This window comes from Convolutriloba macropyga, chromosome 5 (genome assembly GCF_964194025.1).
Source record: "Convolutriloba macropyga chromosome 5, txConMacr16.3, whole genome shotgun sequence".
NCBI classification, from domain to species: Eukaryota; Metazoa; Xenacoelomorpha; order Acoela; family Convolutidae; genus Convolutriloba; species Convolutriloba macropyga.
In genome coordinates, this window is record NC_134472.1 from 5506504 (window position 1) to 5648144 (window position 141641).

Consider the following 141641-nt stretch of genomic DNA (forward strand, 5'->3'; position numbering starts at 1 on the left):
CATTTTACATAGAATATTTTTTTGTTTCATCTTATTGCTATGCTAATAATAAGTTGATGTGCCCGCAAATATGTGACAATTTCCCAGTGGAACAATTGTCTATTTTTAGTTTCATATGGGTGGTTTGGAAAGTTTCAGATTTTTTACGGTAAATTGTATTGTTTTGGAGGTATTTAAAGTTTCTGTTCGTTTTGTAGTAAGCAATAACGATATTGGAAGCTTTTTCGTGTTCCAATAGTTGCTGCTATCAAATCTTGGGATGTTAAATTAAGTGTCTGACCTGCATGTTGTAATGATAATGACAAATCGTGTAATTTTCCTCTTAGATTATTGATATATAATTTGAATACTAGTGGTCTGAGCATTTTTCCTTGCGGAACAGTCCGATTGACTTGAATCCAACCCGATTGAATGCCACTAGATTTTGTGTCTGATTACGTTTGCACAAATAGTTAATCAGTTGCTCGGTTTGCTCTTATTTTAATTTCAAGCTTCGATATCAACAGATAGTAATAAATCGAGTGAAATGCCTCAAGTAGATCTAGTTGATACGCATTTTTCAATAAGAAAACCGAAATTTTCAGTGCTAAGTATTAGCATCTGCCGTAGATTCTTTAGACGGCAAGCCAAATTGGAAGTTTTTTGTTGTTCACTAAATACAACTATTTGATGTCTATGTAATCTTTTCCAAATTTTGGAAAGTTATCTACTTATTGCTATAAATTGGATTTATCCAGGATAAGTGGGACCATGTTTTGTACATTGCGGCCTAATTGTGGCTTTCCTGAGGTCATTCGGAAATTCCTCTTCCCTCGCAAAAGCATTGACTCTGCAGTTGATGGGGTGCGTTAGTACCTCTTGCCATATTTACGAGTCCAAAAAAATGATGTCTGTGGGTACCACTAGTTAGGATGTCTGTGGATCCCACTAGTTTAAGGATATTAAGTGTTTTAAGATGATGCAAAACTTTTGGTGATGTGACAAAGCGAAAAGATTGGTTCTTTGTTACAGCTCTCAGATCATACTGGATCAATTCTGTATCTACATTTTGCGTTTGTCCTTCAGTTTGTATTTATTCTTGATGCCAGCGGTGTTAATCTGCAGCGCCAATGCATCCAAAAAGTACTGTTGTTCTTTATTGCGGTTGTAGCCGAGGTTTATGAGAAGCTTGGAAACTCCTGTGCGTTGTTTTTACTGAAATTATTTCCTGTTGGTTATTTGTATGGTTTTGGAAAACTGTTCACTTTGTGCGGATTGATTAGATTTTGTTAAGTAAGAACCTGCGCATCGCGGTTTTTTTACTTTGCTATCTATCACGCCGGAAGGCAATATAGATATCGCTGTATTTTTCCAAAAATCTGTGGTCATGATCATTTGTAAGCTACGTTTCTGTTAGGCCAACAATTATGTAATCAGTAATTTTGAGAACTTTTCAATTATTTTTCGCTGTTAATGCTTTTACAATTTGTGATCAAATGAAAGTTTCTTTTTGTTGCTTTTCAACATTTTTTGAAATTATGCTCCGATCCGGGATTGGGTTTAATTTTGATTTCAAAATAAAAGAATAGCTAGAAATTTTCAGAGTTTAGCAAAATAAAAAGGAAATAGAAAATGAAGTAGAAAAATACAAATGTTTTTCTCAGCAAATAGAAAAACTTATTTTTCAGAAAATTGTCAGGTATGCTAATGATTACTGAGACTTTTACTGCTGCTGACGCGAACGAATGATGGCAGCAAGCAGCAAAACGACGAATAATGTTTTCCATATTAGATTTCGAAATAAAGGAAATTACGTTTTTGCCTTTCTATTTGCTGAGATTTTAAATATGGAATAAAACAAACTGAATGCGTTTTGTTGGTGCGGGCTGTATCTGCTTTAATTAAAAGTTTCTGTTGTTTCTTGGGTGACATTTTGGTTTGTGTAGTTCTGATATCTGATAATAGTTCCTCATATTCTCGTTATATAGGTTTCCATTCATTTGGTGATGTGATGGGCCTTTTCCAAAAGTTAGTTTAATATTGTCTAGTTTATCCCTCCAGAGTAATCATGAATCAATGAGGAACTTTTGTCATTTTAAATTTTAGTACCGCAGATCTTCGGTATTATAAAACTTGCAGGTGGGTATATGAATGAATCATTTGTTTTTAAAACAAAATGACAGCAGCAAAGGTATCTTTTGTCCGTTTTTTGCCCAGAGGAAGGGAGGGGACGTGACGTCTGACTATTATGGTAGGACCCAACCTCGAGTGTTTTTATATTTTGGTTGACGAGCGAAGGTATGAAGTAGAGGTTTCTTTTGCTCTCATCTCCTATTAATATAAATATATCCTGTGATTAAAATCATAATTTTGTGCAAATTTCAACAAGCCCCATTCGTCTTTGGAATTTGAATTTCTCGGAAATTTAGTAGCAGTTTTGCGATAGTTGAAAAAAACTTCGTCTCTTTGTTTAACTCACAAATAGTAAACATTACTAGAAAATTATGAATAATGCTAAGTATCAAAAGTTTATCTAACTTAACCGAGTATTACAAAAGTTTTCAATTCCAAATCACCAGTCGTAGAAATCGCCATCATCTCTAGGTGTTCCCTCGAAGTTTTTGAAATTGACCGGCGGACAAACTCCATTGCTGGCATCATTAACTTCTGAATGCGGTGTAGCCAGCTGGAATATTTTACCAATTATTCTATTTATGGTGAACATAGCTGATAAAACGAATAATAGCTTGACCAATTCTAGTGTTGTAGTGTACAATTCGCAGCTGTGGGCAGCCACTCTTTCGTAATCGAATAAACACATCCTGGTGAATGCTCGTAAAGCACCCATTATTATCTCGGCACTCACTCCATCATTTCTATTTACTCCTTGTAATTCTGTCCTGAAAAATAAACAAGTAGGATTGGTAATGTGCCTTTGCCCATAATGTTCCGACCCCGCTCATCCACATTGTTGACTTAATTGTTTGCCAAACTGGGAAGAGATAGGAAACTTTCACATTCTGTTGGAAATTGAGTGGTGTATGAATTTAAAAAAATGTATTAATCTCAAACCACTAAATGAATAAAGTAAAAATAATAACGCTGTAAAATAATACCGACTACCAGACAAAACAAACAAAATAAAAAAAAAACAAGAATTTATTACGATCAAAACTCAATCTTTGAAAAAAAAGTAAAGTAAACATCGCATCAGATAAAACCTAAACTAAAATCTACGCGTACTTCAATAGAAAGCAAATTGGACTGCAAAAAGATCTGAAAAGTCGACAAAAATAGGAAAATAAAAAAACCAAAAAGTAAATATCTTAACCGTTATTGTAACTCAAAAATACTCAATTTATTACATGCAACTCCCCAGGAAGCCAATAGAATTTGTCATTAGTGAGACTAAGCCGTGAGACTACAAAATAACAACAAATACAGTTGAAACTCAACTATTCACAAAATCGGACGAAAAGTGTTGAAGCTGTAGCAACTATCATCTGTTTACTGTAACGATTATATATTTTAGTTTGGGTCTCATTTGAAAACCAATTGGACCTGTTTCAACTGAGACTATGTGAAAGCAACAAAAAACGATAAATATTGACCAGTATCATGAACACACACATTTTGAACACACACACACACACACACACACACACACACACACACACACACACACACAAACAAAGCCAATGCCAAATGACGATCAGCTGAAACAAAACCAGTGAAGAGATTTTTTTTTCAAAAAACTGATTGGACCCGGCATAAATGGGACTAAGTTACAACATACAATCAGAATCCTTTTGTATTGTAAAAAATTTCCGATGAGACTAAAACTAGCTTTGCTGACGCTGCACATCTATCAAAACACGTAATTGTTCCAGATCTTAAATTATTACATAATTTGGCAAAAACATATTTCAAGAACAAATGGTGCACTTTGGAGAAATATCAATTTTAACAAGCAAAAAGCGGGCTAAGTTTAATTCCAGTAAACTCTTAGGAAGCGGAAGTAAAAGTTGCCAGTATTCGAATTTACTATTTTTGTGTCAACAGTTGTCGGCTCTTGACTTCCGGCAAATTTGGACAAAAATGGCTAAAGAAGCATTAAGTGCTTTTTTTTTAAAATGCTGAAGATTCCAAATTTTATCCGACAACATTTTTGACCAAAACTGACAGTGTTCGCCAAAAAACTAAGGAAAATGTGAAGGAAACTAATGAAACAGCTGAACAATTCATAAACTAAAACTTGATAACTGCTCGGAAGAATACGAAATTTAAATAATAGGGGTTAAGTTGAGCCCCTAAGAGAGCTGCTCAGCCACTTCATGCCCTCGGGCTTTTCCTGTTTATCCCTCTTTTGAGGGCGAAAAATTTAAAGGGTCAGAAGAAAAATCCGTCAAGCGAAAAATCGGATAAAAAAGCAGGAATAATATAATAGCGAAACTTTGTTTGAGAGCAATTAATGAGTTTTTTAAAGAAAGAATGTATTTTTAATGTGTTTGTAGAGATTACAACCGAAAAAGAATCGCTTTTAATTATTGCATACCCGCTTGCTCGAGAACTTATTTGAGAGATTCAGAAAATTTGCTTTGCGGTTTTCTTTGAAATTGATTCGAATAGTCATGCTGACAGCCGATTATTTAGTTTTTCTCATTGTCGTTTTCGATGTCAATACTCTGCTTTCGAACAACAGAAGCTCAGCGATATGAAGCAGTCAATCGAATTTGAATCTTTTGTATTATCTAGGGTGTAGGAGAATCTAACCGGAGATATTGGTCCCAGTAAGATTCCCTCTGTGGCTTTCCTCCCATCATGCTACAGAGGAACGGTGCTTCTGAGTGAATTGAGTTCAGAGAAGGATGTAACAAGTGTCCCAGTCCCAAAAAATTAGCCACTTTGTGAACTGCAACCTCTGTCATTGAAATGTCCACATCTGAACTGCATGTTTCTAAATATGGAAAGAACGGGCCGTAGCTTTAGAGCGTGACATTAAAGTGAAATTGAAGCCGATGTTTCATTGCTGTAGACAAAATTTATGTCAGTGTTTCTGAGAAATGAGGAGAAAGAATGATAGACTGATGTTTTCTTTTGAAATTCAATTTTTTTAAAAACCGTTTGCACTTTCTAGATCAATAATATTACTACACTATTTTTCAAAGCATTGCACTCCGCATTGTTATAAAAAACGCATTTTTTTTAGTAGTATGTCAAAATTAATCATATATCTTTCGGGTCAGATGTTGCATTATGGTTCCTTAAACTGGAAATTGTGATTTCCTCTACAATTAAATAATGAGAGAAAATTTCATAACATTCCTACATGACTACCAGAAGACATTTAAATCAATTTTTGTATTGTAATTGAAAACAGGGGTGACATTATATTATGCGCCTCTATCGTAAATTTAAGAGTACAATGTGTTTGGTATTTCAGGTTGATAGTATACGTTTTTGGAATGTCTATGCTTTTTCTTGTGCTTTATAATACGTTTTTCGTTGAAAAGTTCAAATTCTGGAAGAAACGACTTTTTTAGTCAGATTGCATCTTCATTCTTTTTGATAGCTTAATCTTAGCTCCTCTATTTTTCCCGATCTAATTATTGGTAAATTATTAGTCATAAAAGTCATACAAGATCAAGTGCATGGAGATCATATTTCAATAATGTAAGTTGTCTAGAGTAATCATTTTTCTATTATCACCTTTTTGGAAATTGTGTTGTAGTTCACAAATTTTTTCGTGGTTCGAACTTCCGAATTTTCCTGCATGAGTTTTCGTCTAGACTTGACATTTTAAATTATACACAGATCCTGGGAGCAATTTTCTCATAAAATGTCTCATTTTTAAATTTTTGCCTTAAATTTTAAAGCATAATTTTTGGTGAGATTATTTTATTGCTCGATTTTTTGAAAAATGAAATTTTTGCAAAAGAATTGATGAAGGCTTTTCCCACTCAGGAAGTCAGAGAATTTTTGCATTAATGTTTTCAAGTTTTTTTTACCCAGGAGCTTGACTGTGTTACTTATCGGTTTCCTCGAAGGCAGAACACTGATAAGAACAAACATTCTGCAATGATTTGTCTATGAATGGCTTTTTCAAAGTTTTGTTCTATAGGAACAATTTCTTATTTCAGATGAAATTATTTTGAGGATGACAATATCTTGGCTTCTAAATTTTGTAATTTTTGCCATATATGCTGTTAGTTATTTGTACTAATGAATTTACGTTTTGTTTTTTTTTTGTTATTAAAACTTCCCTTTTTATCTTTCGATACCATGTTACTTGTTCGTTTCAAAAATTGGCCTTCATTTTCTAATTTATTTCATTGGAAATGGCTTTAGTCATTTTTAAAGGTTGACCAAAGTAAATGTACTGCTGCAAAATGGAGTATACATTTTCCATATCAATTAGTTTAATAATGATATGCTCCAGCTTCGAACTTTATCGCTGTTTTTATTGGACTCGCTAATTTTTTCCGCAATGACTTTCGAACCTATGTAAATAGACCCGAGACTTATTTTTCATTTGCTATTGGATAGTTGTCTAAAATTTTTGACTTTTTTCTCTCGAATGGAGTTAAACTATTGTCTTAACTGTTTTCTTAATATATATATATATATATATATATATATATATATATATATATATATATATATATATATATCAAAATTAGAGGTTGTATTTCCGGTCAAACTTTGATACTTTTTAGTGTCTATTGAGTGTTCATAGATTTTTCTTGATAGTGCCGTACATTTTCTTATTCTAGCGTTAATTTTTTTCCACCAGTAAATGGTTCAATTCTGTTTAAAGAGAAGTGTATTTTATGAGTGGGTGCATATTATATGCACCCCCAAGCGCACGTGCCACAATTTTACATAATGATTTAATGTCCAATGGCACGTGCTCTGTGACTTGGGGTCCATAGCGTACGGGAGGACACAAAAGGGAAAAGATGCCTTTATTCTGAAGAAACCTAAACCTGTTCACTTTAATCTTATTTTGGGTCTTTCCCATCATACCCCCCCCCTGAAATTATAACCCACCCCCTGCAAAAATAGGTTCACTGCAAAAATTTAACCCCACTGTTTTTTGTAAGCTATAGTAAATTGGCATGGTAATTAATTGCGCTTGAACGAAGTTCATAGCAATTATTGTAAACGTGTGTGTGTGTCTTTTTTATGCAAAATTTTTGCTTGACAATTTTGTCTTTTCGAGTGACTTTTACGCCCTTGACTTTTTGCGTTTAGCGTGATCTAAAATTCGCTCTCAATTTCAAGCAGCTGATCTCAATTGGCGGTAATGTATTACTAAAAGTCAAATAAAAAGTGCGCCGAAACTGATGCCATTTTTTACTTTAAATCTTAATAGTGGTATATGTTAACCTCTAATTTGGTTATTTGAAGCCCACTATTGACCCCCCCCCCCCCCCGACTGAAGCAGGCTGCAATTCATTAGAGCTCCCACTAGTCGTCCGAGAACAATTTTTCCGACGTTTAGTCGGTTATGTTTGTTTTCAGCCCCAGAATGTTGGAGAGCTATAATGAGAAAAGACTATAAAGTAAAGAAGTCGTCTAGATTTCTCCAGAATCAAAACACTACAGAAGTAATTCAGTTTTGAATGAATGATTGAATCCATGGATCTATTCTGGTTTGCCCCCCTCCCCCAAGCTTCGTGGCTAATATCTTTTACGCCTCACAGGCGCACGTGCTACTATTATTTGCATAGGAGCGTGCTATATAACATGATATGATTTGTAACTGGGGGCGTAAAAACATTGGGGAGTGAAAAGGGGCAAAAAAGGATAGATCCCAATAAGTGCATGAAGCAACAGTTGATCATTGATTCCAGTAGTAAGGGTGAATATGTCTGCCATCGGCCCGCTCTTGCTCTCATTTTTTATTGAGTAAGCTCTACTGTGGTGAGTGGGTTTACTATGGAAGAGATTATTGGGATCTTTATGTTTTGCCCCCCCCCCCCCCCAGCTTAGTGGGCTTATATTTTTACGCCCCCAGGCGCACGTGCTCTTTTTTACATAGTAACGTGCTGTATAACAACATATAATTTGTAACGGGGGGTGGGGGGGGGGGGGGGGTGGACAGACTAGATCCCATTATTGTTAGGTTACAAAAGGAAAAATGGAAGATCATGTGAAAGACATGGTTGAATAAGAATAGGTTCATCAAAAGCACATGTATGAATTTGAGTCAGTCGCGGTAGAGGTAGCCTATTATAGTTAAGACAAAGACTTCGAAAAAAGGTAGCAGGAGGTAGTTTCGATCTACCGACCTCTGGGTTATGGGCCCAGCACGCTTCCGCTGCGCCATCCTGCTGATATTCGAGGTGGTCAATTTGTTGTTTAATTTAATATGTTTGCGACCAATGATTGAGCGCGTGAGCATTGACACTTAGTAATTTGACGCGAATATTGCGTCAGATTTTAAATCAACTATTTTTAAATATTGCTTTTGAAAATGCTTAAATCGTCTGGTTTACTTTTGATCGCCTGCTCAAAAATCAGCTTTATACGACCATAAATAGCACTCAAACATAACTCGCCTGGACTTCGCGTTTATGTTGTAATATTCGCCTGGACTAGGTCACATCATTGTTTCACATTTAAGCTATAGTGGGAGAGTCATCATCACGGAAGAGGTGACGAGGAGGCAGGATAGGGGATTGGAGACTGGAGGAGAGTTTAATTTGACTTACGTTGATAAAATGTTTCTTTGAGTTTCCAGACGGAAGATAATGCATCAGACCATCGACTGTCATCTGGATTAGTAAATGAGATCTGTAGAGTTGTAATAACCAGGAATAAGAAGCTACTAGTAACAGTTGGCATTTTTAGGATAAATTGTCAGTAGCTATAAGAAAATGCAGTAAAAGAGTGTTTGAAGCACGTGTACAACGAGCTACGACATCACTTGAGATCTCTTCCTCTTTTCCTAACAGTTTGACGGATTTAAGACGAAGTTCAGAAGTTGAAAGAACAATTAATGGGCTCATCGCCCACACTACCAAAATATAGCCCCCTTTCTGTTAACTTACGATAATGGGAGTTTTAGCCCAGTAAGCTGGGAGGTTATTGATGGGAAAAAGCGGGTCTTTCCCATTATAGCCCCCCATGAAAATATAGCCCCCCATTATGGTATATTTACCATGATTGGGGGGGCTATAGGTTATCTGACCACTAAGCTGGGGTGGCTATAATGGGAAAGACCCGAAAAAGCTTAGTAATGTTATTATGCAACGTTTCGCCACGTTTTAGTCAGAGACCCCCTCCGTCTAACTACGGGAGAAAAATTAGGAGTCTTTCTCATTATAGGGAATTCTCACATTTGCGGAAACGTTCCGGTTCATTGAAAGCATATAAAACAAGTTTTTTCTCAGTAAAGTTTAAAAAAAAATCAGCCGGAGCATGTTAAATTAGTGTTTTTAAAATGAGTTTTTGTCTGGGCAGAAATTGCTTATCGGAAGGAAAAGAGGACGTAGCTCATCAATACAGAGCAACCGTATAAACTAACAATAAGAGAATGAGGTCTGACATAGGGTGTCAACAGTTCCAACAGTCACATCGTGTCCATCATTTTTCGGGTTTCACTATTCTATTTCGGACCCATAGTACCGTTTGGTCTTTCCCATATCATACCCCCCAACCTCCTTCATGAAATTATAGCCCCATTATGGTATGTTTACAATAATTTTGTGGGGGCTGTACGTTATATCACCAGTAAGCTGGGGTGGAGTATAATGGGAAAGACTCTTGAAAATTGCTAATAGTTTTTTTAGCACGGTAATATGTCCAACATTGGCACGGGAGCGTTGGGACGTTTAATGCCTCTAAGATGGGGGCCGAAACATAATAGATCCAATTTTTCTGTTGTTCAGTAAACTCAGTACGTTCTTGACAGTCTGGTTGAACGCAAAAAGTCATCACCCGCGAATTGTTTATCAGCGTTTCGAAATAATTTAGCACGTGCTTTTATTTTTGTAGCTAAATGACAGTTCTTTTGTTATTGTTTTTCTCTACCTCTCCACCAATCTTGGCACTCAGATGACCGAGAGACAAAATTATTGTCCCGATCCAGAATATTGGGATCTGTCCCATTATCCCCCCCCCCCCCCCCCCCCCGAAATTATAGCCCTCCATTATGGCAAGTTTATTATGGTTGGGGGTAAAAGTTATATGACCACTAAGCTGGGGCTATAATGGGAAAGACCTAAATAATGATTAAACAAGAGAAAGTTAGAGGTCTTTGTTGGTTGGTGGGGTGGCACAAATAGAATAGATCCCGCTACGTCCACTTTAATTTGTTCATACATTTTTTGGATCTTTTCCGTTTGTGCCCCCAGTACGTTATGCTCCCCCAATTACAGAGCACGTGTCATTACATGGTAAATCATTGTAAAAATATTGCACGTGCTTCTGGGGGGGGGGGGGGGGTAATATGCATCCACAAAGCTGGGGAGGCACAAACGGAAAAGATCTTATTTTTGATCGCCGCAAAGCAATAGTTGCGGCTAGCTATTATTAGTCTTTTGCTCTTTTTTTAAATGCAGAGAATTTGAATTGTATTATGGCACTGTCTTGTCTTAAGATTGTTAATACATTTTGATGAATTGTATAAGTGATATTAGTAAGTGGAGCAAAAAGACAGTGGTTTTGCACCGATTTTTTTTAACTTGAGAAATTTTTTTTAACTTTAAAAGACGGTGAGAAAAAAAACGGTTTGAACAAAAATTTTTTGCTATTTTTTGTTCGTATGCAGCAATTTGACTTTGATTCCTGTTGTTTTTTCATTAGATTTTTTTCGTGTGATTTTTTGAGACCATTCCTACTTATTTAGGTCTAGACTTTTTACTTCTGTCAATCGATTTTTTTGGCAAGTATTGTAAACGTGTTGGTCTTCTTTATGCAAAATTTTCGACTGCCAGTTATGACATCTCGTGATTTTTACGCCCTTGACGTTTTCGTTTTCCATGATATAAATATTTTTCATTCACAATTGTCAGCAGCTTAACTCAACTTGCGACAGTTCACCATTAAAAGTCTAGTAAAAAGTCTGAGAATGCGCCGGTTATTGTAATTTTTGTACTTAATATACTATTAGTGGTTGTGGTGGTAAATAATGACTCGTTGTATCGAGCTCCCACTAGTCGTTTCAGAGCCATTCTTCCAACGTTGGTTGTTTGTGTTTGTTTAGTCAATGAAAATTCTTCAAATTTCTGGCCAGGAGTTCTACTGCTATTTTTACAATCCAGAGTATCTACGCTCTCTACTTTGTAAGATCTGTTACGTTTTTGGCTTTTTCACGTCAGAAAAAAATTTTTAGAGTGGGGATTTTAATCACGCTGGAGTATTAAAAGAAGCGGAAAGAGTATTAAAGGAAGCATAAATATTATTTGATAAAATTTTAGCTTTTTAAAACAATTTTTTTCACGTGCGGCCATTTGATTGCGCTTTTCAGTGTGTTTTCTTTTAAGTGCTATTAGAATAATACATATGGGTTCTTATTAGGCCTAATTGCAATTCCTTGATTTTATTAATGGGCAGCTAATTGTAATGGGCAGGTATTGACTTTGACACTATTTTTTGGCATAAAGTATTAGTGAATATTTGATTTTGGTCTCATTTTTGATCTCATTGGTTGATAATGAGGCATAAATTAACCTAAATAATGATTTGAGTTTATGGCTAGTAGTTTTATACTTTTGACACTGTTTTTTTGAAAAGTTTGTATATGAATTTTTATTTTTTTTAAAGCATTTGTACTTATTGCTGTCTTATCACTTGAACTCATTGATTGAAGGTATCGTTGGTTGCTAATGAGGTTTTAGTTGATACAAGTAATTGTCTCAGTCCGTTGCTATTGCTTTCTGTGACTTTTACTTTGTTTGTTTTCAAAACTTTTAACCGAGTTTTTCGAAAATGGGTCATTTTCTTTTGTTGTCTTCCATTTTCGTATTAATAGCTGCCGCCTTATTACTGAGGCGCTCTCCTTTTTTTAAAATTTGCTTTTACAATTTGATCACTTTTTTCGATTTACATAAGTCACAGTTTTCACGTTGGCTTTTGACTTACCTCACTCACTGTCTCAACTGAATGGATTTAAATTCTCTCACGCATTAAATTACGCAATGTAGTGGATACGTTCAAAGTCAAAAGATTGAAATCAAAAGATCGAAAGAAGCAGGATAAGCTTGTAAAGCCCGCAAAATTAAGTCATAGTGCATAAGGTTATCAAAGTTCATTAAGGCGATTGCTAGCTGTCATTAATATTATGCTTAATGGCGTTCATTTTAGAAGTTGAATCAAGTGTAATTTTAGAATCTATCAGAATTTTTAGACTTTACAGACCAAATTAAAATAATTGACACTTACAAAAATTCTGTCAATTTCTTTTTCTTATTTGCTTTTTCTGTTTCAATCCTAGTGTGCGCCAATCGGGTCAACGGTGGTTATTTTCCGGCGATTTTCCGATGTTTGTTGTTCTGGTCTTTTTGCTTATTGTTATGAAAAGCTTTCACTGGCCGTCTAGTGGATTCGAATTCAGGACTTTTCTCGCTATGTTTTATGTTATGTCCTGCTATGTTTCACAATAATTTTAATGATGTCGCGATCACTTTCAATTTGTTGCTCAGCCATTGATAAAATTTCCTATGAATTAAGTGCGTGAGGTCGTTTTCACTCACAGAGTAGCTATTTTTTGGTGATTCGCATGATGAAGTTGCTGGTCAAATTACTTTTTTTCTTCAGGGAGAAAGGTCTCACTTCAATTGAAAGTCATTTGAGAGCAGCTGATAGAAGCAGCAGCAAACATATTCTTAGTCCAAGTCTAACATGTCAGCAATTAACAAGAAGAGGGGAAATTTATTTTTTGGCTGCAGAACGACAAAGATCTTTTTGAGACTGCAGATCTACGAAGCTATTTACGGCTAGTTTCTGGCAATCTGCCTGTTATGTTAAATATTTGAAGGCACCCGAGGCTATCATGCATAGAAGCACACGGAACCATTTTTTTTAAAGATATTGTAACGGCTGCTCTCCTATCAAAGTCAAGGAAAACTTTACACCGCCCAGTTCGTTTCAGCGGTTTCAAATCTGTCCGGATATTGTATTTTTGCAGTTAACTTTTGTGAACTGTATTATCCGCTATACTTTAGAATGCCGTTGCATTACTTGATACTCAATAATTTCAAATAACTACTTGTTCAGCTTTGCTGAATAACTTTGCTTCAATTAAGCAAAAGTCCAAAATTCCAAATATGCAAATTAGTTCAAATTAGAGGTTTTTCAGTGATATCTCCTTAACCACAAAAGCTAGTGAGATAAAATTTCACAGGGTTAAGAACGTTAGGTAGGCCTACTATCTGATGTAAAAATATACAACGCTGGGTAAACTGCGTTGGTGGGGCTACCTTTTATATTTTATACCCAATCTTAATACATGGGCCAAAATTTCAATGTTGAATAACTCTGTAAGTAATGACTCAAAATTGAGCAAACTTGGCAGTGCACAACACTGTCATACAAGTAATCCAACGAAAAAGAAATGAATTGAATTTGTTAAATGATCTTCGAGAAATAGCTCAACAAATTTCAGCTCAGATTTGAATATTCTGAGTTAATTTAATGAACAACTTTTTGTTTCTCAATTGGCCTCAATAACACCAATTTCAACCTAGGCTAGGCTTCGTTAAAGCCAGTAAGAGCAACTGAATATGTGCTTTGCACAAAGTTTCTCTTGCTTAGGAACTTCGTTCCTCAGAAGGAAAGTTTTGAGAATATCAAAGTTAATTCTCTTTTCACAAGTCAAAGTAAAGTTAAAACTGTACAATCACTAATTTGATCTACAGAAACAAGACACGATAACAAGTAATTTACCGCTCAAGAAAGTGTGCTTCAATACGCACGGTATGTCAGTTTAATAAGACAAAATTAACAAGTTTCTACTGATTTTTGGTAGTTTTTCAAGCTCCTTTTATGCTGCTAGTCACGTGGATTTACATGTCAAATTCAACTGTTGATTGGTTGTAGATAATAATGTCGACAGAATGTGAACACTTTTCCATAACGTCACTTTTTCAGTGTAAATTTGATGTCATGAGAAATTTGTTAATCATATAGAAGTTTTGTCGAATATTCTGTATCAATAACAGGTTGATTCGCAATCCAATCGCAAAGAATCTGATGCAATACTGTTAAGTCGTAGTATTGTTTTGCTGGTGGTTGAAGTAGTTAGAATTTGAGTTATAGTTTGACTTCATGAATGACGATTGCATACTAATAGTTGCTAAATATAAATGTTGAACAAATCTGTATGGCTTCAGTAGGATGTAGCATTAAATTCGCTTGTCATGCTATTCTAAATTGAACTGCTTGAAATGAACTTGGAGCGCTATTCAATTTAATTTCTGATTTGTTAAGCTCAGCCGCAATATCGCCGGCCCTGTTTTCCATCGCGAAAACATCCTTTCCAGGTAGTACTGGGGCGAGCTTCACTACTGGTCTCTTGTACACCCCGTCGTTCGTTCGAACTATCGCTGATCGAATCACACCGTCAGACCCATCGATGGTCTCCGTAACTCGACCTAGATTGTAATATCCACGCTTATCGCTGTCTTCGATCAACCAAACGAGATCGCCTTCTTTAAGGGTTTCATTCGCCGTAGATCGCCATTTTTGCCGATTATTCAGAGTTGGCAGATATTCTTTACGAAATCTGTCCCATATGAGATTTGCATATGCTTGAGTTTGTCGAAAGAGCTTTCGATGATCAACAAATTCTTCCGCGCATGGTAGGTAGGATAAGCAAACGTTCTTGTTGCCAAGCAAGAAGTGATTGGGGGTCAATGCCTCCAAGTCATTAACATCTGAACTGACTGGAGTCAAAGGTCTTGAATTCAAAGTCTGTTCAACAATACACATCGTTGTTGAAAGAACGTCCTCGGTGACTGATATGTTCCCCAACACTGCATACATTGCTTTCTTGCAACTTCTCACCAACCGCTCCCATACTCATCCAAAGTGAGGTGCTGCGTGTGGGTTGAACTTCCATCTGATCCCTCGTTGAGTTAGAGATTCTTCGATCCCTTCTTTGTTCCATGCCGCAACGTATTCTGCAAACTCTCTTTCAGCTCCAACAAAGTTTGTCCCGTTGTCACTGATGATTGTACTCGGTTTGCCTCTTCGCGCAATAAATCTCATTATTGCATTGAGACAACTATCTGTGTCCAACTTGGGTACCACTTCTATATGCACCGCTCTCATAGTTAGACATGTGAAAAGACAACACCATCGCTTTTCATTTCGTCGCCCAATCTTCACAATGAAAGGGCCAAAGTAGTCGACTCCAACATTTGTAAAGGCTGTTGAAGCATCTAACCGCTCTTCGGGTAGATCTGCCATTACTGGTGCTCTCGTTTGTGCTCTGCCTTTTCTGCAGGTAATGCACTTGTTCTTGATTGATCTTAAGGCGTTCCGTATGCCTAGGATCCACATCTTCTGCTGAACAATGTTTCTTACGTACTCAGTGCCCTCGTGTTGATTGTCCTTGTGCTCGTTTCGCAAGAATAATTCAACCGCATGATGTTTCCAATGTAGCAAAATTGGATGCTTTGCATTGAAAACCAACTGACTTTTGCCTATTCTGCCTTTGGCTCGAACAAGTCCTTCTTCATCCAGGAAGGGGGAGAATTGTAGAATTTTGCTGACTTTTGGAATTTCCTTTTTAGCTTTGAGAGATTTCATCTCTTCACCAAACTGTTCCTGTTGTAGTAGCTTGAAGATTGTTGCTTTTGCTTTTGCTCTTTCTTCGATGCTAACTATGAGTGTTGCTGGTCTGTGTTTGTTCAATGCTCGCTGTACGTATGCCACTGTATTTACTAGTCTGTTGAAGTTACTGAATCGTTCCCACTGGATAACAGCTTTCTTCTCTTCAGCCTGTATCATGAATACTGATGAGGGTATATTCTCTTCATCTAAGGCAAATATGAGGTTCACTTGCTGTGACCATTCGCTTTCTGGTTGTTTCAACCAGGCCGGCCCAGTGAGCAACTCACTTCTCTTGAGTTCCTCAATGTTCATTGCTCTGGTGCCAATGTCCGCTGGGTTGTTGATACCGCTCACATGTTTCCACTGTGAAACATCAATTGTATCCAGTATCTCAGCTACTCGATTGGCCACAAACACTTGTTGTTTGCGATGGGAACTGTGTATGCACTGCAATACCGTAGTTGAGTCTGACCAAAAACTGTAACTATTTGTCTTCATTTCATGTTCCTTGACTATCTGTTCTTTCAACCTCACTGCCATGACTGCCGCTTGCAACTCCAATCGTGGTATTGAAAGATGCCTCATCGGTGCCACTCTGCATTTTCCAATGACAAATGCTAAGTCAGCTGAGTATTCTTTTTGTTGTGAACGTAGATAGGCCGCTGCACACATCGTGTCTTCAGATGCGTCAGCAAACACATGAAGCTCAGTTTTATCCCTCTCTCTGTTGAAGTATCTTCTATCGATGCTTGTTTCAGCCACTATTGGAAGTTGTTCTTTCCATCTCAGGAATTCTTCTTCACTAGGCTCCACTTCGTTGTCCCAATGTTGTCCATTCTTAGTCCAGATGCCTTTCAGAAGTCGTCTCATATGAACACTGAACGGAGCAAACAATCCGATCGGGTCGAATACTGAAGATACCAGTGACAGAATCTTCCTCTGGGTTATAGGTGCTTCAACTTCCTTGTTTGTACCTCTGCATACTTGAAGACTGTCATCAGTAACGGTCCATTGTAGTCCTAGCACTGAGGATCCCTCCGTACTGGGTTCCACTTCGACTTGCTTTGTGTTGCTGATCGACTTCAAGTCTTCTGGGATTGCTTTAGTAACCGCATCGTTGTTGTATATCCACTTCGTCAGTTCAAATCCATGGCGTGAGAGAAGAGGTTGTAGTTGGTTGAAAACTTCAATTGCTTCTTCCGGGGTTTCTACTGATTTGATGAAATCGTCCATGTTGAAGTTGTTTTCTTTGCCTTTGCTGCAATCGGATACTCTTTTTCGTTGTCCAGTCCCACTCGCTTGAGAGCATAGTTTGCACAAGTTGGAGAACTTTTAGCTCCAAATACGTGACGCTGATATTGGTATATCTGAAGAGGTTCATTTGTTCTTGGACGCCATAAGAACCTCAAACAACTTCTATCCTGTTCGGGAACTTGCACTTGTACAAACATCTATTCGATGTCAGCTGTCAGGGCTATTGGTCCTTCACGGAATCTGAATATTGTTCCAATCAACCCATGTAGCAGATCAGGTCCTGCTAGTAGCTTATCATTCAGGCATACTTCTTTGTACTTGGATGCGGCATTGCAAACACTTTGCCAGTCTTACTTTGCCAGGCTTGTTCGGGTTTAGCACTGGATGGTGTGGCAAATACCATTCTTTCCCGAAGGTGCCTTTCACTTCGGACTCGTCCAATATCTTTACGAATCCTTTTTCTACATCTGTATCTATTAAATGTTGATTCAAATTCTTCAGGTTTGGGTCCCTTTGGAATCTTCGCTCCAGTGAGTAAAGCTGACCCAAGGCTGAGCTGTAGTTGTTCGGTAGGTTTGGCTCTGGTTCACTCCACAGCATTCCCACTTCGTACCGCTCGCCTGTGAACTTTGTCGTACTCTCTAGCATCTTTTGTGCCTGCAGTTCCCTTTTTGACTGACTGACGACGTTGATTTTGGAAGCATAGGTTTCTATGTCCCACCAGGTTTGGATATTCTCAGCCACTTTCACATCTTCAGTGAAGGCGAAATGACAAACATTTTGTCTTCTTTTGCCCGTCATGGGTCCACTGACTACCCATCCTGGCTCTGTTAGAACGGCGAAAGGTTCACTTCGTGTTCCTATCTTATAGTCCAATGGGCGTTGTAGCTCATAAGCATCTTGACCGAGGATGATGCCAACTTCCATCAAGTTGAAGCTTTTATTTGGTAAAACACTCAAGTGGTTGAAGCTGTGCTTCAGCTTGTTGTAGTTGTAGTTTGTGTTTCCCAAGGAGATTGACGGGTGCGCAAACGCTTCGATTGAATGCACCTTTGAATGTAGTCCCTTTATTTTGAGAGGAACCTTTTCTGTCTTCAGATCCTTTGTTCCGTGTATGCCAGCTATGTTGAGCGTCACATCGGTGCCTTGGGCTCGTAACTTCTCTTGCACACTTTGATCGATGAATGAAACCGTTGATCCACTATCGAGGAAAGCATATGTGTTCAGCCTGTTGCCACCGCTCTGTATTGAGACAGGAACTATCTGAAGAAAGCTAGTAACTTCGTTACTCTGGTTGATTGTTGCTGCGCTTACGTTGACTGCTTGATTGCCCTCGTCCATTTGGTTTGCTGAGTGCAGCAATCGGTTGTGCTTCTTGATGCATCCATTGATGCCGCACGCATTGACTTTACAATCTTTGATTGCATGTCCTTTGCCCAGACATCCGTAACATAAGCGTTGCTTCCTCACTGCTGCGTACCGATCATTCACACTCATGTTCCTGAATAGTGGACAGTTCCATATTTTATGAGTGCCATCAGCTAGCGGACAGTGATCACTTTGCGTTTGCTTCGTTTCTTTCCCGTTGGAACTTGCACTGAAGTTCGACGTTTTCGAGAACCGCTTGTCTCTATTTGTGCTTCTTCGGTCTTCTTCTCTTCGCTCTCCCTTGAAAGCTGAAAACTCTTCGTGCACGAATGCCATCCTTGATAGCCATTTTTCAAACGTAATCAGATCAGGCCAATCTTCATCTTTATCATCAACATAGAACCACCACTTCTCTTTGAGAACTTGGGGTAGCTTATCTACTGCCATATACAGTGTCGAGCTTGATTGCAGATCACCAATCTGCTTGTACTCACAAAGTTCGAAACAATAACTGAGCACATTCACAAAGTTCGAAACAATAACTGAGAAACTGATCAGACCTGTTGAGTCGTGTGGTTTCACCTGACTTGCTTTGCGAAGACTCTCCAGTTGTGCATCAATGATCACATGGGGCCTTCCAAATTTCCTCTCCAGAATACTCCATGCAGCACCATAGAGTTGTCCAGAATAGCCCATTCCAGAGATTGCTGACTTTGCCTTGCCTGTCAGTTGAGTCTTCAGATGGCTCATCTTCTCTGAGTCTGGTATTGGTCGTTGATCCACTGTAGCAATGAACATACTAGACCACTCCGGCTATTCGAGAGGGTTTCCGTCGAAGTCGTTCAACTTCAGCTTTGGTAGGCTACTACTACCTGAATAGCCCGTGTTTTATCGTAATAGACCAGCTCTGGGGAAAACGTCTCGGTCTTCAACACTTGAGGATCGGTCTCGTGAACTGCGATATCGTGAGAAGTGACAATGCCTGTTCACTTCAGGGGTTACTTCGAAGCGAGCTGTTGGTCGTTCTGGTGTTAGAAGGTTGTCGATCCTGCTGGCGCAGTCTGATACATCTCTCTTCTTTGGGGTCCAGTTTAAGGGTGATTTGTCGCGAGCACCAGTTGATTGGGAACGAGCATCATCGTTCTCTAATGCTGTTCTCTTCACTTTGCGCTCTAGCTCACGCTCTTCCTCCAGCAGTTGATGCTTGGTTTCCAGTTCCTTCATTTGCATTTCTAGCTCTAGCTTCCTCCGCTCGAACCGTGCCTGTTCCAGTCGCATCTTGGTTTCGAATTCGATATAGAATTTCTTCATCCTTTCCTCGCGCCTTTGCTTTGCTGAAGATGTTTCCGAAACATTCTCCGTCTCTTGGCCACTTGCTGTTGCTCCATTTTGCACTGTTTGAGCAACTGGGTTGTCCGTTGAGTAGTTGTTGTTGCTCTCGCTGTCGTTCACTGCTTGAGCTGTGTTGCTTTGCTCTGCATTCATTGCTGGTTGCGTGCCTTTGCTTATATAGGCAAGCCAATGATAGTCCAAACTTGCTTTGCACTTCCTTGCTTCTTTCAGATGTTCTTCAACGAAACTTGATGGGTAGGGTGCAAGCTTGTTTCGACGCTGCAAATGCTTGGGTATTTCTTCCTCTAGTAGGTGAACAGTCTGTTGGTAGAGGACCTTTAGTTTGTTGGGTCGATCTGAATCTTCAATTATTTTGTAGCCAATCCCTGTTTTGTTGTTGACTTCTTCCAATAAATCTTGGAACTTCTTGTCGTACCTGTGAGCTGTTGACTGAAGCTCCTCTCTGCTGATTGTGCTCGGATTGCCTGATTGCATTTTGCTTTGCTTGTTCCGTTGGATTTACATGTCCAATTCAGCTGTTGATTGGTTGTAGATAATAATGTCGACAGAATGTGAACACTTTTCCATAACGTCACTTTTTCAGTGTAAATTTGATGTCATGAGAAATTTGTTAATCATATAGAAGTTTTGTCGAATATTCTGTATCAATAACAGGTTGATTCGCAATCCAATCGCAAAGAATCTGATGCAATACCGTTAAGTCGTAGTATTGTTTTGCTGGTGGTTGAGGTAGTTCGAATTTGAGTTATGGTTTGACTTCATGAATGACGATTGCGTACTAATAATAGCTGCTAAATGTAAATGTTGAACAAATCTGTATGGCTTCAGTAGGATGTAGCTTTAAATTCGCTTGTCATGCTATTCTAAATTGAACTGCTTGAAATGACCTTGGAGCGCTATTCAATTTAATTTCTGAGTTGTTAAGCTCAGCCGCAATAGATATATTTAGCTCTACTTCCGGATAAAGTAAGGAGGGACACGATAAATACATATAATCTGGTTAATTTTGACTTCAAGTGCTGATGCTGATTCAATTTTGAGACTGGAAAAAATGAAAAATGCGCCGGTTTTTGATGCGGTAATTGAATATGTAATGATTTGCTATGCATGCGATTACTGTTCTCTGCGTTTCAAGGGGACTTTTGATCCAATATTGAGCAGGTCAGTTAAAATGAGTGGTTTAAAATAGGGAAATAGAGCACGTTTTGTGACAATGACATTGTTTTTTTGATTAAGAATTAGATTGTTTGTTAACATTTTCTGCTCCAGCCTGACTAATAAAGTATATACGCTCATCTAGAATCTGAGTTCTTAAATCTTCACTCAGTTAATTGAGTTGTGAAATACGATTGCTGACGGAGGCTTTCTGTGAGAAGTTCTCTAAAATAGGCAAACAGTTTTGTTTTCTTTAACCCTCGACTTTTCATATTTGTTATTTTTTGTTTAGATTGTTTGTCTAGTCTACTAAATTTGGCAATAGCTGTTTCTAAAGTGCGCTTGGATGATCTAGCAATCTTTGAGCAAATTCTGGCCTTAAAAGCTTGAAGATTTTAACTAACAGAAGGTGCCCATCATGACATTTTATTGTAATTCACCTATTTTATTGCAACTCTTAATGTTGACCTTTGGTCTTCTGGTTATAATTATTGGCCACCAATGCAAAAACATCTGGAGACGAATCTTCCCATAAACGTTGCTCAATTGGTAACAAAACTGAAATTAAAAAATTTTTTCAACTAAAGGGCTGTATGGGAAATTTAAAATGCGTGCATGAATTTTTTCGTTCTCTAGTGCGTTCCTTGTTTGAAACCAAATCAGTTTTAAGATCCGTTTTTCGTTAGTTTTTTTTTGTAACAGACAATGAAATGATATCGTCAGTCAAAGCATTCTATATTGAACTTTTCATTGTAGTTTTTGTTTAACTGTTTGTTGAGCCGTTTTTAAGGTTTCCACAATTAGTTCCATGTTTCTCCAGTATTAATATGCTTAATGCTTCAACAACATGCAGGTTATTTTACCAAATATTTGAAGTGTAAAGTTGCTCTGAACTGTCGCTGCGATTTGCTCGTTTTAGGAAAATCTTTGAAAAATTTGTGAAAAAATGCCGTATGGCTACCGCATTGTATTCACTGACTATGTTTGTTATGCCCTGTGTTTGTAATATGAAGTTAAACATTGTGTTTATTTATAATTTCAGGCTAAATGTGAGCGGATGTTGAACTTCTACTCAGTTCTCAATATCAGTCCAGATTCCAGTGTGGACGAGATCAAAGCCAAATACAGGTCTTTGGTACTTCAAAATCACCCGGACAAATTGGGTCAATTCGCCAGGGATCTATTTTCTTTCATCATTTGAGCGCAAGTGTTAAAACACAAACAATGTTAAACACACTTGTTTCAGTTTTAACATGCCGAAATTTTCTGTAATACGCCAGAAGTTGACCTCCATTTTTCACAATACGTGTTTCATAGGGGTTGCCTGACTCTGCAAAGGTCTTTTTAATTGCTCTCAAACAAAATTTAAGCACTTATTTGGGCCCTGCTGGTCTGTTTTATCCAATTTTTTGCTTGATCATCTTTTGTCTGATTTGACTTTTCGTGCTCAGAAAAAATGTTAACTGGTAAAACCCGAGGACATTTAGTGGCTGTGCAGATTTCTTGAAGATGTTTGAATCTCTAGCTGTACGGTTCTATAAAACTGCTTTGAAACCCCAACCGCGTACCCTGTCATGCTAGCTGGCGTATGCTTACGTAACCTACAACAACAAATAGCCCCAACCCAGTCGTTTGAGATCAAGTTGCCCGTTAACTTCAGCAACTGCACTAACAGTTAGGTAGTCATTAAAAGGCGATGAAGATAAAGGTAATTTTTTACTGGTAAAACTATAACAACTTATAGCTACTCAAAAGTAGCTAAATTATATCACAAATAATCCGAAAAGTGAACAAATTTGTGCGTCTCAAAACTTTTAACCCTGATAACTCCTCAAAAAAAAACAAATTTGAAAAAATCTGTCCGACCGGCCGAAGTTTACTGAACAAAAAAATTGTTAGTTTACTGCCGTAATAACACTTGACTTTTTATTTTCAAAAGAAGACTGAAAAGGAAATAGATCCTTTTCCAGTTCGGAATCGGATGCCTTTACGAGACTCCTAAATCATATTTGGTACACATTGAATGACCCACAGCGACGCAAACAGTACGACACACAGTTAAACCAGAGCTGCTTAAACCAGAAGTTTGTCATCGGGGATATCATCTCAATGTCTGAGTTGGACCTTGATGTTCCGTCTGATTCTGATCCAGATAAGAGTTCCGGAAAACAGAACTTATGCCTTGATTGCAGGTGTGGAAATGCCTGTGTACAAATTGACAAGTTGTCACATGAGAACTTAATTTTAATGGGTTGCAATTTCTGCTCACAAGTTATAATTGTGGACTTAGATCAATAACTTTGCGTTATATGACGTCAAAAAGAGATTTTACGTGACGAACTTTGGATTGTTACAATGAGAAAGTGTGACGTCATATGGATAGTTGGAACGTCATATTGGGGAAGCATAGCTTCATGTTCTCTCACGCAATCATGTGACTTGGCGTTGATGTGCGTTCTGTAACGTGTTTTCAATCCAAAATTTGATGTCATGCTGAGATTTTGTCAGCTATAATTTCAAATTGAGATGTGACGTCAATTTGACGTCATCGCGTGAGGTGAGACTGCGATATGAATCGGTCATTTTTGTGGTGACATGGATGAATGAACCAGCGATAGTTGATGGCCAAGTGAGCAATTTTCAGAATCTGAAAAATGGAGTTTTGGCATTGTTGATGTCGAAAAATTTAAACTAACTGACTGCAAAAAACATGGGACATCACGAGAGTTAATGTTGCTGTAAACCTTCAACTCAATGATAATTTAATTTCTGGCTATCAATTTTTTTCATTTTACAATTAAAAACTGAAGAACTCACTGAAGATTGAGTTTGGAGTAGGGAATATTGAAAGTGCTGAAAATTGTAATCTCATGAGATGAAATGGAAAATTTGACTTTTTTGGAGACAATTAATTAGTGACTTGATCAACTTTAAGTTGTAAATTTTGATTAAGTTTAATTAAGAAATGATGGCAATATCTTCATGATTTCTAAATTTATCCAAAGTTTCAGCAACGCTTCTTTTTGAGGCGACTAGTTGTTTTTCAGTGTCAGAAGACAAATGGATCAATCAAGCTTTCAGGCAAGAGATGCAAATTGATCACATAATCACAGCCAAAATTATTTTGGCACCTAATAAGTGCGTTGGAAAAAAGTTGTGGTATTCTATTGTAGGGCAGCGATCATCCCTCGGAATATAAGCTGGGATAGTCTTGAAAACTGGTACACAAAATACAATCGGTAAACAAAATTTCAAGAATGTTGACCTTAAATCAAACACTTTTTTTCTCTTTTATTTTCGTATCTATCGCTCATGTGCAAGTATATGTCACAAATTTATCAGAATGTTACTAGCGGCCAAATTTATTGAAATTCAGCAGCAAAAATGGTCCAAATTTATGCAAAAGATCGTCAATAATTCTTTTCTCTCCATGAGAAGAACTGTATCTGATTGTTTGACAGTAAATGGCCCTAGCACTATTCCTGGGAAACGATTTAACTTGTGTCAGCTCAACAAAGTCATTTTTTCAGTGCTTACAATAAGGAACTTTTTTTGAGACACCACCTTCGTTTTCTTCAAATTCTTTTTCGTTTTCTTCACCACCCTAGTTTAGAGATCAAATTACGTTTGGCTCGAGAAGGTCTCTGAAGCACTTAAAAAAAGCGAATAAATTTGCTTATGCCGTAGTAAAGAAAATCGGCATCCCTTTTTCTTAACTCTTTATTGTGTACTTAAGTACTGGCTTTCGTGTGGTATGTAAAATTTTGATCCTTCAAAAGTATTAAAAACTTCTTCTTATTACTCCTTTTCTGGAGACAAAATGTCTCTAGCCCAAAATGTATTTCAGTCGTTTTTAGAAAATAAAAGTGAAACCGAAATTTGTAGCCAATTTGTAGTCAAATGCTAACGAACAATTAATTGGAAAACTGGCTTTACTTTTATCGTTTATCTTTCGATCTTTAGAAGTTTTTTTGGATAAAATTGCTTAGAGATTTGGCAAGTAATTAACAACATGAAATCTAGACAAGACTGCATTTGGTCCAGATGATACATTAATTAATAATTAAGTTTTCAGTAAACGATGCTCTCAAAATTTCTGTGTTTGGAAAAGGGGTGGCATATTGAATGCAAAACTACAGAGCAAATGTACCCGTTGTTTTTGATTGCTGATTTTGTATTGAACGATTAGGAATTGTATTGAATTCCAGAGAACTACCACAATGATTTCACAAAAACTTTTTAGAATATAAGCAAGTTGTTTATAGTTTGATTGAACATCTTAATGGTACAAATGCGGGTTCTTCTTTTTTACGCATTAGTTTCTAATATTTCTAGTTAATAGAAATCTTTATAAAAAACGATTTTCAATCTAAAACACAAGTCCAGAATCCCATTTTTTTCATATTTAATTCAAAAGTTGCCATTTGAGAGCAATTTATATTCAGAACACTGATTTAATCTATTTATTATTTTGCTTTTCTTGCATTGCTGGCTGTCCTTTGAACCAAATTTGTCTTGCCAAGCTTTGTTTCTCTGCCAATGAAATTTTTTGCAAGGATAGGTTTTCGTTACGTGTATCTTGATTATATTATTTTTAAAAGAAAACTGAACTGATATAATTTTTTAAACTTCCTTGACTTTTAATCAAATAATAAAAAGAAACTTAGAGAAAAGATGGGGACATTGTTTTTCACGTTAACCAAACGTATCGGAATTTTTGAAAGTTTTATACTATTTCTACATATTTTTTAGAAAGCAAAAAATATATATTAGGCAGCTTAAGACGCATTTGTGCCATAATTTTTTTTCCTAAGCAGTTAAGATTTTTCTAAAACATTTTCAACGTAATTATAACGCTCATCTTAGTGATATCTTTATCGGGATGATGATCAAAATCGGAACCGACATTATTTTTCTCTTGTAAATGTTGAACTTTTGTTGTTTATTTTTTCTTGATTTCGTCGTTTCAATTTTGTTTTGTTTGTCTTCGCTTGTTTGTCTGTCTGATTTGTTCTGCTGCTGCTGTATTGTTCTCAAATTGTTTCATTGAGCATCATATAGTAAAGCGCTACTTTATTTTCAGGTTATTTTCACGGTTGTTTTCAGGCTGAATACGAAGCTTGATTTTATTAGTTTTAGTGTTCAGAGAGGTACCAGACGGTAAAATTACTTCACCACTGAGAAATTTCTTAATTATTGCTCGCCGACCTCTTTATTTGTTGTTGAACCTGGAGAGGAAGACAAACGTTATTTCTAGCATCATTTTTTGGAGAACTAAGCTTGGGACCTGCAGTGGTGGCGAAAAAAATGACGGGGTTGAACTTAGATCATTTTTCGGTTTCTCTTCTAAGACAAATTTGAAACACCTTAAAGCTGTTAATATTCAGTATTAAAGTCAGCAACATTTTTGCTTGTCCTATCAAAAGAAGTAGGAAATCATAGCGACAGCTTATCAAGATCTGTTTTTTAAGCAAAATGAGTTAATTTTAACTATGAGTCTCAAAGCATTGTTTGTCTTAGCATTATGCATCTTTGCGCGAGGAAATGGAAAGCTTGTTCATCGTAATTTTTGTGTTATTTTCGGACGTCTAAGAAACCTTGACTATTGTAAAACTGTACGAGTTATGGGTTTGAAATAGCGTCTTCTAATTGCTAGGCTAATTTGCTATCGATTTTATCAAGTGGTTTTAAATTTTTTAATTTGTGTAATTCTTGTAACCCATTCTCTTTTTATTTCTGAAGGCTTCATCTCTCTGTGCAAGTATACGTCGAACAAGTAGAGCGTCTTATCAAGGTCAAGTATCTCTGATGCACAATTTTACATTAGTATCTCTTTCAACCTTCTATCAACATAAGAGATTGACTAAGTGCACGTTTTCGGTAATGGGAGTCAACCCTAGTGATCAGAGTACTCAAAATTAAGCAAAAATCTTGCAAGCGATCTTGCAAAGGAAAATTTTCTTTTTTGCAAGCTCCGATTCATTTTGCAATAATCTTGCAAAATTTTGAATCCATCTCTAGACTTTCATCAATTCCTATTCCTTCATAAACTTTTTTCATTCTATCCTTGCGTACTGTTTTTACATTAAGTAACTATGAGTCAAAGAATTGTAAGTGTACATTACGGTACAAATTGCAAGTTTTTGACCTATTTTCAATTTAGAGTTCACAATTTGTTGGTCATTCTCTAATGCTGTGGAAGTATATATGAAAGAATGGTAAATTTTTATCAGCGTCTGAAATACTTTAACCTCCAAGACGACCTGTATTTGGCCGAAACGCGCGGTTGTTAATTACAGTTTTCTTGTGGCGAAGGATAAGAGGAATTGTTTTTTTTTCGCATAGAATAACGTTATGGAAAGTTGTTTACCAGCATTGAACTTCAGTTAATTTGAACTTAAGTTGATATCCTCTTTAAACAGCTGTTAGGGAAAGTAAATGAAGGTTATTTGTAAATATAGTAAGTATTTTGTTGAAACTACACAAATCAAACAACATACACTACCGGTACCAAAAGCTGCGTACACCTGAATACTTTTTAAAAACAGCCGCAAAAGTCAAATAATTTGGGTTTAAACCAGTTCTCCAGTAAAAAGTAATTACCCCTTTAGCTTCTTTGATGTTTAGTTGACGGTTTGCATAGTTTCAATGCAATTTATTATCGTTCCAAATTGCCAGCACTTTTTTTTTCTAATTTTTCAAAAAAAAAAACATTTATGTAATTGTCGCTACAAAGCAATACATAGATTTTCAATTGGATGCAGATATGGACTATACTTTGGCCACTCCAGTAAGCTCACTTTCTTTTTTATTACAAAGATGTTGCTTATAATCTTTGATTTAAGCAATTATCCTGTTGAATAAATGTCTTGATTATGCAACCTTCTGTTTGTGAGCACAAAAATTTTTCAAGTGAACTAAAATGTTTAGCGTGTTGGAGCATCCAACAAGCAGTTCCCGTCCATCTGATTATTTTGCACACCGAACCATAAGTAGTCGCTTGTCAAGACTCAAAATTTATTTAAAGAAATCTTTCTTCTTTGTTCAAGTAAATTGGAATTTTCGAAATGTAACAGCTTGCAAACGGTAAAAAAACAAAGAGCTCAAACAAAAAGCCGAGAAAATGAGAAAATGAAACTTCCGTAAAACCTTCAATATTTCCCGTTTTTTAAACGCCTTATCGCAAATCAAACTAACTGAGCAAAAATCACACATTGTGCTGCTCGCAGTTTTTTTAGTACCATTGTGTATCAGCGAACTTTGAAGATAATCTCAATTACTTTGATGACTGTTTTGACATTTTCATTCAATAATTCGTTTTTCTTCACAGATCAAAGAAGGCGAGGTGGTGAGATTTTAACAAAGTTGATAGCAAAAAAACTTTTTTCCTAGTTGATACCAAGTGCATATAACCACTGCTTTCGGCATTTAAATGATAAAGTAGGAATTTCTTAGTCCAGATCGAAAGTTTCTCTTGATACACTCTGAAACATTCAGCAGAATCGTGCAAAACAAGGCAGAATCGTGCATAGTCGTCTAACAAAATTTTGCAGGATTTTCTAGGGAAAAATTTTGATTCGCTAAAATAATTAAAGAAAGCTTTTCACTTTGCGAATAAGCAAACTCGTATTTTAAGCATCCCTGTGCATAATCTACGTACTTCTTCAGCAATATATACCATAAAAAATGAAGTATGCAATAATTGTTATGTGTTAAAAATGAAAGACTAATGGTTTTTTGACAATCCCCCTCCGCGTTTGCAAAGACGTCCTATTATCGAAGAAATTTTGAGCGAACAATTTATTGGCTCATCAGTTAAGAGTAATAATTTTCCAGACCTACGCATAGTATGGTGAACACAACCAAATAAACTCCAGAATTTTGTGGCAGTTTGCTAAAAAAGAATGTAAAGCAAAAACTGACTTTCAACTGGCAGTTGGGTGGGCGCTCTTCGTGGGCTGCGTGGTTTTTCTGCGATAACTGACACAATTTTCAAATATAAACTCAGAGGGGGTGAGAGGCAAAGCCGTGAGCAGCGTTCCGCTGTCTTGCATAGAATGAAATTATTTTATGTGAACTGTATGCCAAATAATATTGCCGTATAGCAATAAATTCCGCAAACCTTTGTCTCAAAAGTAAAGCATGCCCTGAAAAATGTTTTTTCCAGAGCAAGGGATTGAGAAAAAAATTACTTTCGTATCACCAGGTAGAGTTCAGTTATTTCAATTTCAGATCGGCTGATTTATTTCTTTTGGAATTCAAAAACCAAACAATGAAAATCTCAATAGTATGTTTTTGAAAACAAATGATTAATTCAATAGTTTTTCTAAAAAATTATTGAGATTATATTTCTAAAATCCAAGAAATTAGATCCTACATTAAAAATATATATCAAATCTAAATTTATTCAGTGAGTCAGCTCTTGGATACTTTCTGTGTTTTTAACTTCGCTCTAGCGTTTTGAATTCCTGCAGTGGATGCAGTTTCAAAAATAATTTTAACTTTCAAAATTTAGTTTTCTTTTTACTTTACAAAAAACCGGTCAGACAGCATAGCAGACGCAAAATACTTAGATCTACTTTAACACAAAGCCGTGGTTTGATATCAAGTGCGACGTGCCACTGAGGCATAGCAATGGCCCTTAGATGTTATTATGATAAATTGTCGTTTTGGTAAATTTAGCAATAGGGCAAAACAAAATTGGCACTGGGTAAAATTATTAAATCAAGAGTTTTTCTAAACACTATTGAGATTATATTTCTGACGTCCAAGAAATTAGATCCTACCTTAAAAATTTAAATCAAATCTAAAGTTTAATCAATGGACAAAGTAATGTTTACATATGAAGTCCGACGGGCCACTGTGGCATAACCATGGCCTTTAGATATTATTATGCTGAATTTTCGTTTTGGTAAATTTAGCGATAGGAGAAAACAATATTGGCACTTGGTCAAAAGGCTTTTGGCAAATTAGCAGGCTTGGTATAATCGAATTGGGTTCTATGGCATTGGGTATAATGGCATTGGGTATGAAAGCATTGTATATAATACAATTGACTAAATTGTACTAGCACATACAAAAGTACAGAGCTCTACAATTTAATGAAGCACTCTTGTATGATCGGCATCTGTTGAACTTATTCATTCTTAACATTGTTGCACATCTATCGCAGTTAGAACAATTTACAATTGTTTGCCCCGAAAGAAAATTTTGAAAAAATTCTCTTCTGACCAGAGATCGGAAAAATAATATCGAAGAACGAAGCTAGAATATCAAGGTTAATCGTGATTTTTAGTATTGCAAAAGTGCTCTAATTTTCCAGCCAATCTTTTTTCAGGATTCCTGAAACTCCGCAAAATTCACTGAAAATAAGATATCAATCAAATTGCTAAACAAGGCAACGTGTGTAACATGAGAACATTTTTGGTACCAAGGATGTCTATTTTACATGGAAAGTCATAAGCTCCTTTTTTGTCCATTCTTTTAAAGAGTTTTAAAGCGAGAAGCATTGGCAAGGAAGGTCATCAAAGGTAAGCGTTCCTTGCTGATAGATACAAGACTGGTTTTCCCAGCGAGATCGTTATTTGATCGAAGTTGATATTGACTATAACTAGACTAATTTTTAACTATAGTTCGTCGCGACAACATGCCATATTTAAGCATTTTTATTGTTTCGCAGTTATCAGTTCCTACCACTAAGAAGGATATACTCGGTCAAAGTTACCAAATTAATTGAAGTAAACTTTCTATGGCATTCGTATGAAATGTTTTTTTGATTCCTTTTAAAAAGAGGTTTTCTTCAGAATTGGGAAAATAAAAACGAAGCAGGCTTTTTTCCAGAAAATCCCGGAAAATATTGGCTAAATGTTTGCAACAATGTCAAAAAAGTCTTCTTCACTAAAAAAGATATAAACTGTTTTTTATGTAAATAAAGTTAAATGACTCCTATAAAATGTCCCTAATTATCAAAATATTATTCAATGAGACAATTTTAATAGCTAAAAGAAAACCTACAACTTGAGCATGGAACAAAAAATATTGTTGTCTTTATCAGGAACCCTGACATCAGACTTAAATGCATGCTTGAGCTATTGAAATGGTCTTTTTGATTAATAATTTGATAATTGGGGAAATTTTATAAAAAGCCTTCAAACATTTTTACATAAAAAAAAACAGGTGATATCCTTTTTTCGTGATATCCAGTTTTATTAAAAGCCTTCAAACATTTTTACATAAAAAAACAGGTGATATCCTTTTTCCTTCGAAGAAGACTTTTTTGACATTGCTGCAAACATTTAACCAATATGGTTTAGGGATTTTGCGTTTTCATATTAAAAACGTGTACTCAAGGTTGCATCGGAAGCATTGTAACAATTGAGCTTTGAAATAACTGATTGTCAAAGAAGTTTTTCCTCTCAGAACAAAGAAAAGTTTTCACCAACTTGATACATATGTTGGAACATTCTGTGCTACCCACAGTCTCGCCCGAGCTTTTTTTGTTTCTATAGAGACAGACATGGACAGGAATGAGAAATGAGTAGATAATATTTTTTTAACCTGAGTTACACCCCCCCCCCCCCCGTATAAATCTCTTAAATAAAAAATTTCACATGCACGTGCAATTGAAGACAAAAATCAAGGTTGAACTACAACTGATATCTATTAGCTGTGCTTATTTGAGAACCTATTTTTAAAACCCAAATTCCCATGTTTTTTTCCATCTATGAAACCTTTATGAAAACTAATAGAATTTATTTTGTCGGGTTAATAATTTGTTTTATGGGTAGAAAGAAATTAACGTACAAATATTGTCTCCCAAATTTATGATAGCCGGGTTGAAAGACAAATACAATGCTTTCAATTTTTTCATTGAAATTTTTCCAAGTATTACTTTCCTAGTGGAAAAATTTGTTTTAGAAACATCAATGTTGACTTGATTTTCCATCAATTTTGATGATAAACATTGAAAGTCTCCGCCTGAAAAATGAAATTAGTGGGAGAATTTATCTGTTATCAATATTAATTATGGCTTGAATAACTATTGAGAATTTTTTCTTAAAATTTATACATTTCTCTATTTCCTGAACTGTAAAAATATTCAGTTTGCTTGTATATTTGCGCCATTTATTACCAGACGGTTGTAATAAATAGATAAGATTTAACAGTATTTTCCCCAAAACTGTCTGCAAAACCAAACAAGCGTAGCAAACTTACAATTATTTGCTTTGTTTGTATTTTGCAAAGAACCCTAGACTAACTGGGATAACTGGGAACAGAATAGATGAATTATTTTAACAACAGCACGCATTTTTGTTTTCTTTTTGTGAGTGAAATTACTTTAAATTGCTGAATAGTACAATTTTAAAGACCCCCCTCCCCCTCCCCGCCCCTGTCTAATTTATCGCCTGAAAAGATCAAGTAACACTTTGAATAGAAATTTGTAATCCGTTGAATAAATGCTTTTTAATCCAATCCTACACTGAAAACATACAAAAACACGCGTACAAAATCGGGGGAAAGTGGTGAAAAATAACGTTCTTAGGGACACTTTTTTCTCCCGTTTCTCATGGCAAAAAGGTAGAAAGCGCATTTTGTGTTGGCGAAAAATCAATCCATTAAACATCAATTTAGTTTTTAAGATCTATGTTTCACGTTTCAGATGGCCCCGATTTGTTGTAAAAAGCACGTACGTTTTTGTATCTCAATTTATATTTTCAGAATTGGCTGTTTATTGGTCGAAATAAAGGGATATTTCTATGGTAGCGCTCAAACATTCACTGTAAAATAGTCCCCCAAACCTTAATATATTTTAGCTAGCAAGCAGCGAATTGCTGTAATAATAACCGAAGCAGTAAACAACTAAGAGTAGAAAAGAAATAGAAAGAATGGCAGATAGAATTCTATTCAATTTGAGCAAAATTGCAATTTGTAATTGCCTATGGATAAATCATTTTTTGGATCCGTTCTTCCTTAAGTAAGGAACAGAAAGACATTTTCTTGACTTAAGCACCTTTAAGAGCTTAGAAGAATTATTTTTCACACAGCCTTGAGGTTGGAGAATAATAAAAATTGGGAAATTATTTATTCGGTTTTACTATTTTTCCCTGAATTTTAACACTTGGGAGTATATTATTTTATATACTTTAGCTGTCGTGGAGTATTCCTTCCCATTTTTAAGAAATAATCACTATTTTTAAGGAAAAAAATCAATTTTTCCTTTCACAGTCAGAGCAGCGCTGAGAAAAAAATTGCAACAAGGTTGTGGTTATAAAATTATTATTCACCGTTCGTTCGTTCAAGAATAATAATTTATTGTTGACTATATTTTGGCCTGCCCACGTATTAAGCTGAAAACTGAATGCGCATTTAGCTAATTTATGAATATTTGATTGGTTTTAAAACACCTTTTAAAACTTCAACTTATATGGTTGGTAATTTAATTAGAAGCCATTTAACACGCGTGAACAGATTAATGCAATGTTAAAAGCATTAAAATTGACAAATTTGAGAAAACGTTTTGTAGTAAATAAATGCGCTGTTTGTATGTGTATTTATGCGTGGGATGAGTCATTTAGTCAAAATAAAAAGTGAAAAAAAGTGAATTATTGTCATTCTTTCAGTCTTCATTTAAAAAAGTATTAAATGGCAGATTTCCCTTCATATGACTATACTTGCCTATATTCCACATTTTCCCTTTACATTTCCACAAACAGTCCCTCATATTGACATGTTTACTCAAACCAATTCAAGCGGACAGTTCAATTTATCCACAAATTATTACCAATAAAAAACTTATACTCTCTTTGTGGCTATGAATACAAGAGTGACTGCGAATGACTTTTACTATTATTTATATGCTGTGTCTGCCTCGCACGTTTTTTAGTCTCTGCAATTTATGGCTCTAGTGACATGTATTTTGGATATATACTACTAAATTTCAGTAGTGGTAGTAGTTAGTCGATGACAGAGATTGAGAGTGTGTTATAGTGTCAGAGAGTTATTTGTCTCAGGCTTGCTGGCTGACTTCCGTGCTTGTAAGTACCCCTATACCTACTTTTCCTGCTACCATTGCCTTGAATAAATTTTAAAAAACTCTAAAAGTTTCCAGCCATGTCTTCTGATAATGGTAAGATAACATTTTGATAAAGTCGAGACTTCTGTAAAATTTGAAGGTCTTAGTCCATTTTGTGTTGGAGCTTTTAATCAAAATTTAGCAATTGCTGCTCAAATAGTGGGGTGACTTTTTTTAAGTTTTGCGTTCACAAAAATGCGAAAAAATGGATGGATAATTTTTTTTTTCAAAATCACCAAAAAAAGCTAATTGCACAATTTTTGTCAAATTTTAGCCAAATTTTACAAGCCAAATTACTTAAAAGCCAAATTTTATAATTTTGTCCTAATTCTTGATTGAACTTTACTGCCTGAAGAAAAATATGACCAGCTTAACTCCCGCCAACAAGGTTTGTTTTATGTGTGATTCGAACTTCCCCGTGGGTAGTTGTAACATTTACTTTGCGTAGCAAATCATAACCAGTGAGCTAAATAGGCTTTGTGATAGCATCCTACAAACTAGTTTATCTATGAATTAAGTGCATATTACTATATTAATTACCAGATATAAACTACAAAAGTATTCTGAATTTTTCTGGTGATGCAATGTTTCAGAAATGAAATAAGGTTTTACTCTAGAAATGTGCTGGTTCAGCGCTGAAATACTCTGAGACTCAAGTCTGGACGGGCATCTATCTAATTTCTGGTACAGTACTGGTCTTCTCATGATTGTTTTTAAAATTTGTTTTTTGTGTGATCTGTGTAAGCCTCTTAAATTACGGAATTGAACATTCAACTTTGATTCCTCGCCTAAGATTCTAAACCCCAGAATTCATAACAGAAATAGGCTCTAAGAGGTTTAAAAGTGATTTTCACACATCATCTTAACCATCGGACAACTTTGCTGGCTTGTCATGGGAACACATAAAAACTAAGTTGATCATACAAAATCTAATTGCAAAATCAGTTTGCAAAAGATAAGCAAAGATGCCAATATTGTATTGTTTTGCAGTACATTGGTTTTCTAAGCTAGTTTCCTTTTGCTTCTCATGCCAAAATCTTTTTTGTTGAAATCAATGAAACTTGGGCTACATAGTTCTAAAAGTTAATAATAAGGAGCAGTGAATATTTTTCATTGGTAATCTGTCAGCCAAAAACGATTGATACAAAAGACAAATAGTTTGACAAAACAGCAAATTTGTGAGAAACAGTAGGATTTTTTGCTGTTCCAAACTATTGGATTTCATGTTTGCTGAGCTGCAGTCAATTACTAAAAATCATTAGTTGACAGTTTGTATCACAGCACTCTTATAAAATTGTGGTTGGTATAAATTGTTTTTGTCTGACAAATGGTAAAAACAATTGTCTATCGCAATTTTCCTGATATTTATTTTGATGATTGTGTTGTGTTAGATATTTCACCAATGCCTAATTCATTGCTAAAATTGACGTAGATAGATCTGTACAACAAAATATTTTTTAGGCTTTGAGTATGTCAATTGAATTAACTAATGAACGATTTTTAATGCAGTTGAAGCTGGCAGTGAAAGCTAATTTGTAAGATTTTAATTTCTTAATTGTGTCGAAAAAATCAAATGCCACAAGAATTTTTTTATTATTTTGAGTCATCATTTGTTTGGATTTTTTTCTGGCTGCTTTTGAAAACGGTTTGAAATCTCTCATTAAAAATGTTTATGTATCTGTAGAAGTTTTAATAATAACGAAAACTTTGGTTTGTTTTTGTGAAATTAATTGAATTAATTTTCTTTGAGACCGGTTTTTGATTTCTCACAAGGGAACAAAATTTATCGTGAATAGGTGACACATATATATTTGCATATGTGTTATTTCTCCGAGTTTTTTATGACCGCAATTTTAGCTACATTAAAGTGGTTAATTATCAATTTTCATTCGATGTGGTGGGCCAAATTTACAAAAACTGTTATGCCCTTGGTTTTATATGGAAGGTTTTTTGTGCTAGTTGGAGTGCAAAAAAAGTTAAATTTTGTAACAGTTGAGTGGGGAATCTTTTGTAAATTTTATCTTTAGCTTTGAATTTTGAACAATTTATATAAAACAAACTAACTTTATTGAATTGATAGATTTTTGTTTGACTTTGTGCGAAGTTTCATTTGGTTGCTAAGCAGATTAATTCGCTTGCCCTTTTGTCTAAGTAAATAAAAATAGACAAGGAATGATGTTGATTTTTTGTTTGAAGAGGGGTGGTACCAATTAACTTTTACTTTCTTAAACCAAGTGAGTTTGTGGAAATGAAAAGAGACAGACAAGAACTGCCATTTGAAAGCGATGATTTATCATTTAGAATAAAGATAAGTGAGGAAAGATTTTTTTTCACTGTCAGCATGGAAATTTTTTTTTAACATAGCAGCCTAAAATGTCTTTTCAAAAGATGGAAAGATATTAATTTCAAATTTGATATTCATATAGCACAGCTGAGATGTGTAAGATTTTGTGGAAGAAATATTTCAAAAGTTGTTTCACACATTTGATGTGTTTATGCCTCATTTTGTTTTTTTTATCGTGCACTGAATTATTTTGGCCATTCGGTTACTGGGAAAAATGTTTGTAAAGTATGACAGACAGAGTTTAATCAGCTGTCAACGGAACCTTCACATGAAAAAGACAATGATTTCCAAATCTGTCATGTTTCACCCATTTTTTAAAATTGTTTTTCATGACTCATCTCTTGCCAGCTGTCAATTATGGGTTTAATCTTACGTTAACACGCTATTATATGAAAAATAACAGGTACGCATCAAATGTGGGGGGGGGGGGGGGGGGCGTCAGATCAGTGATGTGCATTGAGTTAGCGGTGTGGGGGTCAGAATAGACCCAGATTTTCATTGCGCATAACAGGCTCTTTGAGCCGTCTATCATTCACTCTTTGAGTCAGACCAGTAGAATGGAAACATTCATGGAAAAGGGGAAATTTTTCCACAGTCTGATGCTTCCCCGTTCTCGTTGTGATTTGTTACCCGAGACAGGTGGGTCAGAGTTGCGTGTATAAATATGTCTGGAAAATGTCCACTGAGGCTAAAAATGAGTAGGACATGGATAGATACCCGTTAGCTGAAATACTGAGTGTATTTACGAATGTGCATAAATAGAAGCGTATTCTAGTTATAGTTCTTATTGTATTACTTTCTATTATTATTATTATTATCTTGCCCAGCATTACCTGATTAGATAGATTTGTAAGATAGGAGATATAGACGAGAAAATTGAAGTGTCCAGACAAGTGTGGGGGGGGGGGGAGTAGAAGATTGGGTTGGGATGGGGAGGAGGGGCGGTTTTTACTGTTTGCTACAGAGCTCGCTCTTTTCGCCCAGTTTAATGCCTTTCCATTCTTTTCCTTGTTTATGAAAAATGGAAAGAGTAAAAAGTCACCCTGCGTCATTCTGTATAAATGGCAAATATGTCTACTTTTTAATGTATAGATTTGAATTTAATGAATTTAGGAGATTCAAAGAATTCGTCAAAGAATAAGTGAATCATTTACTTTGAATCGACAAATTGCTTTATGGCTTTAATCGCAGTGCGTGAAAATTTACCCCCCCCCCACCCAAGAAATTACAGCCCCATTATAGTGTCTTTACGGCTAGGGGGAGGGGGTTGCTATAATGGGTGATTCCCAAAGTTTTTTTTCATAGAAATAAAGTTGGAGCCCATTGATTAAGAATATAACGCATGCGCTACAGATTTTGAAACCAACTTCTTTCGAATATGCATTTAGATTAATTTCGTACCAAACTGTCTATTTGATCTATCTATTCTATTCATCAATCTATCTACCACATGTGTTTATATTTGTATATATGAGATGAAAGGATGGTATGAAGTGACAGGGTACATACACAGTTGGGTCCATTTGCCACTTCCTCTGCCCACTTCCGCCCCCTGTTTCTTCCCATCTCAATACCCCCCCCCCGACCCCCACCCACCCTTTCCCTCATTCCCTGCCTCTCCTTCTCCCAAATTGGCTCGCCTCTCCGGATAAAATGTGGCAGGTAATTTGCACCCATTTACTTAACCAACCAACTAACATACCAACATTTCTGACAGTTAGCATATATATACAAAGATGTATTATATATACGCATATATATATATATATCTTAATATACGCACATTTTTAACACTGTGGGGATTGGTAAGCTATATCACAGGGCTCAATGTTCAAATAGCCGAACACAAACACTAAACAAATTTTTGGAAAATTTTAACTTTTAGCTTTAAAAAATAGCAAAATGTAGTCAAATATATGTAGCAAAGAATATATAGCAAAATTAGTACAGGAGCGTTTATTGTCTTTAATTCTTGGCAAAAAATCAGCTCTGATTTCCAGTTTAGAATTTTAGAAGCAGAAGGCGGCAAACTTTTCATATAGCAAAAAAGAGGGACTACAAAATTCTGCATTCGTTTCGTAGAGTTTTCAACATCTGAAGTTTCAATTTCAACCTTTCAGTTTTAAAACTTATTTCATCGTTGTTTTCTTTTCAAAAACTGAGAAGCTGTTAGGTGAAAATTGAATGCAATCAATTCGCTCTTCGGCTAATTGCAGTCCCTTCTATGTAACTATAAGTAACTGCGCCCTTCAAAAAATTCCAAGAAAGCCCCACCAACCCCCCCCCCCCCACCCCTCTCCCCTCATAATGCGGGCACAAAGCCGCATCCGTTCGCCCAGCGTGACACACACAGCCTTTCTTTGCCCCTTTTCATTCTGTTGTCCAAAAACCGCCTTTTCACGTAATTTGAAGTGGTCGAAAAAATATTTTTAGAAGCTTTTTAGATTCTTTCTATTTTTGCCTCATTTATCTCAATTATTTTCTGGTCATCACAAATTTCATTTCGCACGATCATAATTAGATTTAACTTTGACTTTTACAGCTTGTGTAAATTGATAAATTGTGAAAAATAAAATTTTGGGAACGCTTGTTAGTTAGTCAATTCTCGGATATTTAAAAATAATCAAAGTTATTGATCAAATTGTAAAATTGAATCTTTATTATGCAACATCAGTGTTCTGAAATGGATTTTATGGACACTTGCGTTTCGGTTAGTATTTTAATGTACTCGCTTTACAGTTTTTTCATTCCCTAACAATGAGTAATATTGTCCAGAAAGATCAAAGTGCTTGCATGACATTTATTATATCGAGTTACTAGTTATAAATATTTAGTATAGTACACTATATAAACAATACACTTAACCATTGTGCTTTTATTTGCCTAGCTTTTTGTATTCTTGCGCAATAATGACTTTAAAAAGCTCAACTTAAATGTGAAAATTGAAAGTTGAAGTTTCACCAGCGTGATAAAACTTAACTTTTCATCTCAAATTTCTCCGAATGTTTTTGTTTGTTTTGAGCTTTTCCTACTTCGTTTAATTATTAGTCATGTGAAAAGAAAGTTGGTCACACTGGTGCATTGTTTATTTCTCTGAAGGTTCCTGGGAGACAATTTAGAATGTTTGTTCACAAGTTGAGCATCCTAATTCCTCAAAGTGTAAACAAACAAGGAATATACTAGTACAATAGAGCTTCAAATTCTTTGAAACATTTCGCTATATGTAATAACACATGTGAGACTACATAAAGTCTGAACACATTCTTTGTAAAGGTTTTGTCATCATGTGTTGTTAAGATATGTGAATCACCCTCGCTTTACTTATCAGAGTTAAGAGTTTAATAGTTTAATATTCAGTTTGAATTTTTGTTTAAATTTGACATAAATAGCAACCATCTACCGATTTTTTAATACCGAACTTTAAATTTCTGGAGTGGTTTTATTTCTTAGAGAAATAACGAAAGATCAGACTTGACAACAACTATTATATTTTAAACACATGCTGAAGTTTTATCCATTTTCGACCTGCAGATAAAAAGTTTGGGTTTTTTTCCTATTATAGCCCACTCTCCCTCCCACTCCACGAAAATATAGCCCTATTTTGTCATAATAATTACGGTAAGGGGGGTATACGTTAGATAGCTACTAATTTGGTAATTTGGGGGGGGGGGCTATATTTGGAAAGACCCAAAAGTTTAATCATTGTCCGATATGCAAAACAGGAAATCCTTTTCGAATGAACTTGTCAACTTTTTGATTACCTTCAATCTTTGAACCCAATTTGGGCAATGTTTATCGCCACTAAACAGTTTTTCCATCTTTTAGCTATTATTTAAGAAATACAAAATTACTGAAAGCTTTCAAATTTAAACGCAATTTAAAAAAGCCCGAAATTTGACAATTTTGAGCCCATTATTTTACAAAATACACGAAAACATTCCTGGTTTACATTCCACAGAGTTCAAATATTTCTATACTCATTATAAATTTTGAAGTTATATTTTGGAACTTATATTTTGGAACTTATATTTTGGAAATTTTGAAGATAAGTTATTCCAAAATTAGTTACAATATTAATAATAAAGTTCATAATCGCATACAAGCAGACAAAAGTAGTTATCATAATCAGTTAACCTATAATGAGGTCCATTATTTTGACTAGTTGTGATTTTGATTGTACTTTCAGCGGTTATCAAATAGCATCTCAACCCCATCGTTCAACAAAGTTGCTGGTCATTATCAAATCCGCTTTCAAACCTCTACTAGAATCATCGCTAATTAATCTTCAAACGAAAAGCGCTCGAACAAATTCTACTCCAACTACTATTACTACTTATATTACCAATTTTGACCCCTCAAAACGATCGTCAACTGTTTCATCAGTAGCCAATCATTGCGATGAAGCGAATTATAGCGACACAGTACAAAGAATCCACGCAAGATTTCATCAAGATCAAACAAACGATTATACCAGTTCAAACTTAACTTCAGAAAAAGTTGACAAAAGTAATAATTGTGCCCAGTTATGGCAACAAAGACAACCAATCAACCAAATTAACAACAGGAGGTTACGGAGGCAACAGAAGTTACAACGTGAAGAAGTAAAATTAGAAGCCCGATCGTCCAAAGTTGATACCAAATTGCGTGGAATCCGAAATCCCAGAGTTGCTTCAGACATGTTGAAGCTGTTTGCTCTATTCATCGTCTGCTGTTACCCGGCTGTAGCTAATGCAAGTAAGTACCTTTTTCTTCCACTCTGATAAGTTGTCTCGCTATAATTTACCAAAATGCACCCGGGCTCACATTTACAAATTCAACAAAGGTCTATGTCAGTATCCGCTTTTATTTAAGTGACACCTGAAGCTATTTTGAAGAAAGCTCAAAATATAAAAAATCGTATCGTTACAAATAATCATAAATGATTTATTATTGTTACCAAGAATTAAATATCAGTTTCCATGGTGAGTAATTTTCAATGATAACTAGCAAACTGCCCATGTTCGGACAGTCTCTTAAACTAAGATAGTTGCCCAATTAATAGGAACAAATATTCGAGCAATTGTTTGTAATAATATCAGAAAAATGATCTAATATGATTTTTTTCTGATTTTATTTCGAGCTCTGCTTTTGACCAAATTTAGTCAAGCTAGTAAATTTTTATACTGAAATTATAATACTGAATCCAAAAAAAATCACATTTAAATTTTTTATTTTTTCATCGTTGTTTTTTAGTGAAAATACTTTAAAAAGGAGCCCCTCGGGAACTATTTTCCTCTCGACAGATATTTTGAAATTCTGTTCAGGAACAAATTTTAAAAATTTGTTGAGAAATAAAGCGTTTTTCATTATTTTGTTCTGGCTCCGCATTTAAAATTTTAATATAACAATTCATTTTTGATTGTCTATTTTACACCACACACTGAGTTCAGCTCAATTTAATCAGCAATGAACAATATCTGTTACATTTTACGTTTTGTTGAGGAATAGTGTAGGTTCAGTGAGCGTTTTTTACTCTTTTGAAACAGCTGCTGGGTTTTCATAGATTGGAAAATTTTTAAAAATGTTTAGAAATGGGTAAATTAATGAAGTCTTGGTTCACAGCGGATCGTTCTTATTATTATCAGGTCAGTTCGAATCAACAATGGAATCACTCTTGCTACATTCAATGAAATATATTTAAACACGTATTTTTCCTGTTTTCGCTGCCAAATTTTTCCCGCCATTGATTTACAGCCCATAAAATTTACGGCCCAAATAATCAAAGTTTTGTAAAAGTTTTGTAAGTTCCCTTAGTTGGTTTTTGTCAATTGAATTACAATAATTTTTTTCGTGCTATAATTTTCTAAATCAATCTTATGCACATTGATTTGTCGAGTTTTTAAATGATATTCTAAGTCACACGCGGAAAATGCATTAGATACTCCTTATGTTACTAAAGTTTGTTTTTGATGCTCAAACGATAGTCATAAACACAGCTCATTTGTCAGGAACGACTATAATCGAATTAAATAAAATATACTTAAAAATGGGGATTTTTTTCTACGGTTTTTGCTTTGCTCATTTTTCATATAAATATCTAGTTGACCTGGGAAACAGCAAGAGTGTGAGAATCTTTAAATCTCTTAAGAAATGAGATGAAAAAAGTAACAACATTTTTTTCCTTGGATACAGCAGTCCGACATTCTAAAATGTTTGCAGACAAAATGGTCTAAAAAAGCAGACAAAACAATCACAATTAAATATTCCCAACTAGCGATTGAATAAAAGGCATGCATGGCGCTTAAAAACACTCCTTGAGTTTTCGACTAAAATTTTATTTCTAAACTAATATTAACATATAGATCACAGTCTTTGTCAATGTCGATATATTTCAATCCAGCGGGTGTCAGTACAAGAGTTCTAGTCAAAGGTTATGACTATTGATATAATTTGGATCAGTCGTTTGGTGAAATTTCTATAGTTTTTAACAGTCATTTTTTGAACTGGTTGGCAACGCGATTGCGTGTGTTTTGCTGTAAGGTTAAAATTACAGTGAAATCTAAACTGTTCATAAGATGAGCTTTGACTTAGTTTTGGCATTTTTTGTATTAAACTTGGTTTTGAGATGTTGAACGTTTGGCTTGATGAGCAAAATGTGACAGAACTGATTATATGGAACAGTTGGTTTTATGTGACATGGGCAAATATAATACTGGTCCATTTTACTCGGTAGTTGTGCGATATCTAGGGCTATAGTGTAGTGTCAACGCGGCAGACCGCGATTCTGTAAATCTCGATTCTTCTCAGTCCTCATAATTTTGTGATAACCCAGCTTGTGGAATATCAAAGCCGCTAATTCAGCAGAGCTTTGGTGCAACGGTAGCATGCCTGGCCGGGTTCTGAAGGTAGTAGGTTCGAGTTCTCATAACTCTAATATTTAGCAGTATATGGAGTTAGTAAATACCACAGTTGGGATGTTACACTTTGATAGCAAATGATATTGGCGGTACTGTGGCGGGTTGTTAAAGTTGAAGACTCTCATCAGAACCCCGCCCCCTCCCCCCACAGAAAAAATCAGCTGTTGCAGTTATACTGCTGGTCCGTACATTAGATACTTAAACGACGGGGTTAATCGCGGGACCACATGTATAACTTGAGAGTTCAACTCTTGGTATATAGTTAAGTATTAAAGAAAGTTAAAAGCAAATATGAATTAATAAGTTATGTTAAACAGCATCAAATATGAACCGAGCATTAAGGGACAGAATAATTAAAGTTATAAGATTGAAATAGCACAGATTGAACTATTCTAAGTTAACTTGTAACTTAGATAGAGTTTGAGAGATGTTAAATTATAACTTAGAGAAATTAAGCTGAACTTACCTGATTTCCAAATTTGTGCTAAGTTAATATTTTATGACTTAGAGAGTTCTTAGTTAAGAACAAGTCACAAAATATTCTAAGTTAGAAAAATATCTCAAGTAAGCTGAGATTGAGCAAGGGAGCAATACGGGAGTATGATTTTAAATCAGAAGTTATCAGGGACCAAAAAGTGTTGGTAGTTGAGCGTGCAAGCTCCTTTTATACTTGCGGACACGTGGTTCTCTAGTATCCTATTGGATAGAGATAACAGTGTCGACAGAGTTACCAAGGTTAACTTGGTGTTATCTGTGTGGCGTGACAATATCACGTCATAGTATTCTCAGTTTTAGTTAGTGATCTTAAAATAGTAGCTTATTCAAAACTACTTAGTAATTTGTTCACACGTTAAAATGGACTTTGTCCAAATCAAGTTTGTGCTTCACGCACTATAACGTAAGTTCTCAAAATAGCACTAAGATTATCAAATAGTGTTACTGAGTGTAGCACACTTCAGTGCATCCCATCCCGGTCCATAGGTATTAAATCAAAACATCAAATTTTACATAATCGAATAAATTACTTAGCTTAATTTTATAATAATTAAGCATTTAAAGTTTGTGAGGTAGATTACTTGGTTAATGTTCTAAAGTTCATCGTAGCTTCTTGTTTCTGAGTTCTCTCTAGAAGAAGGGTTGACGATGTCCTAAGATACAGGCTGTACAAAATAATAGATCCAATTTTTTTGACTGGTCGTTATAATAGATCTTTTGAAGTTTTTCTATAAAATCGTGCTGCTAGTACATCTGACGTTGAATAGTAGAATAATATAAGTTGAAGAATATACTGGTTAAGTTAATGGTCTGTAATGACAAGCGAGATAAATGAATAGGGAAATTAAAATTACTGCGCACAACACCATAAAGGCTAGAGTTGCCGCAATGACTCCTCAAATAAAGAATTCCGTTTCGTAATTCATCTTTATTTGAGTATTGTTGAAGAATAAATCAATTGAAGTAAGCTTTGTAGCTATAGTTTAAGGAATTAATATTTAGACTTAGTTGATCATTATGAATTAGCTTTAAGAAATAATTAATCTTGCTTTTTGTCATCAGTTCAAAATAAATAACAATTTCTTTTTGTTCAAAGTCTTCAAGAAATAAAATAACTTCGCATTGAAATTCAGAATAATATAATTCGGAGATTCTGAAAACTTTATCGTTAAAAATAATCTGTTTAGAAAAGTTAACCCATGCGGATTCAACATGATCAGAGAGTTGACAATAGTCTTTAAACCATTCGATATCAACACCTCCTTCAAAATATGTGTTCATTGTGGATTATATAGTAATTCAATTTTTGTGTCAATGGGGAGGATGGAAGACCATTTAATCTTAGAAAGGAATTGACAGGAAGATCCAAATAGTACTTAAACTATAAATGGCGGATGGCGATGAATGCATACCTGTTAACGAAAGATTGTAACATTTCTATATCCGTGATCACCAAAGTATTGAAGATTAACATATTAATTGAAATAAGTGAGAGGTCGAAAGTTTAGATTATTGATGTTAAGAATTTCTTCTGTATGAATAAGTTTTAGAATTTCAAATAAATCGTACTCAGGAATTTGATGAAAATAAACTACAATTTCATTGGAATTGTTATCTTGCAAGAATAAGATAATCTCTTGTAACTCAAATGTCCAATGAACTGACAATGGTGTATAGAATTTATTTCCAACTAAGAATGTTTTCGAAGTTTTAATAACTTGCGATTGAATAAATTCAGCGAGATCACAATATGTTTTGAAATATTTAATGTCTACTGAAAGGTTGTAAGACATTAAACAAATTATGGAATTCGATGGAACAATTGAATGATGATAATAAGCTATCGGTAAGGATAAAGAATAGATTTTATTAGAGAAGCGAGAACAAATCAAATCTGCAATCTAAAGATAAGAATGGACTCATTTGTCACCATAAATTGCTCTAATTGTAATCAATGAAGATTGAAGAAATGCGGATTATTTTACTTGATGTAAGTAATGTAATAAAGGAGAGTAAGGTAATCAAAATGGCTAATAATTAGGCGTTTAAACTAACGAATAATTTTCCTCACCGCGGGAGAAAGAAGAAGAAGTAATGAAGGAAGTACTGAACATCAACAACCACAAATTTATCTATTCCATTCCGTGAGTGCTCAACGTGATGAGCGGAGGATGTGGAGTTGATGCTTCAGATTTGCGATCTCCAGTTGGAGCTCAGTAATCCGTTGTTCAAGCTGTTGAGAGCGTTGTCTTTCTGTCAGAAAGTTTTGCTGTACCTGATAAGTGAAGGTATCAAGCTGAGGATTGAGGTTTGCTGTAATATTATCAAACGGGACTTGTATTGTTTGTCCTTGAAGGTTGTGATTAGTTAGTAGATAAGAATTTTTGTTCGACAAATAACCAATCAGATTGAATCTATTGATGTTGGGTTGCAACTGGTAGATTAAATTTGTATCGTAGTTCGGGTGTCCACTAAAACCGGGGGTTTTAGCTTGTATCTCAGCTTGATGTTGTTTTTGTAGGCGGTCTTGCAGGGGAGTAGTTGTGTAATGATGAAGATTAAGAAAGTTTGGTCGTGACAATTGAGTAGTTGTAGTGTTTGCTAAGACGTTGGGTGCCGTACTGTTTGTCTTGGGTATATTTACTTGTAGCGGTGTCGCTGGGCTGAATGTCTCTCTAATGAATTGTTTACGTGGTTGTTTCTTTGCAATTATATCTGCAGTTTTAGTTCTCTTTTTGGATGATGTAGATGATGATGTAACTGTTGTTGATGAATTTGCACTAGTTGCTTGAGTTTGTACTGCTGAAATCTTGATAGCTGAGAGAAAAGTTGTAGATGGGGTAACGTGAGTTGTGGGTTGTACTAGTCTGTCAAGTTGTTTAACTCCAGATTGAGTTTTAGAAGTTGATTGTGTATTGTATTCGGGCCAACCACTTGAAGGTTCCTTCTGAAAGACTGGTATTAGTTCGTTAGGGATTGAAGAAAGTTCCTGAAATATCAAGTATTCTCTACTCTTATTCTATTCTAAGAGTATATTTTTTGAAGTTATTTTGCAAGTATTCTCTTTTTCTTTTTTTTTGTATTCTCTTTTAAAGTAAATCAGTAGTAATTTTGAAGTCAGTCTGTATTATCATCATATAGTTTGATGATATTAAAGTAATAGAGGAATTAATCCTATACTGGAGACGTAGGAACGTTGTGATCGTTTCTATTTTCGTCTTTATTATTCTCATCATGTAGGTTTGGGTAACCACTTTTATTCTCAAATCTTAAAGCTTGTAAGCCTATATTCTCTGCATAAGGTGGGCTTTGAGTAACTCTGGTTGTATCTTCAGATTTTGGAACACGCATCGTCCTTTCTCTATTTTTATCAGTATTATCATTCTCTGAGTTAGTTGCTAAATAGATAGAAGTCAGAATTGGGGCTGACATTAAATCAAATGTGGCAGCAAAGAGTGCCTTACCAAAGTGAATAGATGCATCTGTAATTTTGTTAATTTGCATTGCTCGAATTAAGCATAAGACTATGTCGATGAGTAGCTTAATGAATAAGAAAGCGGCAAAGAATATTCCGCATCGCTCAATTATATATTGTATTTTACCAAAGGTTTCAACAAATTGATTATTAAAGAAGTCCGGTGAAATGAATGAATCTAGATAAATAGTTCTAGAGTTATAATAATTCGTGCCTGAAATATTTGAAAATGATTCTCTGCTATCTATTAATGACTTAGTAAAGTGTTTGAGAACTCCTTTCATATTGGAGTTGAAAGTTATTGAATTCCAGAAAGACATCATTTCTTTATATGTGTAGATAGAAGCATAAATACTTGCAGTAATTACATTCGCAATTTGTTGAATAACTATATGTGGTTTAAAGAGTGCAGGTCCTCTTACTTTTGTGATTTGTGGGGTTAGTTCAACCCATGAATTATCATCGTCAACATCTAGTTGAAATAAGTTTGAATGTTTATCAGAGCACAATTGTTCTTCGGCTTCAGTGAAAGTTTGTCTAGAAATCGGATCAACGAAATGAATTTCATCTTCATAAAGAATTGGTATTCGATTATAGCACTTATTAACAATCTGTAAGGGTGAATGAAATTCAGGACAATTATATAGCCAGGCAACATTGCCATTTGTTTTGAGAAACATAGATCTGTTTCTTGTTAAGGTATATCCAGCTAAACGTGGATTTTCATGAGAAATCATTAAAGTGTTAAGAATAGTTGAGCGCTCTAATTCACAGTCATTTCTTAATAGCTCTAGAGTAGAAGTTTGAAGTTGCCGAAGATTATTAAAGTGCAAAAAGTCAATTTTTGTTCCAAGATGTGCTTCGAAATCAATATTCTCATAAACTTGAGAATATGTTGTATCAACTGTTTTGTTGTCACTGGAATAGAATTTATTTTTCATAATTATAGCACCAGTATCGGATTTAAATTTGTGAATGGGTTCTCCAGTGTTCATATCAAATCCGTCACGAAGACTAATGTATAGAGAATCATATGGCGTAGGATATACTATTCGTGGATGACTACATAAAGACTGTGGTTTATTATAAACTTGGAACATAAAGCTTTGTAAGTCGAAATCTGACTGAGCTGAAGTAAATTTAGGATCCTTTACTATATAGTATTTGTCATTAGCTTTAATCATTTGAGCGTCAAAAGTGCGAATTATAGTGAAAAGACAATTATTGGGTTCATCCCAAGTGTATGCAAATGGATCAGTAGATGTAGAATCGCAGCCTCCGGCTGATAAAGGACAAGGTAGAGGTATATTTTGCCAGTTATTAACTGTGCCATCTCTAAGGTTTACATTCAGGCTAACATTTTGCATATATGTTTCATAAGTGTAGTGTGTAATCCAACTTCGGGAGTTACATTCATTGTTTCCAGTTCCAACATCGCCTGAGTTAAAGTTTGAGAATAAAGATTTGTCAAATTCGAATTCTACTGATTTAGAAGAAGAGGAAAGTTTTATCTTTTTTCTTTCCTTTGCAAGTTTGCATTTCTGAGCATCAAGCTTAACTGAAGTAGTAATAGTATTATGTCTGGCATCTATGCCGCTAGAGTCAAAAGAATCGCAAAACCAACGTAATTGCTGTTGGGTTGCTTTACACATAGTTGCTTCTAGTTTAACTTTATAATTTCTTTGGTAGAGAGTGACTCGTGCTTGATTAGTGCTAATTTTATCAGGGCGAATTTCGCAAGGTGCTACTTTGTTGAGAGAATACATCTGGTTTGAAATCATTTTTGAGCAATCAAAGTGGTTAACATGAAGGTTAGGAGCTGTGTTTTCATAGATACTCATCTTTTCAATTGGTCTGGCGTCAGTGAAAGACGTTAAGAGTAATAATGCAAGAAATATAATAAAGATCAAATATTTTGTATAGCAAGCAGTTATAACGCAGAGAAGTGCAAGAGGTATTATAGCAATAAGTTTAAGAAACTGAACAGAACGAATTTGGTTTCCTATGTAGGTAATAAAATATTCTACTTTTGAAAGAAGCGCTTTCTTATCAGTAAGTTTATCTTTAAAGAACTGGTCTTTAATCAGTGATAGTGGCATATGGACGTTACGTTTTGACCAAATTAATAGCTTTTCAGGAGGGTCTAGAAATTTAAGGTACGGAATTTCTTCAGGTAGACAATTATCTCTACTTACGACACATTCTATGAAGTGTGGATGAGAATCGTTATATTCAACTAGGAGTTTTAATTCTGCAATATGCTGAGCAATTTCAGATTCAATATCAGTTGTTACAGGTAGGAACAGAGTTAAGCAAAGTAATATAAAAATAAGCATTTTGTAACTTACGTTTATTACTTCGTCTATTGCTGGTGATTTCTTGATTTCGCCGTCTTCCATTTAATAAACGAAGACAGTATAAGGTGAGTCTAACAGATTCAAGTTAATATTATCCGTGAAAGCAATCTGATATTTTAGCTCGTGAACGTGAGCGGGATTATAGGGTACCCAAATTATGACAAATTTTGCGTTATTTTCTGATGTTACGAAGAATGCAACTGTTCTCTGTTGATTAGAAACAAAACACTTGTCAAGTGTTACAGTTTTATTTCCGAATTTCAATATTTTCTGTAGGAGGAATATTCTAATATACGATAGTGGGTCGAATGCAAGGGCAGTAAGAACTTGTGTTTCAGGGGAAGGTGGTAACATAGATTAATGGTCTACAGTAAAGGGAGCTTCGATGATATCAAGGTCTATTTCGTCTCTGATGTTCAATTGGAAATGAAAGCGTTCAATATGTTCTGGTTTGTTAGGCGTCCAACTAACAATTATTTCTAAGTTTACAAACTGGTCTTTAACGAAGAAAATAACAATGTTTTCTTTATATGAAATATATGATCGATCAATTTTTGCTGACTTGTTATTATATTTCAGAATTTTATGGGGGATGTTATAAGGACTGTAGGAAGTTGAGAAAGTTGTTCTTGAAGCTATAACCCAATAATCGTTTAGCGGAATATTCATTGATCAGTTGGTGGTTCTAAAACCAAACAAGGGACATTTAAAGTGTCTAAGTCAACTAGGCTTGATGAATGAAATTGAAGTAATAGACTGTTAAGTTGTTGAGGATTGTATTTTCCCCAGAAGACAGCAATAGGGTCTTCGTTAGAGTTTGTAGCAAAGAATACTACAGTTCTTACTTCGTTAGAAATTTGACAACTGGTTAAGGTGTTAAATTCACTATTAAATTTCAGCTTTTGATTTGCCTTAATGGAAACTTTCACAAGTGTATCAGGGTTGATAGAAAGAGAAATAAGAAAATCGTTTTGGTCGAATGAGACTTCGGTCATATATTAGGATTGATTGTCTTTACGGTGTCGGTGTATTGTGGTGTGTTTAGCTGGTGATGAAAGTGTTTAGTGTAGGTAGTGTTTGTCGGGATTTAGAAACTTTCTGAATTGTCAGTCTCTAAAGAGTTATGAACTCCTGCTATAGTCAGTGACTGAGAATTGAATTGAGAATCAATATTGAACTCAGATACCTGGTATATGTGTTGTGGAGATGTGTTGTGGCAAATATTTGGTGTTCACAATGCTTGAAAACTTTTCTAAGTTTTCTAAGTTATTATTTGAAATGGGTAAAATGTGAAGATAGAAATTGGGACAGAGAGAAAGAAAGGGAGAGAGAGAGAGAGAGAGAGAGAGAGAGAGAGAGAGAGAGAGAGAGAGAGATGTTCAAGGTAGAGCTGAATTGTGAGAGAAAGAAGTGATTGATTTCAAAAGGTAATCGAGAGAAGTGATTTTGAATTTGGGTAAGGCTCTTAAATAGTGGTTTTCAGGGTTAAGTTGCCAAAATATGTGTGCTCATTTCTGATTGGCCAATCACTAGCTGTGACTAGTGCCATATGGCATGTTGTTAAACTGTGATATGATTGAAATGTTGCGCTAAGTTCTCTATTTTTAGCACAGAATTACGTTTATTAGCAGGTTTTTGGGCACAAATTATGTGTGTTTTTGACCATTCCTGTAAAATGAAAACAAACAGTGTATTACGTGTTGTCTGTCGATAGTAGCTAGGTTAAAAGCTGGTATAATATTAATTTGAATATATCTTATATTGTCATTTATTTCATGAAGTTAGGTATTTAGTCTATAACCAATCTTAATACATGGGCGAATCGTGAAAGTTGAATTTATTCATAACTAAGATAGCAAGGTTGATGATTTTTGGGCTGAAGGTAGTTTGTGCATCAGAACGTCGTGTGATATAGAAATAATTAACAAAAAGTTTGCTAATTTCTTGGGGCTACCTTTTTTTGTCTATAGCCAATCTTAATACATGGGGGAAAATTTGATTTGGTTATTACTTTATGAAAAGAGCTTCAAATTTGAGCAAACTTGGCAGTGCAATAGCTGCTGTGCCGACACGTTATTTGAACCAAAAATAAGCGGGAAAAACAATTGGGACTTTCTAGGGCTACCTTTTTTATTCTATACCCAATCTTAATACATGGGAGAAAATTCGATTTGGTCAGTACTTTCTGACACGATTTTCAAAATTGAGCAAACTTGGCAGTGCAATAGCTGTTGTATAGACACGTTATTTGTACCAAAAATAGGCGTCAAAAACAATTGAGACTTTCTAGGGCTACCCTTTTTATTCTATACCAAATCTTAATACATGGGGAAAAATTAAAAATTGTTGTTGTTCTAAAGCTAAAGCTTCAGATTTACTAATCGCTTAACTGAACATTGTATGGGCAGCTATTACGTGTATGAGACAGCGAAAAACAATTTGTTTTCAGTTTAACTCATTTTATCTGGGTTTTTCTACGCAAAAATTATAATTTCACCAATTTCATGTCCTTTTTATGAAATTGTGGCGACTTTTTGGGCGAAAATGAAAATTCTACTCTGAACACATTAGCTACTAATACTTTGTGTGTTCTATAACGAACTTTCACTTGTCTATCGTGTAAAACCTCTAAAGGGGAACACTTTAAAGATTGTAAGGTAACGATATAGAAAAGTTTCACTTTTCTTTTAAAACTCTTGCTAACTCTATTTCTTTTCAAAAGTCAGTTGGTATTTCAGGGTATATCTGCTAATCACAGATTTTAATTTAAAAATCTGAAAGTTTAAATACAATCGGAATTGTTAATAAAAAAACGCGAACAGAAATAAATTCACTAACTTTAACTTTTTTTGGGGTTTATAGTACGGCCTTTCTAATTTGTGTGTTGTAAACTTTTGTGAACTATTAAAGCAAGCATGCGTTTGTGCAACTATGTGGTCTGAGTTGTTGAGCGGATAAATTCATCAAGTTATAGCTCTTCCTGACAAATGTGTAAGGTTTGCACTTAGGCGACATAATTCTTACGTGCGGAATTTATATTTGCGGTTAGTTATTTGTTCTTAAGTGATCTATTGTTTATTTTAAACATTCCTTGGGTCCTTAAACTAGTAATGTTAGCTCTATTTGTTGACTGAACATTTTGCTTAAATGCGCATTTCCTGACTAAATGCGGTTTTACGTGGGTTTAAATAGTTTGCAAGGGACAAATTTCTGTACTTAAGGTATTCAACTTAGATAAGGTAATTGCTCATGGGGGAATAACTTGTACTTAGTTTTGTTTTGGGTAACATGTGTTTTCAGCGTTAGTTTGAAATAAGAGGTATGCATAAATGTTGAAAGTGTACGAATGTTGAACATGTATAGAAGTTTTGTGTGTGTAACAGCTTGCAACGGTGATTAATTGCGTGCTTTATGTAAGATTTGTGTTGAGTGGGCTATTTGCTTTTTGCCTTAAACGTTTCTATTATACAGTTGATCTCTCCTGACTATTAATTTCCAAAACTTTATATTTTTCTTCGCCTGTTAACTTCAATTTTAGTTCTTCTAGACTTTCTTCTTTCTTTTAGTTTAATTTTAATTTTTGTTCCTTCTTTAATTTGTATCTTCTTTATTTCCTTTTCTGTTCATTTCTTATTTCTTTGCATTACTTTAATCTTTCTGTTCTCGATTTAATTTTAAACTTTAAAATCTTCATTATGTCTTTCTGGGATATGAATTTCTTGGAGCCGGGTGAGGAGCTTCAAAACTTGTTATGTGAGGCTGAATATCCTCTTGAACAACAGGGCATAGTTCTAGTTCCTGTTTCTGATTTCAGGCTAAAGGTGCGTCAGTACCTTTATAAAAACTATATTAATGAAAATATCGGGGGTTTGGAAGCTTCTGATTTTCTGTTTTACCTATCAACTTCATACAAGCACCTTAACATCATTTTGGGGCATGAAGAAGTATTGGGAATCTGTCGGGCCAGTACCATGCTCAATCCGTGGGACAAGCGAGAAACTCGCACTGTCTCTAGCAGGACAGTGGATGTGATTGAGTTCTTCTTGGGGAGGAATGTGAGTACTGTTTATTGACTTCTAGATTTAAATTTGTGTAATCTAGAGGCCTTCAGCCTGGCTGTTGGAGAAAAATTGTGTATGGAGACCAAATGTTAGAATATGAAGCTTGCATATGAGGAAAAAGGGGAAGGGGTAAAAAAAATTTCAAAATAAAGTTTGGTATAGGGTACAGTTTTGTGTTTAGTTCTTCAAGGAGTTTAACGTGGGCCACAAGGTAGAATGGGAATATGAGGCTCACGAAAAGTTAGAAAACCACCTATGGGCGTTACAACAGGCGTGGTGGGATCCAGAAGTAGGTCCAGTATTGCAGGATGCATATAAGATGTTAAAGGCCTGGAATTATCAAGAATTCCTTCTCTTCAAGCCTGGGGGTCTAAAACATTCAGTAATGAACGACCTTGTTCAAAAATTTCTGGTAATCGAATAACTACCAACTGCTTGTGTGTTATATATAGAGCTTTCTTTTTCGCATTTATGCTGTTGTTGTGCGTAAAAACGCTTTTAATATAAAAGTTATTATTTGAAAAGAGATTTTGTGTCTCTATTTCTTTTTGAGTTTCTGTAGCAAGTCAGAAGGAATAGGTTCACCAAAGAATGTAGGTGCTTTTCTATTACGTTGAGGTCTGCTTAATACTTCATTTGCGTCAGGTAAAATAGATATATTAGGTGATGCTGTAGGTGTAGGATTATAAGGTGATGATGTGGGGCTATTATGCGTTGCTTGGGGGAATAATTTGCGTGTAGCTTTAAATTTACTAGTATTATCAGGTGGTGTAGAAAAATTTTCTTGCTGTGGGCTATTAGGTGAATACATATTTTGCATAGGGTAGGGGGTTGAAATGCGTGGGGGTAGAAAATTAGAAGAGCTTGTGCCTTGAATGTGTGTAGTGTTATCTACTCGTGTTTGTAGCGATTCTAAGCCTGAGTCCTTTGGTGGGGTAGCCGCAACATTATAAGGTGGCTGTAGTGTAGTATTAGGATTTATAGTAGGTTGTGTTTCTACTAAGGGCCACTGCGAAATAGCAATATGTTGTGCGCCTCTATAGGCATTTGATTTGGATATATTATGCTTATTGTATTGAGTATAATAATCATCCGTATCGTCTGGGACTATATAGTTCTCAACTAACTCTTGTATTTTTTCTTCTTTCGGGTAATAAGGTACTATATGATTTCTATGCACGGTTTTCTTCTCATTTGTTTTATCATGTTGTATTTCATATGTAGTATTTGTTATCATTCGTTGCACAGTGTAAGGGCCTGAGCGTAGCTCTTGTAGCTTTTTAGACTTTAGTAGTCCTTTAGAGTGATTTTCAAGTAGTACTTTTCTACCTTCAGGTATAGGCTTTCCGAGTTTGAATCTATTTCTATACTTGTGCGCTTTATTCGCAGTTTGTCTACATTTAGTGTAGGTATTCGAGTATATTGTTTTAAATGTATTCTCTCGTTTTAACATTTCGTTAGATAATCTGTTTTGTAACAATTTCTCTATCTTTTTGTTATTACAAGTTTCTTCACTATGTGAGTGTGGCGGTAGATTATTACAATACTCTGATGTGCATTTCTTTTGATTATCTCGTAGTAGTCCTAACTTTAGTGATAAGGGTATTTGCGGTTTCGTTCCGAATAGTATTTCATAAGGGGTATATCCCGTACTGTAGTTTACTGCAGTATTGTGTGAAAATGCAAATTTACTAGTGTACTCGGACCAATTAGATCCACTTTTACTAATAAAATGTCTTAGGTAATTTGTCAAATGTTTATTTTGTACTTCTACTTTGCCGTTAGTCCACGGTGAATATGCAGTTCGGGGGCATAGTGTAATTCCCATTTCGTTTGTGTAGTGAACGAAATCATTACTAATAAAAGCATTGCCGTTATCATGTACTATTTGTTGCGGTATACCAAATGTAGTTATAAATTTCTCTAGTTGATTTACTGTTTCGAGAGCTTCAGCATTCTTGCTAGGATATACTTGTATAAATCTAGAGAAAGCGTCTACTATTACAAGACAAAATCTATTTCCTTTGCTAAGTGGTCGTAGTGGACCTTTATGATCAATATGAAGTGTATGTAGGGGTATAGCTTCTAATTGTCCCCATGGTTCTAAGGGTGCTTCGTTCAAGTCTTTGCGTGCTGACTTATTAGTTTGGCAACTTAAGCAATCTAGCATTAACATTTCAATCCATTTAAACATACCGGGCCAATAGAAATATCGCTTAACTCTATTGTAAGTTGTGCTTTCTGCTCTATGACCACTAAGTTCATGCGTATGTGCGACTTCGAATATCTATATAAATAGTGAAAGTGGTGCACATATCCTAACGTCAAAAGAGCCGTCTTCACAAGGTTCGGAATAACAGAGTAAATCATATTGATTCTCTAGAAACAACAAGTTGAAATTATTCCTATAAGTTTGTAGTGCTTTAGATTGTTTAATAATATAGTCCTTTTCTGGAGCTTTGCCTACTTTTAGCCAATCTCTAACTTTATTTATCACGGAGTCGTTTACTTGTTCTTCAAGAATATTATCAGTGTCAAGATTAGCGTTTTTTGCGAAATCTGTAACTTTAGCTATTAAATCTAATGTATCTGTGTGGACATCCTTTTCTGAGATGTTTTGAAAAGCTTCTGGTTCAATAAGTTTCTTAAGTTTTGTCCGTCTGATATAGTCGGCTTTAGCAGATTCTAATTGTTCAATAAGTGAGTTTTCAATATTACCTTCTACTAAGTCTAACCAATCTTGGTCATCATAACCTTCTCGGTCATCACTTATTTCAGCTATTTCTTCTATCTCGGAATAGTAGTGATTATCATACTCGCTAGTTAGTTCTGAAGTTAATTTCTTTATTTGATTTATTTGTGTGCCGTAGCGAAAACAATCAGAGAAACTGTGTATAGCATTACAGTGTTCATTTATGTAGTCTGGTGCATCATCTACGCTAAAGTCACCTTCATCATTTATATTAATAAGTTTCTTTCTTTCGCCTTTGACTTGAGCAATAATTGGATAACAGTCGTTAGCTGAGGCGTCCTTATCGTCTTGATGCAATACAGAGTAGTTAACTTCTTTTCCGTTAATATGAAACTTTATATCTTTAGGTATCACTTTGTGTTCTAGTTGATAAAGTTTAGCATCTGCTAAAGAAACGTTTCGGCTAAGAATGTCAGGGAACGCTAAGTTTTTGCCTTCAGTGTATATAATTTGCAAATTTTGGAACTTAGTTATTACAACTTGATACTTAAAGAAACGATGTGACATTTGTCCTCGTCGTGACCAAAGAAATAGAATTGGTCTGTGATCACAATATAGGTAAATTGGAAAAGGGGATCCAATCACATAAAATTCATAGGTTTGTAATGCAGATATTATTCCGCATAGTTCTCTATGTTGAGGGGACATCTTTTGTTCAGCTTTATCAAATACTCTCGAGTTTGCTGAAATCATACGTTTTCTATCAGGAAAATCTTGTATAAGAACACAACCTGTTCCTAAATTAGATGAATCAGCATGTATATGAAAGGGATAGTCATTAGATGGAAATGCGTTAGAAATATCGTGACAGAATCTTTGTTTAAGGTCTGTGAATACCTTTTCGTGTTCTGGTAGCCACTTGAATAGTGTCGTATCTTTAGTTAAGTCATATAGAGGTTTTGCATCTATGTGAAAGTTCAAAATATAGGTGTGATAGAAACCCATCATTCCTAAAACTCTTAAGACTTCTGTTTTCGATTCTGGCGTTTTTAGGTTTCTAATATCATCTATGCGCGAAGCAATAGGCGATAGTCCGTTCTTAGATATAACATGTCCTAGAAATCTCACTTTTCGTAAGAAAAACATTGTTTTATCGGGGGCTGCTTTAAGGTTTGCCTTTCGAAGCAAAGAGTGATACTCTTTTACTATTGTGAACATTTCTTGTTTATCTTTAGCTTGTAATAAAGTATCGTCTATGTATGTTATGGCTTGTTTACGTTTTATAAGGGGTCCAAATGCATAACGCATTAGTTTGCTAAAGAAACTGGGTAATGGTTTAAGACCATAAAATCCTACTTGATAGGTGTACTGTCTGCCTCCTACAATAAAACTTGTAACCTTCTGTGTATCTTCAGTTAGTGGTACTTGATTATAAGCCGATGACAAATCACTACTTGTAAATATAGTTCCGGTTATTCTTGTCATTAGAACGTTTAGTGGTTCGAGTGGCCAACTAGAATTACTTGTATCAGTTATAGAGTTTAGGTATCTAGCATCAATGACTAGTTTTACATAATCCTTCTTAGGCAATATGATGACGGGATTGACAAACCAACTATTCATATCATCGTTCTCATTGAGTTCTCTGATTATCCCTGCTTGAATTAATTCGTCCATTAGTCTTTCTAATTTATCTCTGAGATGAATGGGTATTTTGCTTGGTCGTTGCTTTTTAAAGGTTGCATCTTTCTTCAAGGGTAAATGGAACTTATGTTTAGTTCTGCCAATATCATATTTATGATGTGAATAGACATCATTATCCTGAAGTATTATTTCTATCAACTCAAACAATTCATCATCAGTCAAATCACTTTGCGTGAAATCAAAGTTATCTAAGAACCTTTCTAGATACTCTATGTCTTGAACTGTATTTCTATTTTGCTTAATTACAAAATCACTAACTGCCTTATTTATGATTCGGTTGCTTTGTAGTTTATCTCTAAACTTAGGAAACTGTTCGTTGACTTTAGGTCTACATAACTCTTTTGCTTCGGTAGAGAAGTCTGTGGCTAGTTCTCTCTCATCTTCTTTGCATTTTTCTATTAACTCACTCTCAATAATTTCGAGCACCTCTTCCTGTTCTAGTGTATTGGTTTCTACTTTTTGTAGTTTATCAATATCATCCTTGCTTGTATACACATAGATAGTTATTCCTGAATTGTTAAATGTTTGTTCAATTAGAGAAGATATCTCTCTCCAATCCATTCCGTCTAAACCACAAGCTATTTTTGGCATCGCTATACAGCGTAAATTTAGTCCTAGTGCATGATCTCTCATAGCAAGTAGTGTTGTTTTGATTGTATCAATTGTTGGCTTTTCATAATGATTAGCCTTAGTGATGAGATTATATACTAAGTTATTATCTGCTCTGAAAGTTATTATGTCACCTATATCACAGTTTCTACTTTTACAGTAATCCTTTAATAAAGGTATTCTTTTGGAGATTGTGTTAGCAAAACCTTTTCTCATTTCTGCATCTGAGGATATCGTGTGCGCTATAGGCATATTAGAGTCAAATATAGATTGGGTACGAATATCTATATATCTAATGCAAGAATTAGTTTGGATTTGCTGTCCTTCTTGTAAATTGTTTACTACTGTGTTCAGTATGAAGCAACTGTTATAGTCCTCACTTTCGTTTAGTATTGTACTTGTAAATTCGGCACAGTTTTTGATATTGTATCTTTGTATAGGTTTGTCGGTTATATCACACATAGCATAACCTATTATTCCTCTATTTATCTGTATTGGGTGATTCTTTTGATTTTCCATAAATATGGGTAGAAATTCTTCAGGTTGTGGACAAAGTGTGTTCACAAAGACTAGGTCAGTTTTTGCAACGTTAATATGGGGCATGAAATATGTTCCTGGTGGAAATAAGGCTTGACTGGGGTGCTTTTGCTTGTGTAATTGTGTACTTTTCTGTTGTAGAAAGATTGGTTGAGCTATGTTTAAAGCAGTCATCTCAGTTATGTATGGGTAATCTTTCTCATTGTTGAGTGAGCCGTAGCAAATTAGATTTCTCTCAGTTTTTAATTCTACTGCGGGGATATCGAAGTGAAGTGCTTTTAAAAACAAATGACAAAAATCGATATCTATTATGTTCTGTCTCTGTTCTTTAGTAACGAATACTTTATGGGGGACTGTATATTTACCGTCAGTTTCGAAGCTAGATTGAATAGTTGTGTAGCCAAGCATTCTGATTGATGAACCAGTATATGTTTTTGAATCACAATTTGTATTTTGCAAATGCAAATTTTGTCCAAGGTTTACTAGTGCAAGGTATGTAGGATGATTGATAATGGTGCAGGTTGATCCTGGGTCAATCATGAATTCTACTTCTAAACCACTATTATTTTTAATGTCTCCGGTGGCAAAGTGATATAAGTTGAGATAAATTCTTGACTTAGTACTACTTTCTTTAGTAGCGTTCGGAGACTTCAAAAGTTTAAAGGAAAGAAGTCTGTTATAGCATTTACGTAGTCATCGTCGCCTTCAACGAAACTTATTTGATTTGGTTGTTGCTGAATATTGTTGGGTTTTGATTGTCTTTGTTGTAGATTGTTATTTCTACTTGGTGTATAGAAGCTAGCACTTTGTTGTGGCTGTTGCTGTTGTTGTGGTGATGGTGATTGTTGTTCAAGATTTGGTTCATTATTTCTATAGGTGTTTTGCTGAGGGAAGGTTTGTTCGTATGGTTGAGTGAATCTATTGCCATAACTGTTGAAAGATGTGTTTTGTGGTTGATAGTTAGGCTTGTTGAACCTAGGATTATAGTTTGAGTAGCCACCTCTTGGTTGATAGCCTTGGTTTCTAGGACCATTGAATCTTGTATTGCCTCGGTTATTCTTTCTATAATCATTAGAGAATGTTATATTTGGCCTTCTTGGTTCAACTAGTTCCTTTCTCAATTTGTTAACACTATCATCTATCTGTTTCTTTGTGCATCTAGAGATGGAATGACCATTGCTTCTGCAATAATCACAGAATCTAGTACTGTTAGGTCTACCTTTTATATTAGGGTCTCTTGGCCTAGAAGTATCTATAGCATTCACTTCGTTGCTTTTGAAAAGACTGGTTAAATCGTTAATTTTGCTCTCGAGTGTTTTAAGTTTATCTATTCCTGTAGCTCCACTAGATTCTGTTGTTACAGAAAATGTTAAGTCTTTCACGACTAAGTGATCAACAAACTGTGTCCAAGTTATTGAAGGATTCTCAATGAGTTTCTCGTGCGCTTTGCGTTTTAAACCTTGTGGTCTTAGTCCTCTTATAGCAAAATCTATGTATTTCTGACTTCGCTGTCTTTGTTGGATTTCTTTCTCTTTCCTGATATTGTCATCACCTTCAATACTTGTTGGTATCTTTTCTGGCCAACCTTTATCAACTCCACTCTTTATTCTATGTAGATAATTCTTTATTAATTCTCCTTCTTGCCTAAATGTGTTCTCAACTTCAAGTCTAAATCTAAACTGGTCTCTACCGTCTGTGAATCTTTTTATAAATTCATCTTTTAAAGTATTCCAATCTGTAGCATCTGTGACTTCATTTTCAAACCATTCTAGTGCTGTATCAGTTAAAAGTGAGCCAAATAAGGATTGTTGCCTTTTATCATAGCTAGTTTGTGCAGCGGGTGCTGTAGGCCTAGTTCCTAGTGAAAAGAGTATTTTGTTTTCTACAGAGTTCCAAAAAGAAGTGGCATCCTGATTAGGATCATTGCCTGAAAAAGATACAAGTGAAAGATTTGGATGTGTTATGGGAGTTTCAGGTGGGGGAGTAACGGCAGGTGGAGGAGTACTACCACCAGGACTGGCCATTGTTTAAAGGACTGAAATTATTGTATTAGAATTATTAAGAACAGAGGAATAGTTTAAATCAAAATCAAAAAGGGATTTTAGTGAGAAGCCCTTTGACTAGTTAACTTACACAAGTTAATTTAATGGCTTTTCTACAATAAGTGAACAAGTTAAATTTAGGCAGGCTTCTCTGATAGTTTAAATGAACAAGTTAAATTAAGTTGCCTCTCTCTATTAAATGAACAAGTTAAATTGAAGTAAAGAAATTAAGTTGCCTCTCTGGGACCACCATTTATACTGCTGGTCCGTACATTAGATACTTAAACGACGGGGTTAATCGCGGGACCACATGTATAACTTGAGAGTTCAACCCCTAGTTCTACTCTTGGTATATAGTTAAGTATTAAAGAAAGTTAAATGCAAATATGAATTAATAAGTTATGTTAAACAGCATCAAATATGAACCGAGCATTAAGGGACAGAATAATTAAAGTTATAAGATTGAAATAGCACAGATTGAACTATTCTAAGTTAACTTGTAACTTAGATAGAGTTTGAGAGATGTTAAATTATAACTTAGAGAAATTAAGCTGAACTTACCTGATTTCCAAATTTGTGCTAAGTTAATATTTTATGACTTAGAGAGTTCTTAGTTAAGAACAAGTCACAAAATATTCTAAGTTAGAAAAATATCTCAAGTAAGCTGAGATTGAGCAAGGGAGCAATACGGGAGTATGATTTTAAATCAGAAGTTATCAGGGACCAAAAAGTGTTGGTAGTTGAGCGTGCAAGCTCCTTTTATACTTGCGGACACGTGGTTCTCTAGTATCCTATTGGATAGAGATAACAGTGTCGACAGAGTTACCAAGGTTAACTTGGTGTTATCTGTGTGGCGTGACAATATCACGTCATAGTATTCTCAGTTTTAGTTAGTGATCTTAAAATAGTAGCTTATTCAAAACTACTTAGTAATTTGTTCACACGTTAAAATGGACTTTGTCCAAATCAAGTTTGTGCTTCACGCACTATAACGTAAGTTCTCAAAATAGCACTAAGATTATCAAATAGTGTTACTGAGTGTAGCACACTTCAGTACACAGTTATCAATTTGTTACAGAGTCGAAGAACGACATAGAGTTCACCTCAACGTACCCCAAGGAGATGCAAGTGTTGAAGCACGATGTGGTAACCATCAAGTGTCCCGCTCTCTCGGGAGTGCCGAGGAAGACAGAGGTCAGGTACTTCTTTAGGTTCCTGAGGAACAAAGGCGGATACCAGAAGGAGATATTTCTCAACCGGAGTGAAGGTTAGACAACTATTTGTTAACTCTTCAGAAAAAAAAGAGATTGATGAAACTTTCGACTCACTGAAAATTTGGCTTTATACCTCCTAATTGTACAAAAATTTGGACAATCAATTACTGCTTCTGGTTCTGGATTTCTGTAGTGCATAATTTGTCAAAACTGTCAGGTATAGCCAGCTGGCGTAACTTAGTCGAGATTTAGGGTCTATAAAGGAATGAAAAAGTGATGTCAGGGGGACAATATTGATCCAAATTACACGATCGAGCACATCTCCAAAGATTCGCATGAAGATTCGCATCTTTTCCGTTTAAGCCCCCCTCCCCCAGTACGTTATGCAACCCCCCCCCCATTACGGACCATGCGCCATTGCATAGTAAATCATTATATAAAAATATGGCACGTGCGTCTGGGAGTGCAAATAATATGCATCTACTAAGCGGGGGGGGGGGACACAATCGGAAACGATGCAAATTTTTTTTGTGGCTCATTTCGGTCAAGCACGGTCATTTCACGTACAGTTTTGACCGAGAACAATATCTTCATAAGTCAAGATCTTGACTAGGGTACGCATTTTTTTAGTAAAATTTTTGAAAAAATTGCCAGATGTAGCACGATCAAAAAAGTATTATGTATTTGATTTGTACATCTGATGGACACTGTTCGTCCACACACTCGCCTTAGTAGTGGTCCAAAAATTTTCTTCCAGTCTTTCCCATTATAGCCCCCCTGCTTAGTGGTCATTTAGCGTACACCCCCACCCATTTATGGTAAACATACCATAATGGGGACTATATATTCGTGGGGGGGGGGGGCTTATCTTTAATAGGAAAGACCTAATTTTTCTGTAAAATCATTACGGGCGTCTACCAGATCCAAATTTTTGAGTAAATTTACTCGTTTTTATCTCCAGATTTCACTTTTCCTATGTTAATACATTGTGCGTGTGAAACATACTGACAAACTTCGAGAAGAAAAGGCTGTGCCCTATATGGAAAAGGCAGTCAGTGTTTTTTGTTTTTGAAAGGTAAGTTGAAAATTAAATTTGCTTTCCACCACAAAATATACTTGACCTTGACGGAAGCGTGTTTTGCAAAAAATTGTGCGGCAGATTAATTGCAGTATAATCCCTCATTTTTGTAATCTAAAAACATCAAATTGTAAAATTGAGCGGCAAAAGATTAAAATTCTGTGAAATGCCCTTAAACCCGAACGTAGCTAATTTTCAAATTTAATTGGTCCGATTTTTCGTTTTATGGCTTTTATTTGCTTTGTGGAAATAACTTTCACGAAATTCAAGCGCTTTCCGCATTTCACGGAAATCGGCACCGGTAAACGTCCGCCACTCGCTTTGTAAATAGTTTTTGTTCGGTACCGGTAGACGTGCGTAATGATTTCAATTACAGCAGAACTGAATGTAATTTGATTTTGAATCTTCATAGAGTCTAGACCAATAGATTCATGTACAATGTACCCCTCGACACAAAAAAGTTTTTTTAGTTGAAAAAATTGAAAGTACCTAATAGAGAATCGAAACAATAACTTTTAATTTTTATTTTTGAATGGCGGCTTTACCCACTCCAAGAAAATTTTACGTGCCAAAACCAGGTTCTTTTCCATGGTAGCTCCCCGCCCATGAAATTATAGCCTCCCATTATGGTATATTTACCATGATTGGTGGGGGATTTGGCTTATCGGACAACTGAGCTGATGAGGAGGGGGGGGGGGGCTAATATGGAAAAGACTCCAAAAACACTATTCATATCATATTTGGTCACTGAAGTTTAAGCAAGACAACCCGGTAATGTGCAATTGCACATAAGGTTCCGACCCCGCTCATCCACAGTTTTGGCATGATTGTCTACCAAATGAGGAACATATAAGAACCCAAAAATTAAAGTATTTTTTTTAAAATTGGTGTATGAACGAAAAGATAGCCTCCAAAGCAAATAACTCAGTGGTGGAGTGAATAATGGTGCATTACATTGATGAGATGTGCAATTATTATGAAAGCGAGTCAAGAGGAACAGCAAAATCAAACAAAAACAACAACAAAAAATAATTACATCAAAAAATTCATGTCCGTTTTAAAAAACAAAACTTAATAACAAACTCAAAATAGCGTCAGATAAAACTGAAATTAAACAAAATAACTTTTAATTCACCACAAAAGATATGGAACTACTCAATGAAAAGGCTTGGTAACAATTAGACATAAAAGAACAAAAACAGTAAAATTGTAAATTTCGCTTATTTTTTTTTTATAAAACAATTAATTTAAAAGCAATGAAAACCATTAGAAATCAACTAAAATATCCCATAGGTGTACGATTACCAATTTTTCTATAGAACGAATTAAGAACTGCCGGTATTCAATTTTTTATGCGGTTACAAAAAGAACAACAAATAGACAACAAACAAAAAATCAACTTAAAGCTTGGCAGAAAACGCTTTCGAAACCGTAAAGACATACCATGGCCATCAAAATGTGTTCGATTGCATTTGCTGTGAGCACCGATAATGTATTATGTAACCTCTCATTAATGAAGCTAGGTAACAAGTAGATAAAAGTGAAAGAAATGCAAAATTAATTAACACTTTAATTTTTTTTCGAACAAAATATTTCCAAAGACATGAACGCAATTAATTACAGAATGAAATAATTAAATAGGTTCGTTTATTCTTCCAAAGCAAGCTTTTGAGAGTTGAAATTATCCAGAATTTTTCTTAAAGACATACCATGGCCATCAAAACCGTAAAGACATACCATGGCCATCAAAATGTGTTCGATTGCATTTGCTGTGAGCACCGATAATGTATTATGTAACCTCTCATTAATGAAGCTAGGTAACAAGTAGATAAAAGTGAAAGAAATGCAAAATTAATTAACACTTTAATTTTTTTTCGAACAAAATATTTCCAAAGACATGAACGCAATTAATTACAGAATGAAATAATTAAATAGGTTCGTTTATTCTTCCAAAGCAAGCTTTTGAGAGTTGAAATTATCCAGAATTTTTCTTAAGTCGAATAAAACGTCAAACCTGACAAAAATCAAAACTTAAATTACTTTTTTTACGTGTCGAAGCCAATAAAGTCAACGAATTCTTTAAAATAATTAGATTGTATGACACCAATACCTCTTGAAACCTTCTTTTGACAACAATATTATTGTCATATTTGGCTTCTAATTAACGAGACTAGATAACAAACCGACAATAAAGGGAGCAAAATTGCAAAGTTACAAAGTGTCTCTTTTTAATTTATAAATCAATTGTTTTCGGAGTCATGAAAGCCATCAGCTATCTACTAATATCAGAATATCAGATAATTTGTTCTTCCATGAAAAGCCAATGAAACCGGGTCATTGTACTGGAATTTTCATACGACAAAAAAGACAAAGTAAAAAGGACAGTTAAGGACAAAATTTAAAAAATTCAAATAGATTCTTCGAGAAAGTAGTGTCGAAGCCGTTAAAATCATAATCTAAAACTTCAAGGATTTTAATATAAACAATTGTGCCTTATTTTAAAAGCCAATAAAGTGATATACGAACTGTCAATAACGTGATAATGTGACAAAACTAGAAAACGTGAAAAATGGGCAAATACCTAAATTGTTTTCAAAAAATGTGAAATCTGGTAATATCAAAGCCAGAAAAATATAACTTAAGGCGTAAAACCGCAGTAAGGATTGAATTTGATGTCAATAGAAAGAAGAAGCATTCTTTCATAGCTGACAATAAGCTACAAGTTGACCAATTTAAGAGAAAAATAGAGACAAAGTTCAATAAGTCATTATTTATTTAAAAACCAAAAACTTTTAAAAGTCAAAACAACCATAAGCTTTCAAGTAATCAACTATATACAGCAATTTAGAGCTATTTAGCAATCCAATTGGATCTATCATTACTGAGCTTTGTTTTGCAATGTTCTGTTATTTAATTAATGTAGAAAAGATCGATTTTTTTAATAATAAAGACCGACTGATTACAATCCGATTTATTTTTGGATTATACCAGTCCAGGATAGGTGCAAAACTAGCCCTGCTAATGTTGTTTGTCTATTAGGATTACTGAATTATTCGAATGTTCCAAATTTTGATATTTTGTTAGTTGAAAACCCAAAAATAGGTGCCGCGTTTTTGATAATCAACAAATAAATTTAGCAAAAAACGGCAAAGTTTTAATTACAGAGCACTCTGAACGGAATTAGAAGTAGAAGAAGCCCCGTTTCAAGTCTAAAAAGATTGTGTTAGTGGTGTTTGGGCCTGTACATCCTGTAAATTTATTCAAACTGGACTACAGAAACCTTTTTCGTGCTGTTTTTGATGAAAAAGTCTTAATTTTGAAATATTTAGTCAGAATTTTTCACAAAAACTTAATAAAAATAGCCTGCAATAAAGTTTTTTGTGTTTACAAATAATAATCAACAACACTTTCTAAAAAAACGAACAAATTTTAGCAAAATTGGCGAAGTTCTAATCAAGAATTCCGGAAAATGTGAATAAAATCTCAGCGGATTTCACTCTATTTTCTCAAAATTTAAACCTCAATAACTCCCTGTAAAAAAACGAAAAATAAAAAATCTTTTTAATTCCATATTCTACGCTGGACAAGCTTTCTAATGATACCAGTCTGAAACTCTCTACGATGAATATATTGATCGGCCAAAATTGACTGAAAAAAAACCCATTTGAGTATATAGTTCCTTCCCCCTCAAGAGGAGTCGGAACAATTATATTAAAGTTGTCTTTTCATTTAACTCGCTCGGATCCTTCGAGAAGTCAAGTTTTGCGTGCCAAGCTCAAAATCTTCTCTACAGGAAATTATATTTCTTTCTGTGCTTTGCTTTACGTTTTCGTTTTCATTGAGGCTTCCGAAATGGCGTCAAATTTTAAGCTTTTAACAACTTAATGACGTCATAAAAATTATGGCAAAACATTTTAACGTCAGAAATACTTCGTTATTTCACCATTTTCAATATTCTTTCTTCTTGCGACATCAAAGGATCTGCTCTCTCATCACTTCTTAAAATGAATTACTTTTGAGCTTAGATTAACCATTCAAGTGTGAACGCTTTTAATTTTGCGCTAAGTTAGCAAACTTAGTTAAAACCTGAGCCCACTTTTTGCTAAATTATTACAAAAAATTGTCTGTATACAATTTCACCCCCATTTTTAGCATATATAACTAAACATGAAGTGCACTTTGAATGCTTGCGTATATTAGAGAGGTTTTTCACTTCAAAGGAAATTAGTCGACAATTTAGTCTTAATTCCTCAATTTTTCACAATGGAATTACTTCCTTAAAAGCTTTTTTAGCGCGCTGTTTTCAGCCGTAAAGCGATAAAAAATTTTAATCAAAGATTTTTCGATGATGGCAATAAATTGAAGGCACGTGTTTCCTTTACCGGTGGGAAAAACCTCCCCCAAAACAAACGAGAGTATTGTTACATTGTTTGATTAAATATGAATAAGGAGTGAAAAAACGCACGCTTTGGCTATATATACAGGCTGTTCAAATAATTTGTCAACTCCGCAAATGATTTCAAGCTGAAAGGCTGAAGAAAATATGATATACTTTTGCTTCACGCCAATTTTAAATACTTTTTCCTAGTTATGTAAAATTAGACGAAAGTGCTTGTAAGCTAACAAAGTGTCTGCGAAAATTCGACAATTTTCTTAAGTCAAATTAAGCAAACGGTTTGCCGAAAGTTAATTAAAACATCAAAGCCGCTTCAAATTAACTTTTGAGACAAAAAACCTGTAGCGTCGTCTCTTTTGAAAAAATTACATGTCATTAAAAACAACTAACTATCAATAATTAAGCAGTTTATGTACTATTTTTTAAAGACTTCAAAGAGCGAGTCTGAAGAAATAAGTCCATAAAGTCTGAAAAAAAAACCAGAAAATAAATGAAATGAAGCTAGAAAAATCAGTCAAAAGTTATAAAACTCATAAAAAGTGATTCGACTAAGTGAGTTTTGTTCCTAATGGGTAAAAACTATCAATTTTCTTTTTGCCGTGTGCGTTTTTCTAATTTCTGTTCTATCTTTTCAATTGAAAAGGGAGGATTAATTATTCATTCACATTCGGAGGTTGTGGTGGTGGTGGTGGCAGTGGTTATAAGGGGTGGGAATCCAAATGCGGAAAAATGGAAAAGAGGGGAGTTGAGTCACATGAAACTGTTTTATTGTGAGTTATTGGGAATATAGAACCTGTTATCTATATATCTGGCTTGGTTATATTGGCTAAAATTGGATTAATTGCTCCCTCACTATACCGTATATTCGTATATACCTGATGTGTTGCCTTTATACATGTAACTGAAAGGCCATTTGAAATAGAAAAGAAAAAGCTTTTTCTTCTCAATTGCAATTTAGAAATTTAGAACTGACGGTGAATGTTTTAAATCTGAAAATGAATATTGGCAAAACTGGAGTGGTGCTTGAATATGTCACGTGCCACATTGCTTTTTATCAGGACATTCTATGACTAAAATCAACCAAGTGCATTTTTGCTCTAAGTCTTTGTTTTTAGTGCGTTCTAAATATTTATGGTCTTGAAAAGTGGTGCTTTTTCATGTGACCTGACGTTTTAAAAGAAACATTCATTGTGCGTTTGTGGTTGTTACTGTAAAAAAACAATTAAAAACATTAAGCATTTGTACAGCAAATGGGTTCACAAATTATCGGGAAATTGAGATTTCCGGTTTCACCAGTTTTAAGAAAATTGGTTTGATGAAATTGAAAAAACTGAGGTTTTGTGCAAAACCTCAAATTTCTCAAAACTGGTGAAAATATTTGTTTTAACATTGTTTTTTTTCTGTATTTTGTTAGAGAAACAATCAAAAACATACAATGAATACTTCGTTCAAAACGTCAGATCACGTGAAAAAGCACCACTTTCCTAAGCCATGAATTGAAATTGTTAAAATTTTTCAAGACCATAAATTAAAATAATTAAATATTTAAAAAGCAAAATTTTTTAATATATATTTTAAAGATTTATGAACTGCATTTGATACAGAGTTATGTGGTAGTTCAAATATCTCTGCAAATAATTATTTTTCTAGAGTACCTGTTAGCTCTATATATTTAATGTCTTTGAGCAAATATAATAAATCGCTCTATCAAAGTCTCTATTTTTATTTTTTAAAATTGCTTAAAGGCAATTCTAAATTGCTCAAGTATCTTTGATAAAGGTACCGCGTACTTGTACACATATTCATGCATGATCCGAAAAGTTTAAGCGACGTTATTCAGTTATGAATAAGTGCTTCAAGGATTTTCAAAACCAATAAATTTAATTTATTGTTAGTTCAATTGAAAGATTAATTTATAATTTTGTAATTTGTTCAATGAGAGAATGGACCTTTGAACATATTTCCTTAAATTTAGTAGGATTCATTTGATAATTTAATTACTTTAAGTGAGCAAACACGCAAAATGAGTATATATCTCGAATTTTTAAATCGTAGCAAAAGCCATTAATAGTACATTAATGCTACATATGTTTTATCACCTTTCTCAAGTCTTACAAAATTATCCGCTAATTTTGTCTACTATTTCATAACTTTCCATTAAATGTTAAATGCAAGATTTTCCAAAGTTCTATAAAACGTGTACATATTGCGGCAACATGTAAAATGTCACATTTTTTCATAAAACAGCAAAAAGCAGATTAGCGAAAGCTTCAGAGAATAACAAGTATTATGATAATCTGTCATTCAAGATTAAAATGAATGTAGAAATTCGATTGACTCGATGGTTAAATTCATGTTTCTTAGTGAAATAGCACTTTTTTAAAATCAATTTCTAGTTAGTTTAACCAAAGTTTTTGAAGAATCTCGACTCATCTACACGACTAAGTGAACCTATTTCTAGGAAAACATTTAGGGAGTCTTATCTATTTTCCTGTGCAACAAATTTCCCGTTTTTTCAACTTTTTGCATCATGTTTATGAGCAAATGTTCCATTTCATAATTAAAAGCCTCAAAGAATTATAAGTCTTGCGTAACAAAATAAAGTATTCAAGTCTGCCTGCTAACTTCAAAGAGAAGTTTTTCTTTACAAGCTGGCGTGATGCCTTTTATCAATTGATAGACAAAGTGCGAATAGAATTATTCTGAACAAAAGTACAATTGTTTTTAATGAATAACACAAAATTATTTATTGTGAAGAAAGAACAAAACGAAAATCAAACTTCAAAATTCCGAACAAAATTTTCAGATTAAAAAAATCAACTGATTAAAAAGAAAAAAATGTATATGCTTATAAACGAAACAGACTGCCAAGATTCATTAAGAACATCCGTGAACAACATCATTAATTTTGACAATTGAATTTTTAATATTTCTCTGCGGCGCTCTGTCTTTGCATTTATCTGCAAGAAAATAAAAAAACAGATTGAAGTCGATGGTTCAAAATGAGTTTCGAAATATCCGTTGTCCAGTCAACTATGAATCATCAGATAAAGTAGCTCGGCTGCCAATAATATTAAAGAATTGAGTTTCGAAATTCGGTTGTAAGAAGTGACAGTTGTTTTCTTCTCAAAAATTATATAAACGTTTCTAAGTTAAAAAAACACTATCAATGCGCTTTCTTAACAGTTACTACGATGATCAAGTTCCGCCTTACAGTATCTAGACTATTCCAGAATAAACACAGTTTTTGTTATTTTTATCCTTTTTATATCTTTTTCAACTAAAATGTTGCTCGAAAAATTTCATAACAGAATTCTGCTTTATTTACTTGAAAATATGATCTCCGTAAAAATTTAGAATTTATATTTTGTGGGTTAATTTTTTATTGGTCACTGTAATTCTTCAGTTTTTGTATCACTGGTGATTTTACGCACTGAATATTTTCAAACATTTATTAACCGCACCAACAAAAAGTTTTGCCGTTGTTTATTATCAGTTTTTTTTCTATTAGCTCTACTAGCTCATATATAATTTATTGGAAAGAGATTAAAGACATGGTTTTTGGAAGGAAACTTGTGGTTGACATCAAACTTTGTGCAAAAATGTAATTTTGTTTGTTCGCACTATTTTTATAGCACTCTTTGCTATATTTAAAGCTTTTCGAATTTTCAGTTTTGAAACGTCCTCAAGTTTTTTTCATAAAATCAACGGTTGTTCAAATCACAAAAGTTTGGGTTTTAGTCTTTTATTCGAAAACGAAAACAAAAATTTCGACTGGCTTCACATGTCCAACTAATATTATTTGATGAAATTTTTTACGATTATTGATTCTCAACTCCATATCTGATATAATTCTGCGAAGAAGAGGCACAGAAATACAGTGTGAATTTTTAGCTTTTTAAAATCCAGAGAAAGTTGGTTGCGGAAAAAACCCACGGAAAGCACCCCACTTCATTTTAGATAGGAAAAAACCCCCACGGAAATAAACCCTATATTTATTATTAAAGAGCTGCGCATTTAGCGCGTTTGGCCATGACTCGCGGGCCATGGCCATGCCTCAATGGCCCGTGCAACTTTATATGAAACTATCACAACCGAACAAATTATCACGACCGAAATTTAATTTTAAAATGGGGTTTTTTTCAGTTGGTTTTTTTCCGTGGGTTTTTTTCCGTGGGGGGTTTATTTCCTATCTAAAAAAAGTGGGTTTTTTCCGTGGGATTTTTTTTCTAGACCCGAGAGGTAATTATCAATGTTTCTGGAAATGTTTTGAAAACCTGAAAGTTAATTCGCAATTTTTCTTTATGAAAGGAGGGAAAACACCATTTTTCTCATCGTTTTTTGAAACATCAACAACATTTTTTTTCATAGCAGTTGATTCCTTCTATGCAAATTGAATGCTGACAGAAGCAATAACAAACTTTTTGATATAGCTGTATTAACTTCGAATTTAGTACTGTACTGACTTGTTTCCATGTTGCGTTTGAATGAACGCTTAACAATTTGGACAGTTTTTGTCCGCCCTTGAAGTACTATTTGTTTATCGCTGTTATTGTCTCTCCTCCCTTGTTTTAATAATAAACATATAAACAAAAATGATTTTTTAAGATAAAAAAGCTAAGGAAATTTGTTGACTTATAGTTTTTTAACTACTGTGAAACCGCATTTGCTTCTAAACTTCTTTTCAACAATTTCATGTAGAAATAATTCAAGGGAAAATAAATTAAAAACAGTCCAAGCCTTAGTCATAAAACACGGATAGTGGCTGATTGAAAAATGCGTACTTTTCGAAGTCCACACTCATTACAAAAATACGTCAATATCGGATTGCATCATTTATAAACAACGTTGTTGTTGTTTTTTGTTTATTTTTGTTTTTAATTCTATTTAATGTTTGAAGGTCATTGTAAGTTGCTCCTTGATGAATTACTTCTCGTCTACACTATGAGTCACCAAAATGAAGAGTCTTCAAAATGAAAATAAAAATAATGAAGTAACGGTACTTTGATCTTTTGTTCTTTCGGCAATCACTCCGATATTTAGACTCCTCTGTGTTGACAGTAGGAACAGCTATAGTGCTCTCAGCATAGCAAAAAATTAGCCCGTTCTCACTTATAAGGATTCATTTGATAATATAGTTACTTTAAGTGAGCATTAGTGTAAAATGAGTATATATCTCGAATTTTTAAATCGTAGCAAAAGCCATTAATAGTACATTAATGCTACATATGTTTTATCACCTTTCTCAAGTCTTACAAAATTATCCGCTAATTTTGTCTACTATTTCATAACTTTCCATTAAATGTTAAATGCAAGATTTTCCAAAGTTCTATAAAACGTGTACATATTGCGGCAACATGTAAAATGTCACATTTTTTCATAAAACAGCAAAAAGCAGATTAGCGAAAGCTTCAGAGAATAACAAGTGTTATGATAATCTGTCATTCAAGATTAAAATGAATGTAGAAATTCAATTGACTCGATGGTTAAATTCATGTGTCTTAGTGAAATATCACTTTCTAGTAAGGCTAACCAAAGTTTTTGAAGAGGCTCGGCTCATCTACACGACTAAGTGAACCTATTTCTAGGAAAACGTTTAGGGAGTCTTATCTATTTTAGTTTGAAACAATTTTCCCGTTTTTCAACTTTTTGCATCATGTTTATGAGCGATTTTTCCATTTCATAATTAAAAGCCTCAAAAAATTATAAGTCTTGCGTAACAAAATAAAGTATTCAAATCTGCCTGCTAACTTCAAAGAAAAGTTTTTCTTTACAAGCTGGCGTGTTGCCTTTTATCAATTGATAGACAAAGTGCGAATAGAATTATTCTGAACAAAAGTACAATTGTTTTTAATGAATAACACAAAATTATTTATTGTGAAGAAAGAACAAAACGAAAATCAAACTTCAAAATTCCGAACAAAATTTTCAGATTAAAAAAATCAACTGATTAAAAAGAAAAAAAATGTATATGCTTATAAACGAAACAGACTGCCAAGATTCATTAAGAACATCCGTGAACAACATCAATAATTTTGACAAATGAATTTTTAATATTTCTCTGCGGCGCTTTATCTTTGCATTTATCTGCAAGAAAATAAAAAACAGATTGAAGTCGATGGTTCAAAATGAGTTTCGAAATATCCGTTGTCCAGTCAACTATGAATCATCAGATAAAGTAGCTCGGCTGCCAATAATATTAAAGAATTGAGTTTCGAAATTCGGTTGTAAGAAGTGACAGTTGTTTTCTTCTCAAAAATTATATAAACGTTTCTAAGTTAAAAAACACTATCAATGAGCTTTCTTAACAGTTACTACGATGATCAAGTTCCGCCTTACAGTATCTAGACTATTCCAGAATAAACACAGTTTTTGTTATTTTTATCCTTATTATATCTTTTTCAACTAAAATGTTGCTCGAAAAATTTCATAACAGAATTCTGCTTTATTTATATGAAAATATGATCTCCGTAAAAATTTGGAATTTATATTTTGTGGGTTAATTTTTTATTGGTCACTGTAATTTTTCAGTTTTTGTATCACTGGTGATTTTACGCACTGAATATTTTCAAACATTTATTAACCGCACCAACAAAAAGTTTTGCCGTTGTTTATTATCAGTTTTTTTTCTATTAGCTCTACTAGCTCATATATAATTTATTGGAAAGAGATTAAAGACATGGTTTTTGGAAGGAAACTTGTGGTTGACATCAAACTTTGTGCAAAAATGTAATTTTGTTTGTTCGCACTATTTTTATAGCACTCTTTGCTATATTTAAAGCTTTTCGAATTTTCAGTTTTGAAACGTCCTCAAGTTTTTTTCATAAAATCAACGGTTGTTCAAATCACAAAAGTTTGGGTTTTAGTCTTTTATTCGAAAACGAAAACAAAAATTTCGACTGGCTTCACATGTCCAACTAATATTATTTGATGAAATTTTTTACGATTATTGATTCTCAACTCCATATCTGATATAATTCTGCGAAGAAGAGGCACAGAAATACAGTGTGAATTTTTAGCTTTTTAAAATCCAGAGAAAGTTGGTTGCGGAAAAAACCCACGGAAAGCACCCCACTTCATTTTAGATAGGAAAAAACCCCCACGGAAATAAACCCTATATTTATTATTAAAGAGCTGCGCATTTAGCGCGTTTGGCCATGACTCGCGGGCCAAGGCCATGCCTCAATGGCCCGTGCAACTTTATATGAAACTATCACAACCGAACAAATTATCACGACCGAAATTTAATTTTAAAATGGGGTTTTTTTTCCGTTGGTTTTTTTTCCGTGGGTTTTTTTTCCGTGGGGGGTTTATTTCCTATCTAAAAAAAGTGGGTTTTTTCCCGTGGGGTTTTTTTTCTAGACCCGAGACGGTAATTATCAATGTTTCTGGAAATGGTTTGAAAACCTGAAAGTTAATTCGCAATTTTTCTTTATGAAAGGAGGGAAAACACCATTTTTCTCATCGTTTTTTGAAACATCAACAACATTTTTTTTCTTAGCAGTTGATTCCTTCTATTTAAATTGAATGCTGACAGAAGCAATAACAAACTTTTTGATATAGCTGTATTAACTTCGAATTTAGTACTGTACTGACTTGTTTCCATGTTGCGTTTGAATGAACGCTTAACAATTTGGACAGTTTTTGTCCGCCCTTGAAGTACTATTTGTTTATCGCTGTTATTGTCTCTCCTCCCTTGTTTTAATAATAAACATATAAACAAAAATGATTTTTTAAGATAAAAAAGCTAAGGAAATTTTTTGACTTATAGTTTTTTAACTACTGTGAAACCGCATTTGCTTCTAAACTTCTTTTCAACAATTTCATGTAGAAATAATTCAAGGGAAAATAAATTAAAAACAGTCCAAGCCTTAGTCATAAAACACGGATAGTGGCTGATTGAAAAATGCGTACTTTTCGAAGTCCACACTCATTACAAAAATACGTCAATATCGGATTGCATCATTTATAAACAACGTTGTTGTTGTTTTTTGTTTATTTTTGTTTTTAATTCTATTTAATGTTTGAAGGTCATTGTAAGTTGCTCCTTGATGAATTACTTCTCGTCTACGCTATGAGTCACCAAAATGAAGAGTCTTCAAAATGAAAATAAAAATAATGAAGTAACGGTACTTTGATCTTTTGTTCTTTCGGCAATCACTCCGATATTTAGACTCCTCTGTGTTGACAGTAGGAACAGCTATAGTGCTCTCAGCATAGCAAAAAATTAGCCCGTTCTCACTTTTTTGGGCTGTATGTTGAAGCGGGCGTACGATTTAATGGGCGGAAGAAAGTATAACTCAATTTTAATGGCGGATTTTTGAAGAGGCATTTTTTGTTTACTTCGTGAATGTTTCATTCATTTTTTAAAGAGTAGTTGTGACTAAATCCAACCCTACCCCCCCCCCCGCCCGCACCCCTGGACAGTTCCAATCCCCGAACAGGTCTGATTTGCGTACTGACGCACCATAATTATTTCTCAGAAAGTAATGGTTACAGTTACAAATTGTCGTTATGGATTAAAGTAATGTTTATGCTCATTTAAAGTATTATTGCTCGTACGCTTGGGGGATTGTAAGCAATGAAGGGGGAGGGGAGGAGGGGAGTGGAGGGGGAGGGGGGGGGGGTTGAAAACGTGCATTGAAAGAACAATTTTTTTTGAAAGTTTGATTTGTTGTTGAAATTGGTGGAGATATTGATTAGATGGTTGGTTTCAGGTCAGTTCCAGTTGAATGATAAAACAGGAGAATTGACAATCAATGACTTCGATGAACAGAATGTGGGGAGGTACTCGTGTCTTGCTAGGGTTCCAACACTCCAGGGTAGAGTAGTGACGTCGTCTACCCTCAAGATTGTCTTAGGTCAGTCCAATAATTAATTTGATAATATTTGCCTGTGAATTTTTTCTTGTACTTTCACGAAAACTTTGTTGATTATGACCCTGGCAATGTCAGCAAATTATCAAATTGCATTACTATCTATATACAGTGTGGTTCGATGAATGCTTACATTGAAAACAATTTTTTTACCCAAATATTAAAAAAAACCGTGTCCAATTACCTGTACGCATCGATGTTAAGGTGTAATACCATCACTTACCTTAAGTTTACTTAAAACACTAATGTGCCTATTTTAAAATGCTGAAAATCTGCAGTGCCAGAAGCTAGAATGCCAGAAGTTCCCACATAGCCAAGACTTTCGTCATTAAAAAATGTGCACGTTTAGTATTTTATGCAATGGTTACGCGACTCCACAGAAGTCACTTCGAAATTCTGACTTAATAACTCGCACCTCTTCGCGGTTTTCGATAAGCGCCAGAAGTTTAGCAGACACAATTTAGCAGACGTTAGTCGGTTACGGAAGCAAATGTAATCAAGTGCAATCTTTTATCGATATTTGATATATAAGCAATTCGCTTGTCTCCTGTTCTGAATATCGGGGTGACAGCAGCAACCTTCCAGGAACTGGGGATCTTGCGTAGCTTTTTTAATGTTTTCATGACTTTGTGAAGCGTTCGACAATTTGCGGCAGCTGTATTTTGAAAAAAAGACCGCGGAGAAGCCACTGGGTCCTCCCGCTTGCTAAAGTTTGTCAGTTTTGTGTTATAAAATTTTATCTCATTTTCATAGAACGAGACAGGTTCAGAAATCACTGATTGAAAAAATTCAGAGAAAAAAGGATTTTGTTACTGGAACGCAAGGAACCTGCATGTCATCAGCTTCAGCCTTAAATTCTCAACATCTCCAACAACAACACTTCTAAAATAGGCAATCAAACAGTGACAATTTCCGGAATACTTTTCTCAAGGCTGTTTTGTACTTTAACCACGCTAAGAGATAATCTTTTTGCAAACGTTAATTGTGTAAACTAAACGTTTTTAATATTCTTTTTTAAACCTAAAACTGATCTTAAAAACATGTTGCTGCGAGCAAATTGGAAAAATACGTAGCCATTGCATATGCTCCAATATATGCCGTTATTTGTAACTTGAAAAGGATCTATCAGCAATAACAGAAGATGCAAGCAGCGGAAAAATGCATAGATTAGATTCCCTAGAGAATGAATCCGAGAAAAAATGCTAAACTATTGGAAAATCGAATGACATTTGAGTCGCTAAAATTGGAAACGTTGGAACTTTGTTTAGGTACAGACAAAAAACGGAAACACTTATAAAATCTGATGGACGTATCGATTAGTTGGTTAGGTGCAAATTAATTAAGCAAAGTGAAAAACCATGTTCATATGACCAGAGCACATCAAAGATGTTGATATGAACAGAGCATAAGGACTTCTAAATATATATATATATATATATATATATATATATATATATATATATATATATATATATATATATATATGTATGTATATATCGAGACACAGCAATAGCCCGGATCACCACTTCTTAGTAGTCATACAAGAATCATATATGGTATCATGCAAATCATAACGTATTTCCTAGTACGATCCTTGTATGACTACAAAGAAATCGTATATGATCCTAGTATGAATACCAACAATCATACATCATTTTTTTCATAAATTTTAAAACCATTTATGTCTTTTAAAAATTTCATTCGGCAAGGACTCACTTATGTGATTCACCGGCATCACTTTGTGATCCGCCAAAAAACCCAAACGTACAATATCATATGCAAAGTTGGGCACGCAATTAAACGGTAAGTCCAAATAAAACTATATAAATTTCTGATATTTCCTGAAGCCAGTTTATACCTATAAATGCTCATTTATAAAATAATATTTGCAAAAACTTTTGCAGATAACCTTAATTTCGTCTTCTGAATATAATTAAGTTGGAAAGTTTTTTTTCGCCCATACAAAGAATCAAATGTAAAATACAAATGCGATATAATAATTTATTATGTCCTATTACTACATTATACGGGAATTTGTGGAACCAATCAATGTTTTATTTTTATTTGTCGATGATGACCTTGTATGATTTCCGAGAAACATCAAAAGAAAATGAAAGATATACAGTTTTTAGGTTTTAATTTTTTTTGTATGATCCCTGTATGATTTCTAGGAAATCATATATGATCCATGTATGACTACTAAGAAATCATACAAATCATATATGACCTTGTATGAATACTAGGAATCATATATGACCTAGTGTGACTACTAAGAATTGTGTATGATGATCAACCCGGGAGAGTAAAAGAAATCCTAACGATTAAACAGAAATCCATGACAAGAATTCGTAACCGCGTAAACCCAGCACCACAAAGTTTTCCAACTATGGTGACAAACACGCTTTCGGCTTTCGTACAAAAAAGATTATGTGAACCAAGAGACTCGAAATGCTAAAAAGTGCTGCAAAGAAGCAGTTTCATAAAATGTATGAGCTTTAAACAAAAACATGTCTTCAAGAATATCATCTCAGCGATAAATTTTGAATCGAGTAGAGGAATAAAACAGAAAAAGTTTTTAAGAGACTCCAGTCCTCAAAAGAGTCACGAATCCCATGTCCTCAAATAAATATTCGATACATGACATCATCTACCAACCTAATGAGAAGGGTTTCAAGATTCCTGTAGTTGGAAAATGAAAAAAAAAGTAAAAAAACATTAGTTGAATACAGAAAAATTTACCATAAAAGGAAGACAAAAGTGAATTGAGTAGTCGAATTGAGTGACCCTATCTTGTCTAGAAACGGTCAAGCGTCAATCGCTCAAACTAAAAATAAATTTGCCTCCAACATTTTGAAATGTTTTGCCACATTTCTACGTGGTCTTCACTTCTGATTTGTTGCATTTTTTACTTCCTTGAATTTGATTATGTTCCAAAAATTATTTAAAAATGAACAAGGCTTGATCTACCTTTGGTTTTTTGGGATCTTTTCCGTTTGTGTCCCCAGTACGTTATGACCCCCATTTATAGAGCACGTTTCAATTGTTTGACATTATACAGTAAATCAATATGTAAAAATATGGCACGTGCGTCTGGGGGGTGCAAATAATATGTGTCCACTAAGCTGGGGGGGGGGGGGTGGGGAGAGGGTACAAGGAAAACATCCGGTTTTGTTCTAACATTTTTTTCGCATTCTCTGTTAATTGTTGGCAAATGTTCAGGAAGCAAGCAGGAGAACACACACCAGAATGACAGACTAGTAACTGTTGGGGACCCTGACGATGCCCGTCTGTACGAGATATCAAAACCCACCTGTTTGCTAAAGGGAACCCAAGCCAACCCTTTACGTAAGAACAATTAAATTGTACAAACATTTCTTTTTGTTCTACTTATCATCAAGCAGTATAATACGTAAGTGACTTAATTACGGCCGCATTCCCCCCTTTTTCCTTATTGTATTATTTTGTTCATTTTTTTTCAATTGAGCCCCCGTTACGTTATGCGCCCCCAGTATAAAAAAAATATACACACTGGCATAGCAAATCCCTAAGATCTGTTGGCAGCACCCGTGCTGGAGGGGGCTGGGGGGTAAAACGGATGGAAAAGATCTAATTCTGTTTAGTATACGTCGAATGGAGCACTCTGGTGCCCAGTGGAGTGATCATGACGTCACAACAGGGAGGAGGTGGAGTAAAGATGGAAGAGTTCTCTGACTTTGTGGTCCAGATGATGCATCACCTGACCTTCAATGAAGACTGGCACAACCTCACCCTCATTCACAACACACATCCCACTGGACCCAACAACTACCATGCCTCAATCACCAATCTCGAAACGGGTATGTCATTAGCCGCAACCAAATGAACCGACAGTTTCACTGGGGTCTCTAGCGGGTTAAAAAAATTATGGGTTCTTCAGTTAAAAACTTTCTTTAGTACGAAGTGCGGGTCAATAAGGAAGACATCTATCCAGATACGAAACATTAGGACAGAAACCCTCTGGACTTATTTTATATTAGTGAGACCATTGAAAGATAGTTTCTTTTGGCTCTTTCCCGTTAACGCCCCTCCCTCGCCTCAGTGGGGCTTTGACTTCAAAGAACAATTCAAAAATTTCCAGGATTTTTAGTAAGGGCTCTGTAGTTTCTGGAAGTCGGGGGTTGAATACGAATGATTATTTTGTTCAAGCTTCTGGTAGACTCCTATTTGAATATAAAAGGTGATTATTCAGTCTCGTCCTGAGTTGGTGTTTTTTGGGAAAAAAAGGTGTTTTTCTTCGCAGCATGAAAACAATTACCCACTAAAAATGTTCGTTCGTCAAATCTTGATTGAAATTAGTCCAAAACATCGATTAGGTTATGGCCAGTACCGGATTCTGGGTTTGACCAACAGTGGTAGAGCAGTCCAGTCGCCCCTCTCGGAGGGTTTGACTGTGCCAGGCTCCTCTTCCCACCACCACAGCCCCGGGGAGGTGTCTGGGGGAGAGAATGGGGGTGGGATGTCTGTAGTACCCATCATCACTACTCTAGTATCAATCTCAGAGACCTCAGTTCTGCTGGAGTGGAAGGTTTGTTCCTAATAACTTGATCAAATATTTTTTTCTGAAGACTTGGAAAACTATTTCCTGTTCGGTTTATTAATATTACCTTGCTAACGTTTTTTTTTGCTTCTCTGGGTTAAATTTGACAACAAAAAAAAGGAGTGAACTTTTTTGAACACTCCATAAGGAACTGATCTTTTCGTACCTCCCTCATCAAGCATACAAAAACATGCATCTCTGATAAACATGTTCACAAATGTTTAGTCAATGAGTGACGGATCATTTTCTTTATCTACTCATTTTCTCGATTATAGTGTTCTACTATAAGCAAAATTATAAAAAAAATATTTCGGTTAGTTAGTTCTTTTTTGGCATTTTCATTAAATTGCCGTCCAAGCTCAAATCTAAATTTATCAAGGAGGCTCGCAAAAATGTGCTCGTTCATAATATTTAGACCCGCTCATATTTTTGACTTAATTGTCTATTAAAAGAGTACGAGAAAAAAATTTTCAAAAATACACACCCTTCAAAAATAAATGGTTTATGAGTAATTTGTCTTAAATGCGAACAGTGAATGAATTAACTACTGCCGCATTGAGGAAACAATAGTATCTAATGTTACGCAACTACTATTACAACAACCAAAAGTAACAAAACATCATACTCCCGTATAACTCAAAATCTTTTTCTTCATTTAAAAAATCACCAACAAATTCAAAATTCATCGGTTTGAGAACCTAAACTAAAAAATCAACTTGTAATTTACCTGAAAGCTGATGTGACTTGTCCCTCACATTTTAGACGTTGTAACAAGTCTCGAAGAACATGAACAAAACGAGCTAAAGTCAACCGTCACCTGTCAACTACAATTACAAGAGAGTCTTATTTAACTTCATCAGAGCCGTTGGTTAGCGAGATGAAGAATTAAATGATGCCACCTTGGAGAAACAAAGATACTTGTCACTGATGAGAATAGGGCACAAAGAAAACAACAACAAAATAAAATAAACTAACATAAATAACTGTTAATTGCAACCGAAACTCAATATCTATTTTTTACAAAGACTGAATAAAAAATTGAAACGGCAACAGATAAAACCAGACAAAAGTCTAAATAGTATCAATGAAAATATCAATTAACATTCAAATTTCACAAGCAAAAAACCTTGTAGCTCTTCTGAAAAAACGCTGCACCGCTTTTTACTGATGTTAGGATACAAGTAGACACAAGAAAGAAAATGAAGTGCAAAACTTGAAATTACGTTTTTGTTTTTGAAAACCAATACGGAATAAAAAACTCTTAGCTCTCAACTGAAAATACTGGATAGATTTTTTTATGTCTTCATAGAGGGACCATCGAGATCTCTCATTACCCAGAATTTGTCATAAGACTACAATAGAAAGTCCTAGATGCATCTGAATCTATAGTAAATAATTAAAATTTTGGAGTCTACTCATTAAAGTTATTGTATTTGAATAACAGCTCTCATCATCAAATTTAAAGGAAACAGTTATTATAGTTGTAACATGACACAAAAACAAAAAAAAAATCAGAAACAAAGGTGGTCAAATATTTGTAAAAAAATATTACCAATTAATAAAATGGCAAAAATTTTATTAAATCTCCAAATATTGGAGCTACAACACCACTAGTATAAATAAAGCTAGTGATAACATTGATTTTTTTTTCGTTTTGAAGAAAATAAATCTTAGCTCTGCTTAAATTAGAGGTTCTGTTGCATTTTGTCTAAAAAAGATTTAAAATATTGCCGAAAATAAAAAATAATATTTTGTAAACCGAATGTTTTCAAAAATTCTGAAAAAAGGGAATTGTCAGCTAGAATAAATAGGAAAGAAACTTTCAACTTCATGGTAGACCTACTGTTTTTCAAATTAGTGGAGATTAAGTCTTAAGACAACAACTTATCACTGAGCACAGACAGAAGTCAAAAGTTTACATTTTATTTGAGGTTTTTTTGAACATAAGTGAGCTTTTTTTACAAGGGGACTATGCAAAAAATCGACAAAAATTGAAATCAAGCAATGAACAGTACCAAAAATTTTTGAAAAAATTTTTAAACCACATAGCGTCATAGCCATAAAACCATCCGCTGCAACATAAAAACATCAAAAAGTTTATTGTTTGTTCTGTCAAAAGTAGACATTAAATGTTATAAATAAGACTAATATTCAAGTTGTCAAAAAGAAAATCAGAATTGGCAGAGTTGAAAAGGTCAAAGAAATCTTTCAAAACAAAAAATTTCACAGTCATTAATACCATTAGCAATCAAATGAAATCATGAAATGCCTTTTTTTGGTACCGCCAGAAGAAGATACTGAAACCTTCTATTATGCCGAATGTATAATAGCACTGCAAAAGAAAAAAAATAAATACGGAGAATACAAAAAATTCAATCAGGTATTGCGAGAAAGCGGTTTCGAAGCCGTTAAAATCATACGCTATTCACTGAAAAACATTACTTGTACACATGCGTTTTCTTTCAAACATAATGTGACCTATTATCAAAATGATAATAGAACAAGGCAGCAAAAATGACTTTCAAAAGTGGCAAATGTTCTAAAGTAGAAAAAAATTATTTAGAACTTATGGTATCAAAGCAATCACGGTATCAAAGCCAGTAATTAAAAAAAGAACAAAGAATATACTCTGGAAAGACTTTTTTTTCACGCACTAAAAAGGAAATGCAATTTGTATTTTCTGAGACTAAGTAGCAGGTTGGCAGAACTTCGGTATAAATACCAACATTTAGAAGGGCACTGAGATTTCTTAAAACAAATATTTTGAATTAAATAAGAGCCATTAGATGTTAACTGAAAGCATTTATAGGTTCAAGTATATGTTTAGGGAAGCCACTTGGATTTATTGACCCTCAGTCATGAGACTGCACAAAAGACAACGAATTCGGGCGAAACACAAAAGTTTGATTCAAATTGAAGAAAATACTTTGTTGAATGCATAGAAACCGTGAATTTCTATCTGAAAACATAACATCTGTTCATATGGCCTTAGTTTAACAGATTAGGCGTAAAAACATACCAGTTGATTTTCGATTGGAAATTTTTCTGGCTTGTAATATACAGAAAAAATGAAAAAATTGTTAAATTAGTTTTTTAAAAAAAGAGACCAAAACTAGCCTGGATAATAGACCGGGTTTCATTAAATTGGGTTTCATTATGTTTTACATTGGTAACCAAAACAGACACTAACCAGATGTCAATCTATTAACATTGAAGTACTCAGTTGGCATAAAGATTGTTTTAATTTAGCAAAAAAATGGCAAATTTTCTTTATTCCAGAGTACTCTTAAAAGAAACGGAAGAGGAACTAGCCTTCTTTTGAGTTGATCAAACGTCTGTTAGCAGTGTGAGGTCTGTACGTACGACAAATTTGTGGACCGAAGAAACATTTGGGGCATTTTTTGATGAAAATTATGCTAAATTTTGAAAAAATCATCAATATTTAAGCTAAAACTGTCGAATCTAAAGGTTCTGAAACCCTCCTCTGGGCTTTAAATTAGTTAAATATAAATCTTTAGTATATTTTTCTCGTTGAGCTGAATACTAGATCGGAGTAAGGTAGACCGACTTTCAAAATTCTCATTTTTTCTCTGCGGATGAGAAAACAAGAAGTCTTTTCCTATTATGGAACATTGGCTTCATAATTAAAAAATTTACAAGATTTTCTTAAAATTACAACTTCGTGATTAATGAAAGTTCTATGATTAATACTTTATCATTATTGGAAATTCTATCACTCTTATAAGTATGGTTCAATTCATTCATATATCTATCATAGATGTCTGTAAAGAAATAGAAACCACAAAATAACCTTTACTCGTTATAACAATTTTAATGTCACTATTATTTGAAAGATAACTTGTTACCTACTTTACAAACAAACAGCCTCAACTGAAAGACAAATTGTCACAACATTTTTCCACCAAACAAAGAGGCTACAAAACTAACAAAAATAGTCGCTTTATCTCAACTAATCTCAAGTGTGACGTGTGTAACAATGATAAAGTTTGTCGTCTTAAGAGCGTGACTCGTTATCTGAACAAATTTGCTTCTATAAATAAAACTTGATGGTATTGATGGTCGATGCTCTACGCCCACGCTGACAATGAAGCGTCTTAATTCGTCATCACACTGCTTTGTCTAGTCATTTCGCAATGAAAATGTGGTGAATAGCAATTGAGGGGTGATCTAGTATACTTTTTGTTCGTAGAAATTTGACGAGTCTTGTCTGCGTAGTTTTGCTGAATTTTGGTCTGCCTAGACCAGAGGAAATCTGACTTTTGTGATATGAGTAGTCTTGATATGATTCAACTTGATCAAATGTGACTTAATAAATTTTACTTGGTACCCGTTACGGATGTTTTTCCTCCCCTCCTGCACAAACAAAAAATGCTTGTATTTTTTGTTGCTTATGGTGCATTTAGCCAAAATGATGTGAGATTAGCAACAAAAATTAAATTGCTCAGAAACATTTGGTAAAATATTGGTACAAGTTCAATAGAGAAAAACAACTTTCCTTTAGTGTACACCTAATGATGAGCAGATAATTGGAAAATAGAAACTTGACAGAAAACAAATAGAGCTTATACAATTGCCTACTCTTCAATAGAGCCTGCTTAAGGTGAGTTCTAAGAATACTTTAAAAAGCGAAAAAGATTTAACTTATTAACTGTGAAGTTATTCTTGACAAAGTAATCTCCAAAGCACATTAATACGTGGCGCATCCAAAATGTCAGAACCCGCAAGTCCAATGCAAGTCACCGACAATTTAAGTTATATTGCGTTTCTGAAGATAATTCTCTGAAAATTGTCAATTATTACCAAATTTTTTCTCAACATGAAGACCTTGCGTGTAATGAGTATGAGAACAAAAAACAACTGCTTTGAGACAACTCAAAGTTAACTGAGAAAAAAATTAAGAAAAAAACATATAAGCAAATATCAGACTAACAAAATGATGTCTTGTCCTGAACTTGACATATTTAATTTATTTTTGTAGAGTATTTTTTTCAAAATTCTTTCTGCAGATATTGAAAGTCATTGAAAGTAATTTCAGCATAAAATTTAGGATTTACTATAACTTAGATACGTATATTCGACGTACCAAAAAATAGATTTTTTTTTTGCTGGTCAATCGCAATTGAGAAAATGGGAGTATTGTTTTCTGATTGACTGATTGCTCAACAAATTCTCCATGTTTTAAAATAGGATATGAAGGTTAACGTAAATTTGCTGAGAATACGCGATGAGAATACGCGAGAAAAATTATTTTTTTGGGGGAAGCTGGTCGCATGTTTGGTTGTGATAGATTCATATCAAGTCCCACCGGCCGCTGATGCATGACCAAGGCTCACGAGGTATGGCCAGATCCGGTAACAAAAATATAATCTAGAATTAGGTAAAAGCACAGTGTTTTAAATTTCTACGTTGAAAATTCTACATTTTGTTTCGCCTGTTTGTTAAAACGTCAAATTTGAATACGTTAACATTAGTTAAATACATTAAAAATAGAGTGTCCGAATTCTAGCATTGTCCGTAAGTGCAGTCTTGTGTACCGCTGGGTTATGATGAAATATTTTTGATAAGATAATCATAATCATGCAAAACACCTGAGTTACATTGCTATCGACTTGAGTTTATCTCAAAATAATTAAAAAAACAGGAAGAAAGTATTAATGATTTGATGGATTGAACTAATTGATGAAAAATACGACCTACCTATGAGGTAGTATGAGCGGCATTTGTGCGTTTCATTTTTAGTGAACTTGCTCGGCGACTATAAAAGCAAGGCCACAGTGTTTATTATATTGAGAAACTTTAATATTGCACAAAGTTGTCATTAATTTTTTTTTCTGCATCTTTTGTTTCGGTCTTAGAACTAATTAACTGCAATAGTGTGTCAGATAAGTTGCAAATGTACCAACGCAATCAATGGGACTTTCAAGCTTTGTAAAACTCAATTTATTGTGTTCATCGAATGCGGCTTTTTTGTAACGAACATTTTTTTCATTTTCCTTTAAAATGTTTTTTTTCTATTCTGACTTCTCAGCTGCTTTGATATCTGATATTTTTCATAGTTTCTTAAACCTTTCCAGACGCTTAGTATTTCAAATTATCCAAATATTTTTTTATTAAAATTATCGAAATTTTTCCAAAAACAAGACCGCACATATGTTGTCAAGTAGACCATTAATGCTGAAACTTTTTACTACTAAATTTATTGAGGGCTCAAAAGAATTTAAATATAGGTTTTTTCTGCTTCTAATTTTTCTGCTTTTTTAAAAGTAAATGTTGAAAGTTATTCAGGAAATTTTTACTATCTTGCGTTTTGGTTCTTTGTTCTGCATGTTTGTTGAACTTTATCTGATTACCCTTTAGAAGAAATTTAAATTCCAAAAACTAAGTCAGTTTTCTATAATCAAAACTAATTTTAACTGTTAATGATTATATGCCTACACAATTGCAATAGATTTAATGTCAGATGCGATTTTAAGGGGAAGTGGATTGATAGATAGATTGATAAATAGATTGTGACTTTTGGGGCAATTAATTTTTTCATAGAACAGATCAAAGCAATTTCATACTTGAGTGAACGTTTGGAAAACAAATTTAATTTTTAAGATTGTTTGAGGTCGTAAGAAGGTAGTCTTTATGAATGGAACCAATAGTATAGCCATGCTTTGAGAAGAAAATTTTTTGGTAGTCACCAATTTTTCCACCGGTTGTTGGTGCCTTCCCTAACATGGTATTAATCCTTTGATGTCTTATTTTTGTCCCGACTAGTTTTACATACAAACTTAAAGCTAATCGCTTAAACAGCAGTCACTAAGTCGCGTCAGTTAAGACTTTCAGAGACAAAACAAACTAAAAGATTCAAATATACATTATGAAACCTCCTAAGGTCTCAATGGCCGTTGTTTGTTCATGCATTATACGGCGTGTGTTTGAGTGCTCGCACAATTCTTATGTATGTTTGTTTTCACGTTTCAACAATGCTTCACTCTTGCGCTCTTGGTCAGCTCTTGTTTTCATATCTGCAGTGTTGCGAATACACATTTCTTCATTTCTTCATGCTTTGCGGATGTAGCTATAGTAAAACAGCGCTGAAATCTCGCTGACTATATTATTGATGAGCGAAGCTGGGATGAATAATTGATGTCAATTCTGGTATTCAACGAGCTTTTTCCCTCTTTGTTGAGGATTTTTTCCCTACTCAGATATGAGTCAGTCAACTGAAGCAATAAAAGAGACAGCATACCAATTTCAAATTGCGATGCGATCAAGATATGTGTGTTTTCCCGGTCGCTATAAGCTGATTTGCCATTTTGCTCCTTAGCTGTTTGTTTGTTTTGTTGTTTGTTTTTAATCTGCAAAAAACAAACAAAAAAATGCGAAACAATATAACACAATAGAGAAATGTCGAAGTGTTCAATAACAACCGTGCGTTTAAATTCTTCACATTTTTTTCACCGGTTTTTGTACCATGACTGTGGCTTGAATCACCTTTTTTCGAAATGCTATTAGAAATAATTAATCACAAACACTACTTGTACAAAATTATGACGTAGGAGATGGATTATTTTTGCAGTACATGTAATCTTTTACCACAGGCGGCTAATTTAGCAAAAGTGGTCTGAATTTTTCGCTCAAGTGAATTTGAAAAATCGCCGATCCGAGTCAAAGTGATGGTTTTATGGAAAGTATAGTATTGACCAAATGTGTTCAAATAGGTAGAAATTGCCTCGTACGTTTTCCTTGGATGTTCAGACAGCGAGAACACATTTGTACGGACCGGAAAAATTAATGCTACACTTGAATTGCAAGCAACTTTAATTTTATGTACATAGAAAGAAAGGAAGTCCTGAAAATTATGCAAAATTGAAGGGTCTTTTTAATTTGGGTTTGATTTAATGTGGTTCTACCTTTCATTCTGATTAATTTAACCCTGCATATCGTATCATCATATAATTGCACCCCTCTATCATTTCACCCCACAAACTTTTTACCCCGAAACCTTTCCCCAAAACTCTACGTATCTCCTATTTTGGGAGTAAATACCTAAGTTCGTTACCTAAACCCGTTGTATTATGTATACTTAAAATTTAGTGTAAATCGTACCAATATCGGAAAGGATTAAAACCATGGTGAAATGATTGGGGGGGGGGGGGGGGGGGGTCAAAATTCTGGTTAAAAAATAGGGGCGAAAAAGCGGGACTACAATGAAGCACGAAAATATTGCCAATTTTTAGTTTTAGTTAGAAAAAATAAAAAGATGTCAGTTTCTAGAAAAACTCAAGTGTCTGTTTCAATGTTGTTTTTTTTTCATGGTTGATAATGTTAGTAATGACTGCAATTCATTAGCTAATCATATCTGAAATTTTTATTTTGACACTTCATAATGTTTGATCACCTCCAAGATGAAATTGGTTCTTTTAAATAAAAGCGTTCCGCTCCTTGTTGAAAAATATTTCTGGGCACAAAAAAATCAAATTTATTGTGCCACTTTTTCTCAAACTAACTGTGGCAGCCGTAGACCGAGAAAAAGATATAATCAACGGAAAGTCAACTGGTATCAGTTAGATTGTTGACATCAGCGTTTCAAATCTTTTTCGTTCAAAAAGTGTTGATAACGCGGCTTTGGAGTAACGAAATGGTTAATATGCTTATTTAAAACTCTTAGCTTAAACACAGCAAATATAAAAGCATTGTTGTACTTTAGTTCTTTTTTCTGCACAACAACGCGTTAACTTTGGGTTCATTTTCCTATGTATTTCGGTTTGATAAGGTAGAACAATACTCTACTTTATTTCGACTAATTTTGAAAAAAAAATTGACTTCAGGCACTATCTATAAGAAGCTTAACATAGAAACTATTTATAAAAAATGATTACAAAATTCAATTGTTGCTTGAGTTCTTCTGAAGCAGATTGTCTGATTTTTGTTAAAATCCTGTGAAAAATTTTGAAAGAAACGAAATAGAAGATTATTTTGAAAGATGAAAAAAAATCCTTCATAAGTTAACAGAACAACTTCAAATTTTCTCTTGCTTTAAAATTGCCCCCAAGAGCAAATAAGCTGAAAGGTAAAGCCTACTGATATTCAATCCTCTTGAAATATACCAAAAAAGAGTTTCTAGGGACAGCCTTTAACGTTCCATTACATGATAGACAAGTAGAGGCAGAATGCAAAAATTCTCAGAAATTTTGCGAACTAAAAAAATTACGTATTTGCCAAAGAAAGCGGCTTTAGATATCTTCAAAATTGAAAAGTTTTCTATTAAATTTTGTTAGTATGATATTGAATAAATCTGAATTGGCTCATTATGCTCATGGAACATCAAAACTAGCAAAAATATTGGCAGAGGTTTTCGAATTCCACAAGTAGTTTTCCAGATCAGACAATAAAAAGACAAAGAAAAGACAAAGAATAGATCAGACATATATGAAAATGAAAGAAGCGAAACATGGCTAAGGACCAGTTGCCAGAAAGAAGATTAAAAAAATGATTTTTTGCGTCGATTTTTTTGTGTGTTTGTGTTTGTGCATGCGTTTATGTTCGTTTATGCATGGCAGTGCGTGTGCATCGTGTGTGTGTAGTGTTTGTAGTATTTTTTGTATCAGATGGAGTAAAAGAAAGGGTTAGTCTGAGAGAGTTAGTTCCAGTAAATGCTAGACGCAAATAGAAGCAGATTGCAAAATCTGCCAGAAATCATAAAAAATATAGAACGTTTGTTATAAATTGCGGCTTTAAGTTTTTCCAAAACCCCAATTCTGTTTTTCAAATCCTGATGGTAACACAACGGAAATGTTTTCAAAACGTTTTTTTATTGTGCTCATGAGACGTCAAAATGGTTAATTTTTTTCAAAAAGCTTCATTTCAATGTTTTGTGCTAAAATACTAAACCAATATATTTGCCTCAAAAAATCCACACCTAATTAGTGAGAAAAACAATTAAGACCCAATGAACTTTGAATGCTCTTAAGTAAAGATCAGTTACAATGAAAAATTCAAAGAAAGTGTTTTATTTTTGGTATTGGATTCGTGTTTGTGTGTTTGTGTTTGTGCGTGTAGTTTGTGTTTTGTTTTGTCTATCTGAGGTTATCTGTGTTTGTGTTTTTAACTGTACTAGACTCAATTAACCATGATGTGTTAAAGAGTTTTCGTTTTTGTCTGCCGAAAAGAGGGGGCATTTTTAAGTTCAAACAGTACAAGAAACTTTCTCCAATACATAAAAGCTGCTTTCGGATACTCCCAACGGATTCTTTTACAGAAATTAATGGTTGTTTTTTGCAACCTTGAGAGGTATGTTGGAATATACTGTGTTACGCACAGTCTCGCACAAACCGTCTTGTTTAAAAGTCTTAGTGGTTTTTAATCATCATTAAATGTTTTTTTACTGTTGACTTCCCACATTGCTTCAGTCTATCTATTTTTGTTAATGGCAAAATTAGAAGTCTATAATACAATTATCGTGATTATTTTTTTACTGGATTCTTTTAATAATTATCTCCCGTCAACTGATCGGTTGATTATGTCTGCCAGCCATCCCGATATCAAATCACTGAATGATTTGATCTGTGTTTGTTTAGGAACCATATTAATTGTCTTCTTATCAAATGTCATCAGCTGAAAAATTTTCACTGATAATAGTGAACGAAATCTATTGACGTGCTTTAAAATCAGTAATACTTGAAAATTTCAGGGTGAAAGAAGTTTTTTTAGAAGTTATATTTGTTCGACTTTACGGGTAATTTTTGAACCTGTAAATTTTGTACCAACTAGACATTCATCCATTCATGATTAACTGAGCGTTAAAGACGTTATCAGACAAATTTAACTAGCCACCGTAAATTATATTTTATGGCAATAACTTATAGTTATGTTAAAATATTAATGTTCAGGATTACAACAAAGAAGTAAACGTTGTTTTAGTTGCAAATATTGAAATTAAAAATTCCCAGTTCAATGGATATCGGGATCTATTCTGTTTTGGACCCCCCCCAGCTTAGTAGGTTTATATCTTTTACACACCCAAGCGCACGTGCTATTTTTTTGCATAGTAACGTGCTATATAACAACATATACGTTGTAACTGGGAGGCGTAAAAACACTGGGTGGGCCAAAACAGAATAGATCCGGATATTGCCCTATCAAACCGAATTCAAATAAAAACGTAGTCTTTCTTTGCCCAGAACAACACCATAACTTCAAGATCTGTCTTTCAAAATAGTGGAGGTTGCTTAATTGTTCATACCTTCATCAAACGCTCCGCAGTGAACAGAATTATCTATTCTAATTTGATAATACTCAACTCAAAAAAATCTCCACTGTTTAATTAAAAGTTTTCTCTGCTACTTCTGCAGTACGTAACAACTGTTTCAAGCACTCTAGAAATTGTCATTTTAAAAATTTTGACGATACTTTTGAGATTTAATAACACTTGTGCTAACTTTGAATTTTGATTAAATAATTTTTTTGTCTGAATTGACGAAGATGTGCAAATGTCATTTTCACACGCTTTTGTACCGCGATAAAAATTCTTTGATGTTGTAGATTTATCAAGTTTTGTAGAGTTTGATTATTTGTCATTAAGATTGAATGACAGGGTTTTTCACATAATTTTATTTTCAGTTCATTCTGCTGAAATTTTTGATTGAGATGTTTGAGACATTTTCTTGTTTCGAACCGTATCTATCTTGATCACGATAAAGCCCATAAGAAGAAAACCCAGGCTTTTAATCTTTCAAGACTCTCGATATAGATTTGCGTCGTTCAATAGAATAATTCTAAATATTGAGGGTAAAGGAAATATGTGCCCACTCAGGCTGAAGTACCAAACAAAAAGTTATTATAAACCCAGTTTGACCAGGCTAGTACTTCTTGGAAAAGTTGAAGCAGAAAAGTCAAATTCTTAGCTTTTTTAGATGGAACCAAACTATGACGTCACGGGTATCGTGGACAGATTCCGCGTGGTGTACCGCAGGGTTCAAAACACCTATGACTCATCTCACCCAGCAAATAACAACAACCCATCGTTCAACTCAGGGAGTGACCCCCATGCCTCTTCTCTCTCCCACCCGTGGGAACAGGATGTCCATGTGGATAACCCTAACAGACGTAGTTGTGTAGTGACGAACTTGCTAGTCAATACCAAATATCAGTTCACACTTGAGGCTCTGGGTCCGCATGGAATTAAAAGTTCTTCCCAGTCTAAGATCATCGTTACAGGTTCAAATTGATTTCTTTTTGCTTTGAAAAATTACTTGGTCAATATTACCAAAATTTTGCTTAGATCACGCCAGGGAAGACAATGATGATAAATAACCTAATCAGTCAGTTGCTCTAAAATTAGTGGCAATTAATTTTACTGAAAAAAGAATTATTTCTGCTTTTGTTAAATTGAAAGAAATGCTGAAATTAGTACTGAAATATGCTTATTGCATCTTACAGACAGTTACGTTTTGACTTATATCGAACTTATCATTCTTAGCAATTATGTAGTATCTAAACAAGCACTTAATTCAGCTGCATTGATGATACAAAAAAGCTAACGCTGAAACCAGCCTTTTGTTTCATTTTCTTAGTTAGGGTGAAAACGATAAGCAAATTTAATTTGATTAGATAACGAGTTCGTAACTCATTTGTTACAGGTATTGGAGCTGGACCCTGGACGGAATCTGGACCTATAAAAGAGCAAAGGTTAAAAAAACATTTGTAAAAGAATTTTTTACGAGAAGTTTATATGCTAATCTCTAAAGTCATAGAAACCGATAAATAATGATGATTTTTTTTTCATTTTCAATTGTTTTTTGCTCTTTTTACCCTGCATTCACTGTTTTCACTTTTAGAGTAAGTTTAACGAGTATTTTGGTTGAAAACAAACTATTTTTTGGATCAGCTTTGTTCTCAAAACATATGGAAGTTAAGTTACTAAATTTTTCTCTGCCTGTGACTTGTTGAATTTTCTGTGCCAGGATCCTCTTATTTATTTCAATAGTTCTTTTACCAAAAATTTTGAGTGACAATTTTGTACACTTTTAGGAGACAAATCAAACCTCATGAGTAGCTTGGAATATATAAAACTGATTTTGTTGAATTTTTTTGTCTGTCTCTATCGAAGACCTGTGCGACTAACCAAAAGTAAGTTAGGCTGATGGTAAGCTTGATATAACGTTTTTTACTGTTGATTCATTGCCGGAATCCTCTTACTTATCCCAATGGTTGTTTAGCAAAAATACTGAGTGACAATTTTGTGCACTGTTAGGAAAGCATTCAAACTCCGTGAGTATCATGGAATTTATGAACTTGATTTTTGTTGTGTGTTTCTTTTGAAGACCTGAGCATCTAACCAAAAGTAAGATAGACACAAAGTAAGTTTGATATAATTTGGCAAGAAGCTCAATGTGCACAGTTGAAGCTATAACGAACGAGATCATAGATCTTTAAAAAATTGCCAAATTTAGGTCCTGGTTCCATTTTTTGTGGTCCAGAAGACTAGAGAATTGCGTAAAGAGATGCTTGTTCAAACACAGTGTAAGTTCATTTTCAAACTACCTACGCTTTTTTAGGCGGCTAACGCTTTCAATGAAGGTTCTTCATGGGACCTTTTTTTCATGAAATGCAAATTGTCGTGGATTGGCCGAAAGTTGGATTGGTCACGTACGAAACACAATAGGAATGTAAAATTTATATCAATAGCAATTGTTCTAAGATTTTTTGCATCAATTGACGATATTTCGAATCGGGTCCTTTTTCTGTTTTTTTTTCTGTCAATTTTTTATCTGTTTTTTTTTGCTTTTGCTTTGTTCCGTTTTATGTCAACTCTTTTAAAATAATGAAAAATTTGCTCTAATTTTTTAAGAAAGCTGTTCTTTCATATTGCTTGCTTGGGTTTTCTCATTTTCAGTCTGATAGTTTTTATTTATTTTTTAAAAATATTGCGGTAAAATTTGACTAGCTACCTTTATTTCTGTCACCCATTTAATAGATCCGGCAACCGTTTTTTGTAACAATTTTGAAAACATGATTAATTTAAAAACATGAATGAAAACCTGAATAAAAAACGAAAGTTAAACCTGGCAAATGGTTGTAACCAATTTGTGCACATTGAGCTAAACTAAGCAGACATTATTTTGGACAAGACAGAAAAAATCTATTTTTTTGAGAAAACAAAACCGAACATGTGATAAAATTAGCAAAAGTTGGTAATCTTTAGATTGTTACATTCTAAGCATCAGGAGTTTCCGCAGTAATACTTAAAGAATTAAAAACCTTCCAATCTTAAAGATGACCTCACATCAATTATCTTGAAAATTTTGAATTTACTTTTCATTACATTAAGGGGGTGTTAATTTTTCTCAAAATTAAAACACGTTAAAATTTTCATCAAATTTTCAAATTAATCTTTTATTCAGTTTTTCATTTCGGAAATGGTGGTGAACATTTTTTGGCGTGCGCATGTTGAATTTCAAAGTTGTGCATAGGATAAGAAAAACGTGCAGCTTATATTGTGAAAAAATAATTGATGAAAAGTATAATTGTAACAATACGGTGACCACAAGTTTGGTTTGCTTTTACATTCTTTTTTTAGAACACATTAATAATTGGAGAACAAATTGATATTTAGACCGTTGGGTTTTTTGAGATAGTTGTATAAAAACCAACTTCTAAGCGATTTGGCTGGAAATTGCAAACAGACGGGAAATTGAAAACGTGAAGGGGTACCCTGGCAATTGTTCTTCTATTTCCTATCCACTACCGTATATCAAGACCACAAATAGGGTTTTCCTATCTCTGAAAACAAACAACTTTGGAAAGAATTATTATGACGAAAAAACTATTACGTCATCAAGAATTCCTTTTCGTTTAACTGCCCTGAAACATATTTTCAGCCCAAATTTAACAGTTAATTGACCTTTAGAAATTAACTGCTCAATAGTTATTTTGTAAAATTAATCCGTATTGGGAATGGTTTTTGACTAGATCTTCCTTCTGAAAATTTTGAATAATCAGAAAATTTTGAAAAAAAAACTAGTCGAAAGTTGTAATATTCTTAGAAAATCTTATTTAGGTTTCTTAGTAAATTTGCTTTGTTTCCTTCTCAAATGCTGAGATGAAAGTTTTCATAACTTTTCTACTGTTGACCGTTCAAACTTTGGCGCGCCAAAGTTCCCAAAAATATTCAGCGAAGCTTAGAGCCAGACAAAACATCCAGCGCTTTCAAAGACCATATTTAGTGGTTTGCTCCAATTATAAACTTTGTTTTGAATTCAATTTCCCGTCAAATAGTTCAAATTAAACTTCTATTTCCTTATTTTTGTCAAATTTTGTTTCTTTCAAATTGCTCGAAGCACTTAAAAGACTTTTCAAATAGTTTTCTGTTTTGAAGTTTTAACTGTAAATTGATCATTTAATTGAAACCAAACATTACAATTAGTTTGAAATGGTGTAATAAATGGTGTTGTTAAATACGTGCTAATAAACGTTACACCGGGCTAATTTGGGCAAATAATGGCTTTTGTCTGTTAAACACCCCTCTGCTTGTTTGTTATCATTGTTCGAGTCATTCTCAACAACTGTTGATAGTTTATCAAATTAACAAACAGCTTAGGAGCGTTTTCTTAAACACCTTGAGGCTATTCTAATCTTAACAAGTAAATATTTGCCCTAAATTTTGCCCCCTAACTCAAAGTAGAGCCCGTCTGAGGCCGTCTGTTGAGGCCGTGCGCCCTGAGCATGTGATTAAACAGTACCTAAACATGCTTGTTATTTTGCCTTTGGGGCTAATTTGTTTACTTGGCGCTATTTTCCTAAAGTGGGGCGTCGGAGAGCGCAAAATAGGGAACAGGTTTTTGTTTCTTTCGAGAACGAATTTGAGCTCTTCTGAATTGGGTAGCGCGGTCACATGTGCAAATTAAATATAACTATACCTGACCTTAGAAAATGCGCAAAATTTTTATTTAAATGGACAGAGAATTTATTCAAATCGACTTAAAACTGATACTGACGACCCAGCACGCCCTAGACAACCACAAGTTTTAACAATAAGATTCAGGAACAAGATTCTTTACAGGAAAAGTTTAGAGAAAATACGATAGAAAATGTTTAAGAAGAACCAATTTGCGGAAAACACTTTTAAGGGCAATACTGAAGGCCTCGTAGCTGCAATAAATTTGATCGCAAAAGTTGGTACATAAATTGTCAGTTAATTGTAAGAACACTGATAATTCAGTTTTAATGCCTTTGCTGTTATTAAGTTTTTATCTAACAAAATATGACAAAAAAGAGTATCAGTTTCATAAAAACTGAGCGAATAGGGTTTCTTGTTGAGTTTGACCATGCTTTCCAACATGAAATACAGCACTGTCCTTTCAAAGGGCATAATTCCATCAATATTAAATTCAATTGAGAACATAAATGGACTCTAAATTCTTGTTTCAACCCGGAAAATTTACTCTTTTCAGAAATCAAAGTTAGAGTTTTGTATACCTCCTCTCAAATACGTCAAATACTACTTCAAGTCAACAAATTATACAAAACATTTCACGGAAGATCTCATGCTTTCCAAAAATTAACGACTCCGGCCCTGTGTAGTAGTGCTACGTACTAAACAAAACGCATGCATTTTAGTGCTATCTGATGCAATCCTGCTGTGCTATTGCCTTAGTATATGTTCACATAGTGCATCACCAATTAGACTATGCCAACTGGCAAGAAGTGTAAACCATCACTATGAAAAGCAATAGATTTTTTTAGAATCATTTTTTCCATCTCTGTGAGAATACAATCCACTGGTTGACAAATCAAGCCCAGCAGCATAGCAATAGCCTGAAATAACAACAGATGAGTGCGGCGGCTGAAAGATAGCGATATTGCTCTGGCAGTGAGAGCTAATATTTTGCTTGTTTGGTTATCGCAGTGAGGCATACAATTAAGCGCTATATTAAATTTTGATGACTCTAACAATTTCATTTCAATAGATTATTCACGCGATTTTATTCTCTAAAACCTGCTTACTTGATTATTCGCAGTAATTTTCACCACTTTGACGCTAATGGCAAACCCAAATAACTAAAAAAACTGTTTTTTGTCCTAAACCCCTGCTTAAATTGAGAATTTCGAACAGTTCACAAAAACTATTCAATTACTAGAAGAAATTTCAAGAGTAGTGTGATCTATTTTTCGGAACCCTATCATGGTGAGATTTTATGTTCACTTTCTTAATTACATTATTCTTGCATTTTGATTTGAACCTATGTAACTGAGCAATAAATCAGACTTTTTTTCATAACTATTTTTTCCAATTTCTCTGCACTTTTTTTACAATCTGACATCCGAATTCAAGTGTTTTTTAGTTACTTTTTGTCATGAATGGTTCATTTTTGTTCACAACACGGACATTTTTTACTCGATCACACTGGCAACTTAGGTATAAGTAATATGAGTCTGCTTGAAGAAAATGAGAACCTTTGACCGTCATAGGGAACAACGTAGCGGTTTATGATGGAAAAGCAAAATTTCGAATTGACTTCTGCATCTTCAGTGTCATGTAACATGGCTTAAAACAAGCAACTTGCACGTTTATGATGCAAGCAACAAGAACCTGCTTAATTTTCATGCATGTCAGCTAATGGTGATGTACATAAGGACTTCGAGCATTTAAGCTTCCAATAATGGGGACTTTTGGCATTTTAAAACTTGCGCTTGCGCGCTTCAAATGATTTTTTGTGGACCATAGATTTTTTCCTGTTTCTTTGTCAGGTGGAGAGAACAATCGAATTTAAATTGCTCATAGGACAAGACCGACATAGCTTTACAATATGCTCTACTTGTTCATTGTATTTTTTGCCTGAGAAATCAAACCTTGAGGAACAAGAATGAACAAGATAATGGGTTATGACAGATGCCCAAGTTCGAGAGCTTAAGATCAGTGGTGTAATGGCTAGTACATTATAGGCTTGCAAGGAAGAGATGCTGCTTCGAATCCAGTACTGGTCAATTTTCACAGTAGTTGCGATTGTGCTTAGACACCCTTAGCTTTTCCTGACTGAAGATTTATCAAAAACGTAAACCAAATTTGACCATGTACCATCAATAACCTAGTGGTTATTTTGATTTTTATGTTTGAGATATCAAAAAAAAACAATATGGGCGAAGTTGTGATTGTTTGCAGTAAGGATAAAGAGAGCGGGAGTGTGATGATGATGTTGGTGATCGGAGGGTGTGTGAGTGTGGTACTGGTGGTCATTGTCATCTCAGTGTCCATACTCCTGCTCTACAAACAAAGACTCAACAACAATATCACTAACAAAGTCATCATGCGTGGTAAGACACCAACCCACACAATAGTAAACAATTCGCGGTACCCGCTAACTTACAACGTGAATTGAAATAATAAGCAGAACGTTTTTGCTGTAGGTGCTTAATTGGTCTACATTCATTTGTCGGATCTTTTCCGTTTGTGCCCCCCCTTAGTGGGTGCATATTATCTGCACCCCCCAGACGTACGTGACATATTTTTGAATAATGATTTCATATGTAATAAGTCATGCTCTGTAAATGGGGGGTGCATAACGTACTTGGGTGGGGTGGGGGAATGGAAAAGATCCCATTTGTCAACCAGGACAACATGCGAGGTCAATACCAGAAAAGCATATTGCAGTATAGCAATATAATAAGTTTTGCAGATAGCAAGTTTAGTTGCATAAGTTTTTTTTCTGTGAAATCTGATCATGTCAATTTTTGAATTAACGCTAGGATAAACAAGGAAGCTGGGTAATGAGCGTACGCACATAATGTTCCGACCCCGCTCATCAAAATTATTGACTTAATTGTCTACCAAATGACGAAGAGATACAAAACTTTCGAAAACATACACATCGTTCAATAAACAACCAATGGAATACAATAATGCCACGCTAGAGGGCCGATGAAAGTTGTTGATAAAAATGACTGCTAGAAAAAAAATAAAAATCAAACAACTTTATTATTGACCTAAACTCGATGTCTATAATAAAAAAATCAAACTCGCATCAGATAAAACCTTAAAAAAGTTAAACCTATGCTTCATTAGAAAAAATGGGACCTGCACAGGTCGACAAGAAAGAGTAAAGGGTCTCGAGCAAAGAGGTGCGAAGTTCAAAAATTCGGTAATTTTTTGAAAATAAATAATTTCACAGTTATTTTTGTTATCAGATATCAACTGAAACCATAAAAATGTTCATGTGTATCTCCATAGTAAGCAAATGAGACATGCCATTATCCCATGTTCAATGGCACAAAATTTCAAAGCCAATGGTATCTACGATTTTTGTAAAGCAAAAATCCTTTAATTTGTACAATTATATAAAATCTCAAACATTTTATAAAATCTCGTAGAAACAGTAGCAATAAAGCCGAGAAACGATTATTTGAAGCTAAAACCGTTAACAAGATTAAAAATATAGCTCGCTGGAAACGGTTTGTGACCTGTGTTTACAGAGATTGAGTTACAAATCGGCCGAACAACTATTTAAAAAAAATGAGGAAGCTCAAAAACCCCAATATGTTTTTGAAAACAAATAGTTTCACAAGTCAGAACATACTTAAGAATTCATCAAAAAGCGTTGGATTAGGTGGCAACACTTCAGGATGCCAATTGGTAATGTTAATAGTGAGACTAATTCACCACAATAGAAAATAACAACAAATACAGGCCGTAGCCAAAAGTTCACAATCAATTTCTCGACACCACATTGTTCACGGCTCTATATTTATGAGATGTTATCTGCGAGAACTGTAAATCATTACTTTCTTCTCATCTTAACATTTTGCGAGATAACTACAGTTATCAATTTTAACATTTTTTGACAAAACTGACGAAACTTTGGTTGCAAATACCTAAAATGTGAATAAAACAGCGTCTAATATTCACAAAACCTTAAACCTCGATAACTCCCTATAAAAAAAAGAAAATTGGAAATCCATATTCTACGCTGGACGGGCTTTCTAATGATGCCACGCACAACTCTCTACGATGATTATGTCGATCGGCCAAAATTGTCTGAACAAAAAATCCCATTTGAGTATATAGTTCCTCCCTCACTAAAGTGGGTCGGAAAAAAAATTAGTCACTTGAATCTGCAAGTATATATATTAGCAGCCAACGATGTTTGGCAAATTTAAATCAATGCTTTGCTCAGGAATCTGGAAATGTAGAAGTTTCGATAAATTGGTTATATTGACGCTGAAATAGTGCTGAAGCGCCAGACTTCAAGCAGAATTAGCTCATTTCGCCTGGTAAAATAGCTCGTAATTTCAAGTTTCCGAAGCAAATTAAACGTTTGATTTTTTTCTGGAAGCCAAAATTCAATTAGTGTTAGCGAAGGGTCGAGATATAATTGTAGGAAATTTAACTCAGTAATGGAAAAATATATATTGCATTTCGGAAACTCGGTTTTGGAAAAAAAACCCACGGAAAAACTCCACTTAATTCACTTAATTTTAGATAGGAAATAAACTCCCACGGAGATTACCCCCAACAGAAAAAACCCTCGGAAATAAACCCCCATTTAATTATAAAAGAGATGCGCGTTTAGCTTGAATGGCAATGCCTTGCGGGCAGTGACCCTGACTGAGCGGTCAGGGGGACTTGAAATGAAACTATCACAACCAAACAAATTATCACGACCAACAATTAAAATGGGGTTTACTTCTGTGGGGGTTTATATCCGTAGGGGTTTCCTATCTAAGTTCGTTGGGTTTTTCCATGAGGGTCTATTTTTTAGTCCGCTGGAAACTAGATCTTGGAAGCTGAGCTTTGTCAATGTGTATTATTTTTAGCAACACTTATCTCTCTGAAATTGATTTTCATAATTTTTTCCTAATTAAGAGTGCGAGATTTTCATCACTATTGGGAAAAATGCAGTAAATATTCCTGCATTGTTTTTGAAGAAAAAACTACTCCACACAGAACATGAGAAACAATGATAGAAACAACTTTGTAGGTTTTTTAGACAACCAATGAAGGTCAAATGTAATTAGAAAAGTAGTTCTTAAGTTCCTCGCTTAATGGACCTTGTGTTTAAAAAATCGTTCATCAGATTATTTTTATTCACTCTATCTGAGTATACTGTTCCAAGTTTCAAAAAAACCAAAGTTTTTTAAACTATTTTTTTCAAAACAAGAGTTCATTAAAAACAACAATGAGGTTTGCTCTTGAGAGTTTTTGAATTGATATCTGACGTCTTTAAGATATCTGACGCTCTTCTTTTCCAACAACTAAAAGGAACGCTTTTTGAAAAAGAGGGAGTGATTGTTTTGGCTTTTTTCTCCGTGTTGCTTGAATTTTGTAATTGCTTCTACTTGAATGGCGTAACAAGTTAATGAGAGTTCACTTGTTCGATAACAAAAAGATCTGTCTTTCGTTGGTTTTATCAGAGAATGGTTTAAGACCATGAATTTTAGCAAGCAACGGTGAATGTGGATTTTTGAAACCATTAAAAGATGGAGCGTAAAGAACAGTAAAGAAAAAAAATTAGGGGAATCAAGAATTGTTATCAGAAACTGATATGGGGAAGAATTTAGATTAAACTTTTCAACAATAGATTTTCAATCTGCAATATTTTGAAAAACGACTGATCCTCACAAATATAGCAACTTTGATAAAAAGTGCTTGAGCAAACCTTTTTGGACAGATTTGAGACACAGTAAATTTTTTGATAGCTTATTTTTCGCTCGCGATAACAGATTAAAAATCTCGATAAGCATGTGAAAAACTTTGTTTCTAGAATTTAAAAATTTGTCCAGATTTTTTGGTTTTTGTTATATATATATATATTTTGGTTATAAGGAGATACAACAGCAAAACGTGTCAGTGACCTATTGCATTCAATTCTAAATGAGCTCATGAGAAAAGTGCCTTCGTGAAAGATAGAATGTTGGTAAAGTACATTGCTCAAACAATTGAATTTTCAAATTTTCTATAAAAGTTTTTGAATACTTCTATAGAAATTCAATCAAAATAATTCAATCAAAATGTGTTGATTGAGGCAAATATTTTTGACTAAGGATTGACAGTGGTCTTTTAATACAATACGATACAAGAACTTTTGCGATTAAAATTAGGCAGTTATTGATATTTGAAATTCAATAAAGTTTAAGCCCATTCGAAGTACTAACAAACATTCTGAAAATTAGTATCTCAGAACAAATATTACCAATTTGACGGGAGTAGTCTTTTCTTATTCACGTATAGTGACTTATGTAAACAATTCAAAATATAATTATGACTATGATTTGTAAAGCATTTCATATCGCTAGTCTCTGCTTTTCGATCAATATGGCGTTTTCTCTTTATCCTTGAATTCACTAAATCAGAGAAATTTTTTACGCGAGTGATCAAAAGAGGAAAATTAAGCTCCCACAATTTTCTCAAAGAAACTTTCTTTACTCTTTATATGGTGACTCGGATTTTTCTCACATAATTATCAGGAGCTTGTCGGAGTCATTAGTCGCTCAAGTTGAAAAGTTTAATAAATATACAAATTCTTTCATGTTTGTTATTCGTATTCACAATTTTTTGGATTCTTAAAAACCGGAACGCTAAAGTCTGCGAGTCAGTGCTGTATTTAAAATGAGAGAAAACTATGAAACCAAGTAGAAAATCCAATATCAATACCCATTAAGTCATTAGATCATTGAAATTTAATGGGTGCAAATTAAATATTGAAAAATTAGCTAAGTATGAAATTACAGTATAATAAACATGTGAAATTAAAACGTAACATATTATTCGCACGAATATATTTTGCTATTTTAAGTTATTCGAATATGCTAAAATGCCAACCCGACCCATCATAATATTTGGATCGATTTGGGGAAACAATAAAGGTTGTAACAATATCATGTCTTATTTGCTTAAAAAATATATTTTTTAAATATTTTTTTAAGCTTATAAATTCATTTTTTTGAGTATTTTCTAAGAATTCAATTTGTGGTTTTGATAAAAATGGATCAGATTGATCCCTTTCATTCCACTCTATTACCCCCAGCATGCTTTGTCACATTGAGCCATAGTCGTAAATCTTTTGAAGTGTTTCCCTTTGAGCCCTATTCAGTCTCTGTTTAATAATATTGACTCTCTCTTAGTCTGTCTCAATCTAGAAGGGCTTTGCCGATAGCTGTTGTTTAGTCACTAGAGGAAATCTAAGTTTCTAAGTAATCTTCACCCCTCCCCCCTCTCCGAGAAATTCAAAGTTTACGAACTGATTAATTAAACTAACATGGGGCGAATGTCAGCCCCCGTCCGTACCCCCGTCCCTCACCCCCTCCCCTCCCCTCTCATATACTCGCCACTGTTAGCTTAATTAATCTGTCCTGAAAGCCATTTTATGAAATATTGTTTATGCTGACTCATGTCATCCGTTCTGATTGATTCATGAAAAACAAAATTCAACTTTTTTCCACAGTTCGACTTTTGAATTTTGAATAGAGCGTATTAATTTTCATGAGATTTTCTGGCACCGTACTGTACTGGTCAAAGTAATTTTTCAAAATTCTGCAAAAAGTGGGCAACCAGGGCACACAGAAGTTAAAAACTATTTCAAAGTAAGAATAGGATTTTTTTCATGATTAAACAGCCGAAACTATTAAACTTCGGCTGGGGTGTGTTTATTGATTTTACAAGCAAAGCATTTTTTCCGGAAAGTATTTTATGATTTTACTTAAAATAGCGCGCGTTCAATTTTAACTTTCTGAATAAACTGGTTTGCGGCATTTCTCTGCAAGTATATAAAAATATTTGAACGCACAAATGTTTAGAAAGTGAAGCATCGATATCTTCAAATGGAACAAATTGATTTGGAATGATCAATTGAGATGTATGTTCTTCTGAAAACATGAGCGCAGATACAAAGCGTTTGTATAATCAAAAGAAGAACAAACTACCGTTTCAAAGAAACAAATTTTGATTTATTATTCGGTGGTTGTGTTTAACATTAGGCACGTGGAGGATCCTAAGTTGATACGAAATTTTCAAAGGCAAACAAAATTCTTTTGAAAAATTTAAAAGGTGTAAATCAAGATAACTGTGTGGTTAAAATTAAATGCTGGGAGCTATTATAAATCTAACAAAAGAACTTTTTTTTTGAAAAAAGAGGAAGCTGTGGTTTATTTTTTGTTTCTGTTAGGATCTTAATAAAGAGATTTCGAGATTTGTTTCTAGATTTTTTTTCTGTGCTAATTAGAGCTGACTTTGCATTGGTAAGTTTTAGAACTGCTGATATTGTGACGAGGGTTTAATGAATTACTTGAAGTCGGAGCCGTTAAAGTCACGATCAAAATTATAATGTTTCAGATTAAAAACACGGCAGCTCCTGGGAGTCTGTGCGTAGCACAAAATATTCCAACATACCTCTCAAGGTTGCAAAATAACTTCTAAATTCTGGCAGAGAAACCGTTGGGAGTTTCCAAAAGCAACTTATATGCACTGGAGAAAATTACTTATACTGTTTGAACCAAAAAATATTCCGTCTTTTTTCGGCGGCAGGCAGAAACGAAGCCTTCAACAAATTCTAAAAAGATAAGAGTAGTGCAATTCGAAACTCACATACATAGAAAAACCAAACACCAACAAGGGAAAACGAAGCCCAACATCAGAAAAATGGCCAATACTCATGGTTCGTCACGGTTCATTTATATTTTCTTTTTTTTGAAAAAAACTAGGCGTGGACTTTTTAAAGCAATTGTTTTAATTCAAATTTGAAATGGAAATTTTTGAAGCTTGTATAATTGTTTTCATTTTTCATGTTTCATGAGCGTAATGGGACAATTAATTTTTTAAAATCTCAGATGTTTCATCAATGAAACTAAAAAACGTACGTTTTTTTTACTCATTTTTTTAATGCAAATTGGAGCACAAATTAAGTATTTTTTCTAATTTTGTCATGATATCTGTCGGTTTTTGCACTCTGCATCTATTTGTGTTCAACATTTAAAGGAACTATTTCCCTCAAACTAATTCTTTCTCTACCTTTCTCTATCTCTTTTACACATACCACACATTAAAAATAAGCACACCCATGCATACATTCACACATTCTTGCCACAAAAAAAAGACACACTTTTAATTTTTTTGGCATCTGATCTTTACTCAATGTTCGAAACTGTTCAATTGGATCATGACTGGTTTCATTGGAAAACCAGGTGCGCTCTTTGAACTCACAACCATGAAAGACATAAGTAGCGAGAAAGTTTGTTGACTTTTCTTGGGCCATAAGTAAACATCGACTACTATTTTGCCAAGTTGATGAGTTTAGCAGAAAACTTGCACAAATGTTGTAACGTTTTGTTTGTTTTTTAACTTGTTTATAGAATTCATCTAATGACTTTTGTTTAGTTTAAAATAAAAGATCAGAGAACTTCTTTTGGCTCTTCTCAATATAGAAACTGTCGATAAAGTTTTTCGGCTTACTTCGGACTTATTTAAAAAATATAATTGTAGTGATTTTTTTTCAGGAAGTTTTGAAATCGAGGATTTCTGATTTTTGATTAAAAGTTGAACAAACATAAAGGTTGATGCGATAGATTGAACATATTTAAACCAGCTCTTACGCCAGTTTTCTTTTTTAAATCGAAGTTTTAAATTCACTCAAATCTAAGCAGGTTTAAGTTTTTGTAAATATTTAGGATGTCGTCATCAACATATTAACATCGACGGTACGTTAGTTTAAAGCTGCAACCATTTCGCCTGAAGAGTACAATTTAAAAAAAAATGATAAAATGTTCAGTCATTCAATGTGAGTTGAATTAAAGTGTGCAGAAGCAAGAATCGAAATTCGATATTGAAATTCCCTCTGAATTCTGCTCAAACTGAGCTATGATTTTTTCTTCACCGATTCTTGACATATGGATGCTAGAACAAGTAAAATAAATAAAGATTAAATTAGTAGTTTCATTTCCACTATTTTTTAAATTTGTGTTGATTCTGTTGATCTATTCTATGGTAGATTGTATTTTTGTAATTCTGTTTATTTATTTTTTATTTTTATTTTATGTTTATTTATTTGTTTGTGTAGAGATGGAGGAGGAATTGAAGAGGAGGGAAAATTCGCTTCGCAAGTCGGTAGGTGGAGTAATCTATCACCAGGTAGCCGCCGCACTCCAACACCAACACCAATCCACCCAGCCCACCACCAATCCACCCAGCACGTCCCACCCCTCTACACAAGCTACCCCCTCCCCACCCCCGCTCGCACCCTCCGCCTCCGTCACACCCAATGCTGCCGCAGTCCAAGTGGTCGCCGCACACCAACAAATGTCCTCACTCAGCTGCTCATCAGCTGAAATCACTCCTGTAGCCTTTAACCCCCACCACCCTACCCTTATTCCCACAGCACAAATGTCGCCCCCTTACCCTCAGCCTGCAACCTGTGTGTCCTCCATAGCATTAGCAGTCAACCCACATTCTCAACGTGCAACTCCTCCCCTTTTGGGCACTGGCGGTGTTGTTACCCAGATTGCGTCACCCGGCGATCCCCGGACACAGCAGCTTATGGTACCAGCGATGGTCCCGGGATCCAGTGGAATGGCAGCGGCTGAGGTCCAGTCCTCAACTTCGCCCTCTGGTAGTGGATCTTTTGGGTTCCTTCAAGGTTGGCGAATGACTGGTGGTCGAGGCAACAGTCGAAGACAGTCCTCGGCAAGCAACACCTCATATGGTAACTATCGGTACTTGATGGCGTCACCGCAGTCAGAATACAATCCGAATGCGAGCACCACTTCAACTTCAGTTCTCCATTCACCCTCCAGCGACCGCGAGTTAATGTCCAGCAAGCAATACTCAGACGCGCCTTCTGGATTATTCAGTGCCCAAAATTCGACAGTATCCTACGATAGTTCTTCCGGAGCCGTCCAGTTGCTGGCAACTGGCTCCGATACCTTCTCACCAATGCATTCCTATCAATCGTCAAATGTGACCGCCTTATCTTCAGTCGGAGACAGCAACAGTAGCAACTACGCCCCAATTTGTACTAAATTCCTAGGAGGACAGTTAGATTCGTCCGCACCCTCGCAGTTAACTCTTGGCGGTCTGGGATCCCTTGACAGTCCAGATGACCAGTTGCTTATGTCCTCGTCTGGGAATTCCTCAAGCAAAATGGAAAACCCTCTTGCGGCACTGGGATCCAAAATGGCGTCGTCTCAAGTAGTGCCTGGTAGCATTGCGACAGTGGAGCATGCCTCCTCGTCTGGGGGTAGTGAAGTAGGCGTGGGCGGAGGTGGGGGAGTTGCAGCGGGTCCATCCACTAGTCAGCAGCATTCCTGTTGTCATGAGTCACAACCTTGTGCCTGTCATCAAAATGCAACAAGTGTATGTCATGCTAATACTATTGCTACTACTGCTTCTATTACTAGTATATGCTGTGTACTCCCGGGTTGACAATTTCATTTCCTATAGTAGTCTTGTGTCATAACCCAGATCGAAACACTCACGTGCGAGTTCCAAAATGCCAGATCTCTGTAGTTTCAAATTAGATAGTGACAAATTTTTCGCTCCCACCCAATATTTTTATGCTCCCAATACAATTTGTGTGTTGTTATATAGCACGTTTTCATCATATGAAAACCAGCACGTGCGCCTCTGGGGGGGGGGCAGAATAGATCTGATTTTCCGATTTTAGATGTCTTTGTATGACGATAAAAAAGCAAGGAGGTTATGCGATGATCAACCCGGGACTATACTTCTAACTCGTCTGTTTACGTCTTTGTTCAATCAATCTTGGTCCAATCTAGTCATCAGTCAATCTCTCCTTCGTAAAGTATGCATAGTTCAACTGGGCTTCTTTGAACGTTTCAGATACAAAAACAGTTTAAGATGCAAAATCGTTCACGTTATAGCACCCCGATTTAGTGATCATATAGATTATTGCCCCAACTATCTTAAGAATACGCCATAACAGAGGGTGTTTGGGCCTCATATTATTTGTTGGAAGAGGGGGGCTTTGATGGGATAGACCCATCAAAAGTGAAAGGATGTGAAAGGTTGGATCAAGATTGATGAAAAGGTTGTGTTCGTCTTTTTTGTGCTTACCCAACTGTTATCATTATATTAGTTCGTGGCTGTTTGGAAACTTTTGCATCGCTTTTTAGTTGTACCTATATCGAACAGGCTCGCACAGTGGTGCTCAGCTTGCTAACTATTCAGATCGATCTCAGCAAACTTATTCGTCGTCTCTTACAATTTTTTCAAACATAAGAAGTGCAGTCAGAATATAAACGGAACATCAATCAAGACCAATTTTCAGCGATCTCTTTAATAAAATGATAATTAATTACTCTTGAACAAATTTTGGAGCAACTAATGTAAACGGGAAATTTTTTATGCATTTTTTTTGCTTGACCGTTTTTTCCCTAGAACATTCATTCGACTTTTTGAGTGACCTTTTCACACTTGCATTTTTGATTTTTTGAGTGATTTTAATTGCGCATTCAGAAATTAAGTCTGTTGCTAAAATAAAACCGATTGTGAGCGATGACCGCATAAAGCCGGTGAAGAGTGGAGACAAATGTCCATGACTCTTATCCGAGACGCTGCGGGTTTGGACGCTTCTTTGTCAGAAATTTTTGCACTAAAAGTTTTTATAGCTTATGCCCCTTCTAAATTAATTGCCTGGCCAGTCGTTCGAGAGCGCTTCGTCTGACGTTAGTAGTTTTTTTGTTTATTAAGATCAATAATTTTGGTCTGATTGTAACGTAGAATTTAGAACTTAAAAGTAGAATTAATGTCAATGAGATCAAAACGACTGACTTTGAAAGTTCTTGGAGTATTTATATATATATATATATATATATATATATATATATTATATATATATATATATATATATGTTCCGTTAAAAAAATCATATTTGGCTAGATGATCTGCCTATTTGGCCAGATGGCACTTTGATCTGTCTATTTTCTTGGAAAAACTCTCCTGAGTTTTATGACATATAATAATGGTGGACAAAAAGCTCAGAATAAATTTTCTAATGTACTAAATGAGTACTATTGTACATATGATATGTACTATTGTACATATTTTAAAGGTGGACAAAAAAGCCCAGACACATTTTTTCATTGTACTACATATATTTTCCGTTAAAAAATTCATTTTTGGCTAGATGTTCACTATGATCTTCCTACTTTTTTGGAAAAACTTTCCCGAGTTTTATGACATTGTTTTTTATTGTTGTACTAAATGAGTTTCACATAATGGGAATAATAGCTGTTTTATCAATGATTCGTTTTTGCTGATATTCAAATTTTGTTAAAATTTTCATTCAGTGGTAATCTTTTTCTTACACCAGCTCCTTTGAGAATGTATTTGACATTTTCATATAGTGGAAAATCATCTATTTTTCTTGTAATCTTTTAAAAAGTGATTAACTTGTTATATGTTTGCAATTTAACTTTTTTATTGAAAAATCACGTTTATTAGACTGATTGTTCTCTTTCTTTAGTCACAAGCAGTTGACCGAAAAGTTTGGTTCTATCATCTTATATAACCTCTGAAATAACGCGAAATTAACTGCGATTGCACAATTTAACATAAAATAATAAAAATTTTTCGGCTATATTTGAGAAATTATATTTTTGAGCTAAACAAAATTTTTTTACATTGCTGTCCAATTTTTTTAGTAAATTTTCAATTAACTTTTTTGCGCATGACTGGTCACGGCTACGGTATCAAAGTTAAAACGCAAAATAGCCAAAATCTAGTTGAGAAAATGATTAATAACTTTGGGGGAAAGTTAATTCTACGGAATTGTTGTCATCTCTTCTTTTAGAACAAAAGCATATCTATTTCAAATCCTCAAATTCTTTTCGACTGTTTATTGCTTTAACAAATTTCAATTCACTTTCTGTTATACTATTGTTTATCCCAAACATACTATAGAAACTTGTTTAAGAATTGATTAGTGGCACTTCGATTACGGTATCGAGTGGTCATTGAGTGTATGTCACACCGATTGTGTTTCTATAAGCAAAGAAGTTTAAAAAAGTTTCTTTAGAACATGCAAACATGAAAATAAAATCGTGTGAATTTTTAACTGTTATAGCCGAGAGAAAATTTCGAATTTTTGCTGAGGAAATGAAATTCTGAAACTCAATTTGACCCATTTGATAAAATGTACCTCCTTTCTCGTTTTCTTCCTGAAGTAACAAGACAGATTGTCATTTGTCGAAAAATCTCAATAGCCATGCAGGGTCGTTCGACTTATTATAATTATACAAGGTCATATATGATTTTTTTGTTTAATTGATTTACTACTCATCATAAAGTGGACATACAAATTGTTCAAGAATGATTAAACAAGAATCTTTGATGTGAGTGTCATTTGACTTCGAGTAGATTAGATACGAGTTTCAAGTCAAAGTGTCAGAAACATTATATGGCTTTTTCTTAGTACATGCACAAGGTTAGGGGTTAGGTATGAATGTAAGATGAGTGTCAGAATATCATACAAAGATCAAATGGTGAAAACGTGAATAGTGAATAGCCGGAAACTTTTACAAGTTTAGAAGCCTATTTTAATCAACATAACTTCGGCTGTTTATCTAGGTTTTTATATCAATCGACGCATAATGATCAGAATTTTAAATGATATAATTCGGGATAAACTGACAAGCCTACTTACAGAGGAAATCCAGATAGAAGTTGGCCAGTTATGCATTAGCAGCTGTATTTTGAGTATGGATATACACAGCTGCTTACGGATAACTGGCCAGCTTCTATCTGAAATTCCTCCGTAAGTAAGTTTGCCAGTTTATCAAGAATTATATCATTTAACCTTCTGATCATTATGCGTCGATTGAAAGAAAAACCTAGAAAAACAGCCAAAGTTAAGTTGACTAAAATTGGCTTCTAAAGCAGGCATTTTATACCATGAAAAACTGGCATTTTGTGCATTTACTTTTGTCGCAGACTTTCTGTTTGAGGAATTTTGCCCCCGCTAATCAAACAAGGTCATAGCCAAGTATAAGTGTATGATTACCTAACAGCCACAAACTTTAATCATGAAACAAATACTGAAAGCTCAGATTATATGGAACCGTCCTCCACTTCTATGAGATCTCGGTTATCTTTCAATGACTACATATGATGACCTGATAATTATACAGAATCGATTGTGATCTTTCAGTGATAAAAAAAATTGTACCACCAATAAACACAGCGTGTGCTGTGTATGACATCATATATGATCGGAATATGATTATATGAGAAATTATAACCAGGATATCTTCACCATTATGATAGTATTTTCAGTGTAATCTTTGAAAAATGACTGTCGTTCACATAGTAAATATTGAAACGAGCATTACACATATGCTTACGAAAAAGTGGGGAGATCTTTTCAACAATTGCCCCCATTTGCAAGTGGTCTATTCTTGAACATTTATTAACTTTCCACAAGCATGCGCATACTATGTTAAACTGCATTTAATAAATTACGCCATATTATGTTAATTAGCCGAATTGGAATTCAAAGCGAAAAGAAATTCCGACTGGCGGGTCGGTGGGCGCGCTTGCGCGCGAAAATTCGACCAGCGATTTCTGGATTACATCCCACAGCGCATGAGAGGCATGACCGTGGACAGCGGTCCGCAATAGCGGTTAAACTGATATTTTGCTATCTGAACTCTAGGCCAAGTAATCTTGTGCTAAACTTTAGCACAGAAGGGGGATTCTCTACTAGGTGCCAGGGGGGGGGGAATTGTTGAAAAGATCCGAAGGGGGGGGGGGGGTAGAAAGACAGATCCAATTTTCAAAGTGCAACTTTTGGTGATGCAGTTATTTTACTTTTTTAATGACGAATTGTCAGACCCTTAATGCTCTATTTAGTTTTTAATCATTTGTTGTCTTTGCAACTTTTTCTAAATGTCTCCAGAATGCAGTCTTTTCTACATGAAGTTTTTATACATGGCTAAAAACCAAACGGCAAGAAGAAAGCAAGCATTTTATTCAATTTCCCAGCCTCATTTTTTATTTTTTGATTAATGCTTTCTTGAAATAATTAAGAAAGCACATTTTATTCTGTTTCAAAACATGTTTTATTTTTTGAGAAAGTTTATCATTTCTAAAAAAAAGTTTCGTAAATTTGACACTCAAAATGGGAGAATAATTCTTCCTTAAAGTTCAACTGAAAATAACTGAACTCGTTTGCTTCATTTTACTTTCTTTTCACCTTTTGTTCATTCGTGTTCGTCTCGCTGACTTTTGTAATGATAAAACGGACTTTGAAGTGATAGAATTCTAACACTGTTTGAGCAAATCGTTAACTGCTGAAGGATTGGTTGATTATTAATCGATCGATAGTTAGCTCAGAGAATCTATTGTACCGGTCGCCGAAGTGGCCGACAGGGGTTTTAGCCGGCAACCAAAAATTAGGAATTGTAGCCGAACTCAAGCCGATTGTAATGGCTGGACAAGCTAGCGATATTTGGACCAAAATGATTGATTGACCAAAAAAAAATTAAACGTCGGCTAATTTCTTGTTTTTCCTCATCGGCTAACCGCCCTGTCGGCCAATATTGCTAGTACCGTCTATTGTGTCGATTTTAGATTATGTTTGCATACTTTTCACATCAGAGGTAAAGCGATTAAATTCAGCTCTTTTGTGAAATTGCTTTTAACTGGCAATCGGTTCTTTCTTTGATTTTATGCTATTATGCTCTGGACAAAGGATATTACAACGTTTTGTGTATTGTATTGTATTTTGATACATAAAATTAACGGCGATTTTCGTTCAAGGTGTTTAAATGTTTCATGTTTCCAAAACTTATTTTTGAAAACTGTATTTTAAAATGGTCAACCAAAAAAATTGCTTTTTTTGATTTAAACCAAACTATCGCGGCCTGTGTGAGATTGATCTCGCTGGTCTTGATTAAAGCTATAAATTCATGATTGTGAAAAAATCTTTTAGCTTTATTTTCAACTTTGAACAGGTTTTAAGCAGTTAAAACAAGACGGCTCGTGTCAGCTTAAATTTTAAATTTTGTATCCCCAACTGTGCAATTCTGTTGCCCAATTAATACTGGAGCCTTTTTTCAAAAAGAAAACAGTTTATTATTTTAAAATGAAACTTTTGCCAACGATGTAACTTTCAATAATAAATGATTAACTTTTCTCTTCTAACAATGGAATCAGGTGGCAATTAAAGAAAATTATGTGAAGCATGTCATTTCTTCTTCATCGAAGTTAGAAGCAATTATTTTTATTCCATTGTGTCTTGTTTACGACATGAAAGTATTTCCATAGATTTTTCCTTTTAGCTAAAGCGTATTCGCACACGACCTGAACAGTATTTTTTCTTTTCGAAAAATGACTTCTTTTCGAACGTTGATCGTTAGCAAATAGAGAAGGCTTAGTTTGCTTCTAAGTATGTGGTATAGTACAGTTGTGGTAAGCCTAAGGCAGTTAAGTTGCAAAGCCGAGATCCAAAGCTACCCCCAAATAAATGCACTAATTTCTTGATTTTTTCAAAAAAATACTTTGGAGGGCCAATGTAACATTATTTCTTTCCTTTAGTTAGCCTTAAACTTATTCAAAATTTATCAAACTAAAAAAATTTACCCTTACGTTGTTACTGGACTTCCACGATACTTGATTTGTGAATCCAGATTTTTATCAACATATTTGACCAATTGTTTGCTTCATTGACAGCACAGATGCTGCGTGATCTGAATTGATATTTTATTAACAGTTTCTTGCCACTGAACTCAAATTTTGAATGTTAACACCGAAATGTAAATGAAAAGTGCGCCAATATTAGCTTCAGGTGGTATTTAGTTCGTTGCGGCGATCTGTATTAAACTCTAATAGGATCATCTGAGGCTCTTTAATGAATGTGTATCATTTTCTCTATCTCTTAATTTTTTTCAGCAATTGATTTAGGTGCTTTTTGCTGCACCGACAGCAAGTGTGGCTGATGGACTCGGAGTAACTATTATCAGAAAAATGCTCGCTAAACAAAACTAGTATAAATTTGCGCAATTTCCAGTCTTGTTGCGATTTTCGTTCTTAATCGAGGTGTTTTGTCTGCAAAATGGGGTTGCTCGATCTCACAAACCAAACGTTGCCCTCCGGATTTTAGTTTAATTTTTTAGTTTTTCTATCTTTCTCCAGAGGTTTTCACTAAATTTGGCAACAAAAGGAAGTGCCAAATGAAAAAAAAGTTGAACTGATCTCAATGCTTGCATTTTGATTTAGACATCTGGATGTTTTCTTCCCTACCGCATCCTTTACGTTTAATAAAGTTAAGTTATACTTTTTAAACATAATTCACTTGATTTAGTTATCTTACAAAAACGATTTTATTAGGAATGTTATTAAACGCTGTTCCTTAGAGAGTTTTAAAAAAAATTGTTTTTGCTCGTTTCTTTTTTGAAATGATTTTTGCTATTGCGTGGTTCAATTTTCCCCCTTCTGACAGTGAAATATTTTGCGGAAGATTTGAAGTTTTTTCGTTCAAATCTATCGAATTTTGAGTCTCACGTCATTAAGATATCACCGAAAAGCAGAATGCTGTAAATTTGTTTGAATGTGCAAAATGCTACTTCGTTTGTCATCAATTTTCTTTGAAACTGCTATCCGGATGTTCATTTTTCTCCTCATTTATTGAAAATTCGCTATCTTCTTGAATCTACTTTTAAATTGTTTAAACGGTTTTTTTGGTCATTAGATTTTGATGTCTATAGTTTTCATGCCCTCCGACATTTCCTTTGCCTTTTTTGAAAACATCAGCATAACATCTCTGAAAGGTGCACCTTACACAATTTTATAGGATCCGTAGGATGAACTGTCTCAAGGTCTGAGTTCGTATCTCTCGAAAAATGCATGCTAATTACTTATTAATTGCCTCGGTTTTTTGTCACTCTGATTTCTCATACCAAAAAATACATAAGGGGTTGTTTCCTTATATGATAGTAATTGTTCTAAAGTGGCTAAGAAACATAAGAGAAAAGGGAAGTCAGACTTGAAATGCTCCCTCACATTTATAAATAACGTGAAATGAATTCTGCTTGGTAATCCAATTAATTATACTTTTTGCCCCTTAAGTATATGTTAGAGTATAGTACTGGGAAGACTAGGGCAATTAGAGCTCAAAGCCGAGGGCGCTTACGCCCGATGATGAGCTCGAATTGCCGAAGTGTTCCCAGAATTATACTCTAACTTATTTAGACCCCAGTTTCGCTGTTCAAAACTCAAAGTGAGAATTCAATTGAAATTCTCGCGCAGCGAATCAATCCAGCAATTGAATAATCGTTCAACCCACTTAATTTTTTTCTGAATTCCTTGGTATTATTGTAGGAGCGAATGGATTGCAGAGGTCGTCAGCCGGTTCTGTTTTGTCACTCTCATTGCCACTCTTTGTGGTTTTTAGAAAAATGAGCAATTTTTAAAAAATATTTCCTTATATTGACTCAATTATAGAACTTAAAAAAGTCGTCTTTGCCGAAGTTGTTATATTTTGTGATTGTTTCTTGTTTTCAATTATCCGCTTTAATTATCTTTGAAAAACATATGCTTTGTCTCATGAGAAATTATTGGGCTTCCAATAAAATTTTCCAAGAAACATGCCTTCAGGCTTCCAAGAATTTTTTCCAAGAAGTTTGATCAGTTGATTGCTCATTTTATACCATTTTGTAAGGTTGAACTCTTCGAGACAAGTGTGAAACGTGAGCGAAAAACTGATTAAGTTCAAAGTGTAGTGTGATATGAAACGTGAAATCTTGAAAAAACGTGGGACGCTTGAAAAAGTTTGAAATAATGACTTCATGCTTGATCATTTTTCAAAATTAGTGATCGAGCCTAACTTTTTTGTTGATTTTATTTAACAGCGAAATTGGGGTCTAAAAATGTGCATTCGGACTTGGCCACGTTGTGTATGTGAAGTATTGTGTGCTTTTCGAGGTGACATGATCACAATTCTTTCATCAATTAGCATACTTAAAAAATATATTTGATAGGAAATAATAGATTGAGTACCATTGTTGAGTGGTAAAAAATGTTGTTTATCCAAAATCTTGAAGTATGGATATAAAGTTTTTCATGGATCTTTCAAGATGGCCTAAGTTTTCACTTTTTCTTGCAAGAAACACTGATCAACGGTGCATTCGAGACACACACGAGACGCATGTTTCACTGGAGAGAAAATCGTGTAATCTCACACTAGACATTTTGAGGGCTCTAGCAAGATTTTAATTTGTTTATATCAAATATTTAAATACTACAGATTCATCTGAAGAGAAAAGATGTTTTGTGTTGCAGACCAACATTGAGCAGGGTTCACTTTTGGGTTCTGGCTGCTCGGAACACTCGGTCAACAGCAGCCCAATAGGAATGGACGAACAGGCATACATGCAACACCACAACTTACAAGGCCACCCGCAAATAGCCATTATCCAGCCCACTTCAGGGGGCATTAGACAACCCTCGATCACGCCTCCTATATCAGCCCAGGCACTTCCGGGCGTCCTGGCCGTGTCCGGCGCAGCCCCGTTCCGGGCACAGCCGAATGTGTATGAATACAATACGAGCGTGATGCCGAACCCGAACTCAATTTACAACACGAGTAATGTGACGTCACTGGCTTCGTCTTTCCACCCGATAGCCGAGATTAGAGGACCTCTCATTCATAGTAACATGTCGAGTCCTGTGACGACTATTGCGCTTCCGCAACCCTTGAAAACCCTGAACAGCCCTGCGCTGATTGCCAAGTACACGACAGGTGAGACGTTATTGTTTGTTACTTGTTTATTTCTCCTTTCCCACAAAATTCCGTAAAATTAACCCCCCCCCCCTCCTAATAAAATAGATTCGATTTACCCTCGTTATATTTGCATTCATGCCAGCAGCAACTTGTCTTGTCTTAAGCCTTTAACCGGGTGTCTGGAAAATAAGTACTCATGTACGAGCAACTAAGTATGTTGCTGATCATTTAATTGTCTAGAATTTTTTGAAAAATCACTTGCGTGACAGTTTTATGAGACTTACTGTACCAAATAATTTCAGGCAACGTACCATTGACCCATCAGAACACCTACACTTCACCAGTTACGGGGCAACCTGAAACCCCCGATTTTGCCTCCTCCTTCAAGAATCTCAAGGATCTCTCAGTGAGCGGAACCAGCGACATTAGCAACCCAGGAGCGGGCTTCGGCAGTTCGACTCTGAGCAGGCCCCTTAAGGGGCACATGGGGCCAAAGACAACAGGTGCGTCTAACACCCTCAGTCAGAGGAACTCGATACATAACTACACGATTGATGAGGACGATTTGGGGGCCAATGGTAGTAGCATGTCCAACTATCAGGCCTTGCCTTCTGCAGGTAGATAGATATATTTAAAGTACATGTAACACCTCCACCCTCAGAGCTCATTGTTGGTCATAAAATGACCCAGATATTCATGAAACAATTTTCGGATCTTTTCCGTTTGTGCCCCCACCCAGCCTCCAGTACGTTAACGTTATGCGCCCCCAGTTACAGATCTGGTGCCATTACATAGTAAACTCTTATGTAAAAATATGATACGTGCGCTTGGTGAGTGCAAATAATATGCACCCATTAAGCTTGGGGGGGGGGGGGCACAAACGGAAAAAAACCCAAATTTTCATAGGGATTCCAATATATCCCCGCAAGAAAGCAAATCAACCGAACACGTTTGAGCGCCATCAGCATAAAAGAATCATGTTTTAACTCTATTTTAAAAACAATAAGTTGAAATTTTAATTCTTGTTTCAGGTGAACAACTGAATTCATCCGGCATATCACACAGTTAGAATTCCCAAAGATCCCTCTTTCCCAAGAGTTCAATTTAACAGACATTCGATCAAAATCGATGAACTGTTATTACAATTTGATGTCTGTCTTGCGTGGAATCAACTCTCGAAAACGGAATAATTGCCCGTCATCTGAATTATAAAATAAAAATGGGTCACAAATCTTCCCTTTGAGCTGTCAATTATTCTGTGTTTTGTCCCCAATAAAACATTAAGAGTAAACAATGCATAAAAGTAATTACGGGATCTGTTGTCTTTTACCCTGATAAGAAAAAAATGACTTCATCAACCTGTGTGAACAAACTCGGGCTTTTTTTTGCACTGGTGGTTTGTACAGCCTTTTAAGAAGTACGATTATCCATTAACTACAATTTATGTACCCGAATAGTACCGAAAAGCTAAGATCTTTCAAGACTCGTACAAGATTCTTACAAGACTTTATATTCTTACAAAATCTTATCAGATTCTAACAAAATTTTTACAAGATCTTCCACGATTAACTTTTTCTTACACGATTGTTACAAGTTATTTTAAAAGGCGAAAAATGTCAATTATATGGGTTATTTGTAGAGTGGGGGGGATTACAGATCTCAGCTGCGTAAACAATTAAAAACGCAACTCTAATTTCTGATTCTAATCGCAAAATAAACCCTTCAAAATTATCATAATTTTTTTGTGAGACAAACTTAATTGGTAAAATGTTTGAGTTATAACTTTGTAGTTATGATTTTAATATATGATTTGAATCTTAAAAGTTTGTATCGTTATGAAAGTTTTGATGATTTTATTTGGAATTGATAGATCGATTGATTTTTTGTACGATTGTGATAATAGTAAACTTTTAAACTTTTGTTGCTGTTACTGTTGTTCGAATCTATCTCTCTGTCTCTCTATTCATTCAAATTTATTCGCACCTGTCCCCCGCCCCACCCCTGGTCCTCTGTTTAGTTTCTTCCATGAAATATTGATTTCATCATGCAATTTCTTTAACACAAACTATATATGCTCGTATTTGCACTGTTACTGGTCTTGTATAGCGCCATTGTTAAGAGGTGGAATTAGCCATAATCATAAATACATTTAAATTATTGGGTTCAAAATGTTCAAAATTATGCGGTACTCTCTTTCCCCTGGAGATGAGGAGGAGGAGGAGGAGGAGGAGGAGGAGGAGGAGGAGGAGGAGGAGGAGGAGGAGGGGGGGGGGTGGGTGTTCGATTTATTCTCTTGTTCAACTATAGCTGTAAGTCCACCGCTGCAGTCTATTATCAACGAATAGATATCATCACAAAACCAAATTCACTAATTTAACTATTTATACATAACATCTTTTTCTTCAACCTCTAGCACTAGCGCAAAATTTGAAAGTTTTCCCAGTTTTTAAGAAATATGCAATCAATTCGTTACAGGTCTATTTGACAAAAAGATTGTAAACGCTTAAACGATGGCTCGGTGGGGAGGGGGGATTGTTTTTTGTGTTGTTGATGCAGATACTCCTAGCAGTGTTTCACAAGTTTAAGCGAATTTTCATTTCAAACCTGGTTGTCTGGATAACTTCTTAGAAAGAAAATACTTTAAGCAATTTTTTCTACATCAATTTTTCTTGTGTCAACTGTCCCAGGCTGTAGTCCCAGTGAATCCCATAGGTGGATCATAGAAATTTCATAACAGAAGTCCATCGATGGGTCATCGATGGTTCATTACCACTTTTTCCCTGACCATAGAAAATCTATCGATGGGAATGCTCTGATTTTCACTGGATCAGAAAATCCATGGATGGGATTTCACTGCGTCATAGAAAATCCATCGCAGGATTTCAGTGGATCATAGAAAATCCATTGATGGGATTTCACTGGATCATCGAAAATCCATCGATGGGATTTAACTGGGTCATAGAAAACCCATCGCAGGGATTTCACTGGATCATAGAAAATCCATCGTAGGGATTTCACTGGATCATAGAAAGTCCATTGATTGGATTTCACTGGATCAAAGAAAATCCATCGATGGGATTTCACTGGGTCATAGAAAATCCATCGCAGGGATATCACTTGATCATAGAAAATCCATCGCAGGGATTTCACTTGATCATAGAAAATCCATCGCAGGGATTTCACTGTATCATAGAAAATCCAATGATGGGATTTCTCTGGATCATAGAAAATCCATTGATGGGATTTCACTGGATCAAAGAAAATCCATCGATGAGATTTCACTGGGTCATAGAAAATCCATCGCAGGGATATCACTTGAACATAGAAAATCCATCGCAGGGATTTCACTGTATCATAGAAAATCCATTGATGGGATTTCACTGGATCAAAGAAAATCCATCAATGGAATTTTACTTGATCATAGAAAATCCACCGATGGGATTTCACTGGATCAAAAAAAATCCATCGATGGAATTTTACTTGATCATCGAAAATCCATCGATGGGATTTCACTGGATCAAAGAAATTCCATCGATGGAATTTTACTTGATCATAGAAAATCCATCGATGGGATTTAACTGGGTCATAGAAAACCCATCGCAGGGATTTCACTGGATCATAGAAAATCCATCACAGGGATTTCACTGGATCATAGAAAGTCCATTGATTGGATTTCACTGGATCAAAGAAAATCCATCGATGGGATTTCACTGGGTCATAGAAAATCCATCGCAGGGATATCACTTGATCATAGAAAATCCATCGCAGGGATTTCACTTGATCATAGAAAATCCATCGCAGGGATTTCACTGTATCATAGAAAATGCATTGATGGGATTTCTCTGGATCATAGAAAATCTATTGATGGGATTTCACCGGATCAAAGAAAATCCATCGATGAGATTGCACTGGCTCATAGAAAATCCATCGCAGGGATATCACTTGAACATAGAAAATCCATCGCAGAAATTTCACTGTATCAAAGAAAATCCATTGATGGGACTTCACTGGATCAAAGAAAATCCATCGATGGGTTTTCACTGGGTCATTGAAAATTCATCGAAGGGATTTCACTGGATCATAGAAAATCCATTGATGGCATTTCACTGGATCATCGAAAATCCATCGATGGGATTTCACTGGATAAAAGAAAATCCATCAATGGAATTTTACTTGATCATAGAAAATCCACCGATGGGATTTCACTGGATCAAAAAAAATCCATCGATGGATTTTTACTTGATCATCGAAAATCCATCGATGGGATTTCACTGGATCAAAGAAATTCCATCGATGGAATTTTACTTGATCATAGAAAATCCATCGATGGGATTTCACTGGGCTATAGAAAATTGATCAAAAATAGGTCCGAAAAACGTCAAAAACAGGTCCAATAAATGTCAAAATTGATCGGAAGAACGTCAAAAATAGGTCCACAAAACGTCAAAATTGGTAAAAAAACGTCAAATCTAGTAGAAAAAACGTCAATAAAGATCGGAAAAAGGTCAGAAATAGGTCCAAAAAACGTCAAAAATGGGTCCGAAAAACGTCAAAAGCAGGTCCAAAAAACATCAAAATTGGTAGAAAAAATGTCATGTGATCGAAAAACGTCAGGTCCAAAAAACGTGAAAATTGTGGTAGAAAAAATAACAATAATGATCGGTAAAAGGTAAGGAATAGGTCCAAAAAAGTCAAAATAGTTCCTAAAACGTAAAAATTGATCGGAGAAACGTCAAAAATAGGTCCAAGAAACGTCAAAATTGATCGGAAAACCGTCAAAAATGGATCCGAAAAATGTCAGAAGTAGGTCCAAAAAACCTCAAAAATAGGTCCACAAAACGTCAAAAATGGGTTCAAAAGACGTCAAAATTCATCGAAAAAACGTCAAAAATAGGTCCAAAAAACGGCAAAGATAGGTCGAAAAAATGTCAAAGTTCATTGGAAGAATGTCCAAAATAGGTCCGAAAAGCGGCAAAAATAGGTCCAAAAAACGTCAAAATAGGTCCAAAAAAAGTCAAAAATGGGTCAGAAAAACTTCAAAATTGGTCGAAGAAACGTCAAAAATAGATCCGAAAAAAGTCAAAAACAGGTCGAAAAAACGTCAAAAATAGGTCCCAAAAACGTCAAAAATATGTGCAAAAAATGTCAAAGTTGGTAGAAATTTCAGTGAAACAAATCGAAATCGCTGTCTTCAATTTGACTAACTTTTTTGTAGCCAGTTTTTAGCACTTTAACAGAATGATGTTTAATCATATGTAATTGTGAACTGATGTATACAGAACACTATGATTGGCAAAATTTAGTAATTTACAGAAAGCTGACTGAAGAAATAGCCCACTAAGGTTTCTGTCCATCAGATATTTTTCTCTTGATCTTTAATGTGATATAAAACAGGAAAAACTGAACGAACCAAGAAACTGGCGTCTCATTTATGTACCAAAGAATCTTTAACAATGAAGGCTCACTGTTTCCTATGGGGTAAAAATTTGAGAATAATTTTTAACGAAAACAAAAACAGTTATCAAAATTTTTTAAAAAAATTGAACACTGGAATATCTACTAAAATCAAAATACTTCTTAAATTTAAAATATGCTAGTCTAAATTTGTCTCTAATAACGATATGTCAGATTGAACACAGTTAGCGGTTCAAAAAATACCGTGCACCTGCAAACCTGTTAACCTTGTTGTTTCTGTTGTTGTTGTTGTTGTTGTTGTTGTTGTTGTTGGTGTTGTTCTTGTCGTTGTTGTTGTTGCTGCTGTTGCTGTTGTTGTTGTTGTTGCTGCTGTTGTTGTCGTTGTTATTGTTGTTGTTATTGTTGTTGTTGTTGTTATTGTTGTTGTTGTTGTTGTTGATTCGTTAATAAGCACTTCATTTTGGGTGCTTTGAAGAGTTTCATTTCGAAAAATAATGCACTTTTTATTGTTAATTATTTAATTAGCAATTAGTTTCGTAGTGAGGCGTTCAATTATTTTAGTGTATTTTGGAACGCAAAAATATAGCAATTATTTCGTTTCTTTTTCAAAATGCGAAGCATTGAGATTATTTTTAATTAATGGAGTGCCAAAACCTAGCTGGTATCTTGAATTAAATTACTATTCCTGATTTCTTGAGATCACTAAGGCCATCGTATTTATTATTCCAACATTTTTTCGAAAAGTTTGAAAATATATATGGTACGCTGGTTCTACTCTTTTTCCTCAGTCAAATTGCACTTCTTGTTTACGCATCGTTGAGAAAAACGAGACATCATTTTGTAGCCCGTAGAGGCTAGTTTTGGTTTTTAGAACTAAAAAACTATAAATTTTATAGCAGGATTAAAAAGAAAAGGTGTTTCAAATTTGAAAGACAAAAAAAGAGATATAAGGAGTGGAAGCAGCGGTAAGGTTGAAAACAAAAAAATCCGAAAATTTTTCCGAAAAAATTAACTATTCAAAAGTCAGATAAATTAAAAAAATGTTCTTTTTTATTCAATGTAACCAAAAATGAAAATGTTATACTGGAGTCGAAAAAATAAACAGCTGTTAAAAATTTTACGAAAAAGAGAAAGAAAAAAATTTACTGTCCTTTTGGTTTGAAGTATTAAATGAATTTTTGAAATTGTCTATTGCCATATTGTTAGTTTCTTTGGTTTTTGTCCTGAAGCCGTATCAAAATGAAGTGCTGTGATAGTTTTTATATGCCAGAAAACTACAAAAAGCAATTTGTCAAGAGAAAAAAGAACTTAATAAAGTTGAAATATCTTGTTCATATCTTTGGTGGCTTCTCCTACACCTCAAAGAAATTACTTTGCATGAAAAATTGCAATAGTGTAAGAAAATTTTTATAACTTTTTCTGAATTAATAAGGAAAAATATGATCGTTTTCCATTGACCATTGAATTCAAGTAACAAAAAATTGTAAAAACGTGACGATATCAAGCATAATTTTGCATTAAATAAATAAAATAAGAAAAGGAAATCAGGAAAACTTTTCCAATCACTTGTGCAAATTTATGCTAAGCATTAAAAAAGGTTTTCGTCTTTTATCTTTCTGTTTTGGATTTCAATTAATTGTCATGCGTTTATTATAGTCTTATTTTGAATAGCAGTCGCACTTTTTAGACTTTTTACGGGAGACCTTCATATGTTTTTCACTTAAAATAAAAAAAATAGTTAAAGTTTTTGGTGAGGTAGAAGTGTTTTCGACTTGCACCAAAACACTTGCTACAGGCATTTCCTCTAGTCAATTGAGGCTCCTATATGAGAAAACCGGGATGAATTGATTGATTGTGTGAATTTTTTTTACCAGAATAGCGGAACAAACTGTGATCTCAGATTACAAAGTAAGAATAATATCTTTGACAACACTTTGACAACACTGTAACCATCTTCCCAACTTTTGCTTTGTCTTTGTAAAATTTTCTTTTTATAGTTGTCTCAGATTTGATTGAAACATCATATGACAGAATACGTACGCGTGAGGCAGTTAAAATGCAAAAAAATCAGTATCACATTTTGAACAGAAAGAAATCTTCGTTTTTTTATTTGAGTTGTTCTGAATTTGAAAACGTATTATTCTGGACAAATGAGTTGCAGATAACTTCAAACACAACTATTACCAAAAGTACAAAACATGATATTATTACTAACTCTCATTTCGGATATCTTTTTGATATTTGGTAACGCATATTGAAAAAAAAGTTCAAATGGATAAATGTTACCGAAAAATGTACTAGTGGTATCTAAAAAGTGGTATGTACAAGTGGTATCTAAAAAAGCTGCTTTAAAAATTTTTTTCTATGATTCTAAGAGGTCTTACAAGTATGACTCTGAATATCGCTAAGTATATCCTTTTAATACTTATGAAGAAAAAAAATCAACTTCATAGCCACGCGAAGGATAAAAAGTAGTTCCTTGCATTTGAGAAAATATCTTTAATCCTTAGGTTACTGCTGAGATTTGCCTGGGACAGCCAGACTGATGAAGCAAGAATATGAATTGAAGATCGAAAGTCTGAGGTTTACTGACGGACAGTAGTATAAAATTATAGAATCCAAAAAGAAAAAGCTTCCTTCAAGTTTGTTTTATATTTTCTAAAACTATTTGATATGCAAGCATTACTATATGTTTTTCCGAATGCTACCCTTGGTAAAGAACTACAGGAACCAAATTCGTAAGATACCCGGGTAATTATTGGGAAGCATATAATAGAATTGGGATCCAAGAACTTGATATGCCAAAATCTTGTTTAATGCTACCCAGGGTGATTTCCAGGGTCATTTCAAGCTGCTCTCTGATATCATGTCTCCCACTTTTTCACCCCTGTTTGTTGAACACCTATCATTTGAGCTTGATTATTCCTCCCCACTCTCATTTCACCTTGGTCAATTCAACTCACTCTCGTTTCACCTTGACTTTTTCACCCCTCTATCAATTCAAACTGATATTAATCGTGTATATTACAAGTATTATGAACTCAGTAAAATAATCATTTGGCCAAGCCTCATAAGCCTATATGACTTGATCTGAAATTACAACCAAACATTGGACTAATTTTTCGGCTTAGTTATGAAAAAACATGCTTGCAATGTCGACTTCTAATTAGCGAGGTGAAATGATATGCTAGTAAGACATGCGGGGTTGATGAGTCGGTGAAAAGATGTAGAAGAGATATCATGACAATGTCAGTTTGACATGGGTCTTTTTTACAAAATTCATCATTTATTGTACATTGTACTTTCTAATTCATGGATAATCATTTTTCTGCGTCTCAAGCTGGGAGCCCAGCTAGAAGTCATTTAAACCTTTTGACGTTCACTTAGCAATGTGTAACGAGCTACTGATTGTTCATAAATGCCCTACTATTAACCATGTAGTTTGTTGATATTGTCGGGAGTTCGTACCAAACGAATAAATGTTCTATTGTGTCAGTCTAAACTGTTTATTTTGACGGAAACAGTTTTTGTTTCTTCTCAGCTTGCGGCCTCTAGTAACCTATTCCCCCTGCCCTTATCTCAGCGTGATTTCGCTCGTGTTTTGTTCTCGGATAACCGGGGGCGTATTCATCCGCTTAATTTTGCCGACCTTTCGATAAATATTTTCTTCAGTCTGGAAAAAAGCCTTGAGGATTATTTGATCTTATATATATCTGGTAGAGGTGTTTATATACCTGAAAAAGTTCCAGTGCAAGTTACAAAAAGCAAAAGATGACAAGAAATAAGCGAAATTAGAATTTGAAATCTTCTTTTCAGGTTTCAAACATGCGATTTGTAACTATTTTCGTCATCATGCACTTTTCGATGCATTTTTAGCGTTTTTGATTTTTTTCTTGATAGTGAAAACAAATTTTTTAAAGAAAGAACAAACTGCAATTCATATCTCGAGTGGGCTCTGTTGTCTCGTTAATTTTATTGTTACCAGATTCTGACACTTATTCAATCGAAAAAATTTTAAAAAAATAAAGTCGTTTTTGTCTGTTTTCTATTTGTTTTTGATGCTATCGGTCATATTCTTTGTTCAATTTATGTTTTAGGTATGTTTTTTTGTAGACCTATTTTATACAGAACAATGCAGTTTTATTTCAAGTGCAATTCTTCATCATTACTGAATCATAGACTGATTCATGCCACTTTTTTGACTTGTCAGAATTGCGTTTATTCTGATATTACAATGGTCAGACTTGGGCTAAGTGCAAAAATAAAGTTCCATTTGGTGAGCGAACCCACGATCTCACGCTCGCTAGACTCTTTTCCTCCGTTCTTCGCCACCACGACTGTTGAAAGTTTGTCTTTTGCGCCGTAAATATAGGCTTGAAAGAAACAAATTCCAAGCGAGAAAGCGAACAAAATATGCTACATGGGAGACTTGCATTTAGAATTGCCCAGTACTGATTTACACTTTGAGTTCGATTCGGGAGCTTTTTCCGGAGAGCTTTTCCTAGATTCTTTTTTTGCAGAAAATTTTGATAAATATTAGATTTTCTTTTTCACTGCCGTCTTTTTTCCTTGTTCTTTTTTTTATTTGCATCTTTTGATTGCATTGCAATTGTTGTGATTAGTTTCTCGTTAATGTGTATCGCGTAAACCTTATAAAATTTAAAACAGGAACAAATATGGAAGTCCCTTTTGAGAACTGTACAGCACTGTGTAAACCTAATAAAATCTAAAATTAGGAGCAAATATGGAAGTACCTAATACCTATCTTGCTCAACCGATTCAATTGAATTGATAATACTTTGGAGAGTTTTTCAAATTACTTGAATTAAAGTTTACGCTATTTCTCTTTAATAATTGTTTAATCAAATTTGGTCCTCGAACCTCAGCTATTGTAATTTATCTGGTCTGTTTGCAGAAAAAATTTTGAATTTTTAAAAATCCATAATACATAATCGGCTTCAAAAAGTTCTCTAAATCCTCACTTAAAGGAAAAGTCAAAGAAGTCTAATTCGAAAACAGAAATGCAATCTAATAGTTTTTTTTTAAAAAAAAAATGAGCTTGCGGTCTTATTTTTTGATGCTGGCGCCGAAGTTCACCTAACGGTTGTATTTTCAGGCAATGTCTACAAATCCACCTTTGATCTGGTTTGCCGACTTTGATATTTCAATTAATGTTGTTAAAAATCAAGAATTTACCAACAGGCTTCATTTTGCTCTTTTATCTCAGAAATCAAAGGCATTAATATAATTTGATTCCGTTTTGAAGTTCAAGAACTCGATTTGTTAGTTCTACTTGATTTCTCAGCTCAAATATTATTTGTGTTACCGCTATCTTGCAAGATCTTCTCAAACTAAGTTAAGGGAAACAAAAAAAAACATTTTTTTGAGGTCAAACGCGAGATGAATTTTTCTCTCTGAGCTATTTGTTATCTATATTATCGTTTCAAAAATCTGCATAAAGGTGATAATGTTTTCAAGGTTTTTTAGGATCAACTTTGTTTAGATGTTCAATTTCCGCCCGATTCTCGGTTAACTGTAAGAGCTGAAAAAATTTGCGAAAACAGTTTATTCATTACGCATGTACAGTAGGCGTCGGAAAATCTGATATTTACACAACAAATCTAAAAAACGATTAATAATGGAAAAAATACTGTAAAACATCTATAAGTATTGTGTGTTTTGTTTTGCTATCCGAAAACAACTTGCCTCTAAAGTTGACGATGAAAAGCAGATTTTTCTTTGTCTATTTTATCTGGTTCACTGTGAATTTCTTTGAGTTCTGTGATACTGAGATATGTTTTTTGAAGATCATTATCCATAAAACAGCCTATTTTGGTCAGGGTTGGCACGTTTTTCATTTTGCAAACGGTTTTTGTACACAACTAGATCAATCTATGGTGAAACGAAACAGCAAAGAGTAACAATTTATACTTTCTTGAGCTTTAAAATGTTCTGATTTTTTGGGTAAAAAGCATTTCAATTAAATTGTCCTAGTTTCAGCAATGGTTGCTAATCAATAATTAACCCCAATTGAAAAATTAATCCAGAAAGAATCATGATAAAAATGAGGTTTAAGAAATTGCGAAGCTCAGAATTGAGTTTAAGCACTAGAGAAAAACTCAAAACGAAAATTAGATAGGCTACAATAGAAGTTCCATAATTTATTTTGTTTATGTTTTTTTTTGTGGAATTAAACCGTTTGTGATTGAAACTGATCAAGTACAAAAAAATTTAATGTAAAATGATGTCTAGGTGATATTTGAAATGGTGTGATAAAATGTACACAATAAAATTACGCCACAAAGTATTGCAGAAAAAAATTCGTTGAAAATTAGGCAGTCCCAACATAACAACAAACTTTTATCAAATGGGTGTTTAGTTGCTGCAGTTGGTTACAGCTATTTTTTTCGAGTAGTCGACATTAACTTCAAATGAAAAACATAGAATCAATGGTAATGTTTTTCAAAAGTTTTTTTGTCAAGTTCATTTTGATTTTGCATGTCCCAAAGTTCTCGGTTAATCACTGTATGAGCTTGAATGTTTTTTGGAAACAATGTATTCAATATGCATAAGCCGTTCGTTCCGTAAAATCTAATAACAACAAAATAAATCTACAGAAAACAAATCGTTAAGGAAAGAAACTGAGCACGGGGCCTGTGCACTATCAATTGTACACTTAGAGAAAAAAAAACGAGGATAACAAAATCATTGCGAAAAGGTGGAAGGCCGAGAGCAAAAAATTAATGAAATAAACATGTGTTTTCCTGTCGTTTTATTTTTTGCTTGGTTTTTGTTTGATATTTCGGTGTAATGCCAGCTTAAGGATGTAAACTATTCGTGACATTTTTTGCAATATTTTTCGTTTGTTTTTGTTGGAAGTGAACAATCGGCGGTGTTAATGGTACTAAAAATAAAAAAAATAGGATTTGTATTGATAGCGCTATGAAAAACCACTCAATCGGCTTGTTGAGGTGAACGATAATTTTATGCATTTTCAATAAAAAAGAATATTTAGAAAAGGCGCATTTAGTACAAAAATGACTTCTGAATTTAACGCAATCAATAAAAAAACAAAAATTTGCGCGGCGAGTTCTTGCAATGGATTCGGCACAAAGTTAACGCAATTTGACGGCATCTGAAATGAATTTTGTTCCATTTGGTGGTTATGCTACTATCATTTTCCGTTAATTTCGATAAAATTTAATGTCAACTACTCTGTTTTTTGTTTAAACTCTCTGTTTTTTGTTTAACCAATTTCTAACTGAACGACGCTTTCCTGACCACCTTAAGCGTGCCCACGTGTTGCTGCCTCTTTTCAAGAAAGATGATCCTGAAGATCAGATAAATTATTGACCAATTTCGCTTACTGGAGCTCTAGCTAAAATTTTCGATGTCCTTCTTCGAGATCAAATATTGGCTTATTTAGAGAAGAATAAGTTGTTTGCAACAACACAGTTTGGATACAGAAAAAAAGTGTCAACTACAGATGCTCTTTTATATTGCACTGAAAAACTCAGATATAATCTCAATAAAAAAAAACATCGTCACAGGAGCTTTTTTAGACCTATCTAAGGCTTTTGATTCGATATCACATCCTACTCTTCTGCACAAAACTAAACTTTTAGGTCTTAGTGCACAAGCAAATACAATTCTAAAATCTTATCTAGAAAACAGTGTGCAAAACGTCAAAATCTTGAATTATGAATCAAATTGGATAGCACTTAACCGTGGAGTACCACAAGGTACTGTGCTAGACCCACTGCTTTTCAACATATATGTAAATGATATGAAAGATGATACTAATGTGAATTCTAATATAATCCAGTACGCTGATGATACTCTTATCTTTTGCAGTGGAAAAACAATTTATGAATCAAAGTTACATCTTGAAAAAAGTATTGCTAAACTCATTCTCTTTTTCAGGAAAAATGAGTTAAATGTAAATGAAAGCAAAACCGAACTCATTATTTTTGGAGCCCCTAAAAGAAACAAAATCGAAAAAATAGTTGTTAACGGATGTACAGTTCTCGAGAAAAAAGTTGTGAAATACTTGGGAGTTCATATTAACTGTAATCTTTCTCTCGATGAAGAAATAAAAAATGTACTGAGAAAAATGGCTGTTGGCATAAAGGTCATTTACTCTATCAAAAATATATTTCCTGAAAAAACTAGATCTGCTTTACTGAACGCTCTTGTTTTAAGTCATCTGCATTACCCAATAGTTCTGTTCTCAGGTCTTAAAAAATCACTTCGAGTTACTCTAAATAAGCAATTGAATTGGGGAATAAAGGCATGTTTAAATAGAACCAAATTTGACAGGACCACTGATCTCAAGATCAAACACAAAATCTTACCAGAAGAATACCTCATAAAGTATTGGGTTATTTTATATTTTATAAAGCTTCTAAAAGCAGATCTACCAGCTTTCGATGAACTCAAGTTAGCCATCCTAAGTGCTAAAATGAATGACCGTACAAACAAGATGTCATCTGGGGCAAACCAAAAAACAAATATAATGCAAAACTGTTTTTCAAAAAAAGCAAATGACTGGTATAACGATTTGCCTCTCACCTTGAGGCGGAATATCCCTAAAAAGCGGGCTCTCAAAACTACAATAAAAATCATTTCTGGAATGAGTTTCTAAAAGACCCAACGGTTTCTGAATTGAATTCTAATCTCAAATCTTTCAAGTTCAATCTTAATTTGATTTAGTTTTAGGGCGTCTTTTAGTCTTCTATGAAATGTTAATTGGAGGACTAGCATTTTTTAAAATTTTCTCCTTTCTCGAAATTGTTAATTGTAGAATAAGCATTTTTAAAAATTTTTCTCAATTATAATTCATCTCTCTTAATTTGTCGATATTTTAGCACATTGTAAATTTAAAACAATTTTAAACTTTCACAATATGTGACGCTTGTTTCATTTATACTTCTTAACACTACATTGCCTTTAAACTATTTTCTGTATTATATAGTTCATACTCAAAGGAATTAACAATGTTTTTCTTACTGTTGACACCTAATTTTATGGATGACAAAGTTGTTGGCGGATGTAAATTTTTTGAATCAAATTTTTCGTGACTTCTCCGGAAACTAAGATGCTTTAATCCTCGAATAATAACTCTCAAGAAAGGAAAATAAAAAAAATGTGGTCAGTATAGTGAAACACGTTAAGTTTTTAATCCAATTAAATGCAAAAAAACATGACAAAAATTTGGGCTAAATAAGCATGCAAGATTCGACCGAGAAAAATTGTGGTTCACAGATTTTTTGAAATAGTTCGCAATATTAAAAATTAGTTTGAGAGTGAGACTTTTGAGCTCACAAAACGTAAAGTGTATACTACTATCAAAGGCTACCTCATGGCTCTTGACTCTCATTGGGACTACGAGTACGAGTACTTGTTTGACGTAAGTTGACATTTATGTTGAAATAAAGAGAACAAATGCTCAAAAAAACTTCTGAACAGCATTAGATTTGTCAATTTCGTTGCAGTGATGCAACTATTTCATTTCAATAAAAGGCAATCAAGTTTTTTCGTAAAAGCGATTTATGCCAACACAGTCTGTGGCCCCGGACCAAAATTTGTTCATGTTTTTCATTCGGTTACACCAACCTATGTAAAGACTTTCGTGTGTTCAAAACCATATCGTGTGCTCCAAAATAATAAATTTTCATCAGGTCATGAGTTAATCAAATTAGAACAAACTTGGCATAAATGATCCCCAGTGTCTGTTGAATGTGAAGTGAAAACATTTTCAGTTCAGTTTGCATACGAAAAAAAGATATTTTTTGTGCAAAATTTCGGTTTCTTTAATAATGGTAATTTCTTAAGATAGTCAGGTAATCTTACACGATCCGATCAAGGATTTGTTCAAATTGAAGCAAACTTGGTATGGAGCATCAAAATGTAAGTGAAATCTGAGAGTTTTCAACAATTGCTAAATCAACTTCTGCTCGACTTTATAGACGATTACATTATGACATTTTTAATCTTTTGCTAATCGATGTTAAAACTAGGAGGCTCGGATATGTGCGTTGGCATTTAATGTTTTAAACTGACAAGCAAAACTTCTTCAAGACAAAAAAAGATGTATTCAAGGCATGAAAATTGGCAACGGACGGGTTTTTAAATTTAAGGAGAACCTTCAAAATCCAGGTTTAGGTGTGCGACCCTATACCGCTCTGATCAGACCATTTGCGTCACACACCGGTGGCGTGGCGTGAACCAAAATACACGTCCTGCGAAACGCTTGAGTTGCACGATGGTCTGGACAATGGTAGCACTACGGTCTGATCAGAGGGCAAAGTCTGGGAAATGGTCTGGACAATGGTCGCACTACGGTCTGATCAGAGGGCAAACTCGCACTAGAGTCTGATCATAGGTCGCACTAAAGTCAGAACAAAGGTCGCACTACGGCTTGATCATAGAGACCAAAGTCTAAACATAAATTACACCAAAATCTGACTACAGAGCATTAACTGACCATGTTTATCTGACTGCAGTTTTATTACCATTGTTTTTGATGACTCAAAAAAAAATTGCAGGTACTTAAAATGACTTTTTGTTCATATTCTTATCAATTAGTGTTGTCCTAACCTTAACAAGATATACTATCTTGTTCAAATTTAAGTTGAGTAGTATAAGTCGTTTGAATAGTAAGAACTTTGTAGATTTGTCAAAGTTTTTTAAATAATGGAACCACTAGAACTTTTTGATAGCTTTTTTCAACAGCTTGAAAATTTGGCATTAAGATACTACAAAAATTCAATTATTCCTTATTCTGTTTTTATTTTTTTTATTGTTTAATTTGTAGCTTGAAAACAAAGAATTTTTTGAAAATGAGCTGCGAAATTGTTGTTTAATGTAATTAGAAACTTAAAAAAGTTTCAAACTCTATTGAAAATTCACCATCAGTCTAGAAAACTCAATCCAAACCATCGGGATAAACACTTCAATTCATTGGTTGATTTTCGTTTTACATAAACAAATGAATTGGCAAATTTTTACAAAGAGCAAAATCTAAAATAGGAACAAAAAGTTTGGATAGGCAGTTCAAAGATTTTGCGAAAAAACAGCATTGAAATGCAGATTCTCTTCAAACTAAAAACATCTTTTCAAATAAATTTTAATAGTTTTGGCAAAAAATAGACCTCTTCACCGCATAAATCCCATTTTAATTCCTTGAAAGCGTTCATCACAACCTTTTACGCTTATTGTTCTGTTGAAGCACAAAAAATTTGAGAAAAGCAAAAATACAAAAGAGACTGAAGTATGACTGTAATATTAAACGTTTGAAACATATTATTACACATTGAGAAAAGCACCAAGATTATCTCTGACTCTAGTTTTTTAGGTAGAGATGTCAATGAAAACAACTTGTTCCAAACTAACCATTTGCATATGCAAAACTCAACGTAGGGATCTCTATTTACATGAAAAGATTGTAAAAATATTTTCTGTTTTTCTTCTTTCAACAAACTGCCTTGATATTAAAGATAACTATTGAAAAAAGACGAGTTAGCAGGTCTAACGCTGGGTGGAAAAAATCAAAGCTGCCTTACATTATGCTTACAGAGCTCAGCTTTATGAATAAGAAATTTTCTGAACAATTTAACGATATAAGTTATATTCTAGAAAAACTAATGGAGATCACTTAGAAACTCAGTTTTTTTACGACTGCCGAACGAATGCAATTCACGTTTCTATTGACTCTATGGAAGACATTTGAGTCGTCGGGATAGAATCAGATGTAGAAATTTTTGTCAAATCTTTTTTAATGGCAGTTTTGAAACAAAAAGAGACCTTGAATTGAATGTGAATTAGCTTCATAATTGTTGTTATTAACTATTGAAAGTTTATTTTGCTGGATAAATTTTGGTTAAGACAGTGATTTTCAATTCAAATTGGCAGAGAGACTGTCAAAATGGAAAGTTTAGTGTTCTGCGCCCAATAGTTGAACTAAAAACAGCTGTTTGAAAATATCTATAACAGTTGTATCAGCCAGCTTTCCAGAGAAGCTGTTTTGTCATAAAATAAAGTTTTGTTAAAAAACGAACATTTTGGTTCAAATAATAGAGAAAGAGTTTGATTTATTACAAAATTAGCCAAAGTCATTGCAATAATATTCTGCTAAACAATTATGGAAAACTTTTTGACCTATCAAACTTGTCTTTATTTCGAAACGATTGCCAATTTGAAAAATTTTAGCGGAATATACGAGCTATGACAAACGTTTTTCTGAAAATTCGACGCTTTATTTATTATTGAAAAGTAAAAAAATTCCTCTAAACAGTTTAAACAAATTTCAGCAAAAATTAACAAAATTGGTTGAAAAGTAGCGAAAAACTTGAAGAAGATTGTGAAAAACTGTCGCGTGTTCATAAAATTCTAAACATCGATAATTCCTCAAAATGACGAAACTCCTGAAACACTCTGCTTAAATTATTATACCCTCGGTGAGTTTCCTGCTGTTAAGACGCATATCACGTAAAATATACCAACCGTCAGAAATTGATTAAACAGAAAAACAAGCCGATCATATAGTTCCTAGTCGGCCCACTATGTTAGTCCTCCCGGAATAACAAGGCCAGGGCATGTAAGATCAATTTTCACATTTTTGAATTTTGTTCGATATTTGAAACGTGGGCTGCCATTCGCTGTAAACAACTACGGTAGATTTTTACGTTAAACGTCTCTGGGAAAAACTTGAATTTGACGTTGAAATTGTAATTTTGCAAAATATGCAAGAACTTTTAAATCCAGGTGAATTATAGAATTTTGTGTAACTTTTACAGCCAGAGGTGGTCACGATGACTGACGCAACGCTCCACTGGATGAGACTTCAAAAGGACATTTTCAACATCATCGGTCTATCAAAGGTCAGCCAAATGCACAACAAAGTCATTACAATCTGTTGCTGGTTAGATTTTGGCATATTTATGGGTTTATTGGATGATCTTATGGTGTGCTCTTTTTCTGTTGAACTTCATTGTACATATTTTTTGTGCACAATAAATAAACTTCATTTGTGTTGCTCGATAACAGAAAATGAACAATTTATTATTATATCATTATTTAGTGATAACGGATTCTACTTTCCAAAATGGCTTTTAATCATCTTAAAATTGCATAACATCGGTCTTATTTTCCTGTCATATCACACGCGAGAAACATGCTCGTTTTCGTTATACGGTAATAAAAGCTCAAGGGCGCCAAAAATAAAAAAGTAGTCCAAATCTGTTTCAAAACCCTCTTGTCCTTCTGTTAGGACTGTAAAATGAAACTCATTGCAAATTCGAGTAATTTTACTCGCCTTTTAAATGTACTAATAACTAAATAGCAACAGACGCTAATGGTAGTTCTTTCATAACTACACGGTAGATGTGAGATTTGAGAAAATACGTGATTTGCAATGGATAGCGCTATTTATTTTCTTTGCACCACTATTCTTTACAGACAACACAATAATTCACTTAAGATCTTTTAAAAAATCGCGGCTAGTTTTGGGCTAAAAAGCGGCAACATCATATTAAAAGAACAACTAAAGTGACTGCTTAAAGAAAATCTGATTTGTGATAAAGATATAGGGACTTGATTTCATTTTAAGAAAAAAACTTAAAATGGGACGAAGCCTATCTCACAATATATCTGCTAAACCCCAGCCCAATTTTATGTCTTATACTTGACAACAGATAAGATTTTTTTCACTGCATCGCATAAATCTCTATAACGATATATATATATATATATATATATATATATATATATATATATATATATATATATATATATGGAAAATTAATAGATATACTCGCTTTGATAAAAATTTGGATATTTGATGAAAAAAAGTTGCATTAAATTTTCTTAGGTATCTGCAACCTGCACTTTTTTTCATTCTCTCATTAGATAGGTGAACGTTTAAATCTTATATATGGTCTTTTTTGTTTGAACTTCTAAGAATTAATTTGTTTTTTTTGAAGTGTTTGTTCCTATAAAAGGCAAATTTCATCTTCTTGTTCTGATTACGAAGGTAGAAACAAGCCAAGGAGGCTAGTGAGTGTGCGTTTGTGCACATTGCTCAGACCCAACTAATCCTCAATCTTGGAATAAATATCTACCAAATGAAACAAGGTTGGGGAAAAGCAAAAAAAATGAAGTGTAGATCATTCTTTGAAATTCAAACTTTTTTCAAATTAGGACTTGCATGTACAGCAGAGAGGTCAAAACTACTCTAGTATTTTTTCTCGCGAATGAACAAAAATTGAATAGAGTAACACATTTTCAAATAAATAGAACTCATTATGCCAATTTGGTCTAAAAAGTCAACATTGATACAATTGCGCGAGAAAAAACAACAACGTTTTCAATGTCGAGTAAAATTATAACTTTAACAAAAAACCAAAATAGGATTCTGAATCTAACTTCTGTCCAAAACACAATTTTTTGGTTAATCTCTTTTCAATTTAATTAGATTTTGCATCTAAAATACAAATCTTGACTTTGTTTAAGCTGATTAATGATAATTATGACTTTGTATGTAAAAAAGATCTATTAATATTAATTTCTGCATTTGTGCGTCAACAGTTTTGTACAACCATACGATAACATTATTAAAACACTGAAAAACTGAAAGCAAATTTTAAGCTACTCGTTTTTTTGCTCGATTGATTTTTACGAGGTACATGGAATCATCACTCAGAAGTCGTTTTTGAATTATTTTTAAAAATTACAATACTTTTGAGCATCAAATTACAAAAATGAGGAACTCAATGCAAACTCAGAGTAGCAATTTTATATATTTTTCAATTGTTTTTTATATCAAGACTAACTGTACTGACACAAATTACACAGAGTTAAAGAAATATATCAGCAAACATACTCTAATAAAGCAGAAGGGCCGAGGGGAAAAACTGAGTAAAATGTGTTTAACGGCTCAAAACATTTTTGTTAAAATTTAATAGGTAAAGAAATGTCTAACAGTAAACGAAGTAACTCAGAACCATTTTTTATGAAAATTTAAGACTTAAGGAGGAAAAGAGTTAGAAACACAGCCGGAAAAGTCTTGGCATACGATAGATAGAGTAAGCAAAAAATTGGACCAGAATGGGCTCTAAGTGGATTAAAAAAACCGAGAACAATGTTTTTTTAAAAAACAAAGATGACGCATGTAATCCAAATCGTAACCGGAAGAGACAAATTGTTCTCGAAACAATTTGCAGAATTGTCTGTGTCAGGTAAAGCTACCTTTCAATTAACTGGTACCCACTTAAATAAATAAAAAAATAAGAGAAATTTATATCAAAATATTTTAAAACTAGAATATACAAAAACACATCAGACCAAATTTTTATGCATTTGAAAACACCAATACCTCACACAGCAAAAGAAATGCAATGTTAGGCTCTCAAATTCTTCTTCTTAACCAAAAAAATTTTTTTAATCAAATTTTTATACCGTGAACAAACATATTTTTATAGCCTGAAAACTGTAATAATTTGACAAATGAAAAAATTTTGAGCATTAATCGGCGTTTTATTTTTAGAGGAAGGCAAGGAAACCAATGAATTGTTGAAAAACTTCGATTGAGCATCAACAATTTCTTTCTGGATCACGGGCTGAATGTGCTTGAAATTGGTATTATAATGTAATCAAACCAAAAAAAAACTGGAAAGAAAGCTTGTAAAAGCTGCATGTGATAAACAAAAATTTTGCTTCGGTTAAAAACAGCGGTATGAACAAAGAATCGCTCAAATCCCTCCTTTCGCTCAAATCTTTTTTCTCTTCAAAACTTCAGACACTTCAATTTTTTCACAATTTTTTTGCTCTGAAAATCACTTCAATTATTATGGTTAAAATGACAAGTCTCAAAAACTCCTCTTTGAGTCCTGAGTAACACAGCGTTGAAATGCTATTCAAATTCCTAAGTGGTCAATAATTACCGATGTTTTCTCGTTGCTGAAACAATTACTGAAAGTTCAATTTAGATTATGAAATTAATTAAATTGGATTTGAATCCACCTATGTCGGGCAGACCAGCACTTGGATAAACTAACATCAAAAATTGGATTCACTTATCGAGCAACATGTAAGTGTATGCTGCGGATCTTCAAGAGCATTTCAGAAGAAAGAAAATGATCCGTGCAGCGACAAAGAATAATTATTGACGATTGAAGAGCATCATATCAGGCATCGGAGGCCCGAGATTAACAAGAGAGACGAATTTAAGGGGAGAGAACTGACATTAAAATGTTATTTTGACATGCGTTGACTTTTCTGAAATTTGTGTGTTAGCTAAATTTGGTTTCAAAATCGAAACGAAAAGTACGAGATGCAATTCTGTAGTTTAAAAAGCGATTATGGAAGAAAGAAAACCTCAAGATAAGTTGGAAAAATTAATATGAGAAAATACGAGTATTTATGTGACTAATTATTAGAAATGACTATTGAAGAAGGTTCTCAGAACTGATGAAATTCATTTTAGCAAACAACTTTCCTGTTTTTTTTTGTTGTAAATTTGTAAATAGTTTTAGTCTAGTAATTTCCTGAAGATGCTAGCAATAGGAAAAACGTTTGAGAGATAAATTGACGACTTAATTATTTTTGTCGATCGGGAGTTTTTCCTGAAAAAATGACCCATAAGATTACTTGTTTACATGCTTTACACACATTTTAATGCGACTTAATTTAATTCAACAATAAATTTAAAAACGGCAAACTCAGTGAATTTTTAATTTCAATTTTTTAAAACCACATTTTACCGAGTTTTTAAGATTTCATACAATTTATTTTATCAGAAATTAAGCAGTGATTATTTGTAATAGTTGCGCTGAATTTAGCTACGAGCTTTGCAAAGAAATGTGACGAATCGTGGGTAATACAATTTTTTTCACCTACTATATGGAAAAATTGGCCATATACACCAACCGCAAATCTGGGATTTTTTTCGGATGCCATATCTGATTTTAGGCACTTCTATCTATATTTGTGATAATCATTAACGGATACTGTCTGTATTGCTTTACGAGTGTAAAAGAACTGAAGAAAAAAGATTTCTACATGATATTTCTGCAAAACTTGCTGGATTTTATTTCCTCCTTCGCTGTGATATTCGTTTTTCTAATTGATCTTGGTACTGATTACTGTGGTTTGTGTACTGGAACGGCTCTGGACAGAAAAATATACAGATATCCAGTATGTATTTTACTACAGCTTACACACGCTATAGTTAAGTAAGATGAACGCTTAGAAGTGCCAAAATTGAGTGGGATCAACGCTTAAAAACCAAGATCTGTTCTTTTCAACATGTTTGTGTTTGGATTAGATCTTAAAAGTCTCAGAATTCACCAGCAATCTTACTCTTTTTTGCGTTTAATAGCGCTGACAACAGAACGAGTGTCAGAAGACCGTATAGATTTATTAATTTACAAGGTATAATCAGCTCATAATTTCTGTCAATAATTTAATTTCAGGTCTTTTATTTTTGTGTTGTTTGTAGCTCACAACCCGGGTTGAGAAGAAATTGGAAAAAAAGTTAAGATAAGCGGTGAAAGGTTGTTTTTTTTTCACCGCAAATTTTGCACATATTTTTGCAGTGAAATGTGAAATAATGTAAATTCACCGCTAGAGTAAGCGGTGAACTTAAAATAAGTCATCACATTTCACCGCTTATTACAAGTTTTTGTCCTTGACTAAAATCTAGCATAGTTGTTTTGAATTTAAATCGATTTCACTCTAGTTTTTGTAAAACAGAGTGAAAAAACGCGTTGAACTTTTGTAAGATTACAAATTGTGAAATTACAAATTTTAGCGGTGAAATGAGGTGAATTTTTGTAAGTTCACCGCTTACTCTAAAGGTGAGCTTGCACAATTTCACCGCTTAAATAAGTTTTAAAAAGATGATTATTCGTGGGTAAATTTCCATTCGTTTTCTAATAAATGTATCTTAACTTCGTTGGAAAAAAAACAATTCGAAGCGTTTTCTAAGCGATAAATTTATGTTATTTCACCACTAAGTTAAGCAGTGAAATTTTTTTAATTTCATCTAATTCACTGCTGATCTCACAATTTTAACACTTTTTTCTAAGCGGGGAGTTTATTTAATTTCACCACTAATTTAAGCGCCGAATTTATAAAATTTCGTCGCTCTCATTTGATCACACAACTTTTTTCAATACGAT

The 141641-nt window shown here is 34.3% G+C and overlaps 2 protein-coding genes across 29 annotated transcripts; one reads left to right on the top strand and one right to left on the bottom strand.

The window, feature by feature from the left end:
- Nucleotides 1-2436: 2436 nt before the first annotated feature.
- On the bottom strand, nucleotides 2437-9961 carry LOC142339738 (uncharacterized). 24 transcript variants are annotated; one of them, XM_075389988.1, is made up of 5 exons: nucleotides 9888-9961; nucleotides 9512-9592; nucleotides 8697-8899; nucleotides 4753-4936; nucleotides 2437-2879 (listed from the first exon to the last, which is right to left on the bottom strand). In XM_075389988.1, exons 3-5 carry the CDS (start codon nucleotides 8827-8829, stop codon nucleotides 2552-2554), a joined length of 645 nt encoding a protein of 214 aa, XP_075246103.1. In that variant the 5' UTR covers nucleotides 8830-8899; nucleotides 9512-9592; nucleotides 9888-9961; the 3' UTR covers nucleotides 2437-2551. The 24 variants fall into 24 exon arrangements, with proteins under 24 accessions (XP_075246103.1, XP_075246106.1, XP_075246096.1 ...); XM_075389991.1 differs by having other exon boundaries at nucleotides 8697-8910; nucleotides 9888-9956; XM_075389981.1 differs by having other exon boundaries at nucleotides 8697-8851; nucleotides 9888-9953.
- Nucleotides 9962-32741: 22780 nt separating this feature from the next.
- LOC142339074 (uncharacterized) lies at nucleotides 32742-119419 on the top strand. Of its 5 annotated transcripts, none has more exons than XM_075388746.1 (16): nucleotides 32742-32757; nucleotides 33529-33926; nucleotides 40495-41042; nucleotides 62255-62443; nucleotides 76582-76725; nucleotides 79960-80085; nucleotides 80361-80576; nucleotides 81093-81304; nucleotides 93241-93544; nucleotides 93967-94015; nucleotides 99489-99640; nucleotides 106982-107011; nucleotides 107371-108662; nucleotides 117606-118065; nucleotides 118350-118664; nucleotides 119079-119419. In XM_075388746.1, exons 3-16 carry the CDS (start codon nucleotides 40985-40987, stop codon nucleotides 119114-119116), a joined length of 3585 nt encoding a protein of 1194 aa, XP_075244861.1. In that variant the 5' UTR covers nucleotides 32742-32757; nucleotides 33529-33926; nucleotides 40495-40984; the 3' UTR covers nucleotides 119117-119419. The 5 variants fall into 5 exon arrangements, with proteins under 5 accessions (XP_075244861.1, XP_075244860.1, XP_075244863.1 ...); XM_075388745.1 differs by lacking the exon at nucleotides 32742-32757 and adding an exon at nucleotides 32783-33150 and having other exon boundaries at nucleotides 33513-33926; XM_075388748.1 differs by lacking the exon at nucleotides 32742-32757 and having other exon boundaries at nucleotides 33214-33926; nucleotides 118350-118550.
- The last annotated feature ends 22222 nt before the right edge of the window (nucleotides 119420-141641 follow it).

Coding starts and splice junctions, on each gene's coding strand:
- LOC142339738 (XM_075389988.1), bottom strand. CDS start 8,829: ATGCCAACTGTTACTAGTAGCTTCTTATTCCTGGTTATTACAACTCTA. Junction 4,937..8,696: donor CAAAGAAACATTTTATCAAC/GTAAGTCAAATT, acceptor TTCCATATTTAG/AAACATGCAGTTCAGATGTG. Junction 2,880..4,752: donor TACTGGGACCAATATCTCCG/GTTAGATTCTCC, acceptor TTTATTTTTCAG/GACAGAATTACAAGGAGTAA.
- LOC142339074 (XM_075388746.1), top strand. CDS start 40,985: ATGTTGAAGCTGTTTGCTCTATTCATCGTCTGCTGTTACCCGGCTGTA. Junction 80,086..80,360: donor AACCCAAGCCAACCCTTTAC/GTAAGAACAATT, acceptor AATTCTGTTTAG/TATACGTCGAATGGAGCACT. Junction 99,641..106,981: donor TAACAAAGTCATCATGCGTG/GTAAGACACCAA, acceptor GTAAATATTTAG/GATGTCGTCATCAACATATT.